This window comes from Eschrichtius robustus, chromosome 12, assembly GCF_028021215.1.
Source record: "Eschrichtius robustus isolate mEscRob2 chromosome 12, mEscRob2.pri, whole genome shotgun sequence".
Lineage (NCBI taxonomy): Eukaryota > Metazoa > Chordata > Mammalia > Artiodactyla > Eschrichtiidae > Eschrichtius > Eschrichtius robustus.
In genome coordinates, this window is record NC_090835.1 from 103,231,390 (window position 1) to 103,375,568 (window position 144,179).

At 43.6% G+C, this 144,179-nt stretch overlaps 2 protein-coding genes and 1 non-coding gene across 6 annotated transcripts; all 3 read right to left on the reverse strand.

The window, feature by feature from the left end:
* Positions 1–49,288: 49,288 nt before the first annotated feature.
* Positions 49,289–65,945, reverse strand: SNRNP48 (small nuclear ribonucleoprotein U11/U12 subunit 48). Of its 2 annotated transcripts, XM_068558323.1 has the most exons (10): positions 65,761–65,831; positions 65,286–65,384; positions 62,557–62,670; positions 62,247–62,307; positions 60,803–60,877; positions 55,977–56,165; positions 55,396–55,517; positions 53,701–53,792; positions 53,217–53,381; positions 49,289–50,220 (listed from the first exon to the last, which is right to left on the reverse strand). In XM_068558323.1, the coding sequence occupies exons 3-10, from the start codon at positions 62,629–62,631 to the stop codon at positions 50,172–50,174; spliced, it is 828 nt and encodes a 275-aa protein (XP_068414424.1). In that variant the 5' UTR covers positions 62,632–62,670; positions 65,286–65,384; positions 65,761–65,831; the 3' UTR covers positions 49,289–50,171. The 2 variants fall into 2 exon arrangements, with proteins under 2 accessions (XP_068414424.1, XP_068414423.1); XM_068558322.1 differs by lacking the exon at positions 65,286–65,384 and having other exon boundaries at positions 65,761–65,945.
* A 3,647-nt stretch (positions 65,946–69,592) lies between these two features.
* On the reverse strand, positions 69,593–111,262 carry DSP (desmoplakin). Of its 3 annotated transcripts, none has more exons than XM_068557596.1 (24): positions 111,069–111,262; positions 98,921–99,020; positions 97,647–97,795; positions 96,765–96,939; positions 93,643–93,771; positions 92,052–92,102; positions 90,994–91,155; positions 90,030–90,134; positions 88,296–88,391; positions 87,852–87,977; positions 87,156–87,308; positions 85,843–85,997; positions 84,907–85,033; positions 83,930–84,131; positions 83,449–83,675; positions 82,620–82,786; positions 82,041–82,179; positions 81,319–81,512; positions 80,090–80,252; positions 78,917–79,000; positions 78,250–78,357; positions 77,561–77,659; positions 76,295–76,792; positions 69,593–73,501 (listed from the first exon to the last, which is right to left on the reverse strand). In XM_068557596.1, the coding sequence occupies exons 1-24, from the start codon at positions 111,260–111,262 to the stop codon at positions 70,289–70,291; spliced, it is 6,816 nt and encodes a 2,271-aa protein (XP_068413697.1). In that variant the 3' UTR covers positions 69,593–70,288. The 3 variants fall into 3 exon arrangements, with proteins under 3 accessions (XP_068413697.1, XP_068413696.1, XP_068413694.1); XM_068557595.1 differs by having other exon boundaries at positions 75,827–76,792; XM_068557593.1 differs by having other exon boundaries at positions 74,498–76,792.
* LOC137774293 (U6 spliceosomal RNA) lies at positions 78,761–78,864 on the reverse strand. The gene has a single exon (XR_011075822.1). It is a non-coding gene; the product is annotated as a U6 spliceosomal RNA (small nuclear RNA).
* Positions 111,263–144,179: the final 32,917 nt, after the last annotated feature.

A 144,179-nucleotide genomic window follows, 5' to 3' on the forward strand; every position in this document is an offset into this window, starting at 1 on the left:
ATATGGATACGACACATCTTTTCATAAAATATATTTTGCTCAATAAAAAATAATTTAAAACATGACTTATATAATAAACAGATGTATAATGGAACAGAATGCAAAACTTACATTCATTTTTAGATCAACCATAACACTTCAAAGACATTTTCAAGCTTGCTGTGAATACTCAAAGGAAAATAACTTGCATAATGGAGAGAGAGAAAAAAACAAAACAAAACAAAAAAACCTCTTTTCCCCAGACAGAGATTAGGAAGCACGATCCTTATCTAAGAAGTTAATCCAGCCTCTCTAAGCAGAAAATTCAGCGTACTGGCAAGGTCTTTTTAGTAGCCAAGGGAGCAGCCCCTGAGTATGGCTGAGTAATGGCCCTGTTTATTATCCCCAGCAGACTCCCTGGGAAACAATTTGAAATCCAAAGTGAACTTATTCCTTTGTGAATAAGTAGGCCTTGCAATTACAGAACCATGAGGAAAGTATTAATCTCTTTCTGCTAGGCAATCAGGAAAATAAATATGCACTTTCACAACTCACACCGGTGGCAGGGCATAAAGAAGAACAGCCTGGGAGAGTCTGCCAGGACTGTCTCATAGAAGACTCTGACACAGGATATTGTGAAGCAATGGTATCAAAGTCTATCGCCTGGGCAAGTCTGGGGGCTTGGAGTAGCAAAGACCCAGAGTCCCTAGGATGCTATTTCTAGACTGACTTACTAAGACTTTGGGAAAGTACTGCTGGGAGGAGAAAGGTGTATTCTGGGGCATAACAATCCCTGTGATTGGGTTTCCCAAACAGCAGGCAGAGAGTCGAGGTGGAGCTTGGAGGAAGGAGGCACAGGGCACAGAGGGCTGGGGGCAGGGAGGGCAGAAACTGGGTGCCTCAGAACAGAGCCCCCTGCTGGATGCTGACTACCTTGCATGCTTGTCCTTAGACCATGGGCAACGTCAGCATACGGTTTGCAAGTCTTTTCGCTATATGTTGCCATTCCCTTTCGTTTTCCCCAGTCCTGCAATAAAAGTTGATCTGCCCAGATAGCAACGTGTGAAAGGCTGTAAAGAGAAGCTCCACAGAGCTACGAAGAGGGGTGTGAGGCCTGTCTTACTAGAGTAGAAACAGATGGAGAAATGAGGTGGCCGCCCAGCTCCCAATTCCCACTGTGATCATGTTGGCCCTCCCTTCTTCTTTGGGAATGTTGCTTTGCTCTAACAGGTGGTCCACATGTGAGCTGCAGGGTGCCACCCCCATGTCACATGAGTCCAAGGGGAGCTCTGGCCCAGGGTGCAAGCCAGGTCAATCAGAAATCTCACCCAGTTTTGATCAGCAGAAGCTAGAAGAAGCCCTTTCCTCTCAGAGGGAAAAGAGGGGAAGATGTGTGTGAGAGCGGCAGCCATGATTCTAACCCTAAGGAGAAAAATAATTTAGGAGAATGAAGGGATGCAGGAAGAAGGAGGGGAAAGAGGGAGCCCTCGTTCTGGGCATCCCTGCTCTTTCTACCATTTGCTTATATGAGTCAATGTATTCCACCTTTTCCTAGGCTGGTTGGTATTGGGTAATTATCTCTTAAAAGCAAAGATCCTGTTCAATTAGTGTCCTTTACACAACATGCACACGTGCATGCTTACATACACACACACGCATGCACACTGCAGATGATGGGTGTCTGAGACCAGTGGTGAAGTAATTAGAGCCTAAAGTAGAAAAGATGGCAACATAGCTTTAAGAAGTCAGATGAACACCTTGGGAACAGATAGGAGACATCCATCCCTCTTTCCCAAATATTAGGAAGGGAAGAGACTTTTTAAAGATGGGAAAATGGACAGTTTAGGTCTGCAAGTTCCAGAGCCAGAACTAGAACGCAAGCTTTGGGACATCTAGACTAGAACTCTTTCTACAACATCAAGTGGACTCCACAAGTTAAAAGGAATTTTGAATGGTAATAAAAATGTGTGTTTATAGTAATAATTTCTCCAAAAAATGATAACAGTCATTAAAATCTACCTCAGGCTAACTTTTACATCTAAGGCTTCAGAGTAGATTTGGAGTTTTACAACATGGAATTATCATCTAAGTAAACTCTGACATTCCTGAGAAGTTGCTTAGAAGAATCACCTCTCAAATATTAAAACCAAGATACCGATCTCTTCCTGAATGTTTCCCAGGAAATCAGAGCTCAGATTCCATTACAGAAGAAAGGTAACTAAGGGAGGCTACTATGGATTGAGTTATGCCCCTCCCCAAATTTGTATGTTGAAACCGTGACCCCCAACATGATGGTATCTGGAAATGGGGCCTTTGGGAGGTAATTATGGTTAGAGGAGGTTATGAGGGTGGAGCCCTCATGATGGGATTAGTGCCCTTGTAAGAAGAGGAAGAGATCTCTGTCTCCCTCTCTCTCTCTCTCTCTCCCTCTTTCTGCAGTCTAAGGACAACCCAACAAGGCAGCCGTCTGCAAGCCAAGAAGAGAGTTCTCGTCAGGAACTGAATTGGCTGGCACTTTGATTTTGGACTTCCAGCCTCCAGAACTACAAGGTAGAAATGTCTGTTGTTTAAGCCACCAGTCTGTGGGACTTTGTTCTGGTAGCTGAGCTGACAAACACAGAGGCCAAGATCACAGCTACTGCAATCCCATGTCCCAGGTTTCCTAATTTCCCGTCTGGATTTCCAGGAGGCTATCCCATTGTCAGGTAAGGCCCCAGTCTACATGCCCCCTCTTCTTTGTTTCAGAAAGGAAACAGATAGAAATGGATTGTCCCTGAGGGTCTGGATGTGGTAACCTAGGAAGGTCCTTATAGAACCCTGAGACACATCTGGTATAGAACCTTGAGTCCTCAGTGGCCTTCTTACTAATAATTCTTTACCTAGCTAATAACTTGAGCAGTTAGATTTTTTTAAAATATGAAACATTGCTATAGACAAGATCCATTTTCATGGGAAAGGAAAAATCTATAAAATTAGAGCCACAACCTCCCAGTTCAGAGGGCTCCTGGTCACCGGCCTTTTCAGAACCTGTCAAAATACTACCTTATATACCAAAAGGATGTTTTTTATTCTATTGTGGAGAAGTGGGAGGTTGATTTTTTTTAAAAAAGGATTAAGTACTAAAACATGAACAAATCACTTTAGTCAAAAATCTTTTTTTTAAGACATGAAATACTTAGAATGGTATGGGTAGCCTGCTCTGCTAGCTTATAGCTTGAGTCACTCTCCTGACCTTGAGTGCTCGTTTTGAAGTGCAAAAATTATTTCTGAAAATTGATTGTAAACACAAGCAACAGAGGGGTAATGAACCATGAAAGTAATTCATTAAAAGAGTTCCCACTTAGTTGCACGTTTCCTACAGTAAAACACTTTTAGAAAATTGCTCACATTATAGACTCAGATGCACTATTAGTTAAATCTTAATTTAAAAAAATTACAAGCACGTACAGTTACCCTAAGATGCCGGCATCAGTGCAGTGTCCCATCCCCATCCATGAGAGCTAGTTTTCTGAGAGCCTAGGGCGTGGTTTAATTTGGAGAAATGCTAAGGCAAAAATAAGATGGGAAGGGAGAAACTGTAAGTAAATATATGAATGCCATTATAATAATATTTTATACTCACAAAATGTAAGCATAACAACAACATAGGAAGTAAATAAATTACCAGTGATTATTTTTTATTGTGGCAAAAAAACACATAACATGAGATCTACCCTCTTAACCAATTTTTGAGTGTACAGTACAGTATTTTTTTTTTAAGTCTTTATAGAATTCGTTACAATATTGCTTCTGTTTTATGCTTTGGTTTTTTGGCTACGAGGCATGTGGGATCTTCACTCCCCAGCCAGGGATCAAACCTGCACCCCCCCCAACCCCCTGCCCACATTGGAAGGCGAAGTCTTAGCCACTGGACCGCCAGAGAAGTCCCAGTACAGTATTGTTTACTACAGGCATAATGGTAGCCCAGCAGATCTGCAGAACATTTTGTTTTGCAAATCTGAAACTCTGTACCCACTGAACAGCAACTTCCCATTTCCCTCTCCCCACAGCCCCTGGAAACCACCATTCTACTTTCTGTCTCTGAATTTTATTACTTTAGGAAATCATATAAGTGGAATCACACACTATTTCTCCTTTTGTAACTGGCTTATTTAACTTAGCATAATGTTCTCAAGGTTCATGCATGTTGTAGCATGTGTCAGAATTTCCTTCCTTTTTTTTTTTTTTTTTAAATTTTCTTTAATTGCATATTTCTATACACTTTTAGAGAGAAGTGGACTTTTTTTTTTTTTAATTTATTTATTTATTTATTTTTAGCTGTGTTGGGTCTTCGTTTCTGTGTGAGGGCTTTCTCTAGTTGTGGCAAGTGGGGGCCACTCTTCATTGCGGTGCGCAGGCCTTTCACTGTTGCGGCCTCTCTTGTTGCGGAGCACGGGCTCCAGACGCGCAGGCTCAGCAGCTGTGGCTCACGGGCCTAGTTGCTCCGCGGCATGTGGTATCTTCCCAGACCAGGGCTCGAACCCGTGTCCCCTGCATTGGCAGGCAGATTCTCAACCACTGCGCCACCAGGGAAGCCCTCCTTCCTTTTTAAGGCTGAATAATATTCCAATGTGGGTATACACCAGAATTTTTTTTTTATCCATTCATCTGCAGATGGACATTTACGTTGTTTCCACCTCTTGGCTATTGTGAATAATACTGCAATAAACATGGGAATGAACTATGTTTCCCAGATCCTGATTTCAATTCTTTTGGAGAAATACCCAGAAGTGGGATCACTGGATCATATGGTAGTTCTGTCTGTAACTTAACCAATGATACTGTATACATATGAAATCTTCATTTATGGTTTTCTACTCTTAAGTTTCATTTATCATGCTCTTAATCTTTCACAATCTCCCTTCTTCTGGTTTTAGTAAAATACTTGTTTTCTTTATTATAGATAACGAGCATGCAAAGTTTTTTTCCTTTTTTGTAACTAATGTTACAACATGGAAGTTTTCATTCTTGCTGTGATTCTACAGACACACAGTAACTTGGATGTTTGAGAAGCTTTGTATAGCCCTTATTCCCCCTCAGCATGGGTGAGTGGGTGTTTCCTCATATCCTTTCCCGCTGCCTGGAGTTACACAATTTGACCTGCCCAGCAACCTTTCAAGGCAAATCAGGAGCTGTCAGCAGCTCTGATTAATACCTCACTCAGCTCCCCCCTCCCAAAGACAGGAGAATTTGTTTCAAGTCCCAATTACATGTTCCTCACCTTCCTTTCTTTCTCCCAAGTTTTAGTGGAAACTTCCTGATCTTTCATTCACTTTATCTTCCTTTTCTACTCCCAACTTCCCAATTTTGTCCTTTTCTAACTCATAAACATGAGAAACAAAGTTCTTGCAGTTGAAAAAATGGTCCGAAGTAGTAAACCCCTGTGTGATGCAATAGTGGTGAGAAAGGAATTACTCCTCTACTCTGAAACCATATTTTAAAGAGGTCGATTGAAATGTGGAAGCAGTGGCACCTAGGGGGCTCCACAAACATCCGTATAGGCTACTTATTAGGGGTTAACTCTATTGTAAAGACCTCGAGAACCCATTGATAACAGAGGTGCAGAAATTGTGCAGATTATATTTACCAAAGATGGCCACAACGGTATCTCGCATCCCACACCATTTACTTTCAATTGACTTTGACATTCCTCCCACAGAGAGGTGGCGGTCCATGTTTCCAACCCATAACATGGGCAGGTTCGTCACTCTAGCGAAAGGGGTGTTGTGTGACTTTAGAGACTAGGTCATAAGAGGTGGTAAAGAGTCCCCCGGTTCCCTTGGGACACTTGCTTCCGGAGGTCTGAGTGACCATGTCAACCGTCTATCGGCTCTGAGGCCACCATGCTAGAAGGAAGCCCACACTAGCCCATGCAGAGCGACCAGAGGCAGCATCTCTGAGAGTGAACAAAGAGAGATGTCTGGCCAGCCCCAGCTGTTCCAGCTTCAGCCCCTGCCTGACCTCAGCCACCTGCGAGCCTGAAGTCAGAACCACCCGGCCATCCCTTCCTGAATTCCTGACCCACAGAACCCACAAAAGATAAGCCACTGAATCTGGGGATGATTTGTCACACAGCAATAGATAACTGATACAGAATTATTTATCTTTTCTCTTTCTCCTTTTAAAATATTCTCTTACCTAGTCTTTTTCAAAATTGAGTATTGAATGGACTTTATGTTCACTCAAGTAATTTTTATTAGAAAGATACTTAGGGGCTTCCCTGGTGGCACAGTGGGTAAGAATCCGCCTGCCAGTGCAGGGGACACGGGTTCGAGCCCTGGTCCCAGAAGATCCCACATGCTGCAGGGCAACTGGGCCTGCGTGCACCACAACTACTGAGCTTGCGCTCTAGAGCCCGCGAGCCACAACTACTGAGCCCGTGCGCCACAACTACTGAAGCTCGCACGCCTAGAGCCCGTGCTCCGCAACAAGAGAAGCCACTGCAGTGAGAAGCCCGCACACCGCAACGAAGAGTAGCCCCCGCTCGCCGCAACTAGAGAAAGCCCGCACGCAGCAACGAAGACCCAATGCAGCCAAAAATAAATAAATAAATAAATAAATAAATAAATAAATAATTTTATTTAAAAAAAAAAAAGGTACTTAGATATGTATTGTAAGGGTTAAAACAGCTGACCCTGGAGACAGTTCTGCTGGACTGGAAATCTAGGGGCCACTAATTAACCACAGGACCTTGGGCAACTTACTAAATAGGGTGACAACTGTGATTACTTCTGCTCTCATCTCCATGTCAGCAGGCATCCTTCGTGTATCGACCACAGAGTTTGTGCGGAACTACACCTCCCCCAGCTCCATGGGTAGATTTTGGTGGATCTATGGAGCCAATTGTGATAACTGCATCCCCTGGCACGTAACTACCTCAAGCCTAAACCAATCAGCGCAGGATTCTCCTGGCCACAGAGATTAGTTGGAAGCAACCCAATCACAGCAAAGCCAGCAGAAGTGGTGAAAGTGATTCTTTCTCCCCAAATGCAAATGAGGAAACATGTGGCCCTGGCAGAAGAAGGCAGCCCTCTTGTGATCCTGACAGAAGCCAACCAGCAAATGAAGCTGACACACAGAAAGGGCTGAGCCAAAGTAATTACAGAGACACTGAGCCAGAGCCCTAACCAAACCATACCTGAAGCTCACGCTACCTCTGGACTTTGCAATTACGTGAGTTGACAAATCTCTATTGTTATTTTAGAAATTTTGAGGTGAGTCTTCTGTTACTCAAGCTTTACCCTTCTGTGCCTCAGTTTCCTCATATACAATATGGAGATAATAGTAGTAACTTCTTCACTGATTTGTGGGGAGCAAAGGCAATAATTCATGCAGTTTTTTGATAGTGCCTGGCACAAAGAAACGCGCTTAATAAAGTAATATATATGTAAACATAAAGCTAGGACTAAAGTGATGCAATTTTATAGTGATTCAAGTTTATAATTTATAGTTCTTATGCAACTATAAATTAAAAACAAGTTTATAAATTAAATTTGAACAAGCAGAGGCACTGAACTTATGTGGCAGTGCTTGATCTAGGATATGCTAATACTGTCTTATAATGTCATAGAAATTAAAATAGAAAATAAAAAATCTTCATCGAGAACTCATGAGTCTCCTAGAATACACATGACTCTAACAGAAACCAAAATGTCAATTCAGTACACATCCAGGACATTCCTACTGAATGAAGAAGCATAACAAATGTGATTTGAAATCGTTTCTAGGGAAATTAAACCAGTTGAGTTTTTAAATTTCTATCCAGAAATCCCCTAAATCAAAATGTCACCATTCAGAATAGAAAAAGCCTCAAAAAATGAACTTCAAAAAACCGATTGATAGAAAATCCAGTTTCATGCTACATCTACCAACAGAAAAAGAGTTGTTATAATCCTTAAATAGAGTTTGTTATATTAATCAATTTAACACCATTTTCCTTAGTGAGAGAGGAAATAATACTGGCCCTTTCGATTTTTTCACAGTTTCATAATAAGCCATTACATTCAGAGTACCACCTGGCAAACACAATCCAGCTAAAGGCAGCTGAAATTCAATGACATGCCCGTGGTTCCAGAGCCAGGAGTTATTCATGCTGACTAAATAATGTTGATTTTGTTTATTTTATTGTCTGTGTGCTATATATACTAAGGCTTGAGCAGCTGGTAAATTGTGTAACTTAAGATATTTTTTATCCTATTTACAAAGCTGCATTCTACTGTGTTCTTTTCTTTCCCCCAACTATAGCTGTACTTGTTATGAGAATTCTCAAGGTGAAAACTCCCAGTTAAAGACAATTGTGATATGGATTAGGCTTACATTTGATGGGAGACCAACCTCACCCATCACTCTTCTGTCAACACTGTAATGGAGAAGGAGTTATTTGATCAACCGGGAGCATTGGATGGAAAGAGATGGGGCCTGGGGTACAAGTAAGATACTGTTTTGGCAGCAGGTCCTGGCTTGAGCCAAGGCTGCATGACCAGGAAGATTCAGACCTGCACAGTTAATAGACTGGTAGCGCCTGTCCCTTGAAAATTTATTTGCAGGGGGGCTGAGACTTAGCAAAAAGCACAGAGACTTAGGCAGACAGGTAACCTGGCACTAGTCAAATCTGGGCCTCTCGGAGGTGTCTGTGACTCCCTTCTGGAGAGAGGAGAAATGTTTACAGGAATCCTTCTTTCTGGGTTTTTCTTACAGTGCAATCCACAGGAATGGATTTCATCCAGATGCATCAGGAAAATGCCTGAATTCTCTGCCTGTTTCCTGGGTGTCAGCCATGCCTGTCCCAGCTATTTGTTGCCATATAAATAAACTACCCAAAATGTAGTGGCTCAAAACCTCAATTATCACTCACAATTTTGTGAGTCAGGAATTTGGGCAGGATTCAGTTGGGCAATTCTTTTGCTCCTTGTGCTGTTGCCTGGGGTCACTAGCGGCTGTTCAGCTGGTGGCTGGTCTGGAGAGTCTAAGAAGGCTTCTCTCATATGCCTGGTGTCTTGATAGAAAAATCTGGAAGCCTGGGCTCAGCTGGATCCCTCTCCCTCTCCATGGAGTCCCAGGGCCTTTCCATGTGGTCCTTCCTACAGGCTGGTGGGACTTCTTACCTGGCAGCTCAGCCCTCTAAGAGACCAGAGTGGAAGCTGCAATACTCCCAAAGCCTAGACCTGGGAGTTGCCGTGGTTCCCTATCGTACTCGGTTGTGGGAGCAGCCGCAGGGCAGCCCAGATTCAAGGAGAGGGGAAGGAGATTGTGCCTCTCAATAGAGGTCCCGAAGAAATGGCAGCCATCACAATACTCTCCCTCCGCTGAACAAGACTTGGAGCTGTATGAAGACTGAGGCACCAAGCAAATCTTAGCTCAAGGTTACCCAGGATGGAATGAAAATTGAACTAGAGCTCATTCCTGAGAAGCCAGGGTGGTTGGCCTCGGCCAGAGCCCACGTCTATGGATCTCACTGGGATGGTCTAAACAATCAAAACTACAGTGAGGTACCACCTCACACCGGTCAGAATGGCCATCATCGAAAAGTCTACAAATGGAGAGGATGTGGAGAAAAGGGAACCCTCCTACACTGTTGGTGGGAATGTAAGTTGGTGCAGCCACTGTGGCGAATAGTATGGAAGTTCCTTAAAAAACTAAAAATAGAACTACCATATGATGCAGCAATCCCACTCCTAAACATATATCTGGAAAAGATGAAAACTTTCATTCAGAAAGATACATGCACCCCAATGTTCACTGCGGCACTATTTACAATAGCCAAGACGTGGAAGCAGCCTAAGTGTCCATCTACAGATAAATGGATAAAGAAGATGTGAGATATATATATATAGATATAGATATATAGATATAGATATATGGCATACACACACACACACACACACTCACAATGGAATAATACTCAGCCATAAAAAAGAATGAAATATGCCATTTGCAGCAACATGGATGGATCTAGAGATTATCATACAAAGTGAAGTAAGTTAGACAGAGAAAGACAAATATCGTATGATATCACTTATATGTGGAATCTAAAAAAATGATACAGATGAACTTATTTACAAAACAGAAATAGACTCACACAGAAAACAAAATTATGGTTACCAAAGGGAAAAGCGGGAGAGGGATAAATTAGGAATTTTGAATTAACACATACTACTATATATAAAATAGATAAACAACAAAGACCTACTGTATAGCATAAGGAAGTATACTCAATATCTTGTAATAACCTATATAATGGAAAATAATCTATCTATCTGAATCACTTTGCTGTACACCTGAATCATTGCATATCAACTATACTTTAATTAAAAATTAAAAATAATAAAAAATAAATGATCAGCTAGGTCTTATCCTTGTGCTGCATCTGTCATTTTCCACTGCTCATTCAAATTTTCTCTGAGTTAAATCATGGCTCTCTCCTGGAGTCTTTCATCCTTTAGAGGCTTAACCAGTGGAACAGGTCTCTAGTGTCTTCTAAAAAGCTTCACAAATATTCAAAAAAGATTTAATGAGGCCTCATTAGAAAGGCAGATTTTTTTGACCACAAAAAAAAAAAAAAGAGAAGAAGGAACTTCATGTTTGAAAACTATTTAAATACTGGGTCAGCTTCTGCAGAGCGCTTCAAAGAAAGAATGTTATGTCTAAGTCAGAATCTGAACATAAAAGTTTGAAAGATAACATGATAATGCTCACTTGGCAACCCCATCTTCCTGATGGAAATGCAAACAGGCAAAGGCAGAGCCTTTTTTTCAAAATGGATTGTAAACGCTAGGCCCTACTGCCATGCTAATTTGAAGATTATTTTATTACTGTGTACTTTTCAAGGCTAAATTGGAAACATCTGTCTTCCTGAGAACTAACAGGAAAAAGATTACAACTGAGGATGAGATGGCAAAGTCCATTTTAATTGCCTCATGCTGAAGATGGGAGCATCTCCGGGTGCAGGAAGCATCTCCTTTCACGCACCCCAGTATTTCACGAACTATAGCTAAGAACATACCACAAGTACATAATGCGTCCAGGCTCCTATTTATGAAACGTAAGTTAATTCTCTAAGTTGCTTTTTAAAAGAAAAAATTTTCCCGAAAGCATCTGGAACCAGATGACCACAGGCCTTCCTGACCTGCATGTTCAAGTTAATCATGTTCTATTCCCTCCATATCTAGATGCTCTGATTCTGATCTGCTTCCTCATTGTCTTGAATCACAGGAAGGTGTGTCTTCTCCCAGGATCACCTTCTCCAATAGTCCTCAAGGTCCTCGTGAGAATTACGCATGTAACCAGATTGTTCCCTAGGCTTTCTCTCTGGGTTCCAAGTAAGCTCACCTATAGTTAGGGCTGCTGCTTGCACTCTCTAGACCCTCCCATCCAGGATCTGCTGCCCTCTCCATCCTTCTGCCCCACCACTGGGGCGTCCTCCACTGCGATGTCTCTGCCTCCCCAGCCCCGAGTGTCACTGATCTTGGAAGCCCTCACCTCCTACTGCCCAGAAGCCTTCCACACCTCCAGCCTCTGAGGATGTCCTTCTCAGATCTCGGGGAAATGCTTCCTAATCCTCACCACCCTCAGACAGACTTCCCACACCAGAACTGCTGCGCTCCTAAACTGGATACAGTTGTTTTCTTTATAGTGGAGCCCTTTTCTTCCCGGCAGGCACAGGCACCAGAAGTTGGGGTGAGGGCTGCTGGAGGGGGAACCACTAGGTGGAGAACTGGTCAGGCACAGCCTCACCCTATAACTGGAACCACTGTACCTTGGTCAGTCGAACTGTGCCACTCAACCTGTCAACTCTTCCAGCCTTCCTTCTCACCCATTGTTGATCTTTTTTTCTCAGTAGCCAAGATATCCTTCCTAGAAATATGGCTTCCTTTAGGGACTCCCAGTCAAGAATGGCCATTAGACTCATGGAAGGAGACCCCTGCCTTGAGCCCCATGTTTTAGGGGTTCTGCTTTAGCTTTCTAGGTGTGTTCCATCTCATAGGGCGAAGCGTCCACAGGCCCAAGGGAACATCCTCACCCGGAGACCATGGTCTTCCATGCTCCAGGCACCCAGGATCCTGGAATCCCTGCCCGAATGGCCCCAAGAGCGCTTCTAGAGTCTGCACACCCTCTTATCTGGGGTCTGTTCTCCCAAGGGCAGGCTGCACCTCCAGGACATGAAGCCTAGACCTGGGAGGTGGCCCAGGGGCAATTGTTTGGGGGATTCTGAGGAAGAGCTTAGGAGAGAGGCCTAGAGTGTCCACACACGTAAACTTGAATCTTCTTGCTCCATCACAGCTGGAGCTGATGTGCACACAGAAGACAGGCAGATCTCAGGCCGGGGACTTTTCCCCTCACTGCATTTCCCTCACTGTAAGCCTAGGGAAAAGGGCTTTAGTGGGACCACTTAGAAAACATCATGTGTGTCCCCTGCTTGGGGTACCCAGAGGACCAATGTCTGACTCATGCTTGATAAGTCTAAACAGGGCAGGATGGGGTGGTTCCTGAACTGTGGGCAGAGGCAAGGACAGGCTGCTGCTGGGTTTGGTCTTAGCAACCTCGTAAGGGATGTGTAATGGGCAAAGGATGGGCCGTGAGATCAAGCTGGGGAGGGACTGTCTTAGATCCTGCCCTAAAAGGGCTTTCCCAGAGCTGCAAGGGGACCCTAACAGAAAGAGACCAGAATATTACAATTAGAAACAGGCCTTGCATAAATGGTGATGTGTATGTGACAGGTGAGGAATAACCCTATTTTCTCTCTCATCCCCATGACCTGCGCTGGGAGAATCCAGTGAAGGGGGAGCTGCCAGCCCACAGCTCTCACTCACCGGGCCTCTCCCCCAACCCCTAAGGCTTCCCTGCCTGCAGGCCGCCCTTCACCCCCTGCTAAAACTGGCCAACGATCACTGAGCCTCAGACTCAGCTACTCACAGACCGGGTCTGAAGTACCTGCAACCCCTCAGTGTCTGGTTTCTACATTTAAAAATTATCCAAGTCACAAATATATTCTCCTACAAAATCAACAATTCAAAGATTTATAGAGTAAGAAATGAAAAGTCTCCCTACACCTGCACCCCAGTCACATGTCCCTTAGCAGATGCGACCTCTAAGAAGGGTCTGTGCATTTCTTCCAGTTTGTCCTCATCCATGCATTTACATACACACAACATAAACACACACACCACACACACCACACATACACAAAACAACACACGCACAGTTTGTGTATTTCATAAATGGGATTCCACTGCCACCTATTCATTTCATCTTACAATATGTCTTGGCGTTCCTTGTAAGGATGTCCTATGATTTATTGATTTAATCAGTCCTATTCTGAATGCAGGTTGTAGAGCAAGTGGTATAGAGCACACTCTCGCCAGCCCACCAGGAGTCAGATCACATCACAATTCCGCCTCCTGGTAGCTGTGGGACCTCAAATAAACTGCTTCTTCACCCTGTGTGTCTCAGGCCCTTCATCTCTATAATGGGGATAATAAAAGCACGTACAAGGGTGCCACAGAAGATTAAGTGAGTTCGTTTATGTAAAGTGCCTAGAAAAGTACCAGCCCACAGAAGGCCTTGTACAAGTATTAGCCATTATTCACAGTAATAGCTATATTTCCAATTTTGCAATGATAATGTTTTAGCAAACAACTTGTAGACAGTTCCGTGTGAGTATTTCTATGGGACAGATTTCTCTTCCTAGAAGTGGAATTGCTCTATTAAAAAGCATACACATATTAATTTTGCTCAACCCTACTAAACTGTGTCTCCAAAAGGGAGAAAACATGTGTGAGAGTGTGTATTTATTTGCACCTGCACCAGTACTGGGTGTCATCTCTGAGACTTTGGCAACCCATGGGTTGAAGTGGTGTTGTGATGTTTTATTTGCACTCCGCTGGTTACCATTAAGGGTGAGAATCCTTTCACAGATTTGTTTCACAAATTTGTCCCACCCCGTCCCCTTTCTCTTCTTCTGTGAATCCACCAGCCATGGTTTTTGCCTGTTTTGTCACTGCATTACTTTTCTTTTTCTTATTGATTTGTAGTTGCTTTCTCTATATCATGGCTATTAGCCATTTGTGATTATATATGTTACAAAGATTTTTCACCCAGTAAGTCATCTGCCTATTATTAGTTTGTCATGCAAAAGTATCAAATTTTTGGCGGTCAATTCTGAAAATCTTTTCCTTTGGCATTTTGTGTCTTGCTTAGAAAGGCTTTTTCCCACCCTAACGTCATGGAAAACAGTCCTCATTGCTGGAGGATAATTCGTACCAAGGAAATAATGAAAAAAGGTTTGGGTTGAAATTTTATCTGGAAAAAAAAAGAAATTAAATAATTGTTTTTATATTATATCTAGCAACATTTCCATTACAATTTCAACTTCAGCTAGTTTTCAAAATGAACTAGAAATAAATCAAGCTTTTACAGAGGGTGATAATTTTTCAGATAAAATTCTATGATTATGTTAACATAGTCTCCATTTTTTACAGAACGGTCATTTTTACAAAAATATTTGCAGGTGTCATCAACTCTCCCAAAGGTTTCTCTGCATCCTTTCATGTCTAAATCATCCCATTTTGAAGAATCTATCCTGATTTTCTTGTAAACTTCCCCGTCTCCTTTCCTTAACTGGTTCCACGCTTCCAGAGTCTTGTTTGCTGACAGCTTTGCACGAGATCTGAGCACTGAGCCGCCAACATTTTCACCAACTTCATGAAAAATTCTACCCCTTTGGCCAGATTTGCATTGTCATTATGCAGTCTGTTTATTTTGGCACGGATGACTTGAGTGTTTATAACACCAGACTCTAATCAGAGATCTTTGGTATCTGGGACAGATGTTTGAGCAGAGGAAGACTTTACTGTGGCGAATTCATTACTTACTATTTTCAGCATGTGTATAGTTTTGCTTTCTGGGGAACTCTATAACTTCAGGAACTCAGATCAGGAGTCCTGGGACAATGACGACTCCTTAGCCTGCCATGCCATTTAATTCACCCAATACCAAGGGTGTGTGCTGAGCGCTATTTTAGACACAGTGAATAAGGTCCTGTGTTAGTCAGGGTTGTCCAAAGAAACTGAACCAATAAGATACATACAATATTTATATTAAATATAAATATATTTATTATGAGAAGTTGGTTCATGTGATTATGGAAGCTGAGAAGTCCCCTGATCTGCTCTATGTAAATTGGAGGCCCAGGAAAGCCAGAGGTGGATTTCCAGTCTGGGTCTGAAGGGTGCAAGCCCCAGTCGGAGGGAAGGAGAAGACGCATGTCCCAGCCCTGCAGTCAGGCAGAAAGAGTGAATTCTCCCTTCTTCCGCCTAAGTGTTCTACTCAGGCCCTCACAGGTTGGGTGATGCCCCCCACATGGGGAGGACCATCAGCTTTACTCAGTCCTCTGATTCCAGTGCTAACCTCTCCTGGAAACACCCTCACAGACACACCCAGACATGATGTTTAACCAGCTATCTGGGCATCCCATGGCCCAGTCAGGTTGACATGTAAAGTTACCCATTGCAACACCTTTGGTAGTTGTATTTCCTATAGCTGCAGCATTTATCCCCTTTTCTACTGAAGAACTGGACACACTGAACAACCACCCTCTTAACCTCCCCCCTCCATCCCCTTCACACACACACATACACCAACACCACCTGGCCCACTTCCTCCTAATCGTTCCCATGAGAACCTCAAAAGGTTGTTTCCAGAAACACCAGGGACAAACCAAAATGAATACCTGTGAGAAAGTTAAACCCTGGTCTGGGCGAGAGGAAAGTTCAGAAGTGAATGACATAAGGAACACACGGCCTCATCCTCTCACCTGACAAATGGTGGACGGCGTCAAGCTGGGAAGAAGACGGACCCCGCTGTCTTCCAGATCTAGAACTCCATAACTCAGCATCGGGCTGTCTTGAGCCAGGACTGACTCGTGTTAGCCCAAGCTCCCCAATATATTATGTGAAACAACTGTGTCAGAGCCTCTGACAATGCCAGACACTATGGTGAGGGAAGAAGATGAAAAGACCGTGGTCCATGCTCTCAACGATATTCCAGTAGAGTTGGAGAACAGGTAACATTACAGCAAAGGCCGTGAGGGTCGCTCCTGAGTGTGTGAGGGTGGGGTGGTGTATTCACATTGGGCTCCGTGGGGTCCCAGAGGCTCCAGGAAGGTTTCCACGAGGCCACCACAAGAAGAGCCAGACTCGGGGCTGCCCCCCACCTACCCGGACTTTGATGGGAGCAACTGCTTTTATCAGGTTTACATTTGGGGTGTGATTAAAGATGTTATTTAAAGAAAAGATTGCTTTTAAAGATTAAAAACCTGTGATCTAGAGCAAGGGTCAGCCTGGGGGCCAAATCTGGCCCATCCTCTATTTTTATAAATAAAATTAAATCGGAACCCAGCCGTGTTCATGCACCCATCGCCCATGACTGCTTTGTGCTCCAAGAGCTGAGGGGAGTCGTTGAGACAGAAACCGTATGGCCCACAAAGCCTAAAATATTTACCCTCTGGCCTTTTACAGAAAAAGGTTGCCAATCCCTGATTTAGAGGAAAGACATCTGGAGTCGGACCAGCTCAGATAACTGTTCATCCATGGAGGCAGTGAGTCACGAGGCAGAGGCAGGACAGGCCCCAGTGGCCAGATCTCCCTCCCGTGATCCCCCAACATCACCATTAAAGTTTCATTCCCTCAGCCACCAACTGCAGTGCAGATCCGTCTACCCTCCCCAGGGACGCTGGGCAAGTGGCCTCTGTGCCCTCCTGTCCCACCCGCGCTGTCCTCGAGGCGATTCACTGTGTGGAAAGGAAGCATGGCTTCAGGGTCTCTCCTGCAGCCTGGCACCTGGTTTTGCATTTTTCTCTTAAAGAGGGCTCCAAAAACATGGAATCTGCTGCCAGCTCTCTTCAATACATTCCAGGTAGTACCTGCCCTGTCCGGCAGAGCCTTTGCCTCTCACCCCTTTAGCCCTGTTGAGTTCACGGACAGTGAGCTCTCCACCCGCCTCCCCCGTAGGGCAGGCCCCTCCCTGCCAACCAGACCCCTTATTGGGGAAGGGGGATCTTCCCCCACTGATGACTGAGGCTAGGTGGGTGTGACGATTCATCTTGTGTGTCAGCTTGGCTGGGCTGCGGTACCCAGACATTTGGTCAGACATTATTCTGGATGTTTCTGTGAGGGTGTTTTGTGGGTCAGTTTAACATTTAAATTCATAGAGTTTGAGGAAAGCAGATTGCCCTTCCTAGTGCGGACGGCCCTCATCTCATTAAAGGCCCACATAGAACAAATGCCTTCCTCCCCTGAGCAAGAAGGAATTCTGCCAGCAGACACCCTTGGACTTGAACTGCAGCCTCAGCTCCTCCCTGGGGGTCCTGCCTGCCAGCCCACCCTGCAGATTCTGGACTTGCCAGCCTCCATGATGGTGTGAGTCAATGCCTTAAAATACAATACGTCTCTCTACATAGATATCTCGATGCGTATCTCTCTACACACATCCTGTTGGCTCCGTTTCTCTGGAGAACCCTGACTGATCCCATGGGTAAACCAGGCCTGGTCTTCCTGTTCATCCACACAGGTTCAATTCGGGGCAGGAAGTGGGAGGTCCGGAACATTCTCTGACCTGGCATTTCAGGGCCAGGCACTTTGAGGGTCACCGGGTACTTGCTTTGTTGCCATTAATAAAATCAATGCTTAGACCCCATTTGGACCCCTTAAGTCTGTTCTCTGTCAAATAGAGAGGGGAAAGGGACCAGCAGTTGGCACCCTTAACCTTCAACATTTATCACAGTCAGTTTAAAAGGGATCTGAAATTCATTCAGTCAAAGGTGTAAATGATCTTCTGGAAAAACAAAATCTTTTTTTTTTCCAGAGATATCTGAATTCCCAAAGGAACAACTTTTACTGGTTTTCCTAGCGGTTTTATTTTCTTCCTCATACTTCTGTGAATTTTCCATATATTCTTCAATTAGTAGGTGTCATTTTTGTGTTGGAAAAATAGAATTTAAATATAAACTTCGGACTTCCCTGGTGGCGGGGTGGTTAAGAATCCGCCTGCCAATGCAGGGGACACGGGTTCGAGCCCTGGTCCGGGAAGATCCCACATGCCGCAGAGCAACTCAGCCCATGCGCCACAAATACTGAGCCTGCGCTCTAGAGCCTGCGAGCCACAACTACTGAGCCCACATGCCACAACTACTGAGCCCATGTGCCACAACTACTGAAGCCCACACGCCTAGAGCCCGTGCTCCACAATGAGAAGCCACCACAATGAGAAGCCCGTGCACCGCAACGAAGAGTAGCCCCTGCTCGCCGCAACTAGAGAAAGCCCACCTGTAGCAATGAAGACCCAATGCAGCCAAAAATAAGTACATAAAATAAATAGATTTATTAAAAATAAATAAATAAATATAAACTTACTGGGTTTCACTGCTTCCTGTCCCCCAAATCATTGTCATTTTCTACTTGCGTTTGATATTGAGGTGACCTGCATTGTAAACTCAAGCTGGAGTTCAACCCCCCTGTTTTTGCAGATTCATTTATTCATGTGCTGATTCACTCAACACATTTTCACTCAGCACCTATGTGTCCAGGCACCGTAACAGGTGCTGGGCCTCTGGAGTCAACTGGCCTGAGTTCACATCCCAGGTCTGCCCCTAATTAGCTGTGTGACCTCAGCCAAGTTACTTCATCGTAAAACAAGACAAACACTGGATGAACTGGGTCAGCAAGTGAAAGGGTTAAGGCAGCCTGAGTGGCTATGAGTTCTCAGTACCAATCAGCTGTTGCCATTTCAGATGCTGATAAGGGAACAACTTTGGTGGCAGGAGTTTCTGTCAGCTGGTTTCTGTTTTCAGAGTGAAAGGGGCAATGGTCAGGCTGTCATTTTGATGGAAGCAAAGAAGATGTGAAGAAAGAGGGAAGTGAACGGGATGGATGGTAGTGACTGGGGTCCATATACCCCTAGCAGCACTGGGCTGGGGTCTTGTGATGTTCTCCAGGGCACAGCGTAGGAGCAAAAGGAAGACCTGGATTAGTCCCAGCTGGGTTTCACCTGGGTGTCATGGAAGGCTGTAGGATCCAGGGACATGGGTGAGAACATGGCCATGTGACAGAAGAAGCATACACAGGAGCGCGGTGCCCGGCCTGATGCTATAGAGGACGCCAGGCTGTTACGTAACTAGAAGGGGCCTCCCCATGGCTCAGGGCACCAGGAGGGCAGCATCACTTGTATTTTTCAAATTGAACCCGCCTCAGGCTCTAACACACCAGATTAGTAGGAAGTTAAATATCTCCGGCTTGCAGTTTCCCGCCAACCTCCTATCATTGTCCAAAAGCGCATGGGCTTATTAGTGTCTCCAAGGCCAGTCCCATCCAGTCATGAAGCAAAAGCCAGACAAATGCCCTTGGGGCTGAAGGAAACCACAGTCACCCCCAGAACGCAGCTGTTCCAGAATTAGCTGCCCGGCCGGGCAGCGGGGATCACAAGATCTACAAGCAAATAACTCATCTTGTCTGATTCAAAGAAATCATGGACGCTACTGTGGGTTTCAAAATGGAGCAATTCTTCAAGCGGAATCCCAGTTTCCCAGGATAACACTACCCCAAACCAGCCCAGACCCCCAAGGTCCCACTGCAAACACACACCCTGTAGCTGGCAGTGAGGCGCCCCCACCCAACACTACTTCAGGACCATCTTATCCCCATGACACCCTAGATCATCCCATTGAGTCCCGGTCCCCTTCTCCTCGTGGCTGGGGGCTGAGGAAGGCCTTGGAGGGATCTCTCTGTTGACCTGACTCAGGAACCTTCTCAATCGGTAAAGATCCAAATTACATTCAACCTCAAAAGGGAAAAGACTGGAGTTTCCGTTGCTTTCCACAAGGGAAGTTCTTTATCTTCCTATAGTTTGGTGAAGAGAGGGATGGGTGGCCTCGATCAAGTCACCACAAAGGCCCGCCCCACCTCTACAGGGCAGAAAAATAACTGGCAACGGCAGCTTCTCTCCACGGGAAAAAAAAAAAAAAACCACTAAACTAAAAATTGATTAAAACTCAACAATAATAAACACCACAGCTAAAAGATGGGCCAAAGACCTGAACAGACACCTCAGCAAAGAAGATATACAGATGACAAATAAGCACATGAAAAGATGCTCCGCGTTACACTGTTTACTTTGCAGGGAAATGCAAATTAAAACAACAGTGAGATACCACTGCATACCTTTTAGAAACAGCCAAAATCCAGAACACTGACGACATCAAATGCAGGTGAGCATGTGGAGCAACAGGAACTCTCATTCGTCGCTGGTGGGGACGCAAAAGAGTACAGCCGCTTTAGAAGTCCGTTTGGTAATTTCTTACAAACTCACATAGTCTTAATATACAATCCGGCAATCATGCTCCTTGGTAGTTACCTAAAGGACTTGAAAAACCTGCATACGATGTTTACAGCAGCTTTATTCATATTTGCCAAAACCTGGAAGCAACCAAGATGTCCTTCCATAGGTGAATGGATTAAAAAACTATGGTACATCCAGATAATGGAATATCATTCAGCACTAAAAAGAATCGAGCTATCAAGCTGTGAAAAGATACGGAAGAACCTTAAATGCCTGTTCCTACGTGAAAGAAGCCAATCTGAAATGGCCACATATTATATAATTCCAATTATATAACGTACGGAAAAGGCAAAACTATGGAGACGGTAAAAGGATCAGTGGTTGCTAAAGGTTAGAGGGGAGGGATGAATAGGTAGAGTATAGAGGATTTTTAGGGATGTCAAAGTACCGTATATGATAGTGATGGATACATGTCATCATACAGACGGTCCCTGACTTACGATGGTTCGACACGGTTTTTCAACTTTACGATGGCGCAAAAGCAATACACATTCAGTAGAAACCATACTTCAGATTTTGAATTTTGAATTTTTCTGGGCTAGGGATATGCAGTGCGATCCTCCCTCATGCTGCCAGGAAGCAGCAACTCCCCATCGGCCATGCGATCACGAGGGTAAACGACCAAACCAGTACATTTAGACCATTCTGAACCCAACCATTCTGTTTTTCACTTTCAGTACAGCACCCAATACATGACATGAGAAGTTCAATGCTTTGTTATAGTATAGGCTTTGTGGTAGATTATTTTGCCCAACTGTAGGCTAATGTAAGTGTTCTGGGCGCATTTAAGGTAGGTGAGGCTAAGCTGTGATGTTCAGTAGGTTAGGAGTATTAAGTGCATTTTCAACTTACTATATTTTCAACTTACAATGGATTTATTGGGACATAACCCCACTGTAAGTCAAGGAACGTCTTCTGTCCATTTGTTCAAGGCCTTAGAATGCACAACACCAAAGAGGGAACCCTAATGTGAGCAATGGCCTTTGAGTGATGATGACGTATCAACATAGGCTCCTCAGTGTAGGGGAAATCTCTGCATCTTCTCAATTTTGCTGTGAACCTAAGATTGCTCTAAAAAAATAAAATCTTGAAATGTTTTAAATAAATAAATGATTGACTAGTAAAGATACCGTTGCCATTGCTTTATTCAAGCAGAAGTAGATGGGTTAGAGAGAGTATATTTCTTCTTTCAAAATTAGATTTACCGGGCTTCCCTGGTGGCGCAGTGATTGAAAGAGTCTGCCTGCCAATGCAGGGGACGCGGGTTCGAGCCCTGGTCTGGGAAGATCCCACGTGACGCGGAGTAACTGGGCCCGTGAGCCACAGTTGCTGAGCCTGCGCGTCTGGAGCCTGTGCTCCGCAACAAGAGAGGCCACGATAGTGAGAGGCCCGCGCACCGCGATGAAGAGTGGCCCCCACTTGCCACAACTAGAGAAAGCCCTCGCACAGAAATGAAGACCCAACACAGCCATAAATAAATAAATAAATAAACTCAAAAGTTAAAAAAAAAAAAAAAATTAGATTTACCTTGGACAATGGTCCTCATTCATTCAACCCACAAGTAGTTATTGCACGTGGCAGGCACTGCTCTAAGCACTGGGGATGCAGCAGGGAGCAAATAAACCAAGAGCACTGCGCTCGTGAAACTCACATTCTCATTAGCTATGTGACGTCATGAAGCGCAACAGAGGAAAATATCAGAGTCCGGGGAGGGAGCGAAGAGCCCAGTGGTCCATAGGATGGTCTGGGAAGGGCTCTCTCATAAGATGACTTTTGAGTAGAGACCTGGAGGATGGAAGGAATGCTTTTCAGGTGGAAGGAGCAGGGAGGGCAGAGGGCAGGACCCCACAGAGTGTGCTTAAGGAGGCTGCAGCAGGGTGAGGGAGGGCCACAGTGATGGGAGTTGAGATCAGAAGCTTGGGGTGGGCACAGAACGTGCAGGGCCTTGAGGTGAGAACTTTGTATTTTACTCTGTGTCATATGGGGAGACACTGGATGGTTTGAGCAGAGAAATGATATGGTCTTGCTTCCATTTTAAAAGGACCATGCTGGCCACTGGCACCTACATGGAGAAATAAGCCTTAAGGGGGCAAGTTAGAAATATGGAGACCTTAGTAGGAAGTATTTTCCAATAGTCTGAGGGTGATGTTGGCTTGGACGAGGCTGATGGTAGTGGTGGTAGTGAGAATTGGTAAAACGCTAGATAAAGTCATTAGGATTTGCCAGTGGGTTGGATGTGAGTACGAGAAAAAGAGTGAAGGATGAGCCTTTGGAAAGATGATGTGGCAATTTACCGAGATGAGGAAAACCAGAGAAGGGCTGGTTGGGATGGGGAGTTGGGAAGAAACCAAAAGTTTGATTTTTAACTGTGCTTGATTTGAGATCCCTATTAGACATGCAGGGGTGATGTCAAGTCTGGAATTCAGGGGCAAAGGCTGGAGTGGTTTGGAGTGGTCAGCATATGAATGGTACTGAACATGGAGGGACTGATGAGATGGCCTAGGGAGTGGATGTAGACGGGGAAGAGTGAGCCATGGGCATCCTAGTGCTTACAGCTCAGAGATAAAAGGAAGAACAGGCAGTGCACACTGGGAAGGGGTGGCCTGTGACATAGAAGGGAGAACCAGGGGAGAGCAGGGTCTTGGAAGTGGGGAACATGTTTCAAGAAGGGACTCAGCAACGATGTCAACCACACTTGGTCAAGACGAGGACTGAGACTTGGCCATTGGATTTGGAGAGTGAAAGTCACTTGTGGCCCCGACCCAGCAGTTTAGATGGAGTGTTAGAGGCAAAAACCTGATTGGAAAGAGACCCAAGAGAGAACAAGAAAAGAGGAGTGAGGACAGCAAGTATAGAAAACTCTTTTGAAGAGGTTCACCACCAAGGAGGGCAAAGAAACGGGGTGGTAACTAGAGAGAGGTCTAGTGTTAATGTAAGGTATTTGGTTTTTCCTTGGTTTTGTTTTGTTTTGTTTTAAGATGGATGATAAATGACTTAATAGAGAGAGAAGAATTGACAATGCCAGACAGAGGGAACTATTCCCAACACTGACTCTGGGTGAGTGAGAGAGGAGAGTCTCAGCGCATAGCAAGAGGTAGTGTTCTTAGGTTGCGCACAGAATAATTCCTCCCCTGCAACAGCAGAGACGCCTGGGAGTTTCTTTTCAACTTTTGGCCATAAGGTGGCAGTAGACAGCTTCGTATAAACCCAACGACCCTTAAAGAACACCTCTGGGAAAATGGCAAAAGCTGAAGTCAATTTAAAAAAAATTTTTTTTTTTAAGACTCGCTCTGAAGGACCACACTGCCCTCCAGCCTTCCAGCTTCTTCTTAAATAGCATCTTCTCGGTCAGTCCTTCCCTGTCCAATCTCGCCCTAAGTAGGTCCACAAGGCTTTCTGGAGGAGGTGATACCCAATCAGACTCAAAGGACGTGTGGCGCTCTCTGGGGAAGAGCATGGGGGACGGTAAGTGCCAGGCGGTTACTCAGGCAACGACAGCTGGGACTGATTTGAGAACCAGGCTGAGGGCAGGAAGAGTAGGATGGCGGCAGGAATGTAGCCAGGAGATGCTTGCCTACCCTGCACCCCACCCCTGGGAGTAGAGCAGGGTGGTAAATATGGAAAGGACAGGAGGGCGTAACACACACTTAGTAGGTAACAGGAAAGGGACACCTGGAGACCGGCTCTCAGCTCTCTATTGTGGGTGAACAGGAGGATGCTGGCGTGAACCCAATGCAGATGACCAGCACCGGGGAGGCAGAGCCAATTTCCAGGAAAGGTGACGACCATGGTTTTGGACAGTGGGGTCTGAAATATGTGGAGAGTATTCAGGGAAGATGTGCAGTTTTACACATAAACATGGTGCCTGGAAGAGAGGGCTAGGTGGAACTCAGTAATTATTGTGAACATAGTTAAAATACAAGAGAACTGGTTACTGTCAACATAGTTAAAACCTAAGAATAGGGGGCTTCCCTGGTGGCGCAGTGGTTGAGAGTCTGCCTGCCAATGCAGGGGACATGGGTTCGAGCCCTGGTCTGGGAAGATCCCACGTGCCGCAGAGCAACTAGGCCCGTGAGCCACAACTACTGAGCCTGCGCGTCTGGAGCCTGTGCTCCACAACAAGAGAGGCCACGACAGTGAGAGGCCCGCGCACAGCGATGAAGAGTGGCCCCCGCTTGCCACAACTAGAGAAAGCCCTCGCACGGAAACAAAGACCCAACACAGCCAAAAATAAATAAATAAATTTTAAAAAAACAAAAACAAAAACCTAAGAATAAGTGACATCTGTTGGACAGAGCCTATGTAATGAGAAAGAACATCAACACTGAGAACCATCAATATTTAAGGATAAGCAGAGGATGAAAAACTCTCCAGAAGGAGAATGTGGAGTGGGAATCCAGGCCGTAGTGAGTTTCAAAAAGGGAGGCTGTATTAGTCTGCTAGGGCTGCCATAACAAAGTACCACACGCTGGGTGGCTAAAACAATAGAAATTTATTTTCTCATGTTTCTGGAAGCTAGAAGTCTAAAATCAAGGTGGGTGGCAGAGTTGGTTTCATCTGAGGCCTCTCTCCTTGGTTTGTAGACGGCCGCCTTCTCCCTATGTCTTTACATGGTCTTCCCTCTGTGTCTGCATCCTAATTTCCTTTTCTTATAAAGACACCAGTCATCTTGCATTAGGGCTCACCTTCATGACCTCATCTTAACTTAATTCCCCTTTTAATTTTTAAAAAATTTCTATTGGAGTATAGTTGATTTACAAGGTTGTGTTATTTTCTGGTGTACAGTAAAGTGAATCAGTAATACATACACATATATCCACTCTTTTTAAAATGCCTCTTAAAAGTTCTTGTCTCCAAATAAATAATAGTCACAATCTGAAGCACTAAGGGTTAGTACTTCAATATTTGAATTTGGGGAGACACAATTCAGACCATCACAGTGGGTGTGATAGAGTCAAACACAGCACAGAGACCCAGTAATTTAAAGATGCATAGTGTCCTTTGGGTTTGGTGATACAGAAATCATGGCTGACCTCAGTGGTGCTTGCTAAAACCAGATGACAGTGGGTTATGGGAGGTTCTTCAATGGAAACAAATACTCTTTGGAGAAAAGTGGATAAAGGCATATCCCTAGAGAGTTTGGAAGAGGAACTATTAATATCTCTGCCCACTTCTTTCATTTGGGAAGCAAGGTACTGAGATAAGGATATTGGGTACCAAATAATTGAAATATTATGAATACTATGATCTCTAGAGTAGAATAATTTCATTTGCTGAGCACTTTTTATGTGCTAGAAAAATTCATCTTAATCCTCACAACAAATCTATGAGGTAGTGTTTGTTATCTTCATTAACAAGTTGAGGAACTGAGGCTTTGGGAGTTTAAGCAATTTGCCCACGAAGACACCACTTCAGATGGCCTGGCTGGGTCTCAAAGCTGTTCGAAAGCTCCAAAACCCTCGTCCTTACCCACTTCATTATATTGACTGTATTTAAAATAGACAGCGAATTTGAGGCAGGTTATTTGCTAAAAGTTTGTAAGTCATTTGCTTAGATCTTAGAATACATTTTCCCATGGAAATGTGATTGGTAGCGACTGGGTTCCCACCAGCCCACAAATGTAGGTTTAAAGTATAATGTATGAAAAGATGCTTTTAATAAACTACCAAAAAAAGAAACATCTAAGGCTTTCTGCCGTACTAATGATTAAATAAAACAGCAAAACAAGAATATCACTGAGCAAGAAGTTTTTAAAAATTGTCTTAAATGGTAGGACTTGAAAATGTCAATTAGGAAGTAAGTAGGAGAAGATTCTGGAGCATTTTGTTTTTGAACATCTGAATTTGAAACCCAATTTATCTTTATCTCGTCCAAATTACTTCCAACATATGGTTTCCCTCCACTTTCCTGAATTCAAGTCATTCATTGGCCATGACTGGGGAGTTTCTTAACCAATAAATGTAATTTTAAGATGCTTAGAAATTTTTCTTGAAAATTAGTTAATATTTGTAAAATTTAGAATAGTGCCTGGCATAAAGTAATTAGGTTATAAGTGCCGAGTACTCTTCTAGGTTCTCTGAATGTACTATATTAACTCATTTAATCCTTATTAATAATTCTACTGTTGCCCCTGGCTTATATTGGGGGAAATGGGGCCCCAGAGAGACAAGGAACTTTCCCAAGGTAACACAGGTAGCAAATGGCAGAGCTAGAGTCCAAACCCAGATTTTTAAAGCCTTTAAATGGTAGGAAAGAGGCCAATGAAGATGTGTGTATCCATTTGTGAAGGTTAGTTTTACGTGTCAACTTGGCTAGGCTAAGGTATCCATTTGTTTGGTCAAACACCAGTTGAGATGTTGCTGTAAAGGGTTTTTTTTTTTAGATGTGACTTACATTTAAATCAGTAGACTTTGGGGAATTCCCTGGCGGTCCAGTGGTTAGGACTCACGCTTTCACTGCAGTGGCCCGGGTTCAATCCCTGGTCAGGGAACTAACATCCCACAAGCCATGTGGCACAGCCAAAAAAAAAAAATTTACATCAGTAGACTTTGGATAAAGCAGATTACCCTCCATAATGTGGGTGGGCCTCTTCTAACCAGTTGAAGGCCTCAAGAGCAAAGACTGAGGTTCCCTAGAAGCTGCCTCTAGACTGCAACAGAGAAATTCTGCCTGAATTTCCAGCCTTCAGACTCAAGACTGCATCCACTCTTGTGCCTTTCCAGCCGGCCTGCTGAGCAGCTTTCAGACTTGCTAGCACCAAAAACCTGTAGAAGCCAATTCCTTGAAATAAATAAATCTCTCTCTCTCACACATTATACCTCTCTCCTAGTGGTCTGTTTCTCTGTTCTCTAGCCTGAGCACCCTGACGGCACACAGGTCATAAATATTGCCCACGGTCAGCAATAAAGCTGTGAGAGTGAGAGGCAGACACGAAAGGGAAAGCTCAGCACTTGCGGCTCCCCTGCCTCAGGGGAGGACTTAACGGGGAAGGGCTCCCGTCGGCTCATGTTGGACTGGGACCCAGACAGCCTAGCTTCTGCAATGCTGGCTTCTCTTGTTGCAGAGCACAGGCTTCAGTAGTTGTGGCACATGGGCTCAGTAGTTGCAGCACACGGGCTCTAGAGAGCAGACTCAGTAGTTGTGGCACGTGGGCTCAGTAGTTGTGGCTCACGGGCTCTAAAGCACAGGCTCAGTAGTTGTGGTGCACGGGCTTAGTTGCTCCGCAGCATGTGGGATCTTCCCGGACCAGGGCTCGAACCCGTGTCCTCTGAATTGGCAGGCGGATTCTTAACCACTGCGCCACCAGGGAAGTCCCTACTTTCATCTTTATTCCTTCCTCCCTCATGATTTTTGTCAGCTTCTTTGAGATATAATTTCTATACAATAAAATTCACCAATTTTAAGTATCCAGTGTGATGAGTTCTGATGTACAAATGTACTCAGTGTGATGAGTTCAAATGTACACAGTCACGGTACCAATCACCATGCTCATGCCACAGAACGTTTCCAGCTCTCCCAGAAGCTCCCTCGTGCCCCTTTGCAGTCAATCCCCACCCCACTCCTGGCAAGCACTCTGCTTTCTGTTACTGTAGTTTTGCTTTGTAGAGAATTTCATACAGTGGAATCATATAGTACGTACTCTTTTCCACCTAAGCTGCTTTCACTCAGCATTATACGTTTGAGCTTCATTCATATGGTTGCTTGTATCAATACTTCATTCAGTTTGCTGAGTGGTGTTCCAGTGTACAGATATACTAAATTTGGGTGCCATTTACCAGTGGCACATTTGGATTGTTTCCAATTTTTGTCTATTGAGTAAAGTTACTATGAGCAGTCAAGTACAGGCCTTTGTCTGGACATATGTTTTCAGTCTTTTGGGTAAATACCCTAGAAGTGGGATTGCTGGATCATGTGGTAAGTGTATATTTAACTTTTTAAGAAACCGCCAGCCTGTGATTCCAAAGTGGCTGTATATGATTTTTAACTTACAACAAGAGGAAGGGGGGAAAAGAAGAGATATATCTTGCTATTGTTTAGTAAAGATCAAGTCCCCAAAAAGGCTTTAAAGGAGGAAAAGCAGTTTGGGGTTAACAGTGGGGTCCATTTCTATGTGCTATTCCTTTCCAGGGATCACAAAATCCAGAGCTGACTGTACCTTGATTTCTGCAAATTAACATAATTAATGCGAGATGGTATAACTATTCTCAAACCTCAAATTCAAGTACACCAGAGAAAATGGATTTTGAAGTCTTTCTTTAGATCAAATTAATTTGAACTTGGTGCCCACATTCCCTGGGCTGGAGGGGAACTTGATCTCTTTCCCTAGTAGGGCGCTCTTCCCATCTACAGGGAAGTGAAAAGGTGGCAGGTCTTCGCTGGACCAAGGCAAAGGGATGGGTCCTGCAGTCCTTGGTCACCAGCACCTCTGGGACACCTCTAGGGATACTGCACCCTGTTCCCCTCTGAGACGTTGCCGCCCCTGAGAGCAGGACACAGTTCCCAAAGAGGTTTGTAAATAAAAAGCAGAAAGAAAAATTCTGGGCGATCAGGTCTCCTTTCCACCCAAGTAACCTCTAGCTACTTGGAGAGGGGAAAGAAAGCCACAAGGAAGGAAAACAAATACTACAAAACATCCTGCCAAACAGAGTATCGTTTGTTAACGTGGTTCATAGTAATTCCCGCTTTTAAAAGATGACAAAATGAACACACGAAACTACTAGAAATACTGTTACCAAATGAAAAAGGATTAACCTTTTCTCACATTCTGCCTTCGAGATGAAGACACGTTTTAGGAGACCCCCCGCCCCCCCGAGTGGCCTTCAAATCGCTCCCCCAGAATCAGCCAGCTTCCTCAACCAGGCCTGGTGGAAGCCGAGGGCGGAGGTGAAGGCAGGTAGCCCCTCCGCAGAGCGGGTTGGGGTCATGTCCAGGGCCTCAGCAGACCGGGTGGGGCTACGGGGCTTCTCTCAATAGACACGTCCGTTTAATCTCAGATGTTCAGCTTTATCATGCAACAGAGAGTAGAAGCCAGACTCAGGGGGAGACGATGAGGAAACCACAGGTACCCAGATGGTGAGGCTGCATCGTGCGGTGCCGGAAGCCAATCCAACTCCACGCTCACGGTGGTGACTGGGACTCATGCCGGTGAGACTGTCTCAATGGAGAGTCACTACGTATCTCTGCCAACCACTGTGCATGGATGGCAGTGGGACCTCCCCTGGCCAAAGTGCTGGCTGTCATTCGCTGGAGCATCTGACGCCACTCAACCTGCTCGTGGTGAGGGAACCATCACCTCCATTTTGCCACACCCAGTGACAGTGCCCAAAGCTCACCCCCCAGAATCACCCAGGGACTCACCAGCTCACCCCAGCGGATGCGTCCTTCCTGCTGGCGCACCCTCTTCTCCTGGCTTCGTGATATCGCCTGGTTTTCTGCCTTGTCTCTGGCCACTCTTCTCCCTCGCTGGCTCCCACCCCCACCAGACCTCTCGGTGGTGGCGTCTGTCCAGCTCAGCCCTCCCCCTCCACTGTCCTGACAGTCTCGTGTGTAGGTCACCCGCTGGAGGCACCGTGTCCTCCTGAGCAGCCTCTCTTCTGCCGCTCTACAGTTTGGATATCACCTGTATGATCTGTCTGGGTCTCACGTGCTCATTCCTCCCAGATACTGTTTCTGGGAGGGCGGAGTTAGGCGTTGCTGGGCAATAGGGCAGAGCTGCGCAGCTGTGTCTTGGATACTCATTTCTTATCTCGATTAAGGATCGATCAGCTCTTTCCTTTGTTTATTGCAGCTGGGGATTTTTGCCGACTCTTATTATCCTTTGGTTGTTCACACTACTAGGTTTTAGAGGAAGGTTTTAAGATTGACTGAAATCGACAGAGGGAAGTCCAAAGGTCAGAAATCCAATGAACATTTTTTTGTTTTAAAATCTCATCAGAAGAAGTATATGTTTCTGTTGTATTACAACAAGCCTATCTATAATTTTCCTTTCCAGCCCTTATCACAGCTTATATTTATTATATGTATGTATTTGGGAAGTTATGTTTTAATTTCTCCTCCATCAGAAACTCCATCAAGGACCTACTGTATAGCACAGGGAACTATACTCAGTATTTTGTAATAGCCTATAAGGGAAAAGAATCTGAAAAAGAATATATATGTAAATAACTGAATCGCAGTGCTGTACACCTGGAATTAACACGACATTGTATATCAACTATACTTCAATTAAAAAAACAAAACAAAACTCCGCGAAGGCAAGTACTATATCTGCCTTGTGGCCTCAGTCATTATCAAACTGCCTGACATATGACAGGAGCGCATAAAGTATCTGCTGGGTGAATGAATTATTTAATCAGCCAATCAGTCAAGCAATCAATCTATGACTCGGGCCAGGTTATCCCCTCTCACTCACTCACAGTAACAGTCAATCATGCCCCCTACTCTGACTTCGGGGAGCGTGTGTAAAGTTAGCATTGACAGGCCTATTTGAATAAAAAGTACTGATGATAGGCTGGATACTCTGCCACAGGCCAAGGTGAATGGATTTAAAGTATGCATCCTTCATGTCTTTTTGTCCCCATGCAGCTTATAAACTAAGCGACAGCAGCTAATAAGTGCCAGATTAAAAATATAGGCCAAAATATATTGTAGTATCCACATATAATGGGGTATGATTTGGCCTTAGAAAGGAAAGGAATTCCAACAGATGCCACAACATAGACGAACCTTGAGGACATTATGCTAAATGAGCCAGACCCAAGGGATAAACACCGTATGTTTCCACTTAAATTAGGGACCCAGAGTAGTCAAATTCAAAGACAGAAAGTAGAATGGTGGTTGTCAGGGGGTGAGGGGAGGGGGGCATGGGGAGTTATTTTTAATGGGTATAGAGTTTCAGTCTTGCAAGATGAAAACAGTTCTGGAGATGGATGGTGGTGACGGTTGCCCAGCAATGCGAATACACTTATGCCACTGCACGGTACGCTTAAAACTGGTTAAAACAGTAACTTTTATATTTTACCACAATTAATAAAAAACTTTAAAAAGCATAGCCCAAATGCTGTGGGAGCTCAGAGGAAAGGCTTCCGTGCCTCCCAAGAGGGTTCTGATGCCAGGTGCTAAGCCTAGCAGAGTCTTAACTAAGATCACATAGGGGGGAGGGGGGCTTATGAGTTTAATGAAAGATGGCGTAAAACAAGAGAAGGAAAATGTCTTCAAGTGTTTTTCGTGTGGAAGGACGTTTGGAAGCTCTCCCTGAGCAGGCTTCCAGTTTCTGAACGGCAATCTCAAATCTGCTCTCGTGTCTGGGCCACCACCTCCATGTCAACGTGGATCCCAGGACTCCCCACTTGTCAAGAGATTCACCAGGCAGAACAGAGCTGCTCAATTACATTAGCTGCTTCCAAATCATGGGGTGTGTTTTTTTTCTTCCCCATTTTTAAAAAGCAAGTTTCTTACTACTGCCAATTCCAATCAGCACTTAACCACACCGTGACCTCAAATATCCCAACTGTTCCAAAAGGATGGAAACTGACCCTGCACGTAGGTACGCGGCTCTGAGGCAAATGGGAAACACCAAATAAGGGATGCGTCAAGGGGAGTGATGGAGGCCTTGTGGGTCCCTTTATGAGAGCCAGGCTGTGGTGGGAAGCGTTATTTGAAGTCGTTTCCGCGGAGCCTGATAAACGCCGCTCTTACCTATCATCTCTTTTTGGCCTCCTCTCTCTCCCACCCGGCATGGACCTTGCTTAGTCCCACCAAGATGGTCCTGAGTTTCCACAGCCGCAGGAGTCGGAGTGTCCCGGATAAAGGGGTTGCCCCACTGGCGTGAACCACCAACACAGCTCGGTCACTCTGGATGCTTCCCACAGCGAGGGAGCCGAAAGCCATCAGCGCCGATGGTTCCATCTGATTCCACAGCGCTCCAGTGACGGGATTCCCTTTTAGCTCCTTTTAGCGTTCAGTGCCTCAAAAATACAATAAAAATTTCCTTCTAAGGCACTCAGTCCTTTTAAGAAGCACAAAAGAAGCCACAGATTTATAACCTGATCAATTTCTTTAGATATAAAATCAACGTTATCATCTTTACTGAACTGGAAGTCTCTTTTTTCTCTGTTTTTGATACATCTAGGATAAAATCTGAGCACTTACCACTCTTTGTAACGGAGCAAAGGCTCCCTGTCTGACTTGCATAAAAGCCAACACCATGGCACCGACTCTTGAGAAAAACAGCCTTCTCGTAAGCTTGGCCAACAAAACTCTGAAACCTAACGTATCTCCGTGACCCAGGGCTTGGGGCGAAATTTAAGGAGAGAGGGGAATTTCAAACTTGGAAGCTGATTGGTGAGTTTTCAATCATTCCATATAAGGTACTCGTGCTGTTGGAAGCCAGGTTTTCCTTATTGAAGGACCTCTTGCTTTGTAAAGGGCTCCAGTGGCAACGCTTCTTTGAGTTCCGGGGACTGAAGGTTCTTGGTTCCTGAGTTCCTGTCTTGCACATGTGCAGTGCTGTCTCTAAAATAACTCAAGGTTTGATTAATCAACCTATTTAAGGAGCCAAAAACAGTTTAAGCTGGGCAATGTTTTACATGTTGTTTCACTTTTACATGGGAAAAAGCTTTTTTAAAAAAAAATTTATTTTATTGAAGTATAGTTGATTTACAGTGTTGTGTTAATTTCTACTATAAAGCAAAGTGATTCAGTTATATATACATCTTTTATCAAATGAAAACAGCTGGAAGGTTTGTTTCCCTCCTGCCTTTCCTTTGCCATCTGTGGCGCAGCAATCTTGGAGGTGCTGGGATCAGGCAGATAAGAAGGCAGCAGGCAGAGAAGAACCAAGCCTTCTAAGACTCTGCTGGTGATTGGCCTGTTTTTAAATAATTAGGAGACGGATTACTCTTCCCACAAACCGATCTGAGTATTGCCGAAAACAGCCAACCATTACCGTTCTTGGTTAATGACTGTTTCATCAGCCAAATATGGTACAGCACTCTAAGTGGGAGAGCAGCCCGCCATGGTTGATTGAAAATATGTTTTTAAAATAGGTGATCCCTGTTTCATTTGATGCTGGATCAGTGGATGAGGAATTGAAGTACCACGAGTTACCACACAGCCAATGGGTACCCCAGAAGTTCGCACGACCCGAGCTGCCCCGAAGACTGTTGTGTTCCACAGCTCTCCAGCCAGCCTGGCAGGATGTCTGGGCATTGGAAGAAATGAGTGTACATTAATTTGTCCAAATCCCATTGTTTTTAACAAATGCTTTTATCTGTGCAAATGGGAATTCCGCTGTTCTAATAACCCAGGAACCTCTTAAAGAATACCTGGGTCAGGTGACTGAGCAACTCCAACTCTTGTGAGTTTCAGCTGCTCCTTGGAGATCTTTTCCTTCAAGTATCAATGCCTCCACCACTAGTGTCTGCTGCTCCTAGACCACCCAGATCCTTGCTTACTCCTAGCATAGCTGAGACAGGCTGGTAAGAAATTTTTAAAAGATTATAATACAACATAGGGTCAAACAAAAGGGAACGTATAATTAGCAGAAAAACAGTTCAGCTTCAGGTAGAAAAACAGAGAGTGGAGTGGAGGTTACCAAGGGCGAGGGGGTGGGGGAAATGGGGAGATATTGGTCAAAGGGTACAAGCTTCCAGTTATAAGATTAACAGGTTCTGGGGATCTAATGTGCAGCCTCGTGATTATAGCTAATCACACTGAAATACACTTGAAATTCGCTAAAAGAGTAAATCTTAAATGCTCTCACTACAGAAACGAAATGGTAATTATGTGAGGGGATGGAGGTATGAGCCAGCGCTATGGTGGTATCCTTTTGCAATACATAAATGTATCAAATCAACACACTGTACACCTTAAACTTACACAATGTTATATGTCAATTATACCTCAATAGAGCTGGTAAAATATTTTTTTAATTTTTAAATTAAAAAAAATTTAAATATTGGGTTGGCCAAAAAATTCGTTCGCGTTTTTCCATAACATCTTACAGAAATAAGGACATTTTATCTCACGTATTAAGAAGTCCAGGTGTGGGGCTCTCCCAGGGTTAGTTTATTCAGTCTCAACAACGTCATCAGGAACCAAAGTTCTCCCCACCCTGCAGTCTTCAGCCTGTCGGTTCCTCTTCTTCGGTTGATTCCACTCGTGATCAGAAATGGTTACCGGAGCCAAGCATCACACTTCACACAGCCATGCTCTGAGGTAAAAAGTGGATTTTTTTCCCCTAAGATATCTCTTTTTAGAAGCAAGGAAAGCCTTTCCCAGGAAGCCCCCAGGAGACTGACTCTCATGTATCATTGGCCAGAACCTGTGTCACATGTTCAGTCCTAAACCAATCACTGGAAAGAGGGATGATCACATGACTAGCTTAGACCAATGAGGATTTACCTCTGAGCTCAGGGAGGCCCTATCCCTGAGCACATGGGCTCTGTAGGCAAGACAGAAAGGGTAAGGGATGGATTTAGATCTGCAACGAATGGTGTCTGCTAAGTGACCTTAATGATCTCTAAGGGTCTTTGCAGCTCCAACACCCAGTCACTATGTGAAAAAGCAACATGAAATCCTGGCTAAGTAGTGCTCCTTATTTCTAATGTAAGATGTCAGAGGATTTCTCTCTTTACACACGGCTCAGATCTTCCACCAAGAATTTCAAAGTCATCAGATTCATTCAGGAGCCCAGCCCAGGACTGGTACTTAGCTCTATACTAAAAAAGGACACAGAGTCACTAAATAGGGTAACCTAGGATGGGCTGTGGTAACAAATTAATCCTGAACTATCAGTAGCTTAACATAATGAAGATTTAGTTCTTCCTCACGGTGCACATCCAATGTGGTTCAGTAGAAGGCTCTGAAGTCACTCAGGAACCCAGGCTGACGGAGGCTGTACCATCTTGTGATGCCACCGTATTAACATAGCTTCAGCGTTTAATGGGACATGGAATATTCACACCTGCTCATAAGTGCCTCTGATTGGAAGTGACACTTGTTCCTTCTGCTTACAGCCCATTGGCCAGAACTGGTGATATGGCGCTAGCAAAACTGTGAGTCTTCCCACATGCCCAGGAAGTAGAGGAAAATCCTGTATGATGAGCACAGCCGTCATACACACTTTCTATCGTATACACTTTCCTTCTCTAATCATCAGAATCTGGACACTTTACCTGAGCGTTTCGAGGTTCTAGTTCTACACTGACAACTGAACTGCCTTTTACCTTTTTTTTGCCAATCAGCCTTTCAGCTAAGATCAGATGTCTACATTGAGATCTGTCATTTGAATTATCAGTGATTTTGTATTTATACCTGATGATTTAATAATTTTTAAAGCAAAAACAAAAAAAAGAAAAGAAACAAGAAAGAATGAATGAATGAAAGAACTCCCTCAGTTTCATTTGCATGTTGTTTTTTTCAAGTCACGAACATACCATGTGAGTAGATGACCGAAATAAATGAGCAGCAAACTGTGAAGCTGCGGTATCCGTGAACAGAGTCTAGGACTGTAGTCAAATAACTGTATATTAAATAAGTATAAGTTGACCTATTCAATCACGAATACAATTATTATTTGGCTCCATAGTAATAAGGCATAAAGGGTGGGAAGTCCATATAATTATAACTCATATTAATTCTAGGCAAACAGGGTTCTGACACCAGCTCTCTGGCACCGTCTGGGTGCCCTGCAGCACAGTTCTGACGCTACCACCTGGCGTGAGCATGACACTCCACAGGCTTCAGGGCTGAGTCCACAATACAACCCTCAGACACCAGCCACAAGTGGGGTCCCCAGGCCACCTGCACATCTGATCAACCAGCTATATGCATTTGGGGGGGTTCCCACAACCCCCTCAGTTTCAATAATTTGCTAGAATGACTCACAGAGATCATTTAAAACTTGACTTGTGATTACAGTATATTATAATATAAAGGATAAAATTCAGAAAGAGCCAAATGAAGAGATGCACAGGGCAGGGTCTGTGGGGTCTGGGGGAAACCAGAGCTTCCACAGCGCCTCCTCGTGGAATCTGGTCACACCACCCTCCCAGCCACATCAGTGTGTTCACCAACAAGGAAGCTCCACCAAAACCGGTCTCCAGAGCTTTTATTGGAGTCTCATTACTATGCATGATTGATTAAGTCAATGGCCACATGACTGAACTCAATCTCTACCCCGTCCCCACTCCCTGGAGGTCAGGCTGGCCCAAAGTTCCAACCTTCTAACCATGTGGTCTTTCTGGTGACCAGTCCCCATCCTGAAGCTTTCTAGGGGCCCACCTTGAGTCGCCTCATTAGCATAACAAAGACACTCTTGTCTCTCAGGAAATTCCAAGCGTTTTTGAGGCTTTGCCAGAAACTGAGGACAAAACCCAGGCATATGCTTTATTACAGCACACAAACAAAACTATATCTTCAGTTTTTCTCTTCATGCTCTGTTAATTTTACAGTATTTCTAATCAGTGGTGACAGTGACTGTTTTCCTAATAGGATCAGAGACCCAAGACATATTATTGGGAAGGATCTTAGAAAGTCCCTTTTTTTTTTAACAGATAAGGAAACTAAGACTCAGAGAAGTTACATTACTTGCCTAAAGCCACAGCTGGTTGGTGAAAGAGCTGTGATTAAATCCTGAGTCTTCTTTTTTGAAATGTGTACTTCACAGTCAACCATAACATCTCTCTCTTTTTTTTTTTTTTTTTTGGCTGAGCCACACGGCTTGTGGGACCTTAGTTCCCCGACCTGGGATCAAACCAGGGCCCACGGCAGTGAAAGCGCCAAGTCCTAACCACTGGACCACCAGGGAAGTCCCAACCATAATATCTCTTAATGCCATGTAGCAAACACACATTTTTGGAGGGGTTCAACTCCTCCAATCCAGAGTTCCCTAGAAACCTACCTCCAGAGCCCAAAGTTAAGCTTCTCTTGGCCACATTTGGTACCAGCCCTCCATCCTCCAGCCCTAACTGGCCTGCAAGCCAAGTAAGGCACTCTCCCCACCCTCAGGCACAGGGTGGGGAAAAGATCCAGGCTCAGCTTCAGGGAGGATAGAAGGTTGGATTCACAGTGGTTTCCTAAAGCTGCGGATTCATGGGGGAGGGAGGGGACCTCGGTGCTCAAGTAGGGCAAGTACCAGGTCCCAGCTGGCTCCGAGAAGAGCTCTTTACTTCCTGATGTTCCAGCCCCCAACTTCCATCCCGGTCTTTTCATGGAGGCAGAGAGATGACTGAGAGAAGAAACCTCAGTCCCTGCTCCAACCCGAGAATGACAAAGCAGGCTCAGAGCCAGCCTAAACAAGGGTAGTATGATTACTGGGATATCAGAAAATCCTCCTCCTCAAAAAAAAATCCCTTCCCCATCATCTGCATTCTGAGACTTTCAATTCCTTTAAGGTAAACAAATCCTTTCATTCTATGAGAGATATGTTTCAAAATTTCAAAAGCCAGCAGAGGGAATATATTTATGCAAACTCTCATTAGAGTGATTGACTGCTATCTGATTTTGGGTTTTGCTTGCATTTCATTTTAAAGTCAGAGAGCATTAACAACCACAAGGGCACTGAGTACATTCAGTGCATCCCCAAATTATACATTGAGCAGATCACAGCAACACTGCATGTGCTTGTATTTCATTTCTAATCCCTTGCTCCTGCTTATGGAGGAGATGTTTAGGAGAGTGAAATGGGCTCTGGGAGGAGAGGCAGGAAACGTATATCAACTGTAAATTGACTAATAAGGTCTTGAATTGCCTAATAATCAAGAATGATTGCCCAACTGCCTAATAATCAAGAATAACCAAGAATCCTCATATATCATTGCCTTCTTCCCTGCAAGACCAATGAATAAAGGAAGATATGAACTTCTAACATAAGAGTAAAACTCAATATCAAAATAATTCAGAAATGAACTCATCTAAACATGTTTTTAAAAGCAGAAACCTACCGTTTTATTCACGTAGGTCTTTCATCAAAAGAAATCCTTTCTACTCATTATATACCCCTTCCCCTCTAAGAAATAAATGAAATAAAATTTTTTCTAGACAATTCCATCCTCAAGTTCCCCAAACCACTAACCAAACAATTGCCTCAAAGATCAGAATTTCTTAAGACCCTTGAAGGAGGATGAAATGTATTAAAACCTGACTGCTTTAAGCCAATGGATCGGGCGGGAGTTCTCCAAGGCTATGAACTAGGACCAGGCCGGCTTCATCAGAATCACCTGGGGGGCTCTGTGACAATGAGACTGGGGGGCCTGTTATCTACATGTATAAATGTGCTGTGCTCCGGTTTGGGGCACTCCATTTGGTCTGTAATATATCAAAATTGCTATTAAAAAGCAATTGCCCTTCAAGGGATGCATAGTTTGTCTCTGCAAAACTGACTTTTTTAAAACTTTATGCATTTTTTCCTCAAAATAGTACATTCACATAACACTTGGCCATCCTTAAATGGAAAGAGCATAAAAAGAAACATTTACTAAGTATCTGTAATATGGCTAAACTCTGCACCAAATGGAAAATTCATAACTTTTGACCATGTTAGCCTTTAATTCCGGAACGAATGCCTTGTTTCCTTGCCAAATAGATATTAAAGAATGTTAGTACATCAAAAGAGTGATTATCTTAAAATGCTAATACTGGGAGTGAAAATAAAAGAGCAAAGACAAGTGCCATCTATCTCCCTTTCTATGTGCTAACAACACTCTCTAATGCAGACAAATAGGTCCGTATAGTTATTCAATAAAACCACCAGGCTATGAGTCAGAAGAGCAGAGCAGCTACATAATTCACAGGGCCCTGCACAAAATAAAAATGCAGGGCCCCTTATTCAAAAAGCAGGAAAACAAAAAAGGCTTTTCCTTTCTTCCATGATCTCTCCTGACCTGTCATGGTGGGTTTTATTTGTTTTTAATGTCACGCTCTGACAGGCAGGAGGATGGTCACAGATGGAGTGCTGGACACCCACCGGACACCCCCTCCCCTGGGGTAAATGTGCCCAAGCTCCCCCCGCCGAGCAGGGACGAGGAGTGGGGACTAACGACCATCCCTGGGAGGTGGGAGGTGGGAGGAGGAGACGCTTCGCCCCATCATGTGCTCCATTATCCCATCTGACTGCTCTCCCAAGACACAAATTCAAAGATAAATCATTAAGAATTCCAAGATGGCAAAAGCAGAGCATTGGATCCCAAGCCCAGGCTCCCTTCTGAGCACAGACCTGAGTGTGACATGTGAGAAGCGCCCCATAAGAGCCCCCAGGTTATAGGACTATGCTGCATGGTACTAGGACATCCAAAAATTTGTCAGAATAAAAGCTGCAGGATGCTGTTACTCATCGTAAAATACACACACGATTTATCATTCTTTCAGAAAAGAGAACAAAACCGAGGCTTTTTGATCAGGGGTGGCCAAATTCTTTTACGTAAAGTGGCAGATAGTACACATTTTAGGCTTTGGAGACCATAGCATCTCAGCCGCAACTACTCAGCTCTGCCCTTGTAGCTCCAACCCGGTCACAGACAATATGTAAACAAATAGGCATGACTGTGCTCTACGAAACATTTTTTGTAAGTGCTGAAACTTGGATTTGATATGATTTTCATGTGTCATGAAATATTCTTCTTTTGATTTTTTTTTTTTTTTTTTTTTTTTTTTGCCCAACCATTTAAAAATGTAAAAACCATTCTTAACTCACCAGCTGAGCAAAAACAGGCGGCCAGCTGGACTTGACCTGTGGACTGTAGTTTTCCAACCCCTGCTTTAGAGTATAGTAGATTCAGTATGGAAAACTAAAGAAGCCTCTAATAATCCCTCAAATCTGTAAGCGTGTCATTTCAATAGCAGGGTCAAGAGAAGCAATATTTATGAGTATTCAGAAAAGGGATTGGGAATAAGAGTTAGGAAGCTTGGATTCTAGACCAGGTTCTGCTATGCACCAGCTAGCGCAATGGATTGAATTGTGTCCTCTCCAAAATGCATATGTTGAAACCCTAGCCCCCAGTGTGACTGTATTTGGAGATAAGGCCTATAAGGAGGTAACTAAGGATAAATGAGGTCATAAGGGTGGGGCTCTGATCTGATAGGATTAGTGTCCTTATAAGAAGAGGCATATATAGAGGTGGTGTTTTAAGGTTTCCATAAAAAGTGAGAGCTGGAGGAAACAAGGAAGATTTCCAGGTGAGACTGAAAGGATGAACATGATTTCCTTCAAAGCAAAGAAGAAATTTAAGTCAGGAGGAAATGAATCGAATGTACTGGTGAAAAAGTCAAGAGGCCAGACTGCTTAAGGCAGAAAACTATAAGAAGAAATGACATTTAAAAGATACTTTTCAAATGAAAGCATAAAATAAATTTGGAAGATGGATTTACTGTGTTTTCCCCTCACAAGTATGTTGTACCAGAAACACACAGGATGAGCAAAAATCCAGGTGACCATGTAACCTATGCCGGGTTTCCAGATAAGGGGACAGAGTGGGGAGGGAATGTACCTGGGTTTGCAACCTGCATCCTCACTGAGAAGCTGGTGACCTTGGGCAAGTCACTTGAGCCCCCCAAGTCCCATTTCTTCAGCTGTGAACTGGGACCAGCGATGCTTGCATCTTAGGGTGGCGAGATGATCAGATGTACCAGGGCATCAACTACTGTGCAGGTGCTGACAGAGGAAACCACTCTCGCTCTTTTCAGTAGTCTATTTCCCAGGAAACTTAATCTAAGACATCCATGCAAAGTACTCAATAAAGAGAAGCTCTCATATTTCGAGTCTAAGAGGTATCAATCATATGATGCATGCTATAGACTGAATGTTTGTGTTCCCCCAGAACTCATATGTTGAGACCCAATCCCCAGGGTGATGGTATTTGGAGGTGGGGCCTTTGGGAGGTCATAAGGGTAGAGGCCCCATGAACGGGATTACAGAGAGAGATCTCAGAGAGCTCCTGCACCCCTTCCACCATGTGAGGGCACAGTGAGAAGACAGCCGTCTGCCTATGAACCCTCACCAGACACTGAATCTGCCTGTGCCTTGATCTTGGACTTGCCAGCCTCCAGAACTGTGAGAGATAAATGTTTGTTGTTTTAAGTCCCCCACTCCATGATATTCTGTTCTAGCAGCCTGAATGGGCTAAGACAACGCATGTTTTGGGGGTTTTTTAATAAATTTATTTATTTTATTTATTTTTGGCTGCGTTGGGTCTTCGTTGCTGCGCGCGGGCTTTCTCTAGTTGCGGCGAGGGGAGGCTACTCTTCGTTGCGGTGCGTGGGCTTCTCATTGCGGTGGCTTCTCTTCTTGCGGAGCACGGGCTCGAGGCGCGCGGGCTTCAGTAGTTGTGGCATGCGGGCTCAGTAGTTGTGGCTCGCGAGCTCTAGAGCACAGGCTCAGTAGTTGTGGCACACGGGCTTGGCTGCTCCACAGCATGTGGGATCTAGTTCCCTGACCAGGGCTCGAACCCATGTCCCCTGCACTGGCAGGTGGGTTCTTAACCACTGCGCCACCAGAGAAGCCCCGACACATGTTATTAACTGAGAGGTCGGGTGCCTACAGAATCACTGAAGGGGCTGCAGGACTGAGCGGGCGCTAAGCTGGGCTTTCAGAAATAACTCCCAGGGCTTCCCTGGTGGCGCAGTGGTTGGAAGTCCGCCTGCCGGTGCAGGGGATGCGGGTTCGAGCCCTGGTCCAGGAGGATGCTGCGTGCCATGGAGCATGGAATGAGTGCCAATCCACCACGACCACCCTGGGCAATTACGTAAAAAACCAGCACCATGCCTGTCCCCTGTGACACGCCTGGTGCATTTCCAGCTAAAGCAAACAACATGAAAAATGTTTCACCTTCTCCTGCTCAGCTTAGGAAAAACACAAAAGGGAAAAGCTAGCCTGTTTCTTTTCTCCGGGGTGACTTTTGTCCCCAAGCAGAAATGTCTCCCACTGTTATCTACTCAGCAATAACACAGATGGTTTTTTTGAAGTAGCCATTTGCAAAGTAGCTGAGAAAGTGAAATTCCTCAATAAAGCCATAAAAGAATGCTCTCTTCACCTAAGACAGCTGCCTCTCTTGCCCCCATAGCATATTCATTGCAAAACTGTTTTCTCCTGCAAGTTCCTTCCTAATGATTAAGCCAGTAAAGCCCTAGACGTTTCTGAAATGTTCTGAAATGTTTTACTTCTTGCTTCCCATGAAAAATCCTAAAACTCATGAAATTTGTTTCTTCAGAAGAGCGAGAACTCAAGGGACTCGTGTAACCAACATCTCCAAGTTAAAGGGGGACGGCGGCCTGTCCTTCTGGTACGTGTCCTATGGGAAACGTGTCGGGAGCACGGGGTGACATCAGGTCCGTGCCCTGGTCCTTAAGTCACCCCTTTCCAGGGGTGACAGGGATGCCAGGCTGAGAAGGGCAAGGTGAGTGTCCCTGGGGAGCAATGATTTCCTTTAGCAGAAAATCCAACTCACCAACTTTTCCCAATTCTGAAGGCCTAAGGCTCTGAGATTTAGACTTGTCCCTCCATTTTGACTTCTAATGTGATTTCATCCAAAGAAGCCAGAGAAACATGACAAATTGTTTCATTTGTGTTTACATATTATCCTGAAACCTCTGACCTTCTAGAATTTTTTGAAAATTCCAAATCTTAATTCTTCTCCTGTCAAACAAAGCCACTTTTGTTAGTATTTTAAAAATAGGCTTTATTTGGGGGCGAACAGTTTTAGGTTCACAGCAAAATTGAGAGGAAGGTACAGAGAGTTCCCAGACAGCCCCTCCACACACCAATCTACAGCCTGCCTAGTAATCTTTTTAATGATCACCTCTAAAAGAATGAAGAGGCAGAATCTTTTTTCATAAACCCCATGGAATAACTGCCTTGGGTAAATAGTCACATTCTAACCTGGCAAAAAAGTTATGGGAAATGTATCTATTCTTGATAAAAATCATAATTCAACAAAGCTATCATTTTGCTTCCTTGGCTCCAAATTTTACCTTTTCTCCAAAGAAATCAAATAAACTCTATACCCACAGCAATGCTTTATGGGAGGGGCGTTGGCGTTGTGGTTGTTTGCTTTTCAAATTGGACGTCCCCGTCCAATTTGAGTCCCCACGACTCAACCTCCATCTCCAGTGCTACCCCGTTCCTGTTGCCCTCAGAGTTCTGCTCTTTCTGCTTCTTTGGGATTATTATCAGAACTACTAGGTTTGGTACTTCACCTCCAGCAGACTCAAAACCCATGACCTGCAGGAACATGCCCACAAACAACTCTTCACACGGCATAACCAAATTTTCCATATTTAGTCTATTTATCCCCAATTACTATCAACTTTCCAGTTTCTCAAGTGTAGGTTTTTATTCCCTCAGTGATTGCCCTAAACTGTGTTTCTTTTCAATCCCCAAAACCAGGCTGGGCACCCTGTGTATTCCAGTTAAAACACAGGTGCTTTAGGGGCTTTCCTGGTGGCGCAGTGGTTAGGAATCCGCCTGCTACAATGCAGGGGACATGGGTTCGATCCCTGGTCCGGGAAGATCCCACATGCCGCGGAGCAACTAAGCCCGTGCGCCACAACTACTGAGCCTGCGAGCCACAACTACTGAGCCTGAGCTCTAGAGCCTGCGCGCCACAACTACTGAGCCCGTGTGCCACAACTACTGAAGCCCGCACACCTAGAGCGCGTGCTCCACAACAAGAGAAGCCACCGCAATGAGAAGCCCACGCACCGCAAGGAAGAGTAGCCCCCGCTCGCCGCAACTAGAGAAAGCCCACGTGCAGCAAGCAAGACCCAACACAGCCAAAAATAAAAATAAAAAATAAATTAAAAAAGCCACAACAAAAAACACACAGGTGCTTTAAACTGCCTTGCAGAGTCAAAGAAGAACCCAGAGTCCTTCCAGATGGAAAAAAGTGAGACAGGAAAGCCTGCCATGACTTGTTAATAGAAAGCCTCAGTGTTAAGTTCCTTCCCTGAAGGAAACTGGAATTGCTGTTAATTTTCTTAACAGTGCCTTCTGAGGAGCAAAAGTTTAATTTGATAAAATCCAACCGAGGGATTTTCTCTTTTATGGTTTATGCTTTCTGTGTCCTATTTAAGAAATCTTTGCCTAACCCAAGGTCACAGAGAATTTCTGCTATGTTCTCTTTTAGAAATTTTATATTTTAGCTCCTACAGGTAAGTTTGTGATTCACTTCCGGCTGTTTGTGTGTCGCTGAAGGTAGAATTCAAGGCTCACTGCGCTCCACAGGGATGTCCTGTTGTCCCAGCACCGTTTGCTGGTAGAACTGCCCTTTCCTCGTTGAATTACTTCAGTGGCTTGTCGAAAACCAACTGATCACACATCTGTGTATCTATTTCTAGATTTTTTTTTTTTTCTGTTCTAGTCATCGACGTGGCTAACCTGGTGCCAGTACCACTCGGTCTTAGTTACTGTAACTTTGTAAGAAATCTTGAAATCAAGTAGTTTAAGTGTTTCAACTTTGTTCTTTTTCCTCCCTAAACTGTTCTCTTTCAGATCCCCTGCATGTCCATATAAATTTTTAAATCAATTTCTATCAGAAAAAAAATCCTGCTGGCGTACTGCAACATCGGGTGAACTCTGAGGTGAAGCATGCCAGCTAAAAATTGGCACTTGCCGTCTGCCTCTACAAGGATTAGGTCACAAGCAACTGCAGCCACTGACCTTCAACACACTCTGAAAGGAGTTCAGGGTGGAGATCAGGAGTGAGGTCCTCTGTGCTCTAGAAAAACTGGCAGAACAGGCCTTCAGATAGTTAGATATTTTCAGGAGAAGAATTTATGAGCCCAATTCTTGCATTTCCTCATATTTGGAAAAGCACTGAAGTCATTAATGGTGACATCTGCTCCTTGTGACCAGCAGCCAGCATCTGCCAACATGTGTGACTGCACATAGACCCCTTCACTGAAATCACATATAACGCTGACCTCTCCCCCTACCTCTTTGGAGTAGTTTCTCAGAGCTCTCTCAGATGCTCTCAGGCTATAGTCTTCATTTTGCCCCAAATAAAACTTAACGCACAACTCTCACGAGTTTTTGTCGACAAGTGAAATAAGCCAAACACAAAAGGACAAACATTGTATGATTCCACTTATGTGAGGTCCCTGGAATAGTCAGATTCATAGCGAGGGGAAGGAGAATGACAGTTGCCAGGGGCTGGGGCGGGGAGGGATGGGGAGGGATGGGGAGTGAGTGTCTAATGGAGACAGAGTCTCAGTCTGGGAAGCTGCAAAAGTTCTAGTGATGGATGGATGGTTGCACAACAATGTGAATGTACTTAATGTCACTGAACTGTGCACTTAACACTGTTTAAAATGATATATTTTATGTTATGTATATTTTATCAGTTTTAAAAACGCATTATGCTTTTAAAAGAAAAAAAGCCTGCTGGGAAAGTACCGCAATTGCATTGAAACTTGTTCAATCTAGAGAGAACGGGTGCCTTAAACAAGTCTTCTGATCTGTGAGCATGGTGCTGTTACCAAGCCAGGTTTGTTTGCCCGACACGCAGCCAGCCAAACGCTGAGATGCTGAGGTCTGCAGGGGAGAAAAGGTTTATTCACGAGGGGCCGGGAGAACAATTCAATTCCACCTCCCCGAAGGCCAGGGCTTGGGATACTTACCGGATAAAGCTGAGGCATGGGGGGCATGTGGGAAAGGTGACTGGCAAGAAGAAAAAGGTGGGGTCATCGTGGTTATGCGCAGGCGCCACTAAGCTACAGGCTTCTCCATGGGACTCACACTCAGAAAACTGCAGCATCTACGCGCTCTGAGGGTGGAGTTTCCAGCTCTCTGACGTCAAAAGGTCACCGATTGGACATTCACTCAAGTTCAGCTGGAGGGTCTCAAGGGTCCCAACCCATCTTAACCAGCTGGAACTTGAACTGGATGCAGCTGACACCAAGTTCCTGAAAACGAACTCGGGCAAACATCTTACTGTTCAGGCTACTTGATGCTTGGAAGGCAGGGAGTTTTTCTTGAAAAGTTAAAGCCAGCTTGATCAGTGAAGGCAGTTGCAGTTCATTATTTACTAAGCAAGCTACAGTTTAATGGATCTGACTGATGACTACCCTCAGTTTCAGCACCTCTTCATTTATGTCTTTAATTTCTCTCAGGAAGATTTGTGGTTTTCAGCACGCAGGTCTCACACATACTTTACGAAGTTTCTTCCTATGTATTTTACGCTTACTGATGCTATTTCCAATTTTCATTACTAGTATGTAAAAGTTATAATAGATTTTTATGAATTGACCTTGCTAAATTTATGAGTTCTAGTAGGGTTTTTTTGGTAAATCTCTACATAGGTGATTATGTCATCTGTGAATTAAGACAATTATTACTTCATCCTTTCCAATCTATACACATTTCCTTTCTTTCTATTGCATTATTGTACCAGTTAGGACCTCAGTACAGTGTTGAATAGAAGTGGCAAGAGCAGACATCTTTGCCTTGCTCCCAGTCATAGGAAAAATTATGCAATCCTTCACTATAAAACATCTACAATGTTTTGTAGATGTCCCTTTGCAAGGTGAGGAGGCTCCCTTCCATTTCTAGTTTGCCGGGAGTTCTTTTTTTAAGCCCTAAATAGGTATTGAACTTTATCATGTTTTCTCTGCATCTACGGAGGATCATATGGTTTTTCTTTAGCACATCAATATGGTAAATTACATTGATTGAGGTATGTTTCTTCTTGAGTAAACTTAGGTAATTTGTGTATTTCAAGGAATTTACCCATTTCATCTAAATTGTTGAATTTACTGGCACAATATTCCCTTTCTATCATTTTAAAGTCTGTAGAATCTTTAGCAACATCTCCACATTCATTCTTGATACCAGTTACTTTCTTTTTTTCCTCCTGGCTAGAGTCATCTGCCTAGAGGCTTATCAAGTGTATTCACCTTTCTGAAAAACCAGCTTTTGGTTTCTTTTACTCTATTGCTTTCCAGTTTTCTATTTCACTGATTTATGTTCTTTATTGTTTTCTTCCTTCTGCTTAATGTGGGCTTAATTCAATCTCTTTTTCTATCTAAGTTTACTCAAGAAGAAACAAGATACCTTGAAATAGATTCAGTATATTAAATTCATAGATAAAAACCTTCCCACAGGGCTTCCCTGGTGGCGCAGTGGTTAAGAATCCGCCTGCCAATGCAGGGAACACGGGTTCGAGCCCCGGTCTGGGAAGATCCCACATGCCGCGGAGCGACTAGGCCCGTGAGCCACAGCTACTGAGCCTGCGCGTCTGGAGCCTGTGCTCCGCAACAAGAGAGGCCACGATATAGTGAGAGGCCCGCGCACCGTGATGAAGAGTGGCCCCCACTTGCCGCAACTAGAGAAAGCCCTCACACAGAAACGAAGACCCAACACAGCCATAAATAAATAAATAAATAAATAAATAAATAAATAAATAAATAAATAAAATTTAAAACGAAAAACAAAAAAAACAAACCTTCCCACAAAGAACACTCCAGTCCCAGATGGCTTCACTGGTAAATTCTAGCAAACACCTAAAAAGGAATAGTATCAATTTTTCACAATTCCAGATAATAAAAGAGGAAGGAAACTTCCCCAGCCCTCATTATCTTGATACCAAAAACCAGACAGACGTTACAAGTAAACTACAGACCGATATACCTCATGAACGGAGACACCTTAACAAAAATTTGGCAAATTTTTGCAAACAAGTGCCTCTATCAAGACATTAAAAAAACACTATCCTATTTTTCCCCAATCCCACCACCCTACTCCTTTCCCCTTCTCTCTCATACTAAAAGCCCAAGTACATCTTCTAGTTGGTAAAGTCATTGAAATCATAATGAAAAACAATATTATAAATTAAGTTATACTATATGAAACTGCTGATCACTCAAATGGATTTGACCTACAAAAGCAGCAATTTCATATGGCTCAACATTATGGTAACTCCAAAGTCCTTCAATCTGAATTTTATATACTTAGAAATTAAGTACAACGGCACTAATAGGGCTTCATACTGGCAAGCGACCCGTTGATTCTCACCTTATAAATTGGAGAGCTTCTTCCACACCTGAACCTAGCAGCCAATCTGATCTGAATCTAGTCAACCTTTCTGGCGTTGTCAGTTACTTACTCACATAATCAAGGTTTCCTTTCTATTTGGAACCCACCTTGGAATCTTTAACCTGGGTTTCCCAGATACCGCTCTTCAGACGTGAGATGTTTAACATTTAATGCCAAAGTTTCAACTGAACAATCTGGCACACAAGAGAATATACTATACTACTAGCAACGAGAAGGAACAGACTACAGACACACACAACATGGATCAGTCTGTGAAGAGGCAAGTACTGTGCTGTAGCATTCCACTTACATGAATTCTAGAAAAGATGTATCCAGTCAATAGTATCAACAAGCAGATCTGTGGTTGCTTAGGGCTGGTGGTAGAGAAACTGATTGGGAAAAGGGGTATAAGGGAACTTCTGAGGGAGACGGAAATGTTCTCTATCTTGATTGAGATGAAGGATACATGGTGGGGGTATAAGTTTGTCAAAACTCAATGAAGGGCTTCCCTGGTGGCGCAGTGGTTGAGAATCTGCATGCCAGTGCAGGGGACACGGGTTCGAGCCCTGGTCTGGGAAGATCCCACATGCCGCGGAGCGACTGGGCCCGTGAGCCACAGCTACTGAGCCTGCGCGTCTGGAGCCTGTGCTCCGCAACAAGAGAGGCCGCGATAGTGAGAGGCCCGCGCACCGCGATGAAGAGTGGCCCCCGCTCGCCGCAACTGGAGGAAGCCCTCGCACAGAAACGAAGACCCAACGCAGCCATAAATAAATAAATAAATAATTTTAAAAAACAAAAAAAACCTCAATGAAATGTACACTTAAAATGAATGTATTTTACTGTATGTAAACAGTACCTCAATCAGCTTTATTTACAAAAAACAAAATGACAGTATACTTTTAATTAACAAGTGAAACACAAATACTACCTTATCTTTAAACAATTAATGCACAGTGGATGAAGCTGCAGTTCCCTTTGACCGCCCTCCCAATGCTGGTTTCCATCCTTTCTCTCTCCCATTTATACCTCCTCCCTCAAATAATCACTGGTGGGAGTTTGGGATGAGCTCTTCCGAACCTTTACAACTGTATTTACGTTCATATACAGCCAGAGAAGATGTACAGTATTGTTTTGTACATAGATATAACTTGTACATATGTTTCTGAAACTTGTTTATTTTCATTTAGCATGTCTCTGAGATCTATTCATGATAATATAGTTTATTTCTTTAAATCCAATCTAGTAAGCTATCACGTGACTATACCACCTTCTATTTAGCCAGGCCGTTCCCCTTCTGATGACTGTTTAGGTTTGTCCCTTTCACAGTTCACCCGTGGTTACCCCCTGGGGTGGCCACAGGGATCACAGATGGTGATCCAACCGCTCTTTCGCCTTATCTGTACGGTTTAATTGTTGACAGTAAGAATGCATTTATGTATTAGTTATATAGTTTAAATATTCACTTTAATTAAATAATTTTCCGATACATAATTTATCAAAAAAGAATGAAACAAAATCAGTAACAGGAGGCAATCATCCATTAAAATATAAGGAAAACAAAGTTCTAGGGCATAATCAATGCACTCATGATTTGAGATGTAAGTATTGGTTGAAAAATAATGATCTGAGCACTAAACAGTTCCCATAAGCACATTCTCCCACTCAAAGCAATTATGATAGAAATATCAGCACACTGGTTACCATGGCATAAACATAATTAATACATGCACAAATACTTCGTTTACATTTTTTGCTTTCTTCTTTTATGACTATGATGTCTTTCCCCATCCCTGAAATGAAAGGGGTGAAAAAAAAATTATAAATGACAGGCACTTTAATATCAAAGTTTTAAAATAATAATTCACAGTCATATACTGACATCAGATATACACCAGAACAAGTTAAAACATGCCCTTAAAACTGAACAGTGACTTTTTTTAGGAGTAGATATAAAAAATGCATCATTAAAACTACAGGACAAAATTGAGATGGGGATAAGGAAAATGGATTTTTTACCTGCGCTTTGGAGTTACACTTTAAAATTAACTCTGACTGTGTGTACCCGGTTGATGACCTGAGAGTTCATGGCAAACCGGATGCTGGAGTCATAGCAGGGGTTCAGATGTCTGATCTCCTCACCCTGGCCCCCATCTCAGTTCCCACATTCATTCCCTCTCAGGGGTGGCCCTCAAAGACTATCCTACTGAGAAGTGTTTCCTGCTAATACTCAGTTTATCCTCTCTAACGGAAGATGACTCATGTTTAGATTTTGAGGCTCTCTAACATATGTGAGTCCACAGGGACTGACTGGACATGTCAAAAATTACTCAAGTGCAAGAAGCACTGACAACCAGAAGAAGTGAGACAGCACCATTTCTGATAGCTAATCAAGAGTTAACGTGTGCAGGGGCTTTCCGGGTGGCGCAGTGCTCAAGGATCCGCCTGCCAATGCAGGGCGCACGGGTTCGAGCCCTGGTCCGGGAAGATCCCACATGCCGCAGAGCAGCTAAGCCCGTGCGCCACAACTACTGAGCCTGCGCTCTAGAGCCCGCGAGCCACAACTGCTGAGCCCGCACGCCACAACTATTGAAGCCCGTGTGCCTGGAGCCCGTGCTCTGCAACAAGAGAAGCCACGGCAATGAGAAGCCCGCACGCCGCAACGAAGAGTAGCCCCCGCTCGCCGCAACTAGAGAAAGTCCGCTCACAGCAACAAAGACCCACGCAACCAAAAATAAATAAATAAAATAAATTTACTTAAAAAAAAAAGAGTTAACGTGTGCATAATTATCACAGATTATCATGCATTAAATGAATCAAAAGGGTTTACTAAGCAAATATTTCATTTTTCTAAGAGAAGGACTAAATCATAGCTAGCTTTAACTCTATGAACTGAATGATAATAAGATGAGCAAAATTATTAAACCAATAAGTCTTACTAATTCCTGATCGCCACCGGCCCTGGAGAGGTATCATTTAAAAGCCTATTACTAGACAAGCACTGTGCAAGTTAATACTAAATAAGGCATGGACCTGCTTTCAACGAGCTCAGTCTAGTAGAGGGAGAAATAACTTACGTTCAATAAAAAGTAGGTGCTGGGTAGAGCGGTAACAAAATGGGAAAGATCAGCTCTGTTTGAATGAGTGAAAAAGGCTTCATGGAAATGACTAAGCTGGGTCTTAAAGGATGAGGAGGAGTTTACCGAGCAGGCTTAAAGGACTCCCCTGGTGGCACAGTGGTTAAGACTCCGTGCTCCCAATGCAGGCGGCCCGGGTTCAGTCCCTGGTCAGGGAACTAGGTCCCACATGCATGTCACCACTAAGAGTTCGAATGGCAGTGAGCTGCAAGTAAGGAGCCCACGTGCCGAAACTAAGACTCAGTGCTACCAAACAAACAAATAAATAAATAAATATTAAAAAAAATAAAAAATCAGAACATGAGGTGGAAAGGCATGGATGAGGCACAGTGTGGACGACGAACTGTGAGTAAGCTGGGCTGGCTAGAGCTGAAGTTATGTATTTCACGGGGTAGGAGCAAAATACAAGGTAGGCAGGCAGGTGCCCTGCTCCTGGAGGTCTCGAGAGCTGTTCTAAAGAACGTGAACTCTACCGCTGAGGAGTTTTAAGAGGTGAAAGTTCAGTCTGGCAGCAGGGCAGGGATGGATCCACGTGGGACAAGCTTACAGACAGAACAATTAGGAAGACGGCAGCCTTAGGGACAGAGAGGAGGAGGAGCACGTGAGGGATCTTCACACAAAACTGACAATTAGGACCAGACGGGAAGGAGTAAAAGGGAGCTTCGAGCATGAGTCCCCGACTTCTGGCTCAGGTGAACAGCTGATGGTCATCCATTAACCAGGACAGGAGTACTGGCCGAAGAGGAGCAGACCAAGAAAAAGACAAGCTCAGGTGTAGACCTGATAAATCTGAGATCCACGGAGATGCCCAGTAAGCAGCTGGATACGGGAACAGACCTCGGTCAATTTGAATTCATTATTTCAGTATTACTTTATATCTCCCCCAGCTTTCACAATTTTATCAGGAATACCAACAAGGGCAAAGCTGACTGCCATTAAAGCTTAGACCTTCTCTCTGACTTTATAACATCCTTTATCTGATGAATTAGCAAGAGAAAGAAAGGATGAGAGGGCTTCCCTGGTGGCGCAGTGGTTGAGAATCTGCCTGCCAATGCAGGGGACACGGGTTCGCGCCCTGGTCTGGGAAGATCCCACATGCCGCGGAGCGACTAAGCCCGTGAGCCACAGCTACTGAGCCTGCGCGTCTGGAGCCTGTGCTCCGCAACAAGAGAGGGCGCGATAGTGAGAGGCCCGCGCACCGCGATGAAGAATGGCCCCCACTTGCCGCAACTGGAGAAAGCCCTCACACAGAAACGAAGACCCAACACAGCCATAAATAAATAAATAAATAAAATATTAAAAAAAAAAAAGGATGAGAAAGAGAAACAAGAAAGGGAGAGAGGGACACAGAAAGGACTGAAGAAAGAGCTAGGCAAACACCTTTTTAACACGATTAACTTTCTACCTAGACATTACTTTCCCATCTCCTGGTGAGGAAACAAGTAATAAAAAAGGGAAACTACCAATCAGGCAGATAGAGCTGTGGATATTTGAACTGAAACCGGAAGAATGTTAAGAATCTTCATCAATTGTTTACTCTCCTCACCTTACTTTACTTACAAGCCATTTTCTCAGCATGGCCTATGACAGGAGGACCTTTTGCTTCTCAAACATCAACAATTCGACAGCGAATGACGCAGTGTTGGGCTTACCTCTCTTTCCTTCTTCTTGAGTCCCAGTGTTTATCCTTATCTTTGTTTCTTTTGCGTTTATGTGGGCTCCTACTCCGATCCCTTCTATGTCGTGAACACTCCGCATCCAGATAGCTTCCCCCAGACTGCCGTGAGTCTACTGAAGCCGACCGCCTTTCTTTGTTCCTGAAACAGAAAGAACATTAAACAGTTAGTTTTAACCACGGTCTCCAGTACAGACCAGCCTAAAGCTCAATATTCTGTACCAGACCCGTTACAGATAGAGACTAAATACGTATAACCTTGCACTCCAGATAAGAGGGCAGGCAAAGAAACTTAGCTCTTAATGGTATGTTTTACAACTGTGGTAAAATAAAGAACAATAAGCGTTCTGATGAATTACAGCGTGCTACTAATGGTCTTGGAGGCGCTAAAATTCAGTTGAACAATTACAGGTGACAGAATAAAAAGAGAACTATTTTCACCAACTGACGCATTGACATACTTTTCCGCATCGTCCTCTGCTTTCTCCTGCTCCTCCTCCTGCCAGTGGCTGCTGAGTTCCTCCATGTGCACGTTGATCACATCCCGAATCACCTACGGAGAGTTAAGTACCGAATTTCAGATAAGAGAGCTGCTCAGGGACTTCCCTGGTGGCGCGGTGGTTAAGAATCCGCCTGCCAATGCAGGGGACACGGGTTCGATCCCTGGTCCGGGAAGATCCCACATGCCGCAGAGCAACTCAGCCCGTGCTCCACAACTACTGAGCCTGCACTCTAGAGCCCACGAGCCACAACTACTGAGCTCACGTGCCACAACTACTGAAGCCCGTGCACCGCAACAAGAGAAGCCACCGCAATGAGAAGCCCACGCACCGCAACGAAGAGTAGCCCCCGCTCGCCACAACCAGAGAAAGCCCGTGAGCAGCTACGAAGACCCAACGCAGCCAAAAACTAAATAAATAAATAAATAAATTTATTAAAAAAAAAAAAGTTAACCATAAAATTGTAAAGAACACTTAGCAACGACACTTACACTTGAGTTCAAGGTTATGAGACCAGAGAAGAAACAAGTGTTGAACCACCAAGGATTTGAGGGACTCTAAGAATCACTAGGGCGACGCCCGTGTAAGGTGAGTCTAAAACACGTGCTTTCATTGTAAAAAGCACAGCATAAAACTAAGCGCTAAGCCGTCGGTACAGAGCATGAGTGCAGTAAGCCGGCAGACGGCTCAGAGCCATCAACACCCATGGAAACAGTGAGTGGGCATCAAGTTTCTAAACAGCAAAACAAAAGGCACCGCAGATGAGACAACATGTATTAGGATACTGAGGTAAGAATAAATACGTGTGATCAGATACAGTTTAACAGACAGGCTTGACTAAAGCAAAAGAAAACGCTCGGTAAAATGAGGCCAGATTACGGAAGGTCTCTGAAATCACAGAAGGAAGGAAAAAATAACATGGGAACAATGAGAGATTCAATAAGGAAATTATTTAGAGTCTAGGCAAGGTGATTCATGTACCAAAAATTCATCAACTCTACCCACTAAATGACATCTGAAAATAAGTCTAGATACATACATCAAGAGGTTAATGTACTTAAATTTTATAATATACATAGAATTATTTTATAATATAAATTACAAATAATTTCTACCAAGACATTTCTTAAGCCCAAATGTTTAGTAAAGTACATAAAAGCACACTAAAATTTCTGCCAAAAAAGATAACTATTTACTGAACAATTTCTTTGTCCATAAGCATTATTTCAATTACTTCTCACAATAATCCTGCAGTCTGTATTACTATAAAATGTAAAAATCTGAACCTTAAAAAGCTCACATAATTTGCCCAAGTCAAACAGCCAATGATAAACCGCAGAATCAAAACTCAAGCCCAGGTGTGTCTAAAGCCAAAATCTATGTTCTCATCGTGATGTAATACCACTTTCTCAAAAGCAGTGTTTTTGTAAGATTGCACAACCTCTTTATAGAAGGGCTTTGTACCCTGAAAAGCCTTTGTCTGGTAAAGGGTGGGTCTGAGAGTGATGGAGCAAATACAGAGCAGGTGTGGCCACCGTGGAGCCACTTCCTCTCAGAAAACCTCTAAGGAACTGTGGAAATCCACGGGACAGAGGACAACTACCTAAGGGAAATCTCTGTGTTCAACAAAGCTCTACACAATTATGTAAAACTTACCTCAGTATATGATTTCTTGGTTATGTGAACATTCTTAGCTCTATAGGACTGGCGTCTTCTTTTATAATCTCTCACTTCTGCCAGGATTTCAAGGTAAGATTTTGGACTTTTTCGACTATTATCTAATAAAAGAACAAAATTAAATTATTACATCCTCAGAAGCTATAAATTCTTATGAATTAGTGGGAAGGAACACCATAATCATCCGGTATTTCAACATGCTTTAATGTATTGTAATAATATAGGACTCAAAAATATTCTAAAAATTCTGTTATATAAATGAACTAAGTTTTATAGCTTTCCTTTTCTCTAACCGTTAACTGAACGTAAGAGTGCTTAGGTACAGAAATGAAAGTAACAGCCCAGCTCAAGGAACATTCTTACAGAAGTAAGGTATGCTTAATGTAACAATCAGAGAGCAAAATTTCAAGTACTAAGTAAACATCTTAGTATGTATGTCAATATCAGATGATACAAAACCATCCTATTCCAACTCAAAGTGGCCTGACAAGTCATCCTAATAACACCCAAAGGATGGAATGACAATTAAGAAATAGAAAACTATGATATTCGTCTCAAACCTTGATTGACTTTGGCAGCCAAGTCTACAAAGAGATCGCTGTCATTTTCAATAATTTGAGAATCTGAGCGCTTTTTCTTTGTCTCCTCGATTACAAAATCATAGAGGGCAAGACGATCGGCTTGGGTTAGATCACAAACAAACCGTTTGTGATTCAGAGGAACTTCAACAGGCAATGAAGAATACATCCCTAGAGTAAAAATAAAATCACAAGAATAAACAATACATGAAGCTTTGTGGATTTATGATCTACTATACTTATCTTTAAACATGTGCTGTAATAATGCAACATTAAGTTAACACAAGCAATCTGTTTTCATGGTAATCCCTAAACATACAAAACATCAATCTGTGTGATAACGGTCAACATTGACTCTATCCTGAATGCTACATCCACAGAACGTTTGCTGTTGTGGACGCTTGCTATTCTTTCCAACAATGTTAAGACAGATCCCATGAAGGCAGGCAGTAATAACTATGAGACAATTTGCTAAGAAAAAAAACTTTTAAAAGGCTACCCATACTGTAAAAGTAGATATTAACTTTCTTTCTGTCTATATGCTTTTCCCCATAAAAGCTGGGAAAAAATGTTTTTAATAGGTAATACACATTACAGTCCCTTTGAAGATAAATTATAGAAATATGAAAAATGTGTAAAAAATATCATTTTTTATGAGACATCAAGCTAGATGTTCCATAGTCAAAATACATCCCATTTGTGCAATGACTTAGAGCTAGGGACCAAGAAACAGTTAAGTAGCAGAAATCCCAAGAAAGACCAGAGAAAGACAGACTGAGACTAACCCTGATTTAATTTTCGGAAGAAGCGGCATACTGGCTTCACCAAATTAACTGAAAAACGTTAACAATACCCGCCCCCCCAAAGTCATAGAACTTTCTAAAATCTGCTCATTAATGAAAAAAAGTAAATACAATACCTTGATATGATGTATTAAACATTGAAGAAAATTTGTTTTGAGATTCAAATTTTCTCAAAGAAACAAAAAAATTACTGTAACTGTAAATAAAGCAATTTAAAACGATTCTTTCTAGACTTCATTATTCACGAATGCAAACAAAGAACATGAGCTACTAAAGGAATCCTTTTAATGTTTGCTAGTTACCCTAAAGTAATAACTTAGGTTCACAGAACAATGTAAAATCTGTAGCTCTTCTCAAATACTGATATTTGATAAAGTTTAACCCCACTGACTTTCTAGGTAAAGAGGCAAAACAAAAATTCAAATGAGAGCACCCTAGGAACTAAGCGTTACAACACAAGAAAAGAGGTGACTTTACATTTGTCGACAAATTAAGAGGAGAGCTACACTGAATCTGAGTCCGTGGTGTAACAGCTATAGATAACCATCTGTACTAGCAGAAGGCTTCTGAATTAGTGCGGAAGGAGGGTTCCCTCCCTTTCAATCAATCTTACTCTAATTCTGGTAGACGCTAGGGAAAGTCAGATGTTAAAACATTTAATTTTATAATATAAAACTGAGATGGCTTTGATAAACCTAATTTATCTGAATATAGGTTATATATTCTGGGAGAAAAATACAAAAGATTAGAAAACACTGATGTATTATAAACAAGCTCCATATAAACCTCTCTCTGTTCTTTTTAAACAAAGAAGTATAATTTCCTCCTTAAAATATTTTGGAGTTTTCTTTATTCATCTTAAATTTCTGTATGGTCCAGACTCATAGTTAAATTCTTTGAAATTCAACTAAAATTCCAAATCAAGACTATAATATTGTGACAGTGATTAAGATAAAGTTTAGAAATTTGAGTGATACTTTTAAAAGGATATCATTTGCAAAAAGGATACTGCATATCTTTAAATAAGGAGTACATTCAGGTTCCTAATTCCTCTTTATACTCACCCCAATTACTGAAAAAGAAAAAGTACAGGAAAAGTTAAACAACAAAACTGCATTCAAATCATTCAGAGCATAGATATTTCTGAGAAAAAAAAAAATAAACATACTTCAATAAGCTTACATTTCCACAAAATGTAAAAGTTCAAATGCAAGTTTCTATACAATTTAGAGGTATATCCGAATGAGCTGTAATCATACTAATTCTGTGACCCTCTATCTACTTTTTTTTTATAGTAGTTTTTAAAAACTGTGGTAAAATATACACATGAAATTTACCATTTTAACCATTTTCAGGTGTACAGTTCAGTGGCATTTAGTACATTCATACTGTTGTGCAACCATCACTTCTATCCATCTCCAGAACTTTTTCATCATCCCAAACTGAAACTCTAATCTACTTTTTCAAAAACTTGAACTCTCATTCTTCTGTGTTAGTCCTTTCTGCCATCACAGGGCATCTCAAACGTGTGAGATACAATATTAAATATTAATAATAAATATTAATATTAAATAATAATATATTTAACAATATTAAACATTAACTCGTGTTCAAGGTACAAATTCAGAATTTTGTGAAGAATTCATACAGAGTCAATTTCCTAACACTGGAGATGAAGAAATGAGGCCCTTGGAAGTAAAACGATTTGCCAACATCTCACAAGTGGTAGGAACAGATCAGGTCTAGAACCATAATCTCCTGTCTCTTTGGGGTTCTTTAGCGTAGTACACTGATGTTCAAATCATGGCCACCACCCAAACAGATGTCATGAAATTGAAGTACAGCAACTTGAATTTTTAATATTGAAGGAAAAAGATAAACCACCAACTATAAAATGATTGTTTATGACTGAAATCAGTATCTTGGTTATAAAATTAACCGAAGTAACTGTATCTGAAAATAAATAAGTAGACCTAATGGCTGTTCAAGCTTTGACAAAGATTAACGAATTGAGAATTCTATACCTTGAGTTTAGACCTGATGTGACTGATGAAATGAAAACATAAAAAACTTACAATTTAGTACATAACAAACAAAATATTAATGAAATGGAAAATATAAAACTATTCATGTTAGTCATTCTTCCTTCAAAGTAAACATCAATAAGAAAGTATTAAAGAGATTTTTGTCCTGGGGTAAAAAATTTTAGGTGTGTAAGACATAAGGGTGCCACAAAAAATAATCTCTATTGAGAAATTACAGAACTCTACACAGATGAAAAAAAGTTTTAAAAAGAGGGTTACAGATCATATAACATGTTATTCTTAACAATTAAGTCTTAATTTAAGGTAATACAAAAATTCAAAATCAAATAGACGTTCCTCTTAACTATCTATTGAAAGAACAATTCATTCAAAGTAATTCTTTGCTTTTGTAAAGAATTAAACTCAATGTGCAAATCTGCAAAATTCAGAACTTGGCTCTCAATCCAGCTTTCCTATATTATGGCAAAGGGGTGTTAATTCACTTCTGTGTGCCTCTATTTCTTCATCTAATATGAAAGGGCAAATACTTGTTCAACCTATCACAAGTTTGTTGTCAAAGGGAAATGAAATACATAAGAGAGCTTTGAAAAAAAAAAAAATCTCTTCTAAAACATAAAAGCACTGAGGACCTTTAGAACAAGCACCCCAGAACTTTATCATCTCTATCAGACAGGATTTGTTTCCTGATCTGTAAAAAGCAGAAGCTGGATTAGATGATCTCCAAGTTCTCTTTCAACTCTAAAATAAATTCAGTAAATCTATCTAACTAGCTAAGGTCAAAAGAAGTCCTTTAACTAGTAACCCCTCCAAAAAAAAACCAAAACCAAAATCCTTTACTTTTTTAATTGGTTCACTAACTGAACAGGGGTCAAAAAAGGCTTGACTGACTATAGCTCAGTAATCTCTTCAAATAAGATGAGAGTCAAATGTCTCCCTCAAAGAATAAAACCTGCAATTTAGCACAAAAAGTACTAAATGGGATCTTCAAAACAGGAAATACAAGAAATATGCTTCTGGCTGTTACAAGGAACCAATGTAATGCAGACTAAAAAGACTTCTTCCTTCTGCAGCCACAGGGCAACTGAGGGAGAAATGAAGCCCAGATACTGGCTTAGAACAATGGGATTAAGACCCTGAACATCGACAGAGGAGAAAAGAAATCGTAACTATGGGCTGGTGAGTATCTTTCAGCTAAAAAGAAGAGGGAGGGAGAAAAAGGTAAGATGTCCAGAGAAAGCCACCTTCAGGAGGCTTAAAGAAGTCAACTGAGAATTCTTATCAGAGCCAGTCAGCTTTGGCTGGATGATCTACCTAGAGTCAGAAATCTGTTAACTCCATTTACTTGTTTTCTTCTATCATTTTGAAGGATTAAGGTTTCTTTCAATTTCCTAGAAGCGCAAACTTAAAAATTCTAACCTAGTCTCTGCTAAAGTTAAGTCCTAGGCAGAAACTCTTAAGCCAGCCTTCCAAAGCTGGGCATGCAGGAATCCACAAACCCTCTGAAATTGTATATAAAACTGTTGTTTGTGCTTCACTGAGGAGTAGCTGTGGAGACAGATTAGCCCGAGCCTTTCCTCTTACACTGCATTTCGACATTCCTACATTTAACACTGGGCTAATTCTCAAGAGAGAGGGGAAATATCAGGGTGAGACAGTCTACTCAATGGGATTTATTTACTAAATAATCATAATTTAAAAAAAATTATCTACGAGGCAATCTCACCTATTAGGTAATTCCAAAGCATGAATCCTTAGCTAAAACAGTGTCCTGGTGAGACGGGTGTATCTCAGTGGAATATATCTAACAAATGAAGCTGACACCAAGCACCGAGTCTAATGTCAAATGTAAAACTTAGCCTTTCTCATAACTGTTCTCATAAGATTTCTCTTGAAAATTAGTAACATGTGCTATGGAAGAAAAACAGTTTTATTAATTAGCTCAAACTTTGATGCCACTTACTTTGATTATAATAATCACCATCGTTTCCAACTGCATCTCTAGCTTGTTTAATTATCTGGAATTGTGAGTCCTTATCTGTCAAAAAAATCCATAAACACAACATGAATCATCAGTGTCCACAATGAAATTAACTGGGTTCCAATCCGAGCTCCTTGGGCACATTGAGAACCTTCCAGAACCTTAACACCCACAGTGCTGCCAAGGTACTCTGAATGCAGAATTCTTTCAGATCTACCTAGAATCCAGTAAGTAACCAGACTTCAAGCAATTCAGAAAACACTATAATCAAGCATGCAGCAGTAGCTGCTACAAATTTTAGCAACCAGTATAATATCTAACATTTCTTGAATCCCAGCTAAGTGTCAGGCAGTATTCTAACCATATTACATATATCATTACATCATTTAATCCTCACAAGGGTGCTATTATCATCATCCGCATTTTATAAAGAAATTTAGGCAACAAACAGGTTAATTACCTTACTGAAAGTCACACAACTATTAGTGACAAAACTAGTTGACTCAGGGCATTCTGATTCCAAAGTCCAAGATTTTAACCTCTATGTATGCAGTGAACACTTGGAACACATTTCCATCCTCAGTTCTATCGTCAAATTATGTGTGTGGCCAGATTTTTGTTATAATCAAGAAGGAAGGCATCTGTCCTATTGTACAAAGCTTTGGAGGATTTTCATTGCCTATTATAAGCCTGGTCTCTAAATTTCAGATTGAGCAAACTAGTGTCACTATAGGAAGTATCTTTCTTTGGACTTCCCTGGCGGTCCAGTGGTTAAGACTTTGCCTTACAATACAGGGGGTGAGGGTTCGATTCCTGGTTGGGGAGCTAAGATCCCACATGCCTCGCAGCCAAAACACCAAAAAAACATAAAACAGAAGCAATATTGTAACAAATTCAATAAAGACTTTAAAAAACGTTCCACATCAAAAAAAAAAAAAAATCTTTAAAAAAAAAGAAATATCCTTCTTAATCAACCATAAGCATACTTATAAAGTCCATTCTTTTGATAATTCAAAAATGAAACATCAAGACTTCCCTGGTGGCGCAGTGTTTAAGAATCCGCCTGCCAACGCAGGGCACAAGGGTTCAGTCCCTAGTCTGGGAAGATCCCACATGACAAGGAGCAACTAAGCCCGTGCGCCACAACTACTGAGCGCTCCAGAGCCCGCAAGCCGCAACTACTGAAGCCTGTGTGCCTAGAGCCCGTGCTCCACAACTAGATAAGCCACTGCGACGAGAAGCCCGTGCACTGCAATGCAGAGTAGCCCCCGCTCGCCGCAACTAGAGAAAGCCCGCGCGCAGCAACGAAGACCCAACGTAGCCAAAAAGAAATAAAAAGAAATAAATTAAAAAAAAAAAAAAGAAATATCAATACCTATACAGGTACAGCTACACTAAGATATTTTTAAATTATATTAATACTTACTCAAGGTAACTGAAGGTATCTTCGCATTCTCATAGAAAAAGTCAGAATTATACATTTTATCCTAAATAATAAAAAAAACAAAATCTTAGTGTTCTTCAGTATCATATGACTATTTTAAGATTTGAGATAAACCAACAACAGATTAATATCATTTAAACATTTCTTGCAATAATTTGCAAAATGAGGCAAGTACCACTGCACCCCTCAAATGACTATTATTTTGTCAGAAAACATCACACTGTACCTTCCAAATATTGTGAATTTATTAAGGCATCAATTACACAACATACACGTAATAGATATATGGTACCTCTTCTTCTTTGGTATAGCCCAGTTTCCTCAATCTACAAGATACCATGTGCTTTGCTAAAGACGACTTAGGCATGTGATGATTGGAATCATAAGGGCATATGGCAACTTCATCCTATTAAAGATCAAACAGAAGCAAAGAAAAAAGGTACAGAATTTTTAAGGAAATAATTATACCATTAAATGTTTTTATATCCTCTTCTGTAGGCCTCTCCCAATGCCCCTGTGTGAGTGTATGTATACAGAAAAAAGAAAAAAAACCTCCCTCATTCTCTCTCCCCCTTACAGCCTCTGCCCCCTTCAACCCATCAAAGCCCAACTCTTTTTTTTTAAATTATTTATTTTATTTATTTATTTATAGCTGTGTTGGGTCTTCGTTTCTGTGTGAGGGCTTTCTCTAGTTGCGGCAAGCGGGGGCCACTCTTCATCGCGGTGCGCGGGCCTCTCACTATCACGGCCTCTCTTGTTGCGGAGCACAGGCTCCAGACGCGCAGGCTCAGTAGCTGTGGCTCACGGGCCCAGTCGCTCCGCGGCATGTGGGATCTTCCCAGACCAGGGCTCGAACCTGTGTCCCCTGCATTGGCAGGCAGATTCTCAACCACTGCACCACCAGGGAAGCCCAAAGCCCAACTCTTGAAAGATGTGTTTACACTCACTGCCTGGACAACCTCACCTACCAATCAGCTAGTCTTTTTTCCTCCTAATGAACTCTGAAATCCTTCCACATAATCTATGCCCACTGTCATGTCCCCATGCAGGAGATTGTCACCTCCCTCTTGGGTTACAAGGGCCACTGCCTAACTGCTCTCTCTACTTCCGGTCTGGCTGTTCTCCATTCTCCACACTGCAGCTAGCTTGAATCCCAGGCCTGCCACTTACTGACTGTATGAACTTAGTCAAGGTACTGAACCTTTCTTTGCCTCAGTTTCCTCATCTGTAAAAGGGGTGTAACAGCAGGACCTCTCTCACAGAGCTATGAGTTTATACACATAAAGCAATTTGGACAGGGCCTGATAAATAGTAAGCATTCAATAAATATAAGCAATTATTATTTTATTAAAAGGCAAGTATAATCATGATATGTCTTGGCTTAAAATACTTCCATGCGGGGCTTCCCTGGTGGGGCAGTGATTAAGAATCCTCCTGCCAATGTAGGGGACGCGGGTTCGACCCCTGGTCCGGGAAGATCCCACGTGCCGCAGAGCAACTAAGCCCGTGCGCCAACAACTACTGAGCCTGTGGTCTAGAGCCCACGTGCCGCAACTACTGAGCCCGCGAGCCACAACTACTGAAGCCCATGCGCCTAGAGCCCATGCTCCGCAACAAGAGAAGCCACCGCAGTGAGAAGCCTGCACACCCCAATGAAGAGTAGCCCCCGCTCGCCACAGCTAGAGAAAGCCCATGTGGAGCAACAGAGACCCGACGCAGCCAAAAATATATAAATTAAATAAATAAATTAAAGAAAAAACCAAAAACTCCCATGCCTCCCCCACTGTTCTCATTAAGAAAAAAAAAAAAAAAAAATCTAGATTCTTTAACACGGCTGACACAAGGACCTTCAAGCTCTGGCCCCTACTGACCATCATTCCCCTCCTTCCCCGTAGCCTATGCTCTTGGCTATCCTTAACTACCGGAGGTTTCCTATCTGCTCACACTCTTGTCTCTGGATTTCTACACATGCTGTTGATGTTTTCTCTGTGCTTCACTAGCTAATTCAGTTCACTTTCATTTATCAGCTTAGAATTCACTTTACCCAGGAAGTCCTGGCCATCCCCTCACAGCCTACAATAACTGGCACTACAGTAATTCCAACCCAGCCTTCACAGACTTTATCACATTACAACGTAGTGGCTGATCTCTCTGTATTCCCCCTCATCACCACCACCAGCCGCTGAGCTCTGTGAGGGTGGGAACTGTGACACCGGTCGCTCAACTTCAGCATGAAAACACTCCAGCAGAAAAGAGAAGATTCACTGCCTATCTGGACTGCACCTGGTCTAGGAAGTATGAATGTCACTTACCAGGATGTTTACGCCAGTCCCTCTCCTGGATATCAGACACTGGTTTTGCAAAGGTCAGATGCACAACCACAGCCGATTGCCAGAATTTTGGAATTTTAGAGAGGAGTTTTAGAGCGGCCGCATGCCAATTAGGCACACGGACTCTCAGAGCAGAATGCCTGGGGGTTCAAATCCTAACTGCCACCTATCAGCAACGTGTCCTGGGACAAAGTATCACCTCTTCTGGTTTGTTTCCTCATCTGTAAAAAGTGGCTAACGGTACCTACCTCATAGGGTAACTAAGAATATTAAAGGAGGTATAGTAAGTGGCATATACAAAGCTCTATTTAACTGTTAAAAGAAATCTAAATCTACTAAATCGCTGGGTAAACAGCGGTGTGGAAAGGCTTGGCAGGCCCCACTCAATGGAATTCGCAGCTTCAAATATACCTCTGAACAAATAATAAAAGTGTTGCTGCTGTTTTCTCCTCTGGCCGAGCAGCACGCGGGATCTTAGTTCCCAGGCCTGGGATTGAACTGAACCCGGGCCCCCTGCAGCGGAAGCGCGGAATCCTAACCACTGGACCGCCAGGGAATTCCCAAAAGTGTTTTTTTTTTTAATGGTAAACCCAGAAAGAATAGTCGACCGCATGAATAATGACGCCACACTGGAGCACTTCCCTTCCTCCCATCCCATTAAAAAAAAAAAAAAAAAATCAGGATTATTCACCCCAATACTCTTGCCTACATCTCTTCCTAACGTCCAGGAGAGCTGCTAGTGCCGACTCTAGGTTGACATCCTTTAATAATCCTGGAATCGGTGCACAGTCTGGAGGCAGAGAAAGGAGACCTGCACTCCCAAGCCCTCCCGACACCGAGTCTGGTGCAACTGCGGAATCCACGCGACAGATGACAGGGCAAACCGCCGCCGCCTCCGCGAGCAGCACCCCGAGACCCGCCCGCTTATCTCCCAATCACACCCCAGCCCGGCCATCAGCTCCGCTCTGCACCCGCCGCGATCCCTCGGCTCCTTAGGGCGAGGTTCCGCGGGGGTGCGCAGCCCGGGGGTGGGTGCGAGCATCCCGGGGGCGTCGGGCGCTGCAGGCCGGATCCCGCGCCTCCCACGGCCCTGCAGACGCGGGGCCGCGCCCGCCGCCCGGGGCTCCGCAGGCTGAGGGCCCCCGGGAAGACCCCGCGCCTCTCACCTCGGCCGCCTCCTCCTCCCCGGGCTCCAGCCGGTCCAGGCTCCAGCCCAGCGACGCCGTCACCTCCTCCAGCGTCCGGCAGCAGCTCTCCACGAACTCGCTCAGCTCCTCCCGCAGCCGCCGCCGCTCCTCCACCGGGGGAGGTTCGCCCTCCATGGCCGCCATACGGCCGCTCACACCCCTGCCGGGCCGGAAGGAGCGGCCCAACTGCCGGCGGCGCGCGCGGGCCTCTGGGAGCGGTGGGCGGGGCCACACCGCCACGTGACTGGATCCGCCAACAGGGAAGGGCCCCGGGAAGGGCGGGAGACGTTCTGTTGAGAAGTCTCTTCCGTCCCTTCCCGACGTCGCTGCCTTTGTAAGGCTCGTGGGTGCCTTTGCGCTTGGCCTTCCCTGAACGGCGTTCCCCGCCCCACCCCAATTAAAAAAAAAAAAAGGCTTATATCTACAGAAAAGTTTAAAGAGTAAGTACGATGAGCATTCGCATAGCCGTTCTCCAGTTCATTAACTGCTAACATTTGGCCTCTCTCCCACCGTGTCCATGCACACAGCCCCGCACACTGATTTTTGACGAATTATTTGAGAGTTGCGGATACTTCACCCCCACAGACGTCCGTATGCATCTCCTAAGAATAAGGACATAGCCCGACATAAGCACAATACATGATCAAACCTAAGAAAATTAATAATTTCATAGTATCATCTAACATAATTCATATTCAAGTTTCCCGAGCTGCCCCCCAAATTCCTTTGATAGCCGTTTTATTATTTTTCTCAACCCATGAGCTATAATCGGCTCTTCTAATGCAGAACAGTCTTCTCCACTCTCCTCTGTAACTTGTCATTGAATTTTGTCCCGACTCCCCACCAGTTGTCTGGTAGAATGTTCCTCCTTCTGGACTTGTTAGATCTTCCCCTTACGACTAGATTCAGTGTAAGCATTTTTTGCAAGACGTGTGTACCTCTTTATCACACCTCATAGAGGACACATATCTTAGATTCTCCTGCTGTCAGTAATGCTAAATTTGATCACTCGGCAAAGGCGGTGACTGCATGGTTCCATTGTAACTGTACATTTTCCTCTTGGTATTTGGTAGGTAATCTGAGGGATGCTACTTTGAGGCCACGTGAACGTCCTGTTCCCAGCAAACTCACACAATCCTTCACTGAATCTGTGATTACTGATTATGTACCCGATGATTCTGTAACTGTCATGCTCCCACGTTTGTTAGTTGCCATTCTTACCACACCTTCATTTTTTTCTATCGTTTGTTTCACTATGGAATCACGGTTTGGTTTTTTAAAAGTCATTATTAAAAGTTTTAAAATTCGTTATTACATACTCCATTACCATCATAATTCTTTTTTTTGCAAGCAGAAAATGTGTGTGCAGAAATTATAAAGTGAATACAAAATACTGATATTTTTGAGAAAATTGAATTGGATCAAATCAATAATAAAAATTTTCCCATGGTTCCATGGACTTCTGAATAGTAAGATCATTGGTATTTGACATAGCCATAATGATGCTGTCCACACAAAGTGAACAATGCAAGAGGCATTTACTGAAGACTATGAGTATTTGTTATATGGATTCAGCCCATTAATAATCAATGTCCATTTCCATCCTGTATCCTGGACTTAATTTTTTTTTTTTTTAACCATCATAATTCTTGTTGATGCTCAAATGGTCCCAAGTTTGACCAGTGGAAACCACTATAACCACCTGTGTCTCTTTGACACATCCCTGTTAGTCCTCAAGTACTTCCCTGCTTTGATTAACCCAAGTTTACTCTGTACATTTCCTACCCAAGACCTGGAACCAGCCCTTCTGGTTTCCCCAAATGGTTTTAACTACCAGAATCTAATCCCTCTCATGTTTTGTTTTGTTTTTCAAGCCTGATGCCAAATCTTTGCTTTCCTTTGCACTTGCTTCCATCAGGCAGTATACAGTGGAGTATACTTTTGTGAACAACTATTCTCAAAGGCAAACAGCACAGTTCTCACACACACACACAAATAAAGGTGATAATATGGAAAAAGGCCAGTAGCTACAAGTGGATGTGTGGCGAGAAGCAGTCTATTCATACTCTGCCCACAGCATCCTTACTTTTTGTTTGCAATTACGTAGTTTGCCAAGCCTCCTGGAAAATGTGAGTCTATTTTTGGGTGTGAAGTGATGACTGTTGTTGAAATTTTACATATACAGTTCCCTTTTCTGTGGATGTACAGTATACGTGAACCAGATCAAAACTCAGCCCAGGTCAAGTATGCCCTCTCTCCAGGATCCAGCCCTCTCATTTCACAGCTTAATGACAACTCTGGCAGCAGCTTGGAGGGGGTGTACCATTTCAACCTGAAGAACTCCTTTCCATTGATTCATGTTAATCTGTCCAATCACCATTTTCCTAAAGAGGTCTCCTGACCCCTGTTCTAGGTTAGGCCTCTATTCTGGGCTGAATTCTGTGCCCTCCAAAATTCAAAGTCCAAACCCCCAATGTGACGGTATTTGGAGAGGTAATTAAGGTTAAATGAGGTCATAAGGGTGGGGCCCTCATGTGACAAAACTAGTGTCCTTCTAAGTTGAGGAAGAGATGCCAGAGCTCCTTCACTGCCTGTTAGCCCGGAAGAGAGCTCTCACCATAAACCAACCCCGGTGGCATCTACCTTGACCTTGGACTTCTGACCTCCAGAACTATAAGAAAATCAATGTTTGTTTAAGCCACCAGGTCTGTGGTATCTCATCACAGCAGCCCGAGCTAATGCAGCCCCCCCAGCTCTGGCGTAAGGATCCTCCTTCATTTCCTTCAACATAGTATTTCCCACGCACTTTCCTTCCTTTTAAACTACAAGGGCTATTTCTGTACCAGGTACTTCTCCCATTAGATCCACAGCTTCTGGACCATGTGTGGCACACAGAACTCAATATTCAGTGAATGAAATTAATAGCAAATCCTCCAAATTGGGAGGGGGCCAAGAGGAAGAAAAAGAGAGGCGAGGTAAGGAAGAAACGAGTGCTGTTTTCACCCTAAGTACCAAAAGCCCCCCCAATTAAGTTAAGGATTATCTAGAGTATGATCGTTTTTATTCTACACAATTAGCATTTCATTTGTCTTCCTAGTTTCTATTGTACCATCAAATGTGTCTGATTGTATTAATATATGCTTCTGATATATGAAAGTTGTCCCACTCATTGTTTTACATGTGTCTTCTGTACCCATCCAGACTGTACGTGCCTTGAAGTCAGGGTCTTATAAACGCTACTGAATCCTCATTGTACCCAGCCCAATACTAGACATAGCAGGCAATCAGTAAAGTATTATTAATTTAATAACAAATGTCTGAATTTCAAAAGTTTTCTTTGATCCAAAAAATAGGCTTATATTTCGTTGTCCTTCAACGGAGAAGCAAAAACTCTTCAGGAATGTTTCATAGATTCAAGGTCAATTCCTTCCTCTTTGGGGACAAAAATGCAACCATGTAGTTTACGGCTACCCACAATGGAATCTTAGCCACTTCATGTTTTTTGAAGGGTATGACAGTGACTTCTCCCCATGCTATGCACTGTCCAGAATAAGCCAGAAGTGGGTATTGACCTCTTGCCTGGCCTCCTTACACAGGCTTCTTTAAAGGACTCTACCTGGTACATAAATGTTGAAAAAACTACCTTCAGAAGACCAACTTCTAACAGGAATTCAGAACTAAAACAGTTTTTTAATGGTCTTTCTTAATAGGTATTTAGTAAACAGTTTCAGACACATTTTACAATAAACAAAAAGCTTCTGCTAAATGCCCTTGTGTGTATGAACATATTATTAAATCAAAACGCAAAAACTTCAAACGTCTAAAACTTTATTGCCAGAATAGCAAACTTCATAAAGACACCTTTTGGAAGTACATAGAAAATGAAAAGCAAAATAAACAGAAAACTTTGACCAAAGAACAGCAAAGATTGCTACTATCATGCACATACAGTCAAATTAATACCAAACCAAACAGGTACAATTAAGAGTATATGGGTCATGCAATCCAAGGAGACTCATTGCAAAATGCTTGGGTTTGAGGGGGATTCTTTGCTTGGCGGGGAGGGGGGGAATAGGGTAATTTTCTCCTCATACAGAAAATGGAAATATTTAGATGAGCTGCAGACTGATGACTACAAGGTCAATTTAATTTTTATCTCCAAGAACAGAAATCTGGATTATAGGCCATGAGAAGTTCAAGAAGCATCACTCAAAAATCTAAAGACAGAAGAGAAGAAACAAACTTTAGATTCAATTTGTGTTATCCTTACAACTGATTACTACTTCCTATGCACCACATCCAGTGTATGACATTAGTTCAGGTAAGCTAAGAAGATAAAAAGCCAGAACAGCCTTTACCATTTGATTCCCCCCATGGCTACATTTTCTTAAGCCTAGAAAGTTCTATCACTATCCTACAAGCACAAGGTTTTCTTTTTCTATTATTTAGTAAAGTGAAAATTCATATAAATGAAAGCCAAGGTCTAGCAACCATTTCCAGCCAACTACTAGTGCCCAACAGAGCTGTTGCTAACGGAGTAGGAGTGGGAGTAGGAAGAATTCCCCGTTGCATCGAAGCTTCCTCTCCGGGACCCACTGCGGGAACCGGATCGGGAGCCAGAGCGGGAGCCGGAGCGGGAGCCTGGGGCAGAAGACATGTTATAAGGGCTGGGCAGGCCCTTGGAGGAGACCGAGGCGGCCTCCAGAAGGTGCAGGCCGGTGATGTCTTCCACCATGGAGCGATTCATGGCATTCTTATAGGATATTTTCAGCTTGGTTTTGGGGCAGGTCAGGATCTTGCCGTAGCTGCTGGGGTCTTGCAGCCTCTGCGCTGCCCGGCCATCGATGTACCCCTTTCTGATGGCTTCTTCCATGCTTATCCTCCCTTGCACTTCGGGGTCAATCAGGCCCCCCGTGAGGTACTGGAACTCCAGGAAGCGCTGGCCGGCCTCATAGGGGAGCCACTTTTCTTTCACTGCCTCTGCTGCCGACATCTTCTTCTTTCCCTTCACGCCTTCAAAGCCGAGGAAGGCTTTCTGAGCAGGCTTCAGCCTGGTGGCCATATCCTGGTCAATCAGGCCCTGGGAGACGGCATCCTGGAGGGACAGCTTCTGCCCAGTGGTTGGGTGGATGATGCCGCCCGTGCAGGCCTGAGCCTCCAGAAGCCTCTGCCCAGTGATGCTGTCAACAATGCCCCGCTCTATCCCTTCCGTAATGGAGATCTTCTCCAGGTTTTCCGTGTCGAAGATGGCTGCGATGGGGCTTGATTCTTCCAGGGGTTCGGACAGAGACCTGCTCCTGATGGTTAAATTCCTGACGCTGGATACGGTGGAAATCTTGCTTAAGGACTCATGTCGCGAGCTGCTGAAGACATCTTCGCTGACGCCACTCCCGGTGCTGACACCATTCTTCAAGGAGATCATATCAGCAAACTGAGTGAGGCTGAGGCTGCCGTGCTGGTACTGGTCAAAGAACTTCCGGTCAATGAGGCCCTTGTCAATCGCATCTTGAATATCATACTGACTGCCCGTCTTCCTGTCTACCAGGACCACCCGTGTGGAGCCGTCCGATCCAGTGATGGTTATTTCTTCCCACTCGCACTCCTGCTCACACAGTTCTTTGAAGGTTTCATAGTCTATGAGGCCCTTCTTGTAGGCCTCCTGGACAGACATCTCCTTGTTGGTTTCCGGGTCAACTATGACCACTCGGCGCTTCCTGAGGGTATTCTTTTGTGATGTCTGCACCTGTTTCTTCTTTTCTTTCAGGGGCAGAAGACACAGCCCCGTTTCCTCATCCTTAATGCACCTTTCTTTCAGTTGCAGATATGTAAGGTTTTCCTCAGTGTTTGGGTCAAAGAATCCTTTTGTATCATCACTTGGATCCGAGAGAATCTCATTGAGCTCCTGATTGAAGTAGCCCCTCTTGTACGCTATGTCAACGGGCAGGCGGTGGCTTTCCTTCGGGTCGATGATCCCACCGGTTGCAATCTGCGCTTCCAACAAGCGAATGCCATGGCCCTTTTCGATGAGTTCCTTGTTCATGGCTTGGAACAAGGAGATGGTGTTTCCCGTTTCAGGGTCGTTGTAGCCGGTGACAGCTCGTTCCGCAGACAGGAGCTTCTCCTTGAACTCGATGCCCACCAGACCTCTTTTGTAGGATTCCTCCACCGGTAACCTCAAGTTGCTAACAGGATCCACCATGAAGCCAGTAGCTGCTTGCGCTTCCAGGAGCTCCAGGGCAGTACCAGGTCGAACCAAGCCAATTTTCATGGCCTCGTAAATGCCAAGCTTCTGTTTTGTGGTCTCATTGTAGATGCCTGCGATGCAGCTTGAACCCTGAAGGAATTCCTTAATTCTCTCACCAACCTCAGCATAAGAAATCTGACCTGATTCCAGTTCATTGACAGTGGATGGTCTCAATATACCGGAATCAACCAGCTCGGAGACGGTCACGGGTTGTCTGATTCCTTGGAAGGACATACTTCTCTTCTGTACCAACAGCAGAAGCAGACCGGTGTGCGGTTCGATTCTGCACCTTTCCCTCAGCTGTATGTAACTGACCTTCTTTTTGGTGACCGGATCCACGAAGTTCTTCTGACTGTCTCGGGGATCGTTCAGGGACCGATACAGATCTCTGTCAATCAGCCCACGAGCCAAGGCTACATCTTTCGGCAAAAAGACGCTGTTCACAGGGTCCACCACACCCCCTGAAGCAATCTGGGCTTCCAGCAGACGCATTCCGATTTCCCGATCAATCAAATTTTTCTTGATTGCTTCGGACACAGACACCGTCTTGCCCGAAAATGGGTCATCAAACCCAGTGATGGCTTTCTCTGCTGTGTATATCTGCTGGCGGTCATCGAAGTCGATGAGATCCCGAGCTATGGCGCTGTCAACAGTCAGCTTCTCGTTCCTGTGGGGATCAATTATACCACCAGTGGCCGCCTGGGCCTCCAGAAGCATGACCGTAGATTCTGGGGTGATCAAATTCTTTCTCTTGGCCTCTACCAAAGAGTACTTTTCCTTAGGGGAAGCGGAAGCTCCAGCGATAGCTCCTGCTCCCCGAAGGAAAGGCTGGATCTCAGAAGAAACTTCTTCCACTGACTTTTTCCCCTTCAGCAGTTTGTCCAGGGTTGTTTTGTCAATCAGCTGGCACTCGTACAGCTGCAACGCCGTCACCTTCTTCCTCAGTCCGTCAAACACCAGCTTCGAGGAGTCAACGGACCACTCGTACTCAGTCTGGGTCTCGCGGTGGGAGCCGTACGGGCGCTGCTTGAGTTTGTCGATTTCCCTCTGAAGCCGGGAGCGCTCTGTCTCCAGCTGGGACTGGGTCTCCCTGCTGGAATCTTCCAGCTTCCGCTGGCACCTCTCCTCGATCCTCTTGATCTCCGCCTGGAGCCTTTCAATCTCACTCCTAAGGCTGTTCTTCTCTCTCTCGCTCTTTTCTCTTTCGGACTCTATCTTCCTCACAACCTCCTCTTTGCGGGAACACTGCGTTTTCCACTGGTTCAGGTCATTCTGGATCTGCTGTTTCTCACACTCCAGGTGCTGTTTCACCCTGCTTTCTGCCTCGAGGGTCACTTTGGCGCGATTCAGCTCATCCTCTAGCCTCTGCAGCCTGGCCTTGTCTTGCTCCAGAACTTTGATTTTCACCAGGAGGCTCTCTCTCTCCTGCACCGCCTGAGAGCACTGATTCTTGGATTCCTGAATCCTATTAGATGCCTAGAATGCAAAAAAGAAAGAAATGGGAAAAAATAATGATGTGATCATATCACAGGACCATTATCATTTAACTTCTTTTCCCATATTTTAAAAAAAAGTATATTTACATATTGGCCCTTTTCTTTTCCTTGAGTATGCTGTTATTTTGTTATCTTACAAGTTCCTGAAAAAAATTCTGTAGATACATGTTGCCACTTTGATAAATGGCTTCTATACTTTCCATATTTTTCCACAGAAGGAAATAGGAGCAGCTGTAGACCTGGCTTACTCTTAATAGTAATTATGGTTTAAACACATATGGGGAGTTTTATTCCAGGTTATCCCACCTGCTGTACCTACATTTCACCTGTTATAGCTATACTCACATGTTTAATAAAGCAATACAAATCTACGGACATACACACACCCCTCACCCAGCCCCACACAAATATTGTCTACAGAAGTCAAACGTATTAGAAGTTAAAGAGGTTAAGTGTTTTAATTAGGGGTTAAAAGAAGAAAAGTCAAACAAAAAGAAACATATTAGGGCCACGATGAAAAGAGCACAGAATAACGCATGCAGAAAAATCACATAAGCAAGCAAGAAAGTGATTTTAAAACTGCACAGAAAACCCATTTAATGTGGCTTCTGTTCAGGAAAACTTTAATTACAAACGTATGTCACAGCTCACAAAGAGCCACCTTCTAGAAAACAGAGTGGAACATTGAGAGGAAGTGATCTCAGATGTCACACCCCAGCCAAAGTTCGAAAAGCAGAGCCAAGTGCGGGTTACACAGGGATGGGCACCCGATGTGGCAGTAGAAGAGACGGGCAAACTGCACTGAAATTACCCCGAAGCAGCGTCTGGATCAGGACAGACAGCAGCACAGCATCAAAAAGAAAAGCGAGACGTGTGCAAGCATCCAGCCCAGCAGCAAGAGCACAGCCCAGCTGGGAAGACTGTGGAGGGAATTAGTTGAGAGGGAGTGAAGCAGCGATCAAATATTTGTGAATACCTCTAATGCCTGCTTTTGGAATTTCTCAATTTCCTGTCTCAAATTTTCCCTCTCTCTCTGTAAATCATTAATCAGGCCCTGCAGCTCCAGGGTCCGGGCGTTGCTGATCTGCAGCTGGCTCCGGAGCTCCGAGATGGTGGCGTTTTGGTGGTGATCAGCCGCGCTACGGCTCTGCTGGAGGTCGTCGTACTCCAGCCGGAGGTTCCGCAGCTCCCCCTCAAGCAGCAGGTGCTCCTTGGTGAGGTTCTCGGTCAGCGACTGCAGCCTCTCGATTTCGATCTTGCTCTCGTTCAGGCTCCTGCTCTTGTCCTCGACGGCCTTCTGGAAGTGCTCGTTCCGCACCTGCGCCTGCCTGACGTTCTCCTGCTCCTGCAGCAGCTGCCGCTGCAGGGCCTCCACGTCGGAGGCCAGCCTACGCAGCTCGTCCTGGGTCCTCTGCTTCTCCCGCACGTGGCCGTCCAGCACGTCCCGCTGCTGCTGCAGCTCGTCCTCGCTCCTCTTCTTGACGACGGCCGCCTGCTCCAGCTGCTGGGTCAGGCTGGTGACCTTGATGGCCTGCTCCTTCAGGGACCTCTGCAGGGTCTCCAGCTCCTCCTCCAGCGTCTTCCTCCTGAAGGAGTCCTCGGAGGCCGCCCTCTTCAGCCACGTCAGCTCCTCCTCCACCTTCTGCTTCTGCAGCTGCAGCTCCTTCAGGGAGCTCTGGAAGCGGGTGGCGTCCTGCTCCTTGACGGTCCTCTCCTGGGACACCCGCTCGTAGTCAACCCTCAGGCACATCAGCTCCTGCTCCTGCGCCTTCAGTTTGCCGATCGTCTCTGTGGCGCTGCCGTAGGCCTTCTGCAGCTCACACTGCGCCCTCTGCCACTTGGCGTTTTCATCCTCCAGACACTTGCGCTGCTTTGCTTCTGTCTCGCACAGCTGCTTTAGCCTCTCTATCTCCTTGTTTTTATCCTGGATCGTCTTGGCGGCATCATCCAGAGACTGCTTGTACCGCGTGCTCTCTTCCACCCGCACCTGCGTGACCTGCTTCAGCTCCACCTCCAGCTGCTGCTTCCGCTGCGACATCTCCAAGCCCGTGGCCTTTTGCTGTTGGACGTTCTCTTCGACCCTCCTGAGGTTCTCCGTGGTCTGGGCTAGAGCGTTCTTCAGCTTTGTTACTTCTTCCGAGAGGCTCCGGTTTTCCCTGGTGAGAGTGTCTATCTGGGCTCGGTAGCCGCTGGTGTCCTCCTCCTTCTTCAGGGTGAGCTGGTGGATGGTCGTCTTGGTGATGTTGATCTCCGTCTCGAACTGGTTCTTCAAGCTGATGATTTCCTCATCGTAATTGTTCCTTACCTTAGCCAGTTCATTCTCATATTCCCAGCGGCGCTTGGCCTCCTCCTGAAACTCAGCTTTGAGTCTTTTGATCTCCTTGTTTTTGTCCTGGATGGTCTTGGCAGCCTCCTCCAGGGACTGCTTGTGCCTGGCACTCTCCTCGGAGCGCTGCTGGATGACCTGCTTCAGCTCCATCTCCAGATGCTGCTTCTTCTGCAGCATCTCGGAGCCACAGGCCTTCTGCTGCAGGGCATCCTCTTCTGCCCGCCTCCGCTGCTCCGTGGTCTGCAGGATGCTATTGGTGAGCCGGACAATCTCATCCTTCAGATCTCGATTCTCCTTTGAGAATCTATCGAGCTGGTTTCGGAGATTTTTGGAATCATCCTCTTTTTGCATGGATATCTCCTTGATGGTAGTCTTTGTGATGTTAATCTCTGTTTCGTACTTGTTCCTTAAATTACTCATCTCCTCATTATAGTGGTTTCTTACCTTTGCCAGCTCACTTTCATATTCTCTCTTCCGGGTACCCTCCTCCTGCAGAAGAACCCTCAACCTCTCTATCTCGAACTCCTTCTCCTTGGTGGCTTTCTCATACTCCATTTTCTGCCAGTCAAGGCTCTCCTTCTCGCTCTGCCTCGCCTTCTGCAGCTGGTCATAGTCGTTCTTCTGTTGATCAAACCTGTCTTCCATGGCTTTTCTGCTTCGCTTTTCATCCTCAATCTCGTAAGTCAGCCGGGTGATCTTCTCATTGAGCTCTTTGATTTGGCCGTAGCACTTGTCTAGATTTTGCTTGGCTGACTTGCCATCCAGCTCAGCCTGTCTCTTCAGCTCCTCCAGGCTCACAAGCTTTGCTTTGAACTGGGAACACTCCGCCTGGTATTTCTGCAGGTTCTGATCCAGGAATTTGTTCTTACTGCAGTTTTCAGAGTTGGCGTCTCGGCACAGCCTGAGCTCCTCTTCCAAAACTTCGATCTTGGTATTTTTCAGCTGTGGAAGGGAAATCAGAGAGCGTGTTGAAAGAAAGACGCCTCACATCATAAGAAAGAAGTGGTACTTCCTCCCCCCCCCAGACCAACGTGCTTTCTCATTTCCTGTTACACACCTGCACACACACAGACAAGCACGCACACACGAGCACACATGTAGACACTGATACAAGGCAAAAGCTACTGGACAAAAAATTCAAGAAATCTGTATTCTTGTCATAATCCTTCCGTCAACTGCTTGCGTGATCTTAGTAAGGGCTCTACCCTCTCTGAGTTTCAGCTTCCTCATCTGTGAATGAGGGAATTTCTTCCAAGACCAAAAGCTTATGATTTCCTAAATTATGTTTCCTTTATTTCCAGGTATCAAGTAAGTTTCCATATAAACTCAATTCGAATATTAGAAATGAGTAAGTTAAACAATAACTCGACATGGAAAATTCAAATCCAGCTAGTCCTGGATGTTCTTCTTAATTTAACACAAAGAAAGAAAGAAAGCAAATTCCTTGACCAAACATTAAATGAAATTACTGGGGGTTATGGCAAGGTAAAATAGCTATAATTTTGAAAATATTACCTGAGTGCGTTCCGAGCAGTGTACTGGAGAACAGGACTGACACATGATTTATGAATAAACTATATTATACTAACTGTTTAGAGGAAATACAGTTTTACCAATGAGTATGTCCAAATTCATGTTATAACGAGGCAGTAATAATTAAGTTCCATTCTATTTTCTTTTTTGATCCTCCAAGGAAATAAAGTAAATTACCTTCAGATCTTCCAAACTCTTCAGCATCTCACTTAAGAATCTGTAATAGTCTCCGGACCTTGTAAGAAGTTCTATGTACCGAACATGGATATCTGCAGCCTTGGAGAAAAGAAGTGCAAGGAAAAATCAAAGGTATTGCATTCAAAAGAAGTCCTATGCAAGCTGACCAATTCTGTTTTCTAAAACAATCCAATAGTGAAATTATATTTTAAAGAGTGAATTCCCTTCTTTCACCTGTGCTAATTCCAAAACCCAATAAAAGAATAAAGTGCAATGAAACAAAGGGCCAAAAACCTCACATTTCATCCTCATCACTCCAGGGTGTTCCCCCTAAACCATCTGATGGGTGATGTTCTCTGACACCTTTGAGAAGAAGTTGTCTTTCAGAAATCGACTGGATATTTTCCACTCTTTAAATGCCCCCCTCACTAAACCCAGAATTTAAGCCCAGTTTCTGCAAAGATTCTACTGTATGAGCAATAGTCCCAGACTTCTCACTGATCATTCCCTAAAATGCATTATGCTGATGACTTACACTAGAGAGAGGATAACCTATTAAACCTTTTTGAATGGATACCCTATAGCAAGAGATGAATTCAGGGAGGGTAGGGAAGACAGGAAGGGGACAGGGAAAAGAGAAGATGCAGAGGGAGGGGCGAGCTCTAAGAGATAGGTAATGACATATCTACCTCTTGCATAATCACCCCAGAAGGAGACTGAACGATGGTTCTCTTGACAGGTATGTTCAGTAGAGTTTCCAGTCCTGAGGTGTATGACGCCAGCTGCAGTTCATAATCCTGCAGAATAATAACGTTTCAGAAAAACATACTTAATTGACTTAAAAGGAGTCACTGATGGCTACAGTTCCCCAGCTTTAAATCACCAAGCTGTACTTCTAATGTCCAACCCCAAAGGCCATCACGTGCTGCTAGTGTCCAAGCATCATATGACACTATTAAACCAAGTAGCACCAGTTTATATGCAAAATGGAGATCTCTGCACACACCCCCAGTCTAAAGGATGAAGACCGGCCCATTCCCGTAGATATTGCCAATGTATAATCAATTCAAGCTAATGGATAACAGCATTTACAGTCTGTTCACGAGAGAACATATAAAAACCATAATCGCTCTCCTCAAGAAGTCTGTAATCTTTAAAGTGAATCAGAAAATAATGTAGTTAATAATATTCTTTTATAAAAAAAGTATGGAACACTTCATGGATTTGCATGTCATCCTTGCACAAGGGCAGGCTAATAATCTCTGTATCATTCGTTTTAATATACGTGCTGCCGAAGCAAACACGGTTAATAATATTCTTGATGAAACATCAACATTCTTTGTGAAACCAACATACCTTAATTGAATTTGCACAAAGTTCGGCAATTTTTTGTACTTCTTCTGATTTGTCTCGTTTGCCACTTATATCACTGTGCAAGTTCTATATAGAAAAGGAAATATTTACAAATGTTAAAATGTACACATATTTTAAAATAAATGTTTTTTTCACTCTTTAACCACTGTAACTTGTTTTTTTTCCCTCAGTTTATGACTACATGTTCAGACCCCATCGTCTCACAGTTAAACCTTGGGAGATGAGCAAGTTTTCTAGTCAGAAACTAGAAGAAAGATCTTCAACTTCTTATGATCTAAGAGGTTACTATCTGGCCGGCACTCTCTTCTGGTCCTATCACCTCAGTTTATAAAGATACTTTACTATGACGGTCGTTACATTATTTCCATGTTCACAACTGCATTTCTTTGTAAATATCTCAATTGCTTTTCCTCTGGACACTATTTAAGCATTCACAAAATGGACTAGTAATAGTAAGTATTTATCATTTCATGAAAAGATACATGCATCCCCATGTTCACAGCAGCAGTATTTACAACAGCCAAGAAATGGAAACAACCTAAATGTCCATTGACAGATGAATGGATAAAGAAGATGTGGTATATAGACACAGCTGGAATACTACTCAGCCATAAAAAAGAATGAAATAATGCCATTCGCAGCAACATGGATGGACCTAGAGAGTATCATACTAAGGGCAGTAAGTCAGAAAGACAAAGACAAATACCATATAATATCACTTATCTGTGGAATCTAAAATATGACACAAATGAACTTATCTATGAAGCAGAAACAGACTCACAGACAGCAAGAACAGACTTGTGGTTGCCAAGGGTGGCAGGGGGAAAGGATGCACTGGGAGTTTGGGGTTAGCAGACATAAACTATTACATATAGAATGGACAAACAACAAGGTCCTAGTGTGTACAGCACAGGGAACTATATTCAAGATCCTGTGATAAACCATAATGGAAAAGAATATGAGAAAGAATGTATATATATGTATAACTGAATCACTTTGCTGTATACCTGAAACTAACACAACACTGTACATCAACTATACTTCAATAAAGTTTTTAAAAAATGTATCACTTTAAACCTAAGTACTGCTATGAAAACCAGAGGAAAGTACAGCTTACACCCAGTGACATCTATGCAATGACAAATTGCCTTATACCTTCTGCTCGTTCAAAAATCGCATGACCGTGTTGGAATCGCCAAACTTCATGGATTCTAAGTTATCCTGGCAGCGTTTGGCATCAAAGAGCCATTTGCAGAAAGTCTGATAGTTATCACGGTAATTCCTCAGTTGCTTGATTTGTTTCTCCAGGTCCCATAATCTGGGGCAAACAGAGATAATAAAATTATTTAATATTGCTCTCACTCCGCAAAAGTATTTAACACAGAGTTACCCGATGACCCGGCAATTCCACCTGGCACATACTCAAGAGAACTGAAAACATACATCCACACAAAAAATTATACATGAATGTTTGTAGCAACACTTTTCACGATAGCCAAAAACTGGGAACAACCCAAATATCCATCAGTTGATGAAAGAATAAACAAAATGTGGTATAGCCATACAATGGAATATTATACCGTCATAAAAAGAAATGAAGTACTGACACGTGCTACACCATGGATAAACCTGGAAAACATTATGTTAAGTGAAAAAAAACAGTCACAAAGGACCACATATTGTATCTTTCGATTTATAGGAAATGTCCAGAATAATTGGCAAATCTATAGAGACAGCAAGTAGAATGGTGGCTGTTTGGGGCTGGAGGGTTGGGAGGAAATGGGGAGGGACTGCCAGTGGATATGGGGTTTCTTTTTAAGGGTGATGAAAATGTTCTAAACTTAGATTGTGGTGACGGTTACACATTCTGAATATACTAAAAACCAGTGACTTGGACACTTTTGGTGGGTGAGTTATACGGCATGTGAATTATGTATCAATAGAGATGTTTTTAAGAAGCACTGCTAGTAAAATAAACTACAAGCAAGATTCAGGAGATGTTTTTAAACCCTCATTTGCAGTAAGGCATTTCTTTTGTATAAGATTTAATTTTCACAAACTTTTGGAAAACGCTCCCTCAAAGGAGCTACTCCTTCCAACAGTTGTAATAGGAGTTTACAGGTCACGAAAGAGCTGGATCAATGGCTTCCATTATTTCCCTAAAACCTGAAGCGCCTCTGACACAGGTTGGTTCAAGCTTGGCTACTGGATATACTCTCTTCCTGTTGTCAACAAAGCTGCCCACAGCCAGTGCGTGAAGAGAGCTCCCAGGATGCTGAACTCACACACAAAACAAAACCACTGTTTTTTATAGTGATGACTTCAAGCGACATTATCTTGGGAACAACCAAATGGGAAGAAAGTGTGGAAGGAGGTTGGCACACCTGTAGTCTATCTGTTTATCGATTCTTTGCCAGCGATCTGTCAGCTGTGTGACTTTTTCGCTGAACTTGCCCAGGTCCAGGTCGTAGAGTGGATACTGCTGTGAAGTCTGGGAGTAGATCTGCTGGGCTTTCTGCAGTTCTGTCTTCATGGTGGCCAACAAGGACTTCTTCAAGTTCAAGTCGTTTTTAATTTTCTGTCACAGGAGGAAAAAAAAAAAAAAAGTACAAATTAACCTCATTCCCACTTGATGCTACACCGCAAGGAAAATATACCTACTGATTGCATCTCCCTATATTTATGCCAGTGACCTAGTTCCTTGTGCCGACTCGTTAAAAAAAAAAAAAAAAAAAAAAAGAGGATTCGATGTGTAAATTAGTTTGAGAAATGCTACATCATCACACTCCATTCCGTTCCTGAAAAATTATAAAATCTATTAACCTATTAAAGGTTCTGAGAAGTACTACAGTACCAGCTTAACTGTGTTTAACTCGCGTTCCCCAGACTAATCTCACCACGAACGACTTTCTCACATAGGTCCTGCCAACACGCCCTGGAAAACAGTGTTCTAGAGATAACGGCTGATGTCAACCACGTGTGGCCAACGAAATCCAGTAATCCTCCAAACTCATGAAGACTTAGTGAAACTCTACCACCGGGGACTGAGTAGTCCTGTATTCTTTCCCACAAACCGGGCCGCTCGCTGTTCAACCCTTCTCCTTACCTTCAGTCCACAGCGGTGAGCATCCACTTTATCCAGATCCAGGCAAACTGTCTCCTCTTCAGTAAGCCTGGCTTCGTAAACCTTCAGCATGTCTTCTGTCTGGAGAATGGCCTGCAGGAGTGCTCTCACCATACACAAGCTGTCAGGAGCCAAAGAGGAAAATAAAATTGCCGGCGACATAATTAGACTTGGAAACTCTCTTGGGCTCTTGCCACTCTTCATAAAAGGGAACAATATTAAAGCAGATAAAAATTTACTCTGCTTATTTTATAAGTTGCGGAGCAATACATTTTTTCCCTCTTTCATGACTCAGAACACCATCTTGCATCAATGGAAGAAGTCTAAGTTCTGGCCTTTAGAGGATGCCTTGGCTGGAAGAGACAGTTCAGAACAATGGGATTGGCACCCGAGGCTGGAGGACCCTCTCTCAGAAGCACAGAAGAATGTGAGTGAGGCTCCAATGAAAAGAGAAACCATAAGGCAACAGCTCCAGCAACCAGCACATAAGGCAAATGAAGTCTCAGAAAACGAAGCTTGAGAAAAGCCAAATATCTTGAGGTCAGTGTCAGTCGCGTTTACCTATTTAAGTAGCCGTCTGTAACGCCATTGATATTTTCCAGTTTCTGAAACAATCCAAATACCTCATTCTGCAAATAGCAATATTTTTCCGAACCTCTGAAGTTAGCTAGCATGTCCTTCAGCTGGTTGAGAACTTGAGCAATTGCTTGAGAATCATTCTGTAAGCCCTGTCCAAAAAGAAGGGAAGCGCTTTTGATTTAGCTGTATGCTTCTCACCGTCATTCATGTCCTCAAAAGGCCCACAAAATGTGAACAACTCAAGTGAGAGTTGACCTTTCATGTCCTTCATCAGAGAGGCCTTACCAGCACTGGGTAAATGTGACCCTCTTCCTTAGAATATATACCTCGGAGATCCCAGTGCAGTGCCCAGGCCTGGCTGAGCGGAAGAGATCGCTGAGCTTGACACTGAAACACCTGGGCTGCAGTCCCAGCTCGGCCGACGGCTTGCAGCTCTTACCCCACCCCTTACTGTCTACAAGTAAGATCATTCTACCTGTCTAGCCCACATCATAGATTGTTTCAGGCAGAAGCCAAATTAATGTCTGTGAAAACTTTCGAAATCTACAAAGCACTACATTGCAGAAAAGGAAAAACACTGCAGCCAGACTGAGCGGCCCACAAACTAACAGCAAAGGTGGTTTAATCCCCAGCCTGGTATCTTTCCACAGATTCGGCAGCATGGGAAAGAAAAAAGGAAATTGTGCCAGAAGCCTCTTTTCTTGAAAATGAAGGTTTCTTGCCTATAAATATTTAAACCAGGAGGTCTTTACCAGTTCACAGTTAAATATAAATATACCTAGGATCAAGCAAAACCTTAACAGATACCTACCTTTAGCTCGTTTATTTTCACTGTGATGTGGTGCGAACACCCTTGATCTGCCAGAAGGACGTTTTTAAGGGTCATTCTGCTCTCACAGAGCTCCATCTGCCTGCGAATCTTCTGGAGCTCTATCAGCAACCACGTTTCCCGCTTGTCATTTTCTCTGTTGGTTTCAATTACTTTATTATGGTTGACAGCTTGGCAGGAACCAAGATGAGTGATTTCAGTTGTGGTTACTGTAAAAATGTTAGGACCACAAAAATCAGAGACTTCTTGGCTAGAAGGGCGCAAGGCCTCAAAAAACCATCCATGCTGCATGAAAAGTGTCGCTACTTCCTTTGATTTGGTTCTGAAAACCTAGCATCTCAATGACTTTTGATATACGATCTTGCAAAGAAGTGATTCTGCAACTAGTTTTTGGCAAACTACGTACTTTCTTTTGAAAACGGCATGTACGGTGGCTGCAAAGAAGGACTGGCTCTAAACCCACCTGTCTGGTGCTGGGGGTGGCCGGAGAGCTGGATGACCAGGGTCTGGTAATGCTTCTGGGCGTCCGTGAACTGGGTCTGTATTTTCCTCTTGTCATCGTCTCCAAACACCTCTGAGCCTTGGCTGTCTCTGATGAACTCTTGGTAACGTAACTCAAGGTCAGATATTGTCTTCATGTAATCTTCCTGCCGCATCGTTTTCAGCTGGAAATAAACCAGGCGGGGCGTGTTTCTTGGCCCCAGAGCGTGGCCAAGAAAGCTTCCCGGGAAATGCACTACTCTGGTGGCGCTTGAGGCAACGCCCCTCAAAGACCCCTTAAGACAGAAAAGGTCTTTGATGATTTAGAGCTTGCGCCTAAGAACCATAGCAGTGGGTTGTCAATTTTCTTCTGCCTATGGAATTTTCTTCTTCAAAGGAAATAGGACTCAGAAGCCCCAAATGTCAAGCAGATCACAGCAAAGCTGCTCTGACTGAAAAGAGTTAAAGGGGTAAAGGGAAGCCCCAAACTTACCCATTCCCTGCCCCTCTCCGCCCTGCTGTCCCTGTCATCCCAAAGGACTCCCTCACCTGGATTCTTGGGCCACTACCTGAAAACCACTGATCTAGGGTAACTAATGCTTCCAAGAATTCAATCCCACCTTTTACTTCTGTGCTATCCAGTCAATAACTATGCCCTCACTTTCCATTACATCTAAGGAGAGTGGGACCCTGAGTATCACAGGACCTCATGCCTTTCCTACAGGGACTTCTGGCTTGTCCGGTAACTTTAATTAGTACTTCTGTTTGTCTCTTAACCGGCCGGGTGCGAATCCCTCCCATCCTGTGTTGGACGGACTAGAACCTCTAAGGAAGGCTCAGCTGACTCTCTTGTTGACGCACAAAAGCATCAGCTGCACAGCTAGTTTTGCCTGGTAGAAACTGCACTTCAGGGAGCAGCTGGGGGGCCCCTCCAGGCAGCGGGTGGTCCTGAGGACGTACCTTGGCGATGGTCATGGCCTTGATCTTCTCGATGTCGATCATGCAGTAGTGCCAGGACACCAGGCTCTTCATGTTAATGTAGAGCTGGTTCCACAGGGCCAGGATGGCTTCATAGTACTGCTCGATCCTAGGAGGCGCAGAGGGAAAGCACGCTAGCCCGGCTCTCCAAGTTCATCCCAAACGGGAAACCTGGCCACGCTCCCCCGATGGCACAGAAAACTCAAAGGAGAACTAACAGAGCAATGGGTGAATGGGGCATTTGCAAAACATTCAACATTTCAATGGATTTAGACTAATACCCAAAAGTACATTCTCAATGACCGACATGGGTTTCGATACATTGGAATCATTTTGGTCAAAACAGGCTGTACAATTTGTGGTTGTTGGGTTGTTTGTCAACAACTTTTTAATTGACGGAGGTCTGGCGCCGTGCAGGCAACAGTGAGAAATGGGTCTCGGGTCACAGAACGCCTGCTGGAGCTTGGAAACAGGCTCATTGGGCTACTCTCACCCCACCCTGAGCGGGCTGAAGACTTCCATCATAAAAGGTTTGGAAGAATCTCCCCTGGACGGTCTGTCAAATGAATGCGCCACCTACTGATGGCCAAATATTGATGCTGAGTGCATTTTCTATTTGTGGCTACAGGCCAAACTACTGACTGTCTAAAAGGCAGAAGAATTTCGAAACAACGTCTTTAAGGTGCATGGCCAGAATGAGCTCCTCTACTGTCAGACATTCTTTTTCATCTTCCCATGATAACCACAGTATCTGCAACATAAAACCTCAAGACAACGCAAAGGGACCTTCACCGGGTCCCCCTCTGGGGAGAGGTGACAGCAGTAAGGAGCGGTGTGTCTAAGTGTCTTGGATCAGCGTCTGCCCTATCTCTCCCCACCCGCGTTCATGTCACGGCCAGAAGGAAGTTCAAGACGTACTTGCTTGAGATGTCCACGGCCAGAGGGTTGGGCGGAGGAATGATGAGGCCCACAGAGGGCACGAGCATGTCCACGCCCCCCGGGCCAGTCACGTGCCACTTGCTCCGTTCATTATTGTCCTTCAGGATACACTCGTCCCCTTTGTGGACGATTTTCTGCAAGGCAAGCAGCACCGTGTTTGGCTTTATCCACGAGCCCACATTTTTATCTTTTTGCTCAAGAACAGAAGCAGCAGAAGCGACCATGTGCTGTTTCAGCTTTGCTCTTAGTATTTTTTGCCTCAATTGAAGCTGATCTTGACACAACCCAACACGACTGATGCTTTAAATAAGACAGGTGAGCCTACAAGGTGTGTCTGAAGGGAATGAGGTAGAGTGACTTTCCAGGGGACAGCCAGGGGAGTCCCCCGGTGAAGTGAGCAATCCTTTTGTAAAGCAGAAACTCACCCCCTGGCTTTTCTATTTTTGTTGAGTTTGTGTTTTATATCGTAGATTTCAATGTGTGGCAGTCACTTGTCTCATTCATTTGCTCTTAAAATTGTTAAATAAAAACAAAAAAATTTTGGTATCAGGTCCCCCGAAAAATAACTTCCTAAATTAACTCCAGCATCTAAATAGCTTCTTAAAATGGGTATTTAAAATATGCCAACTATCTTAACTACTAAAATGTAACAAGTTCGACATGGAGGTATTTCAATCTCCCTTTAGATTTCTTACTTCTCTCCACCCAAGTTATAAAACCACTTCTGCGTGGTAGAATAAACTCCATTGTTTTAGAACGTCCATCTCACCAACTCATCACATTTTTTATTCCTTAAGTCCTCCATAATTTTTATAAGAAAATAGAGCTGTGGGAATTACATAAATAATGACTAAAAACAAGTCATCTTTCTATATAAATGTTTGTATTTACCATTGAGCCTACAGAACTGATGTGCTCGTTTAATGCATAAAATCCGCAATGACATTCCCTTTACATGCAGCATAATGGCCACGTTTCTCTTTTTTTTTTTTAATTTCAGAAATTTAAAGAGGGATCACAGATGCTAATTGCATATTGGAAGAAAAGAAGGCTTAAGCCTTAAAATAGAATTAGAATAGTTTAAAAATAACTATTGTCCTACTTATTTGCAACTATCATACAACTCAGAACAAAAATCACTGCATTTTTTCAACAGCTTGCCACTTTGTATACAAAAGAAAGACATTTACTAGGGTACTCACTGAAACCTAAATTAAATTCTGCCCTGGACAAAAATCCATCCGTAAAGAAAGGGACAACTTTGGCAGCATTCTGACTAGCCGAGTACACACCTGGTCCTGTTTGTAGTCACAGAGAGCCCTGACAATAATGGGTTTATTGCTTCTGTAGTCCGGGTTCCGAGGTTTCAGCTGCACAATCCTCTTGGACTTGTTTACCAAGTTCTGCACCTGGCGCCTGTTTTCAAGGATTTTCTCCCATTCTTTCTGCAATTGCAAATAAAATCATACTCGAACATAGATACTCTCTGAAAGTGAGATAAAGACCTTCAAACGGCATTACTATAGCTATCATGACATTACAAATTAGATAGCGCTGTAGCTGCATCAGCTGTAAAAAGCCACCAATTCATCTGTCGGCAGGGACCACAGGTACCTTTCATAAGAAGCCACTACAGAGGCAACACAGCCATGAATTAGGTGGGCGGGAAAGAATATCGCTTTGCAAAAAGGCTATGCTGACAATATGTGAAGTACGCTTTTCCGAAGGGATTTTCACGTTACGTCATCGGTGTTCTCTCCGGTTTTGTTCTGAGCACCCGTAACTACTGAAGCAGAAGTAACGTGCCACAGCAGCTGATCGCGCAAAGAAATGTATTTTGAGAAAAGCCACTGAAAATGAAGACAATGCTTGCTTGAGCTTTGGGTACTCATTGCTCTATAGAGCAGTACAAATCCAGATAATCTGAATTGAGTCGGTGGGCGCATTTGTTTTATTCCCGGGTAAGGGCCTGGGGTCTGAGACAGTACCTCCAACACCTTGATCTGCTCCAGCAGACACTGCAGGGGCATGTTCTTGTCACACAGGTACTTCTTCCTGGCGCAGTCTTGGAGGCTCTTCAGGTAGGCTTCCGTCGACTGGGCCTCTTCAAAAAACTGTTAAGGATGCGGGTGACCCCGTGTCAATTAAAAGCAACTCAATACGCGGCATCACCTAGTATTTCAACTTCAAGGATTATCTTCCCTACGAGTCTATCTGATAGGTGGTTAAAGGAAAGAATTACAGCAGAAAGTATATTAACTTATGTGACAGCAAGAATGATTGGTGACCAATCTGTGCTCCTCTAAACTAAAAACCAATAAATAGTATCCACGCCGTAGCGTGAAGACTGTTTTCAGCGCTTTTTCAGACACATTCGGAAGAGAAGCTGTGAAGACCCAAAAGACAATTAAATGATTACTAGGTATAAAAACCTGAAAGTAGGCGGCATTTTCTTTGAGATGGACATCAATGCATTTGGTGATCTGAAGAATCCAGCTCCACTGTGTCTGGAGAGTATCCATATATGCCTGAAACAAGAAAACAACAGCTGTCTCTCCACCATTCAGCCATAGAGAGGCATCCATTATTCCATAGATAGGTGAGCCTGAATGAAAACCATGAAGCATTTTTTATCTAATTCCAAATCAAGCAAACTTTTTTCTAAAAATTGAAACCAGAATTTCCCAACAGGGAACTCTTGGTATGGTAGAAATTAAATTTTAAAACCAATTTTGGGAATTCCCTGGCGGTCCAGTGGTTAGGACTCAGCGCTTTCACTGCCGTGGCCCCGGGTTCAATGGTTGGGGAACTAAAATCCTGCAAGCTGGGTGGCCAAAAAAACAGAAAAAACCCAAAAAAACAACTTTAACAAATGGATATAATTAGGAGTATTAGTCAAAATATTCATCCAAATGGCATGGCTACTGACCAATCAAAACAGAACAATCAGAACAGGGATAGCACTGGGGCACCAAGCCCTGTTCCTGTACAGCTGCTAGATCATGCAGAGGTCCAAGGTGAAACACAGCAGGACACTATGGTCCTTGCCCCCCATGTCCTCAACCTGCCTTTTGTCCGTGGAAAAACTTTAGCCAAAGAATAAGTTTAATCAGAGAAGTGAGAAAATGCAGAAACAAAGAAACAGTCCAGCAAGACTAAATAACAATAGTTTATTCATTAAGCTTAGTCAAGGACCTTTAGTTCCTCCTCAAGGGCTATAGATAATATTCTGAACAATATCCTGTGAGCTGTCTAATAGATACTGAAACCCACACCAGGTGGAAGAAGTGAACTACATGATGACCAGACTGTAGCCATGACATAAGCTGCCACAGTTCTAAGAATTGGCCTCAAAGAAATGGGAACAAACCGACCCTGGAACTAAAGACTAACTGCACTTGAAACAATCAAGATGACGCTGATCAGACCGCGGCATGACTAATTTCAAGACGACTGTCAGAGCTGACTGTGCTGTTTCTACAGGCAGCCCCCTACCCCCATCGATAAAAGCTCTTGCCTCGGGATTGTTAAGTGGGGGGAGGTGGCCTTTGGACAGGTTGCCGGCATCCAAAATAAAGCGAACTTTCCTTTCCACCAACCTTGCCTCTTTGTTAGCTTTTGAGCAGCAAACAGCTGGACCCCCCCTACTTTCGGTTACAAAGGTACCTGCCATGAAGAGGGCCTGTGGGGGATGAAGGCAGTGATGCTTACCAACCGATACGGAAATATCTGGATTTTTTTAAACAATCAAAATGGTCATACCAGCGCTACCAGCTAATGTCAGCCTTGAGCACAGCCCACAGATGGCAGTCTAGGGCAGAGGTCAGCAAACTACAGCCCAAGGGCCACATCCAGGCCACCACCTGCATTTATAAATAAAGTTTCACTGGCACACGGCCACAACCGTTCATCTACACGTTGCTATGGTTGCTTTCACACGACAACGGCAGAGTTAATATCAACAGAGACCAAATGGCCTGCCAGTCTAAGATATTTATTATTTGGTCCTTTCCAGAAAAAGCTTGCCAACCCCTGGTCTAGGGTATTGATAAAATAAACTTGTCATGGCTTTATGGTGGATAAGAACCACTCATCTGCATAGTCTTATTTTCGGAAAAGTGTCCCCTTTCTTCCCCCGGTAAGAATATAAATCTCACGAAGCCCACCTCAATTTTGTCTGAAGCTGGATGCTGACTGAGGACAAGTTGGTCACTTTCTTGTTTAAGCTTATTGAGCTCTTTTTCCTTCACTTCCAGCTGACTCATGCGTACCTGCGAATAAAAGAAAAACAAGTCCTGTAGAACAAGTCACTGGCAGCCTTCCATCCCTCCCACCATTGTTAATGGAAGTCAAACACAAAACTGCATTTTGGAAATGAACAATGTCAAAGAATTGCATTATGTGTTCCTCAAGAATCTTAGCATTTTTAAGACCAGAAAGGATGTCTGAGATCATCCAGTAAGCAGCTGAGGCCGGATTGGTGACATGGCTTGTCTGAATTCACCCAGGTGAAGGGACAGAGCTACAACACACGGTGAGATTTTCTAATTCTCGGTTGTAAGCCACCACACTCTGCGGTACACACACTCGAGGATGTCTGACCGAACCAATCTCACCCTGTCTGCTGTCTTCTGAGATGCTAAGCCCTGCACTGCCTCTCTTAAGTCACGGAAAAGCCTTCAGAAAGGAATGGTTTTTCATGACCACTCCACTGAGGCTGAATCCCAGATGGCCGAGTAAATGATCACAAATGGGGCTTCCCTGGTGGCACAGTGGTTGAGAATCTGCCTGCCAATGCAGGGGACACGGGTTCGAGCCCCGGTCTGGGAAGATCCCACATGCCGCGGAGCAACTAGGCCCGTGAGCCACAACTACTGAGCCTGCCGCGTCTGGAGCCCGTGCTCCGCAACAAGAGAGGCCGCGATAGTGAGAGGCCCGTGCACCGCGATGAAGAGTGGCCCCCGCTCCGCGATGAAGAGTGGCCCCCGCTTGCCGCAACTAGAGAAAGCCCTCGCACAGAAACGAAGACCCAACACAGCCAAAAATAAATAAATAAATAAATAAAAGAAAGAAAAAAAAAAAAAGATCACAAATGCGTTCATGAGCGCCGCACGTCGCCCGGGGGCTTACAGAGAAGGCCTCCTGCTTCTGGGCAATGTTGGTGTTCCTATCGCTCCAGTCGTACAGCAGCTCCTCCTCCTCGCAGTCATTGATCCACATGATCTCTTGGGACGTGGCCTGAATGATGTTCTGCAGCTGTCGCAGGTGGTCCATCCTCTCAAAGGATGTTTTCTGCACAGGAAGGTCAGGGCAGCGTTAGGACAACAATATGCACATGAATGGCGCTCCCTGCAGATTTCACAGATAAACCCTCCGGGATCCCTTTTACCAACAAAAATCCCACGCATCAGTCAAATGTTAATCTTTTGCATTCACTGATCAGCTGGTGGGTGAAAAGGACCCACCCAAGCTTATGATGAATAAGGGGTCAATTTTAGATTCAAAGTAACAGCCTAATCCAGAAGGGTCTTGATTCAGACACTGGTGTTTGGCTTCAATAATTAGTTTTAGACTATAGAGAGAAAATAGATTATTAAAAAAGATAAATCAAGCTTTTTCTGCCCTCTCCCACATCCCTAAAATTCAAGGTGCCATCACCTTGGAAAATAGTTGTGTCACCACTAGCCATGTTATTTAAATAGTATCACTGCCAACAAGGAAATACTGAAAAAGTGAGGACAGGGTGACACAAATAGGCAGAAGAATGGAAATATCTCTTCTTATGAGTCAAGTAATTGATTCAGTTTGTCATAAAATGGTGATGATGGTCTGATGAACCTCTCTCTAAGGAAAACAAGTCTTATTTTTGCTTATACTTCCTAAAAACGCTACAGTTCACAAGTGGAAAAGCTTTATGGCTTTAACTGCAAGTATTTAACAAATGCTAATTATGTGACACTTAAACTTGCAAAAACTAAGTACTGCCTTCAGAAAAAATTCTTTTCAAATGTCCTTCTAAAGGGAACACAGCAGTAGAAATAAAATTAGCATCTATAAGCCCCTTGGTATACTTCCAGGCACTTCCTGGGTCCTTAGGGATAAGGCCAAGCAGGTGCTTTATCCCCAGGTCCACATTTATACAACCGAATTGCACTGAACACAGAGCCTTCAGAAATAAGTTGTCTTACCAGCAGGTTTTCATACTCCTCCTCCAACTGGTAGATTGCAGATTTCTCACGCTAGAAGAAGACCAACAGTGAGTAATTATTTAATTCCCCTTGAGGGTTTATATAGAAAAAAACAGCCCTTCTAAATCTCCTTCTGTCAAATACATACTAACTTCAGATTCCCCGGTGGAAAGAAGAATTTGCTCTATGAAATCTTTCACCCACAGGGACCTTTCTCAGTTGATTTGGAGGCAAACCTCACTGGCCTGGTGGTGGCACCTCTAAAAGGAAAGGGCTCATCACTATCACTTAAAGAATCACTGTTAAACAAACTTTTAAAAGTTTGAAAATATCATTTAGGACTCCTCAGATCTTAGAGAAAAGAGGGAGAGATCTGATCAGATACTCAGGTAGACAAAAGTAGGCAAAAAAAAAAAAAAGGTGGAAAAGGCGAGGATGAGCATCTCCGGGCCAAGTACAAAAGTCAGTGATTTAAATGGCACAAATGAATTTATCAACGAAACTGAAACAGACTCACAGACATAGAGAACAGATTTGTGGTTGCCAGGAGGGAGAGGGGTGGGGGAGGGCTGGAGGGGGAGTTTGGGATTAGCAGATGCAAACTAGCATATACAGCATGGATAAACAACAAGGTCCTACTATAGAGCACAGGGAACTATATTCAACATCTTGTGATAAACCGTAATGGAAAACAATATGAAAAAGAATGCATATATATGTGTAACTGAGTCACTTTGCTGTACAGCAGAAATTAACCCAACATTGTAAATCAACTATACTTCAATTTTTAAAAAGTCAGTGATTTAAAGTGTAGAGATTGGGTGGAAACCAGGTACTTAAAATCAGATGAATATTTTAGGCTGTAATCTTGGACCCAGCTTCAAGTCAGTCCTTTCAGCAAAGGAAAAATGTCAGGATGAGACACGATTTCCTTATTAGAAATACAGTTTAATTACCACATAGGAAAGGCTTCACCAAGGACTTCACCAAGGATTCACCAAAATAAAACTATAGGATTGTCGCATTTTTCTATTTGAAGAGATGGTCTGCTTTCTGCAGAAAAGAACTACCACCCCTGAAAACATGCATTTACCAGTGGCATAAACGAGTGTGTGTGTGCGCCCTTAGTCCTGGAGGGTTAGCACAATCCCTAGTAGGTCTTTCTGATTCCACATCCCCATTTACGAAATGGGATTTTAAAAAATTTCCAGGGAAGGATAAATTAGTAGTTTGGGATTAACAGATACACACTACTAGATATAAAACAGATAACCAACAAGGACCTACTGTATAGCACAGGGAACTATGCTGAATATTTTGTAACCTATAAGGGAGAAGAATCTGAAAAAGAACAGATATATATGTATGTATAACTGAATCATTTTGCTGTACACCTGAAACTAAGACGACACTGTAAATCAACTATACTTCAATTAAAAAAAAAAAAATGCCAAGATTAAAAAACAATTTTCCAGTCTGTTGGGGAAGAAATCACAGACTCATGTTTCAGCCCAAACTGCCTGGGATCAACTAACTACAGCATCCTTGAGTACACTCGTGGAAGACTCTCCAATGAAATGTTCCAAAGTACCAGGTCGGCTTTAATCTTGTCCAGCTGCCAGCGGTAGTCGCCGATGGCATTGTGAATGCTCCTGTGACTGCCGATGTGCTGCTCGACCGAGGCCAGGTCCACGCCCCAGGTTATCATGTCCATCTCCGCCTGCCGAGGGAGAGAGAGTGGGCCCTTCATTTCTGACCCCCCTCACCTACAGCGTCATCAGGGGTCAGGTACCAAGGGACATACACAGCTTCCACTCAGACACAACTGAAGCTGTAAACAGTCAATATTTTTGAAACGAAAAAAAATTTGTAAAGGCTTGGAATTCCCAAAAAGGCTAGTGAGGGTTGCCCAACACAGTAAGTTGGGGGTCCCCTCAACGTATCTGTCCCTAGCTCAAGATGGGCCGAGGAGAGGTGATTCCAAAATGAGATCCTTAAAACCTAGATCATGCCCTCTAAAGAAAAAAAGTCTACCTGTGCACATGCAAGTGGCCTGTGTGTATATACAGCTGTGGGTGCACACCTATGTATGATACAATGTTATAAGATACGGATAGAAGTTTCAATATTCAGTTATTTTTAAATGTGCGTTAATAATAGTTCATTAAGCTCAATCAGGTACTACTTCCCAAGCTAAACAGTTGACCCAAGAGAATTTTTCATTGTTTATTTCTTTAAATTGTTTTGAGCAATGTAATTTTTGACTCTTTAAATCCAGAATTTAGCATTGCCTTTCGGGATGCAAAACTCCCTATGACCCATTTCAAAGAGAAGTTACAATGTATACCCAATGCCTTAATTTCAATGAAGGTTGGCAATATGAAGATCGTGGATTTATGTTAGCTTTTTAAAAATTAAATCTAACTTTCTAATTTGAGTCTCCACTACTTCAATTTAAGAAGGCCACATAGTAAGAATCAAACATATTATTTCACAAGCTTTGTACTGTGGCGAGTCTATTGTCTTTCTTTTGCATTAGCTCATGTAAATTTCCAAATCACCTGTGTCATCTCTCGGACATGCTGAGGGCAAACATTCCAGACTGGTATTGCAGCAAGAACATAACACACATTGTTCTAAGCCACATCCAAGTTCTCATGTACTTGGCGAGCCTTCAGAAAGGGCAGCCATCAGAAAACCGTAAGTTACCCAGGACTCTGATCTTTCTCTCCCGTGGCTCATTTCGACTTTAAAGCAGAAACAAGCGAGTGCACTGGGAAATTAATGAGATGACCAGGCTCCCGATCCCACCTCTCATTACCAGCCAGGTGTACAGTATCTGCCCCATCCATCAGCAGAAACACAAATCAGGGAAACACAACCCTGGCCCAGGAGCTGTGTGACTGCGTACGGATTGTGCCTCTGGGGACACTTCTCCCTTATCAGCTGGCCCTACAGTTCAGTCCCCTGGGAGTGGGAGGAAGAATGCAGGCTATGCTTAGGGGAAGAAGGGATAAGAGGAAAGGGCCCGAGAACCCCAGAGCAGACCAGCAGCAAGTGATAAAACTGCTTTTAATCCCTTTGAAACCCTGGAGGCTGCCTGATCTGAAAAGCAGTTGCATCTGTAAAAGGGGTGTACCCCACCCCCTCTCCCCGACCACCTGCCATGACAGAAAACTGAGTCCACGTGATAATGCCGTTTTCCAAAATTTTAAAATGCTGAGCTACAAAAGATTCTTACAAAGCTACACCCAATATGAATACAGAAAATGACAAATTATGAGCTGTCATGTTATAGAACTGTCAGAGTGACTTAAAAAGAAATGAGGGAATTTGCCATTTCATAAGTAATCTGGTTCAAAGGTTGTTTCACCGAACGTCTGTCACTGGTCACTGACCCTCCCCATGCAGTTCAAGCCCCATGAGCCTGGCCCAGCCTTCTCTGCTGGCTCCATTCCACAGGGACGGGAGTGCCAGCCCTCCCCCACTCCCATCTGAGCAGGGTTTTAGTACAGTTCATGCAGAAAAATTTGGCATTTGGCTGTATGTATCTTGTCTTCTTCAATAATATTCCTTTTCAGGGCTACGGGACATAAGCTTTGTACCTCATTTTCTGGCATGGTGCCAAAACATAGTAAATGCTCCAGATATGCGTGTTCAAAGATTAGAAGGGAATTGGGAAACATGCAAATAGGTTTGTATTTAGGTTTTTGGGATTACAACTGACTCTCCTCCTCTATAAGCCCCACCTTCTTGTAAGTGTTCTAAAGTCTTCATAATATGTGGGACAAAAGGTCATTCAACTGAATGAATGAATGCACGCATGCATGTTTAGTTGCATAAGCCCTCACACTTGCGAAAGAACACCCACAAAAATCTTTAAGTGGCTGAGAAACTTCAGAACCACTGCTAAATTGGTCCAACAACAAGTAATAAAACCACTATTTCCAACAACGACAACTGCATCTCTGCACAACTGATCATTCTAACATGCCCACCTCCTCACGAGAAGGACAGTTCATCAGGATCGAGTTTTCATTACACAATTCCCATCTACATTCATTACAGCACATAATTACTACGTAAAACAACACAACAATAATTAGCACTGAAACATCCTTTGTAGAAACTCCAGTTCTAGGGAAAGGCTCAGCACCTCTGGTGCCAGTATTTCACTTCACTCCCACATCAGTGATGTCATGATTGCCCAAGACAACTGACACTTCAAAAATATAAGGTTAGGCAACCAACGAGCCCAAACCGGAAGATCCAGTTTTACTGCGTGTCCAGCTCCTCCGATTTGTTAACATTTTAAATGAACCTCCACAATGTTCTCTTTTTTTCTCTTAAGTACCTCTCGGTAACACCCCGGGAGCTCAGCGATGAAGTTTTTCAGCACATAAACTCCCATAACAGATCTTCCGGCTGTGAATGGTAAGAACTAGATTTTCACAATCTACCAATTCAGTGATACGTGTTAAATATTACCTATGTGATAAAGTACAACTATAAAGCAATGAGGCTGGTTCCCTAAGCCACGTGGGAAGAAAACAATCCCTGAATTTTCACTTATTTCAAAGTAAAAGAATATGAGGAAATGCCGAAAACAGCAAGTGGTTGCTGCCAGCTGAGGTCCCGACCACCATCCCGCCAGGTCTGCACACCTGGCCAGGATCTCTGAGAACCAACCTCCTCCCACCGGAAGCTGCTTACCCTCTGCTGTCGCATCCACCCGAGACATTCGCTGGTGAGGTGCTTGGTGAATTCATCCCACCCGGAGCCACTCTGGCAGGTGTACCCTCCACCTCCCTTGGAGCTGGCCCTTCGGGCTCGAGGGACACTGATGGCTTTGTAAAGGGCTCGCATTTGCTCCTGGAGCTGCAGCAGTCTGAAAGGAAAGGAAAACAATCACACCACTGCAGGAAAACAGCCCATGAAACACGTCCTGGGCAAACAGCCCCCTCTGTGTCAGTACAGAGGTCACAAATGTTTTACTCATAGACTTTTTTTTTTCTTGATCACATGCAAAGCCTTAAATATTCTGACGCTCCAAGCCTGAAGCATCACAGCAAGTGTAACTGCCTTTGCCCAACCTGGCAGCATCCTGTACTTTCTCACAAGTTCCACCCTGGGAATTTCCTAGGACCATGCGCCCTGGGTAGTGTGATCTCAAAATCAGACTACACACCTCTGCCTTAAACGGCATTTTCAACTCTGTGAGTCTCATTTCTGTATGCATTAAACTGAGCTGGACTTAATTTTAGACTCTTCAAAGTCAATTGCTGTGCCAAAGGTCTTTGCTGCCCCCTAAGTGGAAGCACAGTGAACATCTCACAGCAAAGTCAACTCTTGAGAAGAAGCACGCCCTCTTGGGCAGGTCTGTTTCGTTCTTCGCATGGCAGCTTTGTGACTCCACAAAAGATGAAGGTAGTGGGCTTAGTAAATTCGTATTAGAGACACATAAAGCTGCAAAATACCAAGCAAGGGAGCCCTTCCTGGGGAATATCTGTGCTTCCTTCAGGGAAGACCTGGGTCAGGGGATTGAGTGCAACTCCACGAGGCGTGCGGGCACCACGCTCGCTCTGTGGGCAATACCTTTTCTGATAAACATCACAGGGCTGGCCCATCTGCCGCATCTCTCTAATCAAGCTATCGGTAATTTCCATCTGATCATTGGCCTGGGCAAAACACTCATCCAGTTCTCTGCTCTGAGCCAGCTGTATCCCATCTCCATACTTCAGTTCCTACAAGAAAGAAGTCACATGAAGGAAACACATAATACTGGAAAGAAAAGCTTCATGTGTATTACTAGAAGCAAAAGCTTCTGCTATAAACTTAAATATTATAAGTCCCCTGCCCCGTTCCACGTAAGTGCAAAAAATCTCTAACTGAAAATTGTCTTAGTAATTTGAAATAGGGAGGTAAATTAGGGAGATTCATGAAGCAAAATTTGTAGGCTATATTTTAAATTTTCAGACGCCTTTAAAAGCATATTCACAGAGTGCTGACCTTTCCCTTGCTTCAGTGTTAAATGCCTATCTTTCTTATTTTCACAGGACACTCATCTAACTGTAATTTCACTGTGATAAGAACACTGTACCAGATGAGGTCTTTTTTACACATAAACTGAGCTTTTCCTGCAACTTGTGGGAAATAACTTTTCGGTTCTTAAAAAGAAAGCTGCCTAGTTAATTGTATTGAGCCAATCAATTTCCTGGTTTTGATGATGGGTGGTGATACTTAGTGAGATGGCCACCTTTGGGGGGAGCTGGGTGATGGGTACTCGGAAAATATCATGGATCTCGTGCCTTCTTAGCCTGTTTCAATAAGATCCTAAGCTATCTCTGTAACATCAAGAAATACTGTGAGGTTCTCACGAATGTTACCATTTTCCCTCAATTTTCAATTGCTTATTTATCCATATTTTGTAATGTTTCTCATGTAGAATTATTCTCACAAGATGGTAAATTTTCCTGAAAAAAGACATTAAATTGATGGTGTACATCACAACCCACGACAATCCAGTGACATAAACATGTCAGGTTGCACCTCTAGGAAGAGAAAGCGTTACAAAATCAGAGAAATGACAACAGGTTGTTGCAATTCCAAAAGGGTGGCAATCCGTAGTGTAAATATTTGTTGGGAAAAAAACTATGTGAAAACTGGTTCCCATTGTTAAGCCAACATTGCAAGTAGTTTAGGAAGATAGACATCCTGCTCTAGTCTGTTTTGAGAAAAAGCATCTCTAAACACTAGGAGGGCAGGGGATGAGAATGCACAGGTCAGGGCTATGAGTCTAAGTTAACCAGGAGCAAAACCAGGTACAAAACCAGGTGTGGACAGTACTTTAGGAGAAAAAGAAAGCTTACTGGCTGCACGATCAGCTCGGCCCGCATCAAAAAATCCGAGCAGTTCTGCAGAAGCTCCTGGATAGTGTTCTGGTTCTGCCTGGACATTGTTCCGGTTTGACTGATGAGCAAACACAAAGAAAGAGAATATGAACATTTTTTTTCAATTTTGAACTAATTTTAAACTTTCAAAAAAGCTGCAAAAACGAGACAAAAACACTTCTGTAGGCCCTTCACCCAGACTGCCCAACGGTTCACATTGGTTATGTCTCTTTGTTCCCCTCCCCCCTGTATGTGTGTATATCTATTTATAGTATATATACATTTTTCTGAGCCATTTGAGAACAGTCATGCTTCTTTATCCCAAAATATTCCAGCATGTATTTCCTAAGAGCAAAGCCATTCCATTATATAACCACAGTACAATTACCAAAATCAAGACATTTAAAAATGATGGAATACTATTTTCTAATCTACAGAACTTTTTCAAATTGTACTAACCTTCACACCAAGTTTTTTTTTTTTTTTTTTCTGGTGTAAAATCTAATCCAGAAATATTCTTTTGAGTTGTGAAAACACATTTCCAGCATCTTCCTTCCCTGTCACCCCTCCCCCTTCATCCCACATCAATGCCATCACGAGTCCTTCTGGGAAAGGTGGCATCAGACCCAGAGCTGCAGGGTTTCATTGACCAGTCTGGCTGAGGACAATTGTAGGAGACAAAAGAAAAGCGTATTCTGCAAAAATATTTTCTGCAACCAGAAAAAGCTGATAATGGTAAAGGAAGAATGGGGTGAAGAAAGTGATGGGAAATTTAAATATCTTTAATGCAAAAAGCCACTTTTCCTTTCAGGATGACCCCAGAATATTATCCTGTACAATGATACTCATCCACATGTGTACTTCAAACGCAGCACTATTCTCAAGACAGGTAGCAGAAACCTTAAAACGACGGTGGTATTTAAGAAGAATGTTGTAGATATTCTACATTTTTTTTTTTAATAGAGTATATCATGGCCAGCTGATTCTTTTTTTTTTTTTTTTTTTTTTAATTTATGGCTGTGTTGGGTCTTCGTTTCTGTGCGAGGGCTTTCTCTAGTTGCGGCAAGTGGGGGCTACTCTTCATCGCGGTGCGCGGGCCTCTCATTATCGTGGCCTCTCTCGTTGCGGAGCACAGGCTCCAGACGCGCAGGCTCAGTAATTGTGGCTCACGGGCCTAGTTGCTCCGCAGCATGTGGGATCTTCCCAGACCAGGGCTCGGACCCGTGTCCCCTGCATTGGCAGGCAGATTCTCAAACACTGTGCCACCAGGGAAGCCCCCAATATTCTACATTTTAAAGAAAGAGATTATAGAAATTCAGTTTGCTCCAGATACAAGTAAAAAGAGTAATCTATCATAAAACAAGTCTTACTTTTTAATTTGTCAGGATACATTATGCTACAGCACAGCCCGCTATGGCTTAGTTTAAGAGAGATTTAAAGCACATTAAATTATTAACGTTCAGGAAAGGCCTTATGAATGTCCTACAAGAAACCTGAGTTCCTCCAGGACTTCTGAGCTACAGCCAGGCCGGCTTGAGCTTCCAGATAAAACAGACGCCTGTTCAATGTACTGAACTTTCTTTTATATATGTCTGTGTCGGGAAGGGTATCTGGGTGTGTTTTAAAGAAAGAATTTCTGGACTTCCCTGGTGGAGCAGTGGTTAAGAATCCGCCTGCCAATGCAGGGGACACGGGTCCTGGGGGTCTTCGAGCCCTGGACCAGGAAGATCCCATATGCTGTGGAGCAACTAAGCCCGTGAGCCACAACTACCGAGCCCATGTGCCACAGCTACTGAAGCCTGCGTGCCTAGAGCCCGTGCTCCGCAACTAGAGAAAGTCCGCACGCAGCAATGAAGACCCAAAGCAGCCAAAAATAAATAAATTAATAAATAAATTTTTAAAATAAATAAATAATGAAGAAAGAATTTCACTGTTTAAAAAAAACGTTTGAAAGGCACAGGCTGTATGTACTAGGCAGAGACAGGGTAAAATCACATGAATGTGGGAAACTTCTCCCACCGCCCCTTGATTCTGCCTCATTTCACATGGGAGAGGCACTTTCTCTCTCTGCCGGCCAGGCTTCCCTACAAGCCAGCCCTGGCTGAAAGTATGTGGGTGAGAAACCAGCTCTCCTGGGAACCAGTGCCAGATGAGGCCGCAGCTCCTCCAGGCAGGCCCCAGCACTGCCCACCCATCAACACCAGGGCACCCCACCCTCACCCCACATGAATGCTGCCCTTCTCTGCCTGCCACTCAGAATCAGACAGGAAACCTGGCACACTTCTCGGATTGCTGAGATGTTAACAGGACTCCATCCGTTGTCAAAACTTGTGTAAAATTCCACTTGACTTAGAACACTTTCCAAAATGCACCCATTATAACAGGGAGGAAAGAAATTCAAGAGACAAAGGGAAAAAAAGAAAAAAGAGAGACAAAGGGAGAAATTAAGAAATACAGAAACATCATTGAGAAGTCTAGGACGGGTAAGTAATTAGGGAGGTCCTGTGTAATTAGATTTGTTTTCTTTAATGAAGGGGCATGAGAGGCCCTTTCTTCTGAAACATTTAGTAATTCTGGTCAGCAGTTGGGCTCAGAGGGTGATTCCAACAGAGAATGCCAGTTCCTTGCATACAAAGGAAAGGGCTCTCTCTTAGCACAGTGGAAAGTCAAGAGTTTCTGAAATGATTTAATAACGTGTGCTACTGTAAAAACACAGTGAGTGCTAAGACCGAGGAAGATGGGGAAACTGGGTGAGGGTGTATGAGAGCTCCCTCTACCTCTGCAGCTTTTCTGTAATCCTAAAATTATTCCAGGATAAAAATGTATAAAAAAGAAAAAAAAAGCAGAGAGGCCAAACTCACTTGTGAACGAAAGTTCCAAAGTGTATATACAAGTCTTTTTAAAATGAATTTATGACACTAAATTCATTTGCCAACAAAATATGAAACTCTTCAGCTCTTTTTACCCAACTACTAGAGTAGTTAGTTACATGACACTTAGAAATGAACTAAGGAAAAAGAGGTGAGGCAATTAAATGCTGGCTTAAAATATTGGTGGACTTGCACTTAAAAAACAAAAAGGTAAAAAAACCAAAAAAACAAAAAAACTAAAACTGTAACTTCATATGCTGTTAATGATACTAAAAAGAATTATTCATGCTTCACTAAAAGGCCTGCCTATGTTCACCATACACGCCCTTGATAGCCACTAAAACCCTATGTGTTTGCCTTGGCATTTTAGGAATAGATTAACAACTGTCTGCACAAAAATCTAATCTTTTTAAAAGTCAAAAGGAAGAAAAAAGAAAGAAAAGCTAAAGTGTTAGAACAATGTAATGAAGAATCTTTGGTATTGTGATTTGTCGGTAGGAAAGTATGATCTAATCAACCAAATTTCCTTAGGCACAACTTTTCAAGACCGTGTCTGGTCCTTAAAGCAAGATCTACAGATCCCGTTTGTCATCTGTAAGAATCTCACTTCAGTCCGAACATCCTTGGGAAACAGACCATCAAATCGAGCAGGTGGAAGGACAACTCAGGCCCCTGAGGTTTATTGACGAGAAAAGAGAATCCACCTTCACATTTCAGCTTGCTTGTCCCCGCCCAGTGAAGGATCCACACAGAACTGACTGTACTTAAGTCAAGGAGGAAGTGTCCGTGGAGAGGATTTTGACTCACTAGACACTGACTCAGATGCTGTGCAGTGCTGGATGAGTCCTGTACTTTCTCACAAGTTCCACCCTGGGAATTGCCCATGAGGGCAATTCTCTTCAGCAGGAGAGCCAGGAGAGCTTGCTTCAGGGAACACAGGCATTTTGTGTGTCATTCAGAACTTTTTAAGTCAAAAATCATATTTTTTCACATAATTTTAGGTCTTTTGTCTTTTATCTCAGAAATATTCTAGATCTCAGTTTTCTCATCTTTTGGGCTAGGTGCTATATAAGATTTCCTTAGCTCCTTTGTTCTGTAACTTTACTTTATGAAACCACCAAGCTCACTCCTCCTATTGGAAATAATCCCAAAGTCTATGTTCTGTGTAAAGGTAATGAAGTGTCCTCTTCATACAGTGCAATTTGGGAAAATGCAAAATGCCATCATATAGGAAGAAATCATTTTAAAATAAATACTAATTTAACAAGCATATAAGGACTTTAAAAATCCCTAGCCTCAAAGAAATTTTCAACACTGGTACGTATTGGTATTAGGGGTGCAGAGATTTTAAACCATGTTAGGAATTGAACTAACGAGGTCAGAGTTCAATTTTTAAGTCCCATTTCAGTGTCACGGAAGATGAAAGAAGTCATGCAAAAAAAACAAAAAAAAGAAGAAAGAAAGAAAAGAAAACTCATTTGGGTCAAATCAATCAAAAAATATTGACTTCTAAACTAAAATTAATAGCTGGCCTTGAAAAAATAACATTTGTCCTTAAAAGTCTTTAACTTTTCTGAAATCCTCTTTTATTTTCAAACTTACAAAGACAAATTATTCGTATAACAAAGAACCTGCCTACACTTCTTTTTGAAAATTCATTCTAAAACTTGTTTAAACAAGTAAGGGTTCCAACAGTTTACATAAAGATCCCTTCATCAGAGGCTAAAAGGAAAACATGGTCTGGCCACATGAACGTGTGAACGGTATTAAAGAGCTTTCGATGTTTTATTTTACTACCTCCAAATAACAGTCTTTTCTTAAAAAATAAGACCCCAAAATTAACTGTGAAGCCACTAGTTTCACACTTTTCCCAAGAATATTATAGACAAAAATACAAGACAAATACTTTGAAGAGAGTCTTGAAGCATTACAAGATATTTTTTAATAGTTACTCTCTTTGTTTTATAAGTCATTTTACAATCATCTATGCTGTTCATTAGACACTTGGCCGGTGCCACGTAACTCTGGATTTCTTTTTGTATATACACTGGGTTGGCCAAAAAGTTCGTAAAAGCCTACGGAAAAACCCGAACGAACTTTTTGTCCAACCCAATACTTTCTCTCCTATTGGGTTCCTTCTTTCCTTCCTTCCTCTTTCCTTTGCCCCTTCTCTCTCTCTCTCTCCCACTCTCTCTCTTCTTTTTGTTCATTCCATCAACATAAGGTCCTGGATGTGTGCCGGAAAGTATGTCTCACGTGTATTTGGATTCATGGAATAATGACCTTGGAAAAACTCAATGAAGATTTGATGGAAATGATAATTATGTAATGCATTAATATTGATCTTAAAACTTATTTGCATTCATCTAAAACCTATCTGCTGAGCTCCTTACAATGTTTAAAACATGTTCCATACGTTATTTTGAGTTTCTTTAAAAGATCTTAAGTAAAAAGGAAAACATCCATGGAGTTTGTAAAAAAAAAAAAAAAAATTTACTTCTTCATTTAAGGACAATACCCTACCTCCAAGACTCACTAAACACATCAGTGGAAATGTCACGTATCAGAAGTTACACACCAAGTGCTTCCACCTCCATAGAATTTTCCCGGCATATCTCTGCCCTCCTTCTGCACGAATTATTTACACACCTGTCTGCCCACCCCTGGAGAGCAAAGTCCCACATCTTAGTCACTTTCGACTCCTACATGCACCTAACAACACAGAGTTCCGCAGCCATAAGGTCCTTAACATATGTTTGTTTGGTTTAGGAAAGTAGAAGAAAAACAAAGGCAGATCAAAGACTGATATGAAGATATTACTACTCATTACCCTGATTTCCAAAGCTCAATCAGGTAGCGCATCTACTGCACCCCAATTCCCCACCAATAGTGGGCAAAAAAAAAAAAAAAAAAAAGGTTTTTTCTATCAATTTTAGGAAGAAGGCCTCCTCTGGGCCTTCATCTTGTCCTCACCCAGGAGCTCTGGAAGCGGTACTCTAATAAAGTTCCACTGCCTTTCCGTGTTTGCTATTTTCACAGTTTTTGGTGGCCTGGGGGGGGCCGGGGAGGGTAACCTGATCACAGATCATTAACTTCATAAAGGGTTTGGGGTCCACCCCGTTCTCAGCCACTTCCGGCTGGACAGCCTGTGACTTGGAGCAAGTTAGTAGACTCGTGGGGCCTAGGGTTTCTGCAGGAACACAGTCACCTCTCGGGGTTGGCCTGATGTTGAGAGGAGAAGCCAGTGAGGTCTGCAAAGCCCGGCAGAAACTAAATCCTCGCTGCGAGATCATTCGTACAGGGGAAGCTGCTGTTGTGACATGATTCTCAGATTTTGCTTTTATTTTTCATTTTGTGTTTTTTGCCCCAGTTCATCATTTTAAGGATATCCTGCAGCAAATTGGAGGTGGAGTGAGAAGCGGAAAAAAAAAGAAAGAAGAAGAAATGATGATTGGGTATTAAGTGTGAGGCATCTGAGACTTTCTCAGGTAATTTTTAATTCCTAAAATTATCTGTGAGACCTAAAATAAGGTTTGAGACCATTCAAAGACAGAGATACATTTTAACTGCACGAAAGACATCTTTTGAAGGGATAAGAAAATTCAGAAAAAGATGCTTTCCTTTCTTTTATTAAATGGGGATGACTATTTGACCCTTACAAAGTCAAGGCCAAAATAGGGATTTCTGTTTTGAATTCCTTCCCTAGGTGAAAACTTACATTCATTCTGACGCCTAAAAAAAATCGTTTACAAGTTATCTGGTTATCCACCAAAAGGCCAACTCCTTTTTAAGTTTTTTCAGGTACCTTATGAAGCAAGGGATATTACGTTTGCATGTCACACATTTGAATTCCAGGCAAAAACTCAAGACCTATGGCCTGCAGCCTCTCACTCTGGTGTCCTCATTTTCCTGAAATGTAGGTTTCACATTCCTGAGGTCTCCGAAGGTCCTGGACCCTCCCAGCCCAAGGTGTCGGCGGTAAGGTGCACGTGATGGGGCTGCGCTGGCATTTTACGGGATGCTGAGGCTTGGGGTCCGTGGGGCAGTGGCTTCAACATCAGAACTACCCCTGCCCATTATCCCAGGAGGGCCAGAGGGAGACTGGAGAAAAGCAAAGGGCGGAGCGGCAGGGCCCCAGGCACCAAGGCCTCGGGACTGAGGCACTTCTTCCAGAACCTTTGAAAAGTCTGGAAAGACTGGTTAGCTGAGGGCTGAGCTAAGACTCCCCAAGACACACCCAAGCCCTCCTCAGCTCCACCCGAAGGAGTCAGTGTGGAGGCATCAGCACTTTTTTTGTCTTTCCCAAGACATTTCAGGCACCCGGACAACAATGGAATTACGCCCATGTTTACAGAAAAGATTAACTACTTGTTGAAAGCTGCTCTGTAGATGTGCCTGACATTTAGTGGGCTTAACGCAGCATCACACTGTGCTTCATTCCTCAGCAGATGGAAACTCTACAGGAGTGTGAATGCAAGAACACAATGGTTATGAAATAAATATTTCCCAGGAATGCAACAATTTAAAAAGAAGTAAAAACTCCTGTTGGGTAGAAGAGTTTACAAGAAGAGATGAATTCTAATAACTAAAGTTAGATCTCGTCTTACACCATCGTGGTATACTGGATTCAAATGCAGCTTAATTACTAACTTAGCTGCTTGACCTAAGCCGAGTCATCTAACTCCTTTAACTTCAGTTTCCCACCTGTGAAATGGGAAGTCTGTCGTGAAGCTTGAAATAACAATATACCTGGCACATGGTGGGTGTTTGCCAGGCAATGGTAACTATTATTAACCACTGATCTGATGTTTGTATAAAATATATAACCTACTCAAACTTAATCACTATGTATAAGTGTTACTATCTGCCATATATTAAGCTACACAGAAGCTTACTTTGCCATCGTTTCCCAGAAAAATATTTAGAATAACCATTCTGAGTCAGCCAACTCTAAGCCTGTTTTCTCAGACTCTCCCTTGCCTCTCTGATCCAGTTCTGAGCTGAAGCTCTCACTCTATCACATCTACCTCCTGTCCCACTGCCACCAACCTCGACCAGACTTTCATCACCTCCCTCCTTCACTGGTACAACTGCTTCCTTAAGGCAACCCCTCCCACACACTGCTGGCCACAGCAATAATCCTACAGCTCCCTGTGATGGTCTTATCTCCCTGCTCCTTCAAAGGAGACCTTCACTGGCTCGGATGAGACCTGCAAGGGCTCCCCTGTGCCTAACCCTAACCCACCACCGGGGATTCGAGGTCTCCCAGGTTCTGGCCCCAGCCCGTCCTTCCTCCTTCCGTCTTACTGTTTCCCCACTTAAGCGAACGTTCCAAGAGGAGACCACTCTCTAGGCCTTGAAGTTGCGCCTGCTTTTCCACTTCTCACACTTTTCTCATGCTTTTCTCTCCTCCAGGGGCACTCTCTGCCCACTCTCTTTACCAACTGAAATTCTCCAAAGTCCAATTCAACACCACTTCCTTTATAATAAAGTCTTACTAGTGCCGCCACTGCAGATGTTATCTTGTCCCCTTACGAAGCCTCTGAGTCACGGGCACCGCTCCTGTGCATTATCCGTTTGTATTATAGTACTCATGTACTTATCTTCCTCTAAAGAGCATCTGCTCCCTTCCAGAAGTCTTTGTATTTTCACCTCTGAATCTCCCCGACATCTAACACACAGCAGATGCTCAGGAAATATTGGCTGAATGAATGAATGAATACATGGACTTGAGGTACTTTCATCCTGTTAAGTACAGGGCTGTCCAGTCTCATACACAAGTACATGGTCTAAACACACAGGATACCAGAGGGTAGAGGGAGGAGCCCCTGATTCTCATGCCACCTCGGCCATGGTGGACTCCGGGATTTGGGGCAAGTCTTAATTTGTCTCTAAAGTGGAAAAGTGAGGTTTCTGTCCTCCTAAGGACCCCCTTCCACTCTAAAATTAAATGTAAATATGCCTGTTTTACCTCACACTGAGAAACAGGCTTCTTTTAAAAGGTAGTTTAAAGCAAACTTTAAAGTAGGTATCAAATAGTGATCACACACATTTCGCTTTGGAAATCATGAGTTCTGGAGAAATGTAAGCATTACCATTTTATGCACATATTTCTGAGGCTTAGTGACTGTATTTGGCTTGTAATCCTCCTACAAATTCCACACTTCGATCGGCGGAAGATCTAACTGGGGGACTTTGTCACTTGGCCACCAAATTTCACTACAGATTTGTAATTTCTTTTAACTACAGGAATAAGACTAGCGTAATTCTGCCATCGTTGAAAACAATATAGCATCTTATACAAGAAAAATCCAAAGTTTAAATTTTCAAAAGTAAACATCTTAAATTATCAAAGTATGTAACATGTACCAAACTTTAAAATATTAAGAAAAGCAGCGGAAGGTAAATAAAGTCGTTGCAGATTCCATGCAGGGTAAAACAAAGACACAAAAGACAGGTGGGGGAAGGAGGGATAATCAGAGTGAGAAGTATCAGGTTCTAAACAGTGACAAGTGTTACTAAATAAAGGACAGACAAACGCAAGAGGCTGTAAAGTCACTTTCAAAGGAAAAATAAGATTTGGGCTCTGTACACACTCAAATTAGCTTATCTAGGGAAGGGCTAAATACACACATTGATCATTAAAAAAATCACCAGTCTGATTCAGCCAATAACGTGGGAGTTTTAGAAATAAAGGAGTTTAGATTCAACCAGTCGCTTTCATACTGGTTTTTTTTTTTTTTTTTTTTTGGTTTTGTTGCTTTAAAAACAAAACACCTCTATGTAGAAAAACTTTCGGTCAGAAAAGTGCTTTTAAAATCCTCATCATCATTCACTTAGCAGAGGGCAGTCGAGTCACAGATGCCATGTGCGTGCCAGGGCCAAACAAATCCTCCCGCACAAGACGCTAAAAACCCCAGGAAAACAGGTGCGGTGCTGGCCCCGACCCTCTCCAGTCAGTCGCCCTTATTTTAAAGTGCAGACCTCAGCGTTTGCGGGGTACTGTGTATTGTGCTAACGCTTCGCTTCTAAGGGCTAGCAGCACCAGCGCAGGCCCGGACAGGCCTGGGGAAACTCCAGTACCTGGATCCGGAAAGAACGCCGGCCACATGCTGACTCAAGCCCCCAGCCCGCCGCCCCGCGGCCCTGGCAGCTCGACAGCAACGCGCAGAAAAACAACCTCCCTCCAAGTTAGGTAACTTTTCACTTGAGTCTCATTTCCCCTTCCCGGGGAGATGTTAAAACTTGACAGGTTTATCAACAGCCTTTAGGTTGGAAAAACCGAACACAAGAAATGATGCTATACTAGGAGAAAACATCGAGCCTCGCCCAAATTTAACGTTCGGTGAAGAATCCTTATAAACCGGGTATCTTTATGCAGTTCATTAACCAAGATATTAATTACAAATTTACTTCTACAAGAAGCCAAGGGAGTGAAATACTCCATTAACAGCCATGTTTATTGTCAACTTAAAACACAGGGACGCTAAGGTAACAGAAGCATATTCAAAAAAAAAAGGAACCAAAGAAACAAAAAACCACTTGGTTCATAAATGCAGGAAAGAAGCAACCTTGCAGATTCTGACTTGGATTTAAATGTGTGGATTCAGAAGCATGTGCTTTCCAAATACTGCAAGATTGGGAGGGAAACGTAAAGTTTCGGATTTAAATGGTTGGCCAACTTTTCAAACAAACTTAAAAACCAAAGTGTAAACGAGCAAAAATTTCTCCCCAGTCTCCCTAATGGTTTGGCATATTTTTTCCTGGAAACCCCCAGGTGCATTCTGTTCATTAAAGAAAGAGCTCCAAGTTTGAGACAGTTCTTTGCTAGCTCAAAAAGAGAAAATAAATTTTCAAGGTGCTCCGGGAAGATAAAGAAATGAATAAATCGAAGCAGAAAGCAGGTTGCAACTCGAGTAGTCCGTCCCGGCCTCCAAAACTGCTGGCAAAACAAAAACCCCCTGGAGTGTATTCAATTTGCTCCTCCCCAGCCTAAGGCCACAAGGCTAGGTCGACAAAGTTCTGGAACTCAGGCCTCTTCCTCCGAAGCCCTACAAGGGAAGGACTTGCAGGGGGGCGGGAAAGGGGGGGTGAGAGCCGCAAAATTCTCACGGCTCACGTGGGAGAGTCCGGCTCCGGGGACCGGGTAAATGTACGTTCATTATCTTCCTCCACCCGCACCCGACTGACCTCCCCCTTCCCAAGCTGAGTTTCCCGGATGACTCGGAGAGGCAGACCCGGGCCTCTTCCCAGGGCGCCTCCCTGGGGCAGCCGGATCAGGGCGGCCCCAGCATCGCGGGCCGGCTGGGGTGGTACGCGGAGCCCCCCCTCCACGGGCCCCTGCCCGCGCTATCCCGCTCAGAGCGCAAGACCCTGCGCCCGCGCTCCGCCACCGAGACACTGAGGCCGTTCCTCAGGGGCTTTTTAAAAACCGGGAAACAAAGGGCGCAGGCGCGGGGCCACAGGTGTGCTCGCTGGCGGGGGCTGCCGCGCGGCTGATCCGGGCTGGGGGGACAGGCGGCCGGCCCCGCCGGGAAACTTGGTTTGGGTAGCAGGCGAGGCCGAGGCGGGGCCTTCTCGACCCGCGACCCCGAGCTGCCGGGACGCGCAGCCTCTACACAAAAGCCCCCGGGTGGCCGAGCAGCCCAGGCGCCGCTGCGGACGTGGTCTCGGGGTGACCACGAGCTTGCGATGAGCCACTAGCCACAGCCGAGAGCCGAGTCCGCCGTGGCCACCCGACAGGCCGGAGCCCCCGCTCCTCTCGCTGTTTTACTTTTGGTTACAGTTCGAGAGGTTGAGTTTAGTGGTCGCAGCCACGCCCGCCTGACCTCCCACCTGCGGCCCGGGACAAAGGCGATGCCTCGCTGGGGACAGTCCCGGGTACAGCCGGGACCCCCGCCGTCCGCCGCGCCCTGCCTGCACCCTCGCTGGCTGGCCTCGGGCCCCGGCACGCGGGAAGGGAGAAGGGGAGCCCGAGTCCCCGCCGGCGGGGAAGGAGCCACTCCTCTGCGGGTTGGCGCACATGCCCACCCGGTCTGCGCGGCGCGCCGGGACACTCGGTCTTGCTCCAGCGCGAATAGGAAATGCGTGCATGCCCTCGGACAAAGAGACTGTCCCCTTTCTGGACATGAGCTTCCTCGTCGGTCAGAGGTCGACGGTCCCTCCCGGTCCCACGGCGCTAGGGGAGTGTAGAGACCCCGCCGCACCGGCCCACCGGCCCACGCACACCGCGCGCTCCGGGTCGGCCCGGTACCCACCAGTAGCCGTCCGAGTTCTGGTCGGTGACCGTGCCGCGCCGAGAGTAGTACCTCCTGCTGGTGCCCCCGCCGCCGCTGCTGCCGCCGCCGCCCCCGCCGCCGGTCATCTCGCAGCGCAGGTCGGGGCCGGAGTCGGCGCGGGTCATACGGCCCAGCGTGTTGATCCGCGGGATGGAGCCTCCGTTGCAGCTCATGTTGGCGGGCACTCGGAGCGCCGCTCAGCGCCGAGGCGGACGCGAGGGCTGGCCGGCTCGGAGAGGGCGAGGGGCTCCCAGGAGAGGCCCAAACCGGGGACTGGGCTGGGGGCGCAGAAGGATTGCGAGGACGCGCCTCTCCACCGGGGCCGTTCCGGACACTGCGAGCGCGGCACGGCGGGCGGGCGGGCGTCGGGCGCCGGGGACAGCGACGGGCCGGGAGTGGAAGCGGGAGCGAGGGCTGCGGCTCTCAGGGCGGCGAGGGCGCAGAGGAGCAGGGCCGTGGCTGGGTGGTGGTGTTGGTCGGCGGGAGCTCGAGTCTCCTCCCCGCTGGCACCCGACGCTGCCGAAGCCACACCTGGCCGGTTTCTTCCCAGGGAGGGGTGCGGCCGCCGCGCCTCCCCGCCCCATCGGGTGTCACCGACGCGCACCGGCCGCCCCTCCCCACCTGCACCACCGGCCCGCGGCTCCGCCCTCCGCGCCGGGGCCTGAGTAACACGCGAGGGGCGGAGGCCCGGGACCCGCGCGCCCGCAGCGCGCGGCCGGCCGAAGGGTGGACCGCAGGGGCGTGCGCTCCGCGCGTCGCTGCAGGAGCGGGGAAAGCAGGGCCCCCGCTTTTGAGGATTTCTACAGCCCCCGGGCGGAAATAGGCTAAAAAATAAGAGTCATTCGATTGGACAGTTACTTACTAAACTTTTACTTCTGCGTATCCCTGAAAACGGTGCCAGCCAAGCTCTGGCTAGAAACAGTTGAGGAGAGAATGCTTAGGTGAGGAGGGTTTGTTCGGAGACTTTTTTTCGAATTTTCTTTTATTCCGGTAATTCAGAAAATTGCCTCAGAAGTCTGTTTTCCAACGTGTAAAACGATTTTTACCCAGAACCACCGCTTTCTGGAGAAGTCTTCACTGGAAATAACTAATCTCTTTAGCATGAAGATAAAGAGGAATCCACTGCAGTCAGTTTCCACAGGGTAACAGGAAACTGTAAATTGCAGTGTCTTTTATTTTGCCTGGTGATGGTCAGTCATTTTAAACGAGAAATGGCAAAAACTTCGACCCCGGACCGCTTCCAAATTTTATTAAAAAACCTTGGGACCACTCCTCTCTTGCGTGCCCCTGAGCACCTTCTCCCCGGACCCATCCCTTTTGAAGCAGCTTTTCCCACAAGTCAGTGGTGGTGGCCTTCCTGGGACTTCAGTCTACCTGAGAGCAGCAGAGAACCCTGAGCAGAGATCATCTACTGGGTACAGCTGAGTAACTCAGAGCCAGAACATTCCAGCCACCTGATCTAGGGCCCCTCCCAATTAGTGGCTGCGTGCGAACAACACCGCAGCCTCTGTGACTCGGGTTTAGATCCAGAACCAGTCACAACATCCATAAAAAGCTGTTTTTATGATTTGGAGAAACTGTTCAATTACCCTTTAATAAACACCATTTAAAGATCTTTATAATAAACATTTGTCATCTCCCTAAACAATGACAGTTAACTCACCTTCTTATACTGTATACTTCTGAAATGTTTATAAACTGAAAAGAACAAAAATCAAACTATAATTGCATGTTGTAAAGGGAGTGGAGGGAGTTCTCTAAAAGGTCCCAGATCATAGCACCCCAAGTTACACCTCAAATTTTAGGCAGAAATCTTTGACAAAATGTCCTTTTTCTCCACAATGGTCCACAGAGTTGACCAGCCTAAATCCAAGGAGTCAAAGATACCATGAGATGAAAGTTTACCACTGTTAGCACTCAATAATTCTCATCATTTTCTCAGTTTTCTCTTCTAGTAAAGGCAAATGTGATAAAGTGTTCAAATGATTTCACAAACACTGATGTATAGACAAGAATGGTGTTTCTTCTGAAATTGAATCAATGGCTGGAAGTCAGCATCAGCACAAATGGCCCAGATATTCATGGGTCGGCGGAGGGGAAGCCTTTTGGGGTGTCAGTCCAAAATATGCAAAATACTTCTATGCACCTCATTTATTCAGCAAGTAGTTATAACCTCCTATACAGAAGGACCAATGCTAGACTTTGGAATATACACAGAATGTCCTTGAAAACATTATAGTAAAACTTCAATTTTAAAAATTCAGGGATTCCTTCAGTCCAATAATGTGTAAATAGAAGGTCATACAATTGCACAGTAGAATTCTCCTTAAACACAGCACACACCTATGAGCCACCTCCCAGTGGTGGCGAAAGCTGTACTCAGCCAAGGGGTCCCTCTGAGAGCTCCCACTGGGTAGTCAGGACTCCAGCTACACACAGGCCTAAACATCACCCAGACTCCCAGAGCTGTTTACAAAACAGGGGTAGAGGTGAAGAGCACAGCCCACCGATTACACATTTCTGGCTGCCCGTTGCTTCCCCGCCTACCTTACTGCTTCCTGTTCTCCTTAAGATGTTCCCAAGAAGGCGACCGACTTCCAGCTAGCCAAACATGCCAGGTCTGGGAAGACAATGACTTTCATTTACCTTTCTCTAAGGAAGATAGGAGGATGAAATAAAAGATCGACATGACAGATGGAATCCAGACATACATGCATTCGTTGTCTAAATTGTCTCCCAAGAGGCCCCCCAGTGAAGGCTGGGGATCAGAAGACCATCCTCTGATATGCTGCAATTTACTTGGGAAGAGCTCCATCTCCTCAGGTGCTAGATGGAAATAATACTTGTCCTGCCAACTTTCCAGACCTACAGTGAGGATCAAGTGAGATAAAATATGTGAACATTCTTGGAAACATATAAAGCAATGGCACCGCTCATTAAACCAAAAGCTCTTTGCTGGGTGTGAAATTTTTAGCTCTAGTGCTTCTGTCTTTACCCCACATATGACTCAGTATAACTCCCCCTTGGAGACATTTAACATTCACTCAAGCAGTTATTAAGCATCTACTGTGTCACACAGCAGGCTCACTGCTGGTCACTCTCTGTAGGATATCTGTAGGAAAACAAATAATTGCAATATAATGTTAGGTCTGCTGTTATAAAGGTAGGTCTTCAGAGTTGTGGGGCACAGCAGAGGGGTTGAAAAGTAGCTTTTTTCTTACAACTAGGTTTCTACAGTTTAGAGTCCAACGTCTGGCAAAGTCCTTGCTAGCTGACCTAAGGTCAGCTATTTTTTCCCTGCCACTTGTAGATGCCTGCCCTTGTACTTTTAGAGACACATCACTGACAAGTCACTTTCTCTCTGGCTGAACTTAAAAATGACCTTGCAGTGAGGAAAGAGGCATCAGTTGTATCCTGAACATATTTTTTAAATGAAACAGAGCACCTTGATTTCAGTGAGATTAAGAAGAACCATTTACTTGCTCAAAATCCTATGGGAACTCTCTCCTATCTCTTTGTTGGTAAATGATAATGCTTTACCATAGAAAAGATTTACAGCCTGTGAGCTAAAATACCTGTTCTGCCTGCCAGGGAAGCAGTATTTTTTTTTCTTTTATCTTTTTTTTTTTTTTTTGGCCTCACCATGCAGCTTGCGGGATCTTAGTTCCCCGACCAGGGATCGAACCCAGGCCCCAGCAGTGAAAGCGCCGAGTTCTAACCACTGGACTGCCAGGGAATTCCCAGGGAAGTAGTATTTTAACAAATCAGAACTACAGACACTAGGACTGGAATTGTAAAAATAAATAAATATATATATTTTTTACTTTCTTATTTTTCCATTTGTATGAATAAATTAGAATCTTCCAGAAATCATAAAATCTGTGTTCTCAATATTATAAAAATAAGATTGATCTCTCCTAAAGTTGTTGAAACTATTCAAAGCTTTGAATGAAGAAAGCAGTTTCATAAACCACAGAAATTCCATTTCAGAAATGGGAAAGTGTTTGTGAAATATATACATTAGCCCAGAACTCTCTTTATTTTCCTTGGTTCAAGTGTCCCTCAGGGACAGAAGAATTTCTTTGTTTGTAGTAGTTTTTCGTTTTTGCCAGAGAACGGTGATTAACTTTTCAGAAATTGAATAGCTGATAGAAACATCTCAAATACATTTTCTGTTTCTGTACTGATGAGTTGTCCCATTGTTTTGGCACAGATAATATCCAATAAATCATGCTATCCTTTGTGGGATTTTTTTTTCTTTTTTTTAATAAATTTATTTTATTTATTTATTTTTGGCTGTGTTGGGTCTTCGCTGCTGCGCACGGGCTTTCTCTAGTTGCGGCGAGCGGGGGCCACTCTTCGTTGCAGTGCGCAGTCTTATTGCGGTGGCTTCTCATTGCGGAGCACGCGCAGGCTCTAGGAGCGCGGGCTTCAGCAGTTGCGGCACGCGGGCTCAGTTGTTGTGGCTCGCGGGCTCTAGAGCACAGGCTCAGTAGTTGTGGCGCACGAGCTTAGTTGCTCCGCGGCATGTGGGATCTTCCCGGACCAGGGCTCGAACATGTGCATTGGCAGGTGGATTCTTAACCCCTGCACCACCAGGGAAGTCCATCTTTTGTGTTTTGAGTATGTTTTTTGACTACATTTAATTGGATAGCATAGATACTGGAGATTCATCTATACTTTCCTGCCAGAACTTCTTTTTCATTAAGAGCCCAAGTTTGCAAGATAGGGAGGCTGGAAGTTAAGGGCGTGGATGATGGCATGCACAGGTATGGGCTACACAGAAGACACCTACACCCTTAGCCAAGTGACTTCTAACCCACCAAGCTAAACAATAACTCACCTTAATTTTGTTGGGCAAGCACACAGTCACTGAATAGAATACAGGAGCCAAATAAGCTAAGCTTTAAAATATACTCTCAAAGGAATTTTTTAAGCTTATGCTTGTGAGGGACTCTCATTGTGAGTAGACTGTCCTTCTACCATGTTGGGATTGGAACACGTACTCAAATTTCTACAAAGTCAGATACACATTACTGCTGGTAAACCCTGTTATTAGCCAATACCACATGGATGTATATTGTGCTAATAGCTCCATGAAGAAAATTATGAATCGCTATTCAGCCTTTACCGAAAGAATTCAAAATTTATATTCCATAAAGAATTTCAGAAACGAAAGCTGCCTTCAAGAACTTTTACACAAATTGTTTTCAAAACATTGAGAGTCTTGGAACTCCTCCTACCAATGAAACCCAGTAGCTAAAACAGATCATGGGGGGCAGACTGGTTGTGCCCTGCTGGGAGCCCCGTCCCCACCCACTGCACTTGGGCTCTGGAGCATTTCCCCGACGGAAGAGCCGTATAAACCAAAAGCCACATTTTAATAAAAGAAAACAGCGAGTCCCAGAAAGGTTAAGAAACTTCCCTGAGCTACTTAATATCTAAAATGTCAGAATTCTGTTTCCAGCCTCATGCCCTTTCCACTATGTCAGAATTCCTGTCCAATCAGGCATGAAAGAATATCTTTCTGACCAATGATTGGTATTAATTTGAAACCAAGAAACTATCTGATCAATTGTTATTTTCCTACACTAGACACATAGGATGTCTGGAAACACAGTGACTATAAAGTAATCAGCATGCTTTGCAGAAGGTACATCAAAAAAAAACTACTCTTATTATTTTTAACCATATTTCTATAGGTGAGGTGATTGTCTTTCTTGGCATCCTCAAATCACAGGGCATGTTTTTGTTTTGGTTTGGTTGTTTGTTTTGTTCTGTTTTTAATATAGCCTCCATCATTTAGAAAAAAGTGAAACTAGAGATTCATATACAAACAACATAAAGTCAGAATAGAAATGAAGCCATAAATGATCTGACATCTAACTTCGGGTAGAGTGTAGTGCAAACCAAATGTCACCTAGTGTCTGAAGTGACCATCCTTCAAAACTGTAGACATTCACAGGCAATAACAAGTTCCATACAAATACTCTTCTATACAAATGGAAGAGTAAGGTAGAAGTAAGATTGCCATTTTATCATCATGAAAGATTTATTAGATTTATTGCACATACATTGTTTCCCTGATGCAGAGAGAAGTGTCCACATAAGGGAGTTTAAAGAATAAGTTCCTGTCTTCAGTTATGTTGACATCTAAAGCAGGAGACAAAATATGAAACATAAATCAACTTGCAGTATTACAAAAACACAAAAAGTGAGCATCTAAATAGAGCAGGAGCTAGGAGAGAAAAAATGACAAAACCATCCTCAGCTTCAACTGACTCTCCTCATCTAAGGTTGCAATAGTTTAATTTTGTCAGAGACTTGGTAAGATTACAGATCAACAGGAAGAAACTCTATTCAAACTCCTCACTGTACACAGAGAAAACAGGCCATGAGAATTTGCATTTCTTGTCCAGGTCTCAGCCTGTGAGGGCAAACCTAGATTAGAGCTGAAAGTTTGCTAGCAAATCAAGTAGGAGACTTGCTTAGAAGGATGAGTCTAAAGTTGGGGTTCCCCCCCCACCGATTATAAAAGTATGTATGTTTGCTGTAGGATACTCAGAAAAGGTAGAAGGGAATGTAAGAAACAGGTAAGAAAATTTCATCTATAAGGTACCATCCAAACAAGAGCACTAACACTAAGCATTTTTTGTAGATTTCCTTCCAGTTTTTTTTTTTTTTCAATGAATTTTTCACCTAACTGATGTCAGATTCTCTATACAGATCCGTATCCAGCGTCTTAATTTAGCATTATGTCATGAGTATTTTCCAACCCCATTTAAAATGTCTTGTTAGCTTTGCTTTAAAAAATGCATACTATTTTGTTGTTTTGTTTTGTTTGTTTTTTGGGGGGGGGTTGTTTGTTTTTTTAAAAAGGCTTTGTAAAAGTGGCAAGGGGCAGATGCTGGAGGTTTCCATGCAAGCGATCCACCCCTCTTCTAGAATTTTCACATTAATGGCAAACAGCAGCCCCCTGTGGATGGGAAACAAGTGCGCCAGGGCGAGGCAGGGCTGGAGCGGGGAGCAATCCTTCATGGAAGGCAGCTACGACCATCACCAAACGGTGTTTAGGAAAACAGTCCTGCCCCAAAGGGTGCAGGCAAGTCCTTGTAGGGCCTTCCCAGCGATCCTTCCTTAGCCCTAGCTTCCCTTTAGCAAGAGTTGGGTTCAAGAAAAAGTCATGCAAAATCAAGAGGAGAGTATAGAGGATTGTTTCTTCTGCCGTAAATCAATGCCCTTGACAACAAATCTAACTTGATTTGATTTGTGCGTTTTCTTTTTTTTTAATTAATTTATTTATTTATTTATTTATTTTTGGCTGTGTTGCGTCTTCGTTTCTGTGCGAGGGCTTTCTCTAGTTGCGGCGAGCGGGGGCCACTATTCATCGCGGTGCGCGGGCCTCTCACTGTCGCGGCCTCTCTTGTTGCAGAGCACAAGCTCCAGACGCGCAGGCTCAGTAGTTGTGGCTCACGGGCCCAGCTGCTCCGCGGCATGTGGGATCCTCCCAGACCAGGGCTCGAACCCGTTCCCTGCATTGGCAGGCAGACTCTCAACCACTGCGCCACCAGGGAAGCCCCTTGTGCGTTTTCTTTTTTAATGATTTGCAAAATTTAAACTGAAACATTTAAACCTTGCTGCCATCAGCCAGAAACGTTTCACACTCAGAAAAAGTTACAGCAGAGTTCCGAAGCAGTTTCAGCAAACCCTGAAGCTGTTCTGTCTTGCGGAGGTGGGTGTGGAGAGCTACACGTCATTCTCGTTAAACCTGCCTGACGGCTCCTGGGAGTTGTAACTGCTTAGTGTTTGGCTCCAGGCAGAATCTAGGAAAGCATCTGAGTCTTTTCCCACCCAGGCACTCAGAAGAGATGTCAGCTATCATCTCTAAACAAGCTTTTACTTTTCTTTACTGAATAAGGAAAAAAAAAATTTAAGGATTTAAAACTGGAATTACTGTGTTCTTAAAACAAAAATCAGTATTCCTATTTAATGTATCCCTGAGAAAAAATGTAATACACAAAAGGAGGGTTTTTAAACCTCTTTTTTAACTACAGAAGGACTTGTCTTATAAGAGGGACTTAATATTAAATACATCTTACCATAAAAGGGGAAATCGACAGTAACACAATAATAGCAAGGGACTTTAACACCCCACTTTCACCAGTGGATAGATCAACCAAAATGAAAATAAATAAGGAAACACAAGCATTAAATGACACATTAAACAAGATGGACTTAATTGATATTTATAGGACATTCCATCCAAAAACAACAGAATACACTTTCTTCTCAAGTGCTCATGGAACATTCTCCAGGATAGATCATATCTTGGGTCACAAATCAAGCCTTGGTAAACTTAAGAAAATTGAAATTGTATTGAGTATCTTTTCCAACCACAATGCTATGAGACTAGGTATCAATAACAGGAAAAAAACTGTAAAAAATACAAACACATGGAGGCTAAACAATACACTACTAAATAACCAAGAGATCACTGAAGAAATCAAAGGGGAAATCAAAAAATACCTAGAAACAAATGACAATGAAAATACGATGACCCAAAACCTGTGGCATGTAGCAAAAGCAGTTCTAAGAAGGAAGTTTATAGCAATATAATCCTACCTCAAGAAACAAGAAAAATCTCAAATAAACAACCCAACCTTAAACCTAAAGCAATTAGAGAAAGAACAAAAAAACCCCAAAGTTAGTAGAAGGAAAGAAATCATAAAGATCAGACCAGAAATAAATGAAAAAGAAATGAAGGAAACAATAGCAAAGATCAATAAAACTAAAAGCTCGTTCTTTGAGAAGATAAACAAAATTGATAAACCGTTAGCCAGACTCATCATGAAAAAAAGGGAAAAGACTCAAATCAATAGAATTAGAAATGAAAAAGGAGAAGTAACAACTGACACTGCAGAAATACAAAGGATCATGAGAGATTACTACAAGCAACTATATGCCAATAAAATGGACAACCTGGAAGAAATGGACAAATTCTTAGAAAAGCACAACCTTCCGAGACTGAACCAGGAAGAAATAGAAAATATAAACAGACCAATCACAAGCACTGAAATTGAAACTGTGATTAAAAATATTCCAACAAACAAAAGCCCAAGACCAGGTGGCTTCACAGGCAAATTCTATCAAACATTTAGAGAAGAGCTAACACCTATCCTTCTCAAACTCTTCCAAAATATAGCAGAGGGAGGAACACTCCCAAACACATTCTACGAGGCCACCATCACCCTGATACCAAAACCAGACAAAGATGTCACAAAGAAAGAAAACTACAGGCCAATATCACTGATGAACATAGATGCAAAAATCCTCAACAAAATACTAGCAAACAGAATCCAGCAGCACATTAAAAGGATCATACACCGTGACCAAGTGGGGTTTATCCCAGGAATGCAAGGATGCTTCAATATATGCAAATCAATCAATGTGATAAACCATATTAACAAACTGAAGGATAAAAACCATATGATCATCTCAATAGATGCAGAAAAAACTTTTGACAAAATTCAACACCCATTTATGATAAAAAACTTTCCAGAAAGTAGGCATAGAGGGAACTTACCTCAACATAATAAAGGCCATACATGACAAACCCACTGCCAACATCGTTCCCAATGGTGAAAAACTGAAACCATTTCCTCTAAGATCAGGAACAAGACAAGGTTGCCCACTCTCACCACTATTATTCAACATAGTTTTGGCAGTCTTAGCCACAGCAATCAGAGAAGAAAAATAAATTAAAGGAATCCAAATCAGAAAAGAAGAAGTAAAATTGTCACTGTTTGCAGATGACATGATACTATACATAGAGAATCCTAAGGATGCTACCAGAAAACTACTAGAGCTAATCAATGAATTTGGTAAAGTAGCAGGATACAAAATTAATAAACAGAAATCTCTTGCATTCCTATACACTAATGATGAAAAATCTGAAAGAGAAATTAAGGAAACACTCCCATTTACCATTACAACAAAAAGAATAAAATACCTAGGAATAAACCTACCTAAGGAGACAAAAGACTTGTATGCAGAAAACTATAAGACACTGATGAAAGAAATTAAAGATGATACCAACAGATGGAGAGATATACCATGTTCTTGGATTGGAAGAATCAACATTGTGAAAATGACTATACTACCCAAAGCAATCTACAGATTCAATGCGATCCCTATCAAACTACCAATGGAATTTTTCACAGAACTAGAACAAAAAATTTCATAATTTGTATGGAAACACAAAAGACCCCGAATAGCCAAAGCAATCTTGAGAAAGAAAAACGGAGCTGGAGGAATCAGGCTCCCTGCCTTCAGACTATACTACAAAGCTACAGTAATCAAGACAATGTGGTAGTGGCACAAAAACAGAAATATAGATCAATGGAACAGGATAGAAAGCCCAGAGATAAACCCACACACATATGGTCACCTTATCTTTGATAAAGGAGGGAAGAATATACAATGGAGAAAAGACAGCCTCTTCAATAAGTGGTGCTGGGAAAACTGGACAGCTACATGTAAAACAATGAAATTAGAACACTCCCTAACACCATACATAAAAATAAACTCAAAATGGATTAAAGACCTAAATGTAAGGCCAAACACTATCAAACTCTTAGAGGAAGACATAGGCAGAACACTCTATGACATAAATCCCAGCAAGATCCTTTTTGACCCACCCCCTAGAGAAATGGAAATAAAAACAAAAATAAATAAATGGGACCTAATGAAACTTAAAAGCTTTTGCACAGCCAAGGAAACCATAGACAAGACGAAAAGACAACCCTCAGAATGGGAGAAAGTATTTGCAAATGAAGCAACTGACAAAGGATTAATCTCCAAAATATACAACCAACTCATGCAGCTCAATATCAAAAAAAACAAACACCCCAGTACAAAAACGGGCAGAAGACCTAAATAGACATTTCTCCAGAGAAGATATACAAATTGCCAACAAACACATGAAAGGATGCTCAACATCACTAATCATTAGAGAAATGCAAATCAAAAGTACAATGAGGTATCACCTCACACCAGTCAGAATGGCCATCATCAAAAAATCTAGAAACAATAAATGCTGGAGAGGGTGTGGAGAAAAGGGAACCCTCTTGCACTGTTGGTGGGAATGTAAATTGATACAGCCACTATGGAGAACAGTATGGAGGTTCCTTAAAAAACTAAAAATAGAACTACCATATGACCCAGCAATCCCACTACTGGGCATATACCCTGAGAAAGCCATAATTCAAAAAGAGTCATGTACCCCAATGTTCATTGCAGCACTATTTACAATAGCCAGGACATGGAAACAACCTAAGTGTCCATCGACAGATGAATGGATAAAGAAGATGTGGCACATATATACAGTGGAATATTACTCAGCCATAAAAAGAAACAAAATTGACTTAATTGTAGTGAGGTGGATGGACCTAGAGTCTGTCATACAGAGTGAAGAAAGTCAGGAAGAGAAAAACAAATACCGTATGCTAACACATGTATATGGAATCTAAAAAAAAAAAAAAATGGTTCTGAAGAACCTAGGGGCAGGACAGGAATAAAGACGCAGACATAGAGAATGGACTTGAGGACACGGGGAGGGGGAAGTGTAACCTGGGATGAAGTGAGAGAGTGGCATGGACATATATACACTATCAAATGTAAAACACATAGCTAGTGGGAAGCAGCCGCATAGCACAGGGAGATCAGCTCCGTGCTTTGTGACCACCTAGAGGGGTGGGATAGGGAATGTGGGAGGGAGACACAAGAGGGAGGGGATATGGGGATATATGTATATGTATAGCTGACTCACTTTGTTATACAGCAGAAACTAACACAACATTGTAAAGCAATTATACTCCAATAAAGATGTTAAAATAAATAAATAAATAAATAAATAAATAAGACAAAAAAATACATCTTGATCTCAGAGTTATCATTAAAGATAAATGTTTAAAAAAATGGGTGTGTAAATCTAAAATTTTTAAACATTTAAAGAAAATGGGTGTGTTTATATAGACAGAAGGCAAAATATAAAGTTAAAAAAAGGTAATTTTTAAGCCATATATATATATATATATAGTGTGGTCAGTTTTTTTATATTAGAAATTATGTGTTATAAGAGACGTACAATCTTGGGGCTTCCCTGGTGGCGCAGTGGTTGAGAGTCTGCCTGCCAATGCAGGGGACACTGGTTCGGGCCCTGGTCTGGGAGGATCCCACATGCCGCGGAGCAGCTAGGCCCGTGAGCCACAATTACTGAGCCTGCGCGTCTGTGCTCCGCAACAAGAGAGGCCGCGATAGTGAGAGGCCCGCGCACCGCGATGAATAGTGGCCCCCGCTCGCCGCCACTAGAGAAAGCCCTTGCGCAGAAACGAAGACCCAACACACCCAAAAATTAATTAATTAATTAATTAATTAATTATTTAAAAAAGTGTTGGTGTGAGAAACAAAGGTGTAATAGACATGGATTTTGTAAACTGTCAAGGTCTCTACATATGTTTGGCATTTGTTAAAAAAAAAAAAAAAAAAGACTAACAAATCTCTCCCCCTACCCACCCTCAGCCCCTGGGAACTTGTATTCTACTATATGTCTCTATAAATGTGACTATTCTAGGTACCATATATAAGTGGAATCACACAGTATTTGTTATTTTGTATTTGGCTTGTTTCACTGAGCATAATGTCTTTAAGGTTCATCCATGTTGTAGCATGTGACAGAATTTCATTCTTTTTTTTAAGGCTGAATAATATTCCACAGTATATCTACTACACATTTTGTTTATCCACTCATCAGCTGATGGACATTTGGGTTGCTTCCACCTTTTGGACATGGTGAATAATGCTGCTGTGTTGTTTTTTTTTAAGTAGTAAAATTATTATAGACTTTTCCTTTAGAACTTCCACTCCTCCCAGAGTTAATAACTGTCTTTCTTCTTTTTTTTTTTTTTTTTGCTTTTGCTTAGTTGTTGGTAATTATCATTAATTTATTCCCAAACTCATCCTGAGTTGAGTAAATATCTTCTCAACACAAACATTCCTATCAGGTATTCTATTAATTTCATCTGCTTGAAGAAATCCCTCCTGGTGGGGGGATGAGGGTGGGTGAAATGGGTGAAGGGGGTCACAGGATATAATCTTCTAGTTATAAAATAAATGAGTCATGGGGGTGGAATGCACAGCTTGGTGACTATAGTTAGTAATCCTGTACTGTATATTTGAAAGTTGCTAACAAAAACAGACATAATAGGTCAATGGAACAGAATAGACAGCCCAGAAGTAAACCCATACATTTACAGTCAACTAATCTTCGGCAAAGCAGGCAAGAATATATGATGGAGAAAAGACAGTCTCTTCAGCAAGTGGTATTGGAAAAGCTGGACAGCCTGCTATAAATCAGTGAAGTTAGAACACACGCTCATACCATGCACAAAAATAAACTCGAAGTGGTTCAAAGACTTAAATATAAGACATGACACCATAAAACTCCTAGAAGAGTTTCTAGGAGGCAAAACATTCTCTGTCATAAATCATAGCAATATTTTCTTAGATCAGTCTCTCAAGGCAAAAGAAATAAAAGCAAAAATAAACAAATGGGACCCACTCAAACTTAAAAGCTTTTGCACAGCAAAGGAAACCACAAACAGAACAAAAAGACAACCTACAGAATGGGAGAAATATTTCCAAATGATGTGACTGACAAGGGGTTAATTTCCAAAGTACACAAACAGCTTATACAACTCAATATCAAAAAACCCAAGCAACCCATTCAAAAAATGGGCAGAAGACATACAGATGGCCAACAGGCACATGAAAAGATGCTAAGCATCACTAGATATTAGAGAAATGCAAATCAAAACTGCAATGAGGTATCACCTCATACCAGTCAGAACGGCCAAAAATTTACAAACAATAAACGCTGCTGGAGAGGGTGTGGAGAAAAGGGAGCCCTCCTGCACTGTTGGTGGGAATGTAAATTGGTGCAACCACTATGGAAAACAGTATGGCGGTTCCTTAAAAAACTAAAAATAGAGTTATCTTATTATCCAGCAATCCCACTCCTGGGCATATATCCAGAAAAGAAAAACATATAATTCGAAAAGAGACATGCATGCGCCCCAGTGTTTAGCAGCACTATTTAAAATAGCCAAGACATAGAAGCAAACTAAATGTCCATCAACAGATGAGTGGATAAAGAAGATGTGGTACATATATACAATGGAATATTGCTCAGCCATAAAAAAGAATGAAATACTGCCATTTGCAGCAACTTGGATGGACCTAGAGATTATCATACTGATTAAAGTAAGTCAGAGAAAGATAAATATCATATGATATCACTTATATGTGGAATCTAAAAAATAATACAGGGACTTCCCTGGTGGCGCAGTGGTTGAGAATCTGCCTGCCAATGCAGGGGACACGGGTTCGAGCCCTGGTCTGGGAAGATCCCACATGCCACAGAGCAACTGGGCCCGTGAGCCACAATTACTGAGCCTGCGCGTCTGGAGCCTGTGCTCCGCAACAAGAGAGGCCGCAATGGTGAGAGGCCCGCGCACCGCGATGAAGAGTGGTCCCCACTTGCCACAACTAGAGAAAGCCCTCGCACAGAAACGAAGACCCAACACAGTCATAAATAAATAAATAAATAAATAAATAAATAAATAAATAAATAAATAAATAAAAGAACGTGAATTTCTTAAAAAAAAAAAAAATAATACAGGGACTTCCCTGGTGGCGCAGTGGTTAAGAATCTGCCTGCCAATGCAGCAGACACGGGTTCTATCCCTGGTCTAAGAAGATCCCACATGCCTCAGAGCAACTAAGCCCGTGTGCCACAACTACTGAGCCCACACTCTAGAGCCTGCGAGCCACAACTACTGAGACCATGTGCTTAGAGCCTGTGCTCCGCAACAAGAGAAGCCACTGCAATGAGAAGCCTGTGCACCGCAACAAAGAGTAGCCCCCGCTCGCCGCAACTAGAGAAAGCCTGCGGGTAGCAAAGAAGACCCAGGGCAGCCAAAAATAAATAAATAAATTAATTAATTAATTAAAAAGAGAGAATTTTAAAAATAAAAAAAATACAAATGAATTTATTTACAAAACTGAAACAGACTCACAGACATAGAAAAAAACTTATGGTTACCAAAGGGGGAGGGGAGGGAATAAATTAGGAGTATGGGATTAACAGATACATACTACTATATATAAAATAGATAAACAACAGGATTTACTATATAGCACAGGGAACTATATTCATTATCTTATAATAACCTATAATGAAAAAGAATCTGAAAAACACACACATATATATATAAAACTGAATCATATTGCTCTACACCTGAAACTAACACAATATTGTAAATCAACTATACTTCAATTAGAATAAAAAGGTGCTAAAAGTAAATCAAAATTCTTCATCACAAAAAAAAAATCGTTAACTAGACACAACAACCTATTGTGATCATTTCACAGTATATACAAATATTGAATCATTATGTTGTATGCCTGAAACTAATATAATGTTATATGTCAATTTTACCTCACAAAAATATTAATGTTTTTAAAAAAGATATTGCAGCCTCAAAAAGAAAGAAAGAAAGAAAGAAAGAAGGAAGGAAGGAAGAAAGAAAGAAAGAAAGAAAGAAAGAAAGAAAGAAAGAAAGAAAGAAAGAGAAAGAGACAGAGAGGGAGGGAGGGAGGAAGGAAGGAAGGAAGGAAGAAAGGGGGAAAGGGAGAAAGAAATCCTCCCTAGAATCTTCTGACTTGCTCTAATCTGAGCCCATTGCTCTCCAGACCTGCTTCTCCACTGTTGATGTGGAATTTCCCTCCATCTTCCCACTAAGGGTTCCCATTGCCTGTTGAGTGTTGGTTGGACATTGTCTTCTGTTTGTGGAGTTGCCATTGAGAGGTCAAAAGCCACTCTGGTTCTTTGTACATTTTATGAAACCTTCAGTAATCAGGATGTTCTATCATTTTTAGAACATAAAACTTGTTGGGGAGAGGGTTCAACCTAGACACCCTTCTTGCTTGGTCCCCAGTGCAGGAGAAAACAAGTATATTAGGGGTGGGAGAGAGTTCCTGTGGTAAATCAGCAGTCAGTAAACATGGCGGTTATGGGAAGAAGAGGAAAGTGGGGTTTTTTTTTTTTAAATTTAATAAATATGGTAAATGAATGAATGAATTCCCCTTAAGAGTAGGAGAAAGGAAGTCCCCTTTCTTCCCTCCCTTCCTTTCTTCCCTCCCTCTTTTCTTCCTTCCTTCCTTCCTTTCTCTCTCTCTCCCTTCCTTTCTTTCTCTTTTTCTTTCTTTCTTTCTTTTTTCTTTCTTTTTCTTTCTCTCTCTCTCCCTCCCTCCCTCCCTCCCTCCCTCCCTTCCTCCCTCCCTCTCTCTCCCTCTCTCTCTCTCTCTCTCTCTCTCTCTCTGTCATCTGTATCCCTTTCCAGAAATGGTTCCTTCATCTGGAAGAATAATTTCCCTCACAGAGAGTCAGACCTCTTTCCTGAAAATGAAACACACGCAGGCAGCCTGCTCTGGCTGCACCTCCCACGCTCCACCTGCTTCCTCCTAGTCAAGTGAAAGTGGAGTGACAAGGGGAGGTCCACCAGGCCAGCCCAGGGGACAGAAGAGGAGTGAAGAGAATCACCCTCCTCCCCTGTGCCCTTGGGCGAGCCTTATATTGTCACTCTTATTTGTGACATGGCCATGAGCTCGCAGGAAATCATTTGAAGCAAAAAACTGACAACTTATTGCACAGCTCAAAAAGGCTATGCATTGTAAAGCAGTTATACTCCAATAAAGATGTAAAAAAAAAAGAAAAGGCTATTCAATATGTTTTTCATACACCTACTGAATACTTCCTTGAAGAAGCCTAGAGATCCTTCTGACATGAGACTTTAAACCTCACAGCAATGCACAGATGTCGGTGGTGACTCTCACTCTTGCAGTAGAGCTAAAAGGACAGGGGCAACCGAAATGTCAGTCAGCTGTTACTCCCAGGAAGAGAAGCCCCCCACCATGACGGACTGCAATGCATTGTTGTTAATTAACTGGCAAAGAGATTGGGTTTAGTTTAAAAAGTGATAATGATTTGGATTCATGACACTCTAACCAATCCAGAGTTTGTCCTGATTTATTCTAGAGAAACATGCACAATACTATTATCTTTATCCCAAAATGCATTTAGAGTTCTTATTATGTACATGGCATAATTAAAAGCAGTAATATTTTATTTTACGAAATTAGGTGTTTCTTGAACTCTGAAGGTGAACTCTATAAATACTCTATTTGGGCTTCCAAGTCTCCCCGGGTGTGAAGAACAGACCTCCCCCTTGGAAAATTCAGCCTCTAACACAATGCCTGGCACATAAAAGGGCTCAGGAAATAAATTAATGAATGAGTTAATAAACAGGAGGCCTGTGGCTTCAGCAAACAAATGTATAAACACAGGCACCCTCATTCAAGGAAAATTCAGGCTCGACCCTCAGGCTGATCATCAAAAAGCCACACAGGCTAATAGTTGGTTTTACTATCGTTTTCCCCTTCCAGGTCTGGATTTCTTAGTCTTTACATCAAAAGCACAAGTAAAAAAGGAATCCTCCAAGGTTGTACATCCCTTTTGTGTGATAAGTAGTAAAATCAATTCAGGACTTCTCTGGTGGTGCAGTGGTTAAGAATCCACCTGCCAATGCAGGGGACACGGGTTCGATCCCTGGCCGGGGAAGATCCCACACGCCGCGGAGCAACTCAGCCCGTGCACCACAACTACTGAGCCTGCGCTCTAGAGCCTGCGAGCCACAACTACTGAGCCCACATGCCACAACTACTGAAGCCCACGCGCCTAGAGCCTGTGCTCCCCAACGAGAGAAGCCACCGCAATGAGAAGCCCGCGCACCGCAACGAACTAGAGAAAGCCCACGCGCAGCAACAAAGACCCAACGCAGCCAAAAATAGATAAATAAATTTAGTTTTAAAAAGTGGGGATACGCCGATCGGCCAGATAAAAGTCTAGGCTCTGCAGGTCATACGGTCATCTAGCCTGTACTTTCCTAAACGTTTTCTTCTGTGGTATCATTAAAGGCCTTATTCACCTGCTGGTAAACAATGAATACAGATTAGTGGTCATTAATCAAGGTCTTGGGTCACTTAATAGGATGGCTCAGTGGGTGGTTTCTATCGGGCCAAGCACCTCATGAGTCATCAGGGTGACCAGGTCAAGCACAGCTGCATTCCAACCACGTTCTGTCTCAGAAGGAAATGCCCCTCTCGTTCTCCACCCGCACTTACGGCTGAAGAAAGTAAAAAACGTGGGAACACAGGGGCCACATCCGTGCCTATTAGGCCTTCAGATTTGGCTGCTGCCCTCCCCCGCCCCATGAGGCCTGCCATCCAGCACCCCTCCTTCACTGGCATCAGGGTCAGGACTGTACGAGCCATTAGCTCCCAAAGCCTTCACTGCCAGCATCCGCCCTTTACCTTGTTTTCTCCAATCCCAAGAATTGGTGGAAGGGACAAGTAATTCCCATTTATGGAAAAAAAAAAAACCTCTAAAAGGCTTTTTATTATTTTTCATACTCCCAAGTAAAAGTCTTTGCAGCACTGCATGAAAAAGCAGTGAGATTTTCAAGTTAAATATATCTGCATCCCACGGGACCATCCCCAGCTCACAGAGACAGTTCCGTCTCTATCCCTAATAAGTGTCGGATTCTGCACAAGATTTCATGAATAAAAAGGAGTTCTGGTGCTTTTACAAAGTTTGACAACAGGAGTCCCAGCAGCTCGGGAGTGGCAAGAGTGGCAATGTCCAGCCACTCAGCTCTGCGAAGGCGCTCGCTGTGCTGTCCCCACACCCAGGTGCTCCCCGCCACAGCCTCTGCCAAGATGCCCAGGAGAGACAGCAGGTCAGCTCAAAAGGCAGTAGAGCTGGCCTTCTGTATCCGTGGTTCCACATCCGCAGACTAAACCAATCGCAGATCAAAAATAAAATTATTTTTTTAATTCAAGAAAGTTCCCCAGAACAAAACTTGAATTTGCCATCCAGCAACTATTTACAAAGCATTTGCTTTGTATTTACAGCTATTTACATAACATTTACATTGTATTAGGTATTAAAAGTCATCTAGAAGTTAAAAAAAAAAAGTCATCTAGAAATGATTTAAAGTACACAGGGGTGGGGGGGGATATGCGTAGGTTATATGCAAATACTACACCGCTTTACATAAGGGACTTGAGCATCTGTGGGTTTTTGGCATCTCCAGGGGTCCTGGAATGAATCTCCCTGATACCGAGCCCAAGGAGAGATCCACCAAATGTCATCCAAATCTGATCCTGCAAACGGTGATGTGAAAAAAAAAAAATCATGCAGACAAAAGGAAAAGGGGATGCAAAAGGAAAACAAGCCAAAGTGACCAACCAAGAAATGAAAGAAGACGCACCTGCAGAAATAGAGCTGCTAAGGAAAGGCCAGCCTCTGTGGAGCAGGGGAGAAAGAAGCCAAATCTGATCAACATAAAGGGAGTCTCACCAGCTGTCGTGGTGTTCCCCTTCTTGTACAATCCAGAGGAATTGTTCTGTCAACTATTTTGTAAATGCAAGATTTTAATTGTTCTAGAAATACACTTTTAAGAAGTAGGATACCCACTCTATGCCTTAAAATTTTTTTTATAAGTATAAATACATGTTTTAAGAAGTGAGTTCATCGGCTGGTTGGTTGTTTTCAGTACCACCAAAAATTAATGAAATATCAATTTAAAGGAGGCTTTGATCATAGGCTGGGGCTGGGGGGAGAGTGTGTTGGCAGTTTTTAATGTAACAAGAAGCATAGCCAAATGGCAATTTGAAGTCATAATCATGCATTTAACTTGTTGTAAACATTTTCTGTGACTTACTTTATCTCCCTGTTGTCTTTTGGTGGAATTATTTATAAAACTGTTCCCTGATCCTTGCTCTTCCTAATAGAATTGGGTGCTCTGTGTGACAACTTTGTTCTCAGTAGCCCAGCTTTTCCTAATAACACTGTTAAAGCGCTGTGAAAAATTGGAAAATTTTGAGCATGCAGTGTATATGATATTAAATGATGACCTAGTAGAATTTTAGTTAACAAGTTATCAATGTTTTAAAATCATGGTCTATATTTTTCCAGTTGTATTGAGATATAACTGAGGGATAACACTGTGTGAGTTTAAGGTGTACAATGTGGTGATTTGATACATGCATATGTATCAAAATGATTATCACAGTAGGGTTTGTTAACACCTCTATCACCTCGTATAATTGTTTGTGTGTGTGTGTGTGTGTGTGTGTGTGTGTGTGTGTGTGGTAAGAACATTGAAGATCTAGTCTCTTAACAACTTTCAAGTATATAATACAGTATTGTTAACTGTAGTCACTATGCTGTACATTACATCCCCAGAACTTATTCATCTTATAACTGGGAGTTTGTACTCTTTGACTAACATCTCCCCATTACCCCCACTCCTTAGCCCCTGGTAATCACCTCTCTGCTCTGTTTCTATAAGTCTGTTTTTTTAAGATTCCACAGATAAGTGAGATGATACAATATTTGTCTGTCTGACTTATTGCACTTAGCAGAATGCCCTCAAAGTCCTTGCAGAACCTCTTTTTAAGAACAATTTGTCTCCAAATTTTAAGCTGGAAAGTCACTAGAATAACTGTTTGGAAAAAAATTATATAGCTTTTAAATTCTTCAATACTTGCATTAAGAACTATATAGAAATTGATCATCATGCGTATATACTGATCACCAAATGAAAACCAGTAAAACATCAATTAAAGAGGAAAGAAAGTCTGAAAACACAAGGCCTGGTAGAAATCATAGGTAGAGAGCTAGGGGCTCCCGACCCAGAGAGGTTCTGAAACTTGTCTGACATCAGAGAGCAAGACATGAGTCATGACTTCAGGGTCCTTCACGCCCAGCCCAGGGTTGTGTCCATTACCCCACGTGGCCTCCTTGAGGTAACTCATCATCGTACAGTCATGCATGGCTTGCTAAGCCAAAGAGCCAAAAATGGGTTCAAATCTAGATTTTCGCATTCGCTAGATTGCCGATGGCAATGATTCCCAACCCAAACGGTGTATCAGGTCATCTGAAGGAGCTATGAAAAAAATACAGTTTCTCAGACTCCTTTTCCAGAGAGTCTGACTCATTTGTTCTCAGGTGGGGCTCAGGCATTTTAATTTTTAAAGAAACATCCTCCGGTGCAGCTAATTAGATGAAAATCAGTGCTCCATGGCTCTGGTTCTCCACCCTGGGCACCCACTGGAGTCGGGGGAGCTTTAAAAGCTACATGCCTGAGTCCCATCTTCAGAGAGGCTGATTCACCTAGTCTGAGGCTCAGCCTCAGCACGAAAGCAGGTGACTCCATCGTGTAGCCAGGGACGAGAACCAGGGCTCATGGGCTCCTTGAACCATGAAGCTCTAGTCTAAGTTATCTCCCAAGGAAGCTTTAGGGACCTGATCATTGCCATTTCTAAAATTCCAGAGCTGTCAACGTGCAATAAAGGCTTGCTGATTGACTTGTCTAAGGAGGCTCGATGTTAATGGACAGGTGAGAAGGAAAGGGCAAGCTTAAGAAATAACGAGCATTTAGTATGAAAAGGTCCCGAGGGTAGATTAGGCAGTCAGTCAAGCAAATATTACGACATTATTTTACAAACGCACAGGTGGCACTTTTGGGGGCAATAGAGGCTACTCTCCAAAGCCTGGCATCTCCTTATTTCCGAGGATATTTCGAGAGTGGAAATGAGCAAATTCTAGCTACCTTAACTAATTCCTATCACAGACAGAATCACTCTTGAGCGAGTCTAATGGAGTCCAATCCTGCCACAAGGCTCTGGAGAACAGGATAATTCATTTACCAGATGCTGTGCCCCATAGGTGAGCAACAAAGGATGTTATAATGAAGGATATGACCCACCGATGGGAATTCATACCATAGAAGAACTGTTTTCCTGAATGACTAAGAAAACTGATTTCCCCATTCAACGTTATTTAGCAAGAATGATAAGTGAACAAGTAGGCTAGCAAAGCTGTCTAGGCTGCATAATCCACATCTGGAATAAACATGGTGGGGAAGAAATTTATGAGCCTATTAACAGGACCTATCTTGGCATGGAGGGACTATGGTGATTTTTATTGTCTCCTTTATATTTTTCTATCTTTCCTAAATGTTTTATCAAGTACAAGTATTACTGGGTTTTTTTAGTATTTATTTATTTATTTTTGGCTGCATCAGTTCTTAGTTGCAGCATGCGCGATCTTCGTTGCAGCATGCAGGATCTTTCGTTGTGGCTCGTGGGCTTCTCTCTAGTTGCGGCACGGTGGCTCTCTAGTTGTGGCGCATGGGCTTAGTTGCCCCGTGGCATGTGGGATCTTAGTTGCCTGACCAGGGATTGAATCCGCGTCCCCTGCATTGGAAGGTGGATTCTCAACCACTGCACCACCAGGGAAGTCCCCTATGGTAGGTTTTTATACATTTGTTGAACAAGTGAATTTCCTCTCAAAGAAGAACGGTAGCACTTTATAACGATAACATACGTTTATTTACATGGAGCCATTTTCAAAACATGTGAGACTTGCAGCTCCAAATGGGATCCCCAGAACGGCAGAACTGACATCTCCTGGGAATTTCTTAGAAATTCAGTATCTTAGCCTCCTGCTTCCTCCCTCTGTTCCCTCCGCCTACACACACCCCACTGAATCCATTTTAATAAAATCCCCAGGCAACTCTCATGCCGTCCAACTTTGAGAAGAATTGGTCTACAGCATCGTCCCTCAACCTTGGCTGCACTTTGGAATCAATGGGGACTCCAAAATACAGATGCCTGGGTTCCAGCCCGCAAGAGTCTGATTTAATCAGTCTGAGAACCAGGATTCTTAAAAACGCCCCCAGTGTGCAGCCAGGGATAAGAACCATTTGCTCGGCATCCTTGCTTGAGAGCTTCAAAACTCCTGCAGTATTTTGTAAGCCAGTGTCTCACCTACACAGTGATTTCTCTCCTCTTCACTACTCAACCTTCCCTTATCGTATTACTTTTCCTCTTCCAAAAAATACCTCCTAGTCTCCTTTGTCAATAAATGTTTATTGAACATCTAGAATTTGCATAAACACAAAACCTGTTCTTAAACTTCCTTTGGCAGTAAATTATCTAAATGCTCTTTCTTGGGCTCGTTCTTCATGAATCCTCTTTTCTTTTTTTTAAAAATAAATTTATTTATTTATTTATTGGCTGCATTGGATCTTCATTGCTGTGCAGGGGCTTTCTCTAGCTGCGGTGAGCGGGGGCTACTCTTTGTTGCGGTGCGTGGGCTTATTGCGGGGGCTTCTCCTTGTTGTGGAGCACAAGCTCTAGGCACGTGGGCTCAATAGTTGTGGCGCGTGGGCTCAGTAGTTGTGGCTCGCGGGCTCTAGAGCGCAGGCTCAGTAGTTGTGGCACACGGGCTTAGTTGCTCTGCGGCATGTGGGATCTTCCCGGACCAGGGCTCGAACCCGTGTCCCCTGCATTGGCAGGTGGATTCTTAACCACTGCACCACCAGGGAAGTCCCTGAATCCTCTTTTCTAATTTTGTAAGCATTCATTGGTGCCACTACAACTATGGGTTATTATTTCCTGAAACAGGAAAAGAAAATTAATTACGTTTTGTCCAGTTTTAAAACAACTTAAGCATATATATACACACTACTATATATAAAATAGATAACCAACAAGGACCTATTGTATAGCACAGGGAGCTATACTCAGTATTTTGTAATAGCCTCTAAGGGAAAAGAATCTGGAAAATAATCTATCTATCTATCTATCTATCTATCTATCTATCTATCTATCTATAGAATCTATCTATCTATATATATATATATACACATACATGTATAAAACTGAATCACTGTGCTGTACACCTGAAATTAACACATTGTAAATCAACTATACTTCAATAAAATAAAATAAAATGAACAGTTAGAAAAAAAACAACTTAAGGATTATTTTGAGCCACAGAGACATCAAAAGCTGATTGTATTTAAAAGGAACTCTATTCTGTCCTTTAGCCTTTATAAATGTATCAGCGTCCTGTTTTCGCATCCTAACTGTAACAGCTAACAGAGGGCTTGCAATGGCCCTGGCACCGTGCTTTGTGTATTACTGTGTTAATTATCTCAGTTAATCCACCCAACAGCACTATGAGGCACATTCTACTGTGTTTTGTTTTTTGTCTTTGTTTTTGTTTATTTTTGGCCTCACCACAGGCATGCGGGATCTTAGTTCCCCGACCAGGGGTGGAACCTGCGCCCCCTGCAGTGGAAGCGCGGAGTCCTAACCACTGGACCACCAGGGAAGTCTCGAGGTACATTCTATTGTTATCCCTACTTTTTGATGAGAAACTAGCGGCACAAAGAAGTTCAGTAACTTGCCCAGGGTCACCCAGCTTGTCTCCTGACAACAGGATGGAAACCCAGGCAGTCAGACTCAGAACCTGCTAGTAACTGTTTTGCTGTTTGTTCTGTGGAGGGCGGTGTTTGTTCTTGTTCTAAGCTATGTGATGACATGGCTTAGGATCCCAGCACATGGGGGAGCCTCTCATTCTATCAGAATTTTCCACCGATACTTGAGTGCATCTTTTTCTGAACCTTTTTCACACTTCAATCTGTGGCTTATAAAGCTGTTTCCCAGGTATAACTCATTGTGAAGTTTAAAAGGATTTCATGTTTGGGCAAATTTCTTCTGAAGGTTGAACAAGATAAGAAACAAATTCTGACTAATACGGTGAAGGTATAAATAAAGAAGCCTTGAATGGTTTATAAAGAAATTTTCCCCTCCTAACCAAATGCAGTTTTAAATGTTAATATCTCTATTGCAAAAAAGAAGATAAATAAATGTAATAGATGTAGCCTCTAGTCAGCAGTGTGTGCGTGTAAATTTAAAGGTAAGAATGTTTAAAAATGCCAAATTGTATACAAAAGGCATCCTTCTTCTCTGGCCTTCCTCTATAACCATCCTTTTTTTTTTTTTTTTTTTTTTTTTTTTTTTTTTGGCTGCACCGTGCGGCTTGTAGGATCTTAGTTCCCTGACCAGGGGTGGAACCCCGGCCCTCGGCAGTGAAAGCACAGAGTCCTAACCACTGGACCGCCAGGGAAGTCCCTATGACCATCCAATTTTAATGGCTCTTTTCTTTCCTCCTCCTCTCAGCTAGGAAATGATTTCTTTTAATCCCTTCTGGCTGTTCTGAAGCAGGATTTCCCAGCCTTGGCCCTGTTGACATTTAGCCTGGAGAGCCCTTTGCGGTGAGGCTGTCCTGAACATTGCAGGAAGCACCCCACCCTCCTGTACACCCCCAACACCCTGGCACCGACTGTGACAAACAGAAATGTTTTCAGATGTGGTTGCACGTCCCCTGGGGGTGCAGAGCAGAAGGGTGAAATCCCCACCTCACCCCCCCCAATTAAGAACAACTATTCTGGAACTATTCGCTGGAATTGCAATACCACACATGCATATTTTGCCATATTTCATCCCTAAATACCATCTCAAAGATCTCAAGCCTCCATGGTAGCTCTCCCCAGCATTTTCACCTGCTTTTCTCCTTGCCCTTGCCTTCTTGGGCCTTCGTCAGGTCACTTCCCAGGCACTCCGCAGGGGGCAGCATGCGGGCGGCTGCAGCAGGGAGCACAGGACGGACTTAGAGGGTTCCTGTGATTCTTGGGGTGTGGGGCTGGAGGGGCTCTGCCGTTGCTGCTGCCCTAACTACAGACCTGACTCATTCCTGCAGGCCTTGCTCTGAGGCTCACGTGGACACCACTGGTAACACCTCCGACGCGATTCCAGCAGTCCCTCACAGAACACAAATGTCTGACGGGGTCAGTGAACGCAAAACATCTCTGCCCTAAATGCAGTCTGCCTAAGGGTAAAGCAAGACTCCGATATATAAACAGAAAAGACAAATTTAGAATACATGAAATAAATATGCTGACTAGAGATGTTAGCTTGTCTGTACTCCACGTGGGTCTTAATGGTGTGTGTATTTACGGATGTAAATACGTGTGGTGGGAAATTATTGTTTTATTTTTGAGATCAAGTTAAAAAGGACACGTTAAACAAGACTGCCCATGGCCAGCTTCTAGTTGACCTTCCACCATGATGCCCGAAGCCTCAACAATACAATAGCTACCACTATTGAGCACTTAGCATCCACCAAACTCTGTGCCAAGTGCCCTACCTGAGTTGTCTCATTCAACCTTCCAACAGCCCTAGAAGTGCGTCATTATCAACTCCATTTTACAGATGACAAAACCTCACACTGGTCAAGTAATTTGACCGTGCTCATATTTCTGGTCAAACCATGAAACAGGGATTCAGACCCACAGGTCTGTCCCCAAGGTTTGTGTGTGTGTGTGTGAGTGCGTGTGTGAATAGATTAATTATGGTAAAACACGTATATCATAAAACTGTCCACTTTAACCATTCTTAAGTGTCCAATTCAGTGGCATTAAGTACATTCACATTGTTGTACAGCCATCACCACCATCCATTTCCAGAACTTTTTCAACTTCCCAAACTGAAACTCTGTCCCAGTTAAACACTAACTCCCCCTCCCCCTCCCCCAGCCCTCCTTGTTTCTGTCTCTGTGAATTTGACTACTCTGGGCACTTCATATAAATGGAATCATGCAGTATTTATCTTTTTGTGGCTGGCTTACTTCACTTAGAAGAGTGTTGTCAAGGCCCATCTATGTTGTGGCATGTGTCAGAACTTCCTTCCTTTTTAAGGCCAAATAATATTCCATAGTACGTATAGACCACATTTTGTTTATCCATTCACCTAGTGATGGCCACTTGGGGATACATCCACCTTTTGGCTGTTGTGAATAATGCTGCTGTGAGCATGGGAGTACAAATATCTCTTTGCGATCCTGCTTTCTTTGGGGTATATATCCAGCAATGGAATTGTTGGGTCATGTGGCAATTCCATGTTTAATTTTTTGAGGAACCGCCATACTGTTTTCCGCAGGGGCTGAACCATTTTACACTCCCACTAACAGTGGGCCGGGGTTCCAATTATCCACATGCCTGCCAATACTTGTTTTGGGCTTTGGGATTTTTTTGATAGCAGCCCTCCTGATGGATGTGAGGTGTGTCCCTGAAACCTATACCAAGTCTTTCCCTTTTGGAACTCTTCTTCTTAATTTAGTAGCAGTAGCACACACACAACGGAAAGATCTTGATCACAGTGCAGGAACGCGTGAGGATCCACGCCCATTCCACCCCTCTCTGCACTCAGCTTGGTTTCTGTAGGTTGGCAGGATGGAATCATATAAAGCCTCCCCCTCGCTCTAGCCCCCGGCCTCCTTGATGTCAAAGTATGCTTCCTCCTCTTTTCTCTTTTCTACACTCTCAGGATTCTCTGTAAACACTCCGGAAACATTTAGAAAAGAAAATAAGTCATGTTTCAGGAGAGATCAGCCTATTTTAATTCCATTCATTTTAATGGGAATGCTCTTTCAGGAAACCTGCTCTGACTTGATCACGGGAGCTTGGGGTAGGCAAATTCTCCGCCCGGCCTTCAGAACCCGGGCAGAGGGTGAGGCTGCCCAGGCGGACAGAGTGTGACTCACACCGGCTCACCTCTCAGAGGCGGGGGCTCCACCCTGGGCGTGCCGTGCTCTCCTCCTCCCTGTTCTCCCTCTGTCGGCTTCAGCCTCTCAGGCCGTCCTTGCTTCCAGGCTCCCCGGGAAGCTGGGGCTGGAAAACCATGGTGATGAATCACAACCCCTCTGACCACTCCAGGGAAGGCAGCAGCAGCTCCAGAATGACTCGTGGAGAATCAGGACCCAAGCTCCCAGCTCAGAAGCTGTGACAGTTTCAGAGCAAATTATTGTTCCAAGGTCTCCTGATCAGAGCTGCTCGCTCAAGACGGAAGACCACTCCCAACCTGGACCAAAGGCAGCTGTAATCAGGACGCTGATGGACTGCTCAGCAAGTGCAGTCAATTAGGCTTGAGTGTATGCTGACAAGTTAAAAATCACCCACAGTTGGTTGCTGGGAACGAAACTGGTGCAGCCACTGTGGAGAACAGCATGCAGGTTCCTTAAAAAACTAAAAATAGAGTTACCATATGTTCCAGCAATCCTACCCCTGGGTATATATCTGGACAAAATTCAAATTTGAAAAGATACATGCACCCCTGTGTTCACAGCAGCACTGTTTACAACAGCTAAGACATGGAAGCAACCTAAAAGTCTGTCGACAGATGAATGGATAAAGAAGATGTGGCACATATATACAATGGAATATTACTCAGCCATAAAAAGGATGACATAATGCCATTTGAAGCAACATGGATGGACCTAGAGAGAACCATACTAAGTGAAGTAAGTCAGACAAAGACAAATATCATATATCACTTATATGTCAAATCTAAAAAAAATGATACAAATGAACTTATTTACAAAACAGAAACAGATGCACAGACATAGAAAACAGATTTATGGTTACCAAAGGGGAAAGGCGGAGGGGGGGGGGGATAAATTAGGAGTTTGGGATTAACAGATACACACCACTATATAAAATAGATAAACAAGGACCTACTGTGTAGTACAGGGAACTATACTCAATATCTTGTAGTAACCTATAATGGAAAAGAATCTGAAAAAGAATATATATATGTAAAACTAAATCACTTTGCTGGACACCTGAAACTAACACAACATTGTAAATCAACTACTTCAACAGAAAAAAAAAAATAACCACCCAGTGTTGGAATCATAGACTCATAGCATTTTAGGGCTGAAGGGGATTTTCAATCTATAACATCAAAGAATTTCAGGATTAAAATAATGTGCAGTATTGATCTTATCCAGAGTCGTGCTGGAACTGGCTTACACTGTCTCATCAGAACCAACTGTTAAATTTTCAGGAAATGTGTGAACCAGTTAATTTCAAGTTGGTAGCTTGAAAGGGGCCTTTGGTGGGATCCTCACACCACAGAAATTGACAAACACTACAAATCAGGGCTTCCCTCTCTCCCCCTCCTCCACCAAGAACTGGTTGTTTAGAAATTTACTAGCACATCACTGATCTTATGCAAGCCTTTTATTTATAGATAAGAAAACTGAGCCCCAGAGAGGGGAAATGACTCATCTAGGGTCACACTATAAATTAGTGTCAGAATTCAGAATCCAAATCCTTTGTGTCCTAATCCAGTGAATGGCTACCTAAAGCGCAGCCCTGTTACCCACAGCCCAGCATCCTGCCAAAAAATAGAGCCATGTGAGAGGGTGTAATTGCAGTAAAAACAGGGAGTGAGAGATGAATAGCTATCTTGAAAACTGGTTCTCGGGGGAAGAGATTGCTCACTATCAGGCCCACCCTGGAATTTGCTCTAATAGTTTAAGCTGAGGGACGAGCACTGTTTTTGTCATATTTGTGTGGAATGCAACAGGAAGACTTGGACACAACGGTGTATCTGTGATACCGTCAACAAGAAGAGGCTTGGTTGCCCTTGAAAAAAAAAGAGGAGGGAATTCCCTGGCCGTCCAGTGGTTAGGACTCTGCGCTTTCACTGCCGAGGGCCTGGGTTCAATCCCACGTCAGGATACTAAGATCCCGCAAGCTGCTCAGTGCGGCCAAAAAAAAAAAAAATTAAGCTAAATTTTAAAAAAAGAAAAAGAGGGCTTCCCTTGTGGCGCAGTGGTTGAGAATCTGCCTGCCAATGCAGGGGATGCGGGTTCAGGCCCTGGTCTGGGAAGATCCCACATGCCGCGGAGCAGCTGGGCCCGTGAGCCACAACTACTGAGCCTGCGCGTCTGGAGCCTGTGCTCCGCAACAAGAGAGGCCGCGATAGTGAGAGGCCCACGCGCCGCGGTGAAGAGAGGCCCCCGCTTGCCGCAACTAGAGAAAGCCTTCGCACGGAAACGAAGACCCAACACAGCCAAAAATAAATAAATAAATAAATAAAATTTAAAAGAAAAAAAGGTGGCATGTTTGGAAAACTTGGGATAAACAGATTGACCACAAGTAAGAAGAAACTAAGATTCGTAGCCTGAAAATCCATCATTTTGGCTACATTACCAGACCTGCTCTACTGTTTCCTGTGATGCACGTGGCTTCCAAACAAAAGCAAACGGACTTTGATGCTCACACCTTTATCCACGGTGTGACCTTCCTGTCCTTTCACGGCTGAACTCAGAGCCCTGGTTTAGGACTTTTATGGGCAAAAGGAGAGAACACGTGGCCGGCCATAAGCCAGAGGAGCGGGCAAGGGAAGGACAGATGGAGGAGGTGTAAACCCAGACTGGGGGGAATATTCCAATTGGGTCTCAAGAGCTGGGCTCAGAAAGGCAGAGCCCCACCACCACCACCGCTGCAGAGGGCAGGGAACCTGGCAGAAACGGAGAGGCCTCTGCTTCTTCCTGGTTTAATCACCCACCAGTGACAGCAGAGCAGGGACTGGGCAGCCCCACTGCACAGGATGAAGAAAAGAGGAAACAGTATACTTCCAAAGCAGGAGGGAAGAGGCGAACATCTCTAAGGGGCTGTGGATTCCTTTCCCTCCACGCTCCCTCTGTAACCCCTTGCGGTTGCTCTGGTCAACCCAGCCTCACTACTGATTCGCTCTTCCAAAAACCACTGCCGCCGTCTCATCATTTTCCAGAGGCTCCTTCTCCATCCCGGCTCCCGGGGCCACCGCAGTGCTCACTCCCTCTGACTCTGAGAGCAATGTCCTCCGCTCTCACCGCCCCCCACCCTTCATCGCTCTGCCTTTGTGAGGTTGCACAGCTGTCACCTCTTTAACCTATGATTGTCCTCTCGGCCCTGAGGATAGCCACGGTCTCACCTGAAGAGTGACGTGACTCCTGGTGTCACTGGTGGCAGGACAAGAGGTCCCTCACAATGGGAAAAGGAAAAGAGAACTCAGGTCCTGGGTGGGCAGCCCTCTTGCCCAGACTCCAGATGCCAGCTCTAAAGTCAGGGATGCCTGTGTGAGGGGTGCAGAAGGAAGCCAGTCAAGTGGAAATATCCAGTCCCTGGAAGGAGGATGCCCGGACAAGGACCCCCTTTGAGGCTGGGGTGCGGAGAACCCTGCTCCCCTTTGGGATGAAACCCAGGAAGCTGGCTGTGCTGTATTAGAACCATATACCTTGCAAATCTGATATTTACTGTATCGTTTCTGTTCTCTGTTTAGTACTTGGAAAAGTCTTTTTTTTTTTTTAAGTTTCAGTATGTCACAGCAGTAGTAAGAAGAAAAAAGGGAAAGGGTTGTACCTACTCTTTGGCCAAAATATGAAAGAAGTGGCAGCATGCTACATCATCAAGGTTCTGGGTTTTGAAGCGATTTTTTATTTCTGTCACCTCCTCTTTGAAATGCCTCTTCCAGACTTCTGAGCCTCTCACCTGCCCTAATTCTCCTGCACCTGCCTTTGAGGTCACCTTTCCTCCTCCTCCTCCTCCCCTAAGGGGGCTCTTTCCCAAAGGGATGCTCTGTGCCCTCCCGTCTGCCTCTTCACTCTGCCCTCACAAGGTCATCTGCTGTCAAGACTTCAGCTGTGACCTCCATGAGGATGATCCCAAACGTTTATCTCTAGTCTTGACCTTTCCCCAGACCAATTTCAACCTTCTCCTGGGCCACACTGCCTGGATAGGTGATTGCTGTCATAAACCAACATTTCCAAAACGGCATTTATTTCTTTCAACCCAAGCCCCTAAATTTCAGAATGACCTTGGACAACCTCCCCATTCTGCAGCCTCACATCTAGTTACCAAAGCCTATCGACTCCATGTCCACTGACCTCTCTACCCCGCCCACCCTCTTCTTTCCAGCACCCGTGTCCCCACCCAGCCCAGGCTGCATCACCTCTTCCCTGCACTGTTGCAAAGCCCCCTGACCTGGGCTCCCCACTTCCAGGCTCTGTAACCACTCGAAATCAACCAGGTCAACCCTGACAGCATTCCGTTCCTCAAGCCCAGGCGAGGATGTCTTCTCCTCTGCCTGAAACACCTTGCTCTGCTTGCTTTCAAGGTCACAGATGGTGGCCCTTCCCCAAAGTCTACCACTGCCTCTCCCCAAACACTACCTGCAGGCCTGTTTCTTCTCCCTAGAAAGCTTTTCCTTGCAATGTCACCTGCCCAAAGCTCTTTTCTCCTAATCCAAAATCTGCTTCAAATGACACGGCCCGCTTGGATTCTTCTCTGATACCCTCACCCAGGTTGCTTCACTGTCTTGCCCCAGAGTGCGGCAGGGCTCCGCGTGGTACCCACCCGCTCTGCCCTGTATCACAGCATCGCCTGTGCTCCCTCTTCCTTTCCCCACCTTAGCGATGCCTCCATCTCTCACTGTCCAAGCCAGAAACTCGGAAATGACTCCAGATTCCTTCTTCTCCCTCATTCAACACTCAGGTCCTCTCAAATCTGTGTCTGAAATCTCTCTCATCCTTCCTCGCAGGCGGTAGCTCAGGCCATCCTCATCCCGGGAGCAGGGGCGGGACTTCCCAAGCAGCACTGAGATAGGCAGCCCCAATCTCCACCCTGCTCGCTACCTGTGTGACCTCGGGGAGGTTAGCTTTCAGCTTTTCTGAGCCTCAGTTTCCTCATCTGCAAAAGGGGTTCAAAAAAAAAAAAACTCTCCAAAATTTTATACACGCACACACACAGAGAAACTAGCATATGTGGTAAACACTCATCAGAGTAGACTTTTATGGGTTTTTTTTCCTTTAATTAAGAAAACAACTTCCTAATTGGCCCCTGGCTGCAGTGACACAAGAAGAAAATCCAGTGCTCACTATGCCCCCAATGAGCGTATAAAAGACACACATGTTCCCACATAGAACTTTTCGTTTAAAGCCAATAACTCTCAGAATAATTTTTTTTTTTTAAAGCTTGTAAAGCCATTCAGGCCGAGGCCCAGCTGCACCTCCTGCCGCGAAAATGCAGCTCCAGGATGGAGCAGCGAGCAACCCGCCAGACGCAGCCGCCATAGAACAGCGAGCAGCTCGCCATAGGCAGCCGCCCGCGCATGCGCACTCGCCCAAGCCTTGCACGTGCTGTTCTCAGGCCTCTAATCCTCCCGGTC

Coding starts and splice junctions, on each gene's coding strand:
- SNRNP48 (XM_068558322.1), bottom strand. CDS start 65,925: ATGGCGGCCATGGAGGGCGAACCTCCCCCGGTGGAGGAGCGGCGGCGG. Junction 60,878..62,246: donor GATACCTTCAGTTACCTTGA/GTAAGTATTAAT, acceptor TTTTTTTGACAG/ATAAGGACTCACAATTCCAG. Junction 50,221..53,216: donor TCAAGAAGAAGGAAAGAGAG/GTAAGCCCAACA, acceptor CTTTCATTTCAG/GGATGGGGAAAGACATCATA.
- DSP (XM_068557593.1), bottom strand. CDS start 111,262: ATGAGCTGCAACGGAGGCTCCATCCCGCGGATCAACACGCTGGGCCGT. Junction 85,998..87,155: donor GTGACTACAAACAGGACCAG/GTGTGTACTCGG, acceptor CTTGCCTTGCAG/AAAATCGTCCACAAAGGGGA. Junction 82,787..83,448: donor TGAAAATAAACGAGCTAAAG/GTAGGTATCTGT, acceptor CTTTTTGGACAG/GGCTTACAGAATGATTCTCA.